The 134,157-nt window shown below is 43.2% G+C and overlaps 3 protein-coding genes and 2 long non-coding RNA genes across 13 annotated transcripts; 3 read left to right on the top strand and 2 right to left on the bottom strand.

Annotated features, from left to right (window-relative positions):
* The first annotated feature begins 13,492 nt into the window (after positions 1-13,492).
* Positions 13,493-30,995, top strand: LOC115207759 (ETS domain-containing protein Elk-4). Of its 4 annotated transcripts, XR_003881048.1 has the most exons (7): positions 16,433-18,105; positions 27,193-27,407; positions 28,482-29,216; positions 29,392-29,640; positions 29,978-30,086; positions 30,308-30,433; positions 30,653-30,995. XR_003881048.1 is itself a non-coding variant. In XM_029775219.1 (6 exons), the coding sequence occupies exons 2-6, from the start codon at positions 27,201-27,203 to the stop codon at positions 30,749-30,751; spliced, it is 1,416 nt and encodes a 471-aa protein (XP_029631079.1). In that variant the 5' UTR covers positions 13,493-13,622; positions 27,193-27,200; the 3' UTR covers positions 30,752-30,995. The 4 variants fall into 4 exon arrangements, 3 of the variants coding, with proteins under 3 accessions (XP_029631079.1, XP_029631080.1, XP_029631078.1); XM_029775219.1 differs by lacking the exons at positions 16,433-18,105; positions 29,978-30,086 and adding an exon at positions 13,493-13,622; XM_029775220.1 differs by lacking the exon at positions 29,978-30,086 and having other exon boundaries at positions 16,434-18,105; positions 29,398-29,640.
* A 5,170-nt stretch (positions 30,996-36,165) lies between these two features.
* Positions 36,166-44,988, bottom strand: LOC115207756 (major facilitator superfamily domain-containing protein 4A). The gene is made up of 10 exons (XM_029775217.1): positions 44,528-44,988; positions 40,110-40,308; positions 39,656-39,910; positions 38,850-38,979; positions 38,447-38,562; positions 38,167-38,340; positions 37,593-37,740; positions 37,448-37,518; positions 37,246-37,366; positions 36,166-37,160 (listed from the first exon to the last, which is right to left on the bottom strand). The coding sequence occupies exons 1-10, from the start codon at positions 44,758-44,760 to the stop codon at positions 37,114-37,116; spliced, it is 1,494 nt and encodes a 497-aa protein (XP_029631077.1). The 5' UTR covers positions 44,761-44,988; the 3' UTR covers positions 36,166-37,113.
* LOC115207758 (uncharacterized) lies at positions 40,470-46,133 on the top strand. The gene is made up of 3 exons (XR_003881047.1): positions 40,470-40,635; positions 44,540-44,694; positions 46,046-46,133. It is a non-coding gene; the product is annotated as an uncharacterized LOC115207758 (long non-coding RNA).
* Positions 45,406-111,222, bottom strand: LOC115207754 (cyclin-dependent kinase 18). Of its 6 annotated transcripts, XM_029775216.1 has the most exons (16): positions 76,395-76,439; positions 74,491-74,626; positions 64,382-64,530; positions 62,776-62,922; positions 60,912-60,968; positions 57,963-58,077; positions 57,182-57,276; positions 57,005-57,067; positions 56,791-56,914; positions 56,286-56,406; positions 49,250-49,347; positions 49,028-49,133; positions 48,898-48,940; positions 48,714-48,804; positions 48,457-48,574; positions 45,406-48,065 (listed from the first exon to the last, which is right to left on the bottom strand). In XM_029775216.1, the coding sequence occupies exons 2-16, from the start codon at positions 74,597-74,599 to the stop codon at positions 47,870-47,872; spliced, it is 1,632 nt and encodes a 543-aa protein (XP_029631076.1). In that variant the 5' UTR covers positions 74,600-74,626; positions 76,395-76,439; the 3' UTR covers positions 45,406-47,869. The 6 variants fall into 6 exon arrangements, 5 of the variants coding, with proteins under 5 accessions (XP_029631076.1, XP_029631075.1, XP_029631072.1 ...); XM_029775215.1 differs by lacking the exons at positions 74,491-74,626; positions 76,395-76,439 and adding an exon at positions 110,969-111,222; XM_029775212.1 differs by lacking the exon at positions 76,395-76,439 and having other exon boundaries at positions 74,491-74,672.
* On the top strand, positions 75,338-76,433 carry LOC115207757 (uncharacterized). The gene is made up of 2 exons (XR_003881046.1): positions 75,338-75,707; positions 76,152-76,433. It is a non-coding gene; the product is annotated as an uncharacterized LOC115207757 (long non-coding RNA).
* Positions 111,223-134,157: the final 22,935 nt, after the last annotated feature.

The following is a 134,157-nucleotide window of genomic DNA, read 5'->3' as shown; positions in this document are numbered from 1 at the left end:
TTTCTGCCTCGGAAGAGAATGCCATAGGCTTCAGTACTCTGAACCCTGGCATATTTCTAACATTGATTCTGCTGTTACAGAGTGAAGAAATGTGGGTTTACAATGCTGGAGAGAGAGAGAGAGAAATTCTCCCAGTGTGCTTCAGAAGCCAACCTGCCTGTAAGACTGGAATGTCTGGCACTGTGTGGAGCTGAGTCGCTCTGGGACTGAAGGTGTGTCTGGAAGAAGGTTGGGCTGCATTTCTTTAAAAAAAATAGCATCTCCTCCCCTCTGCCCTTGTTCACTTGACTCTCCCGTTCACAAACCTGAGACGACTGGGTAGGTGTAAGCCTCCATCACTCACCCTAGTTCCCGGTGTGTTGTTCTCACCTATCCAGATCTGTGAAAGGAAGTGAACGAGAGCAGAGGGAAGGAGAAATCTTTTTGGAATGAAGTGCAGTCTTGAGATCGCTAGAAGAACTGTGAGGCTGCAAATAAGCTCCATCCATACTGCCCAGGCCCAGGGGTTACTGTCGTTCTAGAATAAACATACATCATTCTTGGCCCTATAGCTGTGGATGCATTCCAATGAGAGCCACATGTGACCACGCTTCACAGGTTAGTGGTTGAGGTTTAGATTGGGGAGGGAGGGTATCCCAACTGATCCTAGATCTGTGCCGAGGGGCTACTTCTACTATGTGCAGGTACTAGGCCCATCTCAGTAAAAAATACATTACAGTCCATCTCCTTAAACCCTCACAGAATTTGAAAAGGTGAATAATTTGTCCACAATTTTTATATACTCCAACAGTGATTAAATGGTTTGACAAATCTTTAACATTAGTTTACTGTGTTTTCTGTCCAGCGCTTGAACCAGTGTGATGTTAGTAGCATACATTTTCTCTTTAATTGAAAACCTCAGTGTACTTTGCAGACCCACATTAAAACATACACTAGTCTACTATGGTATAAATACTGTAGTATTACTATATTTATACTGTATACTATAGTATTCACTGTAGTGTTTTTGCGGACATGACTGTAGATTACTATAGTGTTCATCAGGGGTTGTAATTATTTTCCTATCGTTTCATTATGAACAGAATATATATTTTTTTTGTTCCGTTCCATTGTTCCACCAGCAAAATAAAATTCTGAACTGGTGGAAACCAAAATAAACGACAGGTTTATATAGATTGTTTCTGTACCTATTTAAACCTCTGAAATAGATATATATATATTTTTTTACATTTAGCTCAACGTTAAATTACTTCACCAATCAGTGTGGATAGAGCAGCTTGCTATGCAGCGGGTAAGCGATATAATCTGTATAGTAAAGTCGTTAAGAGTAAATTGCATTTTGCGGTAACAGCATGGTTTAATCAAAATGAAAGACAAACACACACTGTGCTGCCAGTCACAGTGTAGGGTGTGCAATGTAACTGACATTTTGTGGGTGAGGAGAGAGCAAGAGTTGATGGAGGAAGCTTGCCTTGAAGCGCTGGGCATCTTGTCATGACATGAATTATCTGAATTAGGCTCACAGAATTATACCTACGGAGGAGTGGCTTCTATGGAGGAACTTTGAATATCTTTGAACATCCAAGTTGGTTTAACATTGGACCAGAGAAAACGTTAGTTAGTTAGCTGGCTAGCTAGCTAACAAGCTTGTGTGTGCAAAGCAGCAGTAGAATTAAAAACATGTCTTACCTTTTTGTAGTTAATAAATCCAATGTGAAACGTGATAACTATAGTATCTTTAACTAGCATTGAAAAAGTTAATCCATTATTTTAAACATTTATCCCTAATTTCTGAATCATGCTTGTAAAGTTGTCAGTAGAAAATAGTAACCTATGCTTCAGAGGAGTGGGGCAGGTAGCCTACACACAAGCACACCCACTGGCAAAGATTTCCAGCTAGCAGGCAGATGCTGGTTTCTGAGCGACAGAGTCAGGGCTTTGCATAGGAGCTTTGTTAGGATTTTTGTGGCAATGGAAAAAAATCCCCGGAAAGTAAAATAACGTTATTAACCGGTTCCCATGCTTTTAAAATAACGGTTCTGTTCCGGAACAGTATAGATAACTTTTGCTTTCGGTTCGGGTTCTATTCCTCAAATAATTGTGTTATTTTATGGTTTTAGGTTCTGTTCCCTGAACCGGTTCCAACCCTTGGTATTCACGGTAGTGTTTTTGTAGACATGACTATAGTATTCTGTAGTATTTACTGTTGAGTTTTTGCGAACATGACTAGTATACTAAAACATTAACAGTGTAGTCTGGTAGTAGGTCCATTTTAGCTAACCCTAGTTGGCAGGTGTTACTACAGTCATATCTGCAAAAACACTACAGTAAATACTACAGTCCTGTCTGCAAAAACACTACAGTGAATACTATACAATGAGTGTACAAAACATTAAAAACACCTCCTAATATTGCCCCAAGGACAGCCTCAATTCGTCAGGGCATGGACTCTAGAAGGTGTCAAGCGTTTCACAGGGATGTTTGCCCATGTTGACTCCAATGATTCCCATAGGGGACCAGTATGAACAAATATGAAAATGTATCGCTAATGTAAGATGCTCTGGATAAGAGCATCTGCAAAATAAAAGTGCAACCATTATGAACATGTGTCATTAGCCCCCTTGGGGCTAACTCCTCCTTGTAATTCATATTAAGACCACAAACTGTCACCAAATTATTTCCCTTGGCTGCTCTTGCTCAACAAAAAATGTCCTCTGTGTCATCACAACTTTTGGAGATATTTCAACCAAATGATTTTGTGGTAAGTTCATCTAATTTTTTGAAATGTTGAAAAAGTTGTAGATATATTCCAATTATTTATTTTTTACATACAAGAAGGAAAGCCTTAAGATAAATAATCCACCTGTTTAGCCATAAAAATGAAGATATTTTTTTTGTAAAGTAGTAATATGTTGGATGAGTGTGTTGGGGCAACTCACCCCCACCTTACTAGGGGGTAACTGGCCCCTGGGGGCTAATTACCCCTTTATGGTTATGAATGTGTTTCTACCAGTCATTTAGACAATGACTAGCCCAATTAGGGCTAGTTTATGCTAACTTGCTAGCTAACAACTTCACTAGCAGTAAATGCTAGCCAGCTGGACATGATTTAGAAAGGTCCTGTCTATATAAGGTCCCACAGTTGACAATGCATGTCAGAGCAAAAACCAAGCCATGAGGTTGAAGAAATTGTCTGTAGAGCTCCGAACACAGTGGCCTCCATCATTCTTAAATGGAAGAAGTTTGGGGGGGGGGGGGCTTTGGTCAGGGAGGTGACCAAGAACCCGATGGCCACTCTGACTGAGCTCCAGAGTTTCTCTGTGGAGATGGGAGAACATTCCAGAAGGAGAACCATCTCTGCAGCAATCAGGCCTTTATGGTAGAGTGGCCAGACGGAAGCCACATCTCAGTAAAAGGCACATGACAGTCCACTTGGAGTTTGCCAAAAGGCACCTAATGGACTCTCAGACCATGAGAAACAAGAGTCTCTTGTCTGATGAAACCAAGATTGAACTCTTTGGCTTGAATGCCAAGCATCACATCTGAAAGAAACCAGTCACTGCTCATCACCTGGCCAATACCATCCCTACGGTGAAGCATTGGGGTGGCAGCATCATGCTGTGGGGATGTTTTTCAGCAGCAGGGACTGGGAGACTAGTCAGGATCGAGAGAAAGATGAACGGACCAAAGTACAGAGAGATCCTTGATGAAAACCTGCAAGACAATGTAGCAGTGGTATAAAGTACTTGAGTAAAAATATTTGAAAGTACTACTGTCATTGGCGTCGTAAGGATTGGACCAAGGCGCAGCGGGTATAGTGCTCATCCTCTTAATTTATTTAAAGATAACACTTAAACAAAAATAAACTTTTACTTTTACTTCACTACATTCCTAAACAAAATTATGTACTTTTACTCCATACAGTATCAGGGAAAATTTACTCCATACATTTTCCCTGATACGCAAAAGTACTCTTTACATTTTGAATGCTTAGCAGGACAGGAAAATTGTCTAATTCACACACTTATCAAGAGAACATATGTTGCATGGACTCTGTGTGAAATAATAGGGGTTGACAGGATTTTTTTATGACTAACACTTCCTCTGTGTCAGGTCCCTCAGTTAAGTATTGAATTTCAAGCACATATTAAATTACAAAGACCAGGGAGCCTTTTGAAAGCTTCAAAAGAGGCCAGTGATTAGTAGATCTGTAACAATATTAAATCAGACATTGAAAATCTCTTTAAGCATGGTCAAGTTAATAATTATGCTGTGGGGCCTCCCGAGTGGCGCAGCCGTCTAATGCACTGCATCGCAGTGCTAGAGGCGTCAGTACAGACCTGGGTTTGATCCCAGACTGTATCACAACCATCCGTGATCGGGAGTCCCGTAGGGCAGTGCACAATTGGCCCAGCGTCGTCCGGGTTAGTGGAGGGTTTGGCCGGGGAGTCTTTACTTGGCTCATCGGGCTCTAGCGACTTCTTGTGATTAGCTTACAATTGGCTCTTTCATCCCCCCTCCTCTCCCCTGTAACTATTCCCCAGGTTGTTGCTGTAAATGAGAATGTGTTCTCAGTCAACTTACCTGGTAAAATAACGGTTAAATTAAAAAAGTAATTGTGGCAGGCCAAAGTCAGGCTGTGGTCAGTTGAATGGTGTTTCCTTTGACACATTGGTGCAGGCGGGTGTTAAGAAGTGCGGTTTGGCGGGTCATGTTTCGGTGAAGTGGAAACATCTAGGAGCAACAACAGCCCAGCCGCAAAGTGGTAGGCCACACAAGCTCACAGAAAGGGACCGCAGAGTGCAGAAGTGCGTAGCGTGTAAAAATTGTCTGTCCTTGGTTGCAACACTCACTACCGAGTTCCAAACTGTCTCTGGAAGCAATGTCAGCACAAGAACTGTTTGTTGGGAGCTTCTTGAAATGGGTTTCCATGACCTAGCAGCCGCACACAAGCCTAAGATCACCATGCGCAATGCCAAGCGTTTGGCTGGAGTGGTGTAAAGCTCGCTGCCATTGGACTCAGTGGAAACGAGTTCCCTGGAGTGATGAGTCACACTTTGCCATCTGGCAGTCCGACAAACGAATCTGGGTTTGGCGGATGCCAGGAGAACGCTACCTGTCCAAATGCATAGTGCCAACTGTAAAGTTTGGTGGAGGAGGAATAATGGTTTGGGGCTGTTTTTCATGATTCAGGCCCCTTCGTTCCAGTGAAGAGAAATCTTAACACTACAGCATAAAATTACATTCTAGACGATTCTGTCCTTCCAACTTTGTGGCAACAGTTTGGGGAAGGCCCTTTCCTGTTTCAGCATGACAATGACCCTGTGCACAAAGGGAGGTCCATACAGCGATGGTTTGTCGAGATCGGTGTGGAAGAACTTGACTGGAGGCAGTTATAGCAGCAATGGGCAGACCAACTCCAAATTTGTGTACATGATTTTTGAATGAGAAGCAGGTGTCCACATACACTACATAACCAAAAGTATGTTATTTTCAGAGGTAGACTGGCTCTGGCAGCAAAAACAGCCAAATTTTTTATTTTTTTATTTCACCTTTATTTAACCAGGTAGGCAAGTTGAGAACAAGTTCTCATTTACAATTGCGACCTGGCCAAGATAAAGCAAAGCAGTTCGACACATACAACAACACAGAGTTACACATGGAGTAAAACAAACATACAGTCAATAATACAGTAGAAAAATAAGTCTATATTGTTACGGCTTGGTAATCGTGGAGGAGGAATGAGGCGCAGGAAGCAGCGAACACAGGGTAGTGGTGTTTTTAATATACACTCACACAAAAAACAAATGTTCCCACACACAGGGGAGAAAATACATACGGCGTCAAACAACGTCGACACGAACATAAGCCGTCTGTCAAAGAAACAATCATTAATCCCGCACGAACAGGAGCGGGCCAGCTAAACTAAATAGCCCCTCTAATGGCTAATTGACCACAGGTGTCACAAAATAAAAAAAGGGAAAAGCAAAAGGGAATCGGTGGCAGCTAATAGGCCGGTGACGACGACCGCCGAGCGCCACCCGAGCAGGAGGGGGCGCCACTGTCGGTAGGAATCGTGACAGTACCCCCCTCCTGACGCGCGGCTCCCGCAGCGCGCCGACACCGGCCTCGAGGTCGACCCGGAGGGCGAGGCGCAGGGCGATCCGGACGGAGGTGGTGGAACTCCCTCAACATAGATGGGTCCAGGACGTCCGCCGCCGGCACCCAGCACCTCTCCTCCGGGCCGTACCCCTCCCAGTCAACGAGGCACTGTAGGCCCCTCGCCCGGCGTCTCGAGTCCAGTATGGCCCGTATGCTGTACGCCGGGGACCCCCCGATGTCCAGAGGGGGCGGAGGGACCTCCGGCACCTCATCTTCGTGAAGGGGACCAGCTACCACCGGCCTGAGGAGAGACACATGAAACGAGGGGTTAATACGGTAATAGGAAGGGAGTTGCAACCGATAACACACCTCGTTTATCCTCCTCAGGACTTTGAAGGGCCCCACACACTGCGGCCCCAGCTTCCGGCAGGGCACGCGGAGGGGCAGGTTCCGGGTCGAGAGCCAGACCCTGTCTCCCGGTGCGAACACGGGCGCCTCACTGCGGTGGCGGTCAGCACTCCTCTTCTGCTGCGCACTAGCCTCCTTTAGTGAGTCCTGGACGGCTCTCCAGGTCTCCTTGGAGTGCTGGACCCAGTCCTCCACCGCAGGAGCCTCGGTCTGACTCCGGTGCCATGGTGCCAGGACCGGCTGGTAACCTAACACACACTGAAAGGGTGATATGTTAGTAGAGGAGTGGCGAAGTGAGTTCTGGGCTAACTCAGCCCAGGGAATATACCTCGCCCACTCCCCTGGCCGGTCCTGGCAATACGACCTCAGGAACCTGCCCACCTCCTGGTTCACCCTCTCCGCCTGCCCATTGCTCTCGGGGTGATAACCGGAGGTCAAACTGACCGAGACCCCCAGCCGCTCCATAAACGCTTTCCAGACCCTGGATGTGAACTGGGAACCTCGATCAGAGACAATGTCCTCCGGCACCCCGTAGTGCCGGAAGACGTGGGTAAATAGGGCCTCCGCAGTCTGCAGGGCCGTAGGGAGACCGGGCAATGGGAGGAGACGGCAGGACTTAGAGAACCAATCCACAACCACCAGAATCGCCGTATTCCCCTGAGAGGGGGGAAGATCTGTCAGGAAGTCGATGGACAGGTGCGACCATGGTTGTTGTGGAACGGGGAGGGGCTGTAACTTCCCTCTTGGTAGATGCCTAGGAGCCTTACTCTGGGCACACACCGAACAGGAAGAGACATAGGACCTCACGTCCTTAGCTAAGGTGGGCCACCAGTACTTCCCCCTTAGACTCCGCACTGTCCTCGCCTCACCAGGATGACCCGCAGTGGGTAGCGTGTGCGCCCACCGAATCAAACGATCACGAACACCGAGCGGCACATACATGCGCCCCAAGGGCACCTGCACAGGCGCAGGTTCTAACACCAATGCCCGCTCGATGTCCGCGTCCACCTCCCATACCACAGGTGCCACCAGCCTAGACGCTGGAATGATGGGAGTTGGATCGATGGGCCGGTCCTCCGTGTCATAGAGACGGGACAGCGCGTCGGCCTTAGTATTCAGGGAACCCGGTCTATAGGAGATGGTAAACCTAAACCGGGCGAAGAACATGGCCCACCTCGCCTGACGTGGATTCAGTCTCCTCGCTGCCCGGATGTACTCCAGGTTTCGGTGGTCGGTCCAGATGAGAAAGGGGTGTTTAGCCCCCTCAAGCCAGTGCCGCCACACCCTCAGAGCTTTGACCACTGCTAGCAACTCCCTGTCCCCCACATCGTAGTTACGCTCCGCCGAACTGAGCTTCTTCGAAAAGAAAGCGCAGGGGCGGAGTTTCAATGGCACACCCGAGCGCTGTGATAGCACGGCACCCACCCCAGCCTCGGACGCGTCCACCTCCACTACGAACGCTAAAGACGGGTCCGGGTGCGCCAACACGGGTGCGTCGGTGAACAGCGTCTTCAACTTCTTGAAGGCTCCGTCCGCCTCCGTCGACCATCGCAAACGCACCGGCCCCCCCTTCAGCAGTGAGGTAATGGGAGCCGCTACCTGGCCAAAACCCCGGATAAACCTCCGGTAGTAATTGGCAAAGCCTAAAAACCGCTGCACCTCCTTCACCGTGGTTGGAGTCGGCCAATTACGCACGGCCTTAACGCGGTCACACTCCATCACCACCCCCGTGGTGGAAATGCGATAACCCAAAGGAGACGGCTCGTTTGGAAAACTCACACTTCTCAGCCTTAACGTATAGGTCATGCTCCAGTAGTCTACCAAGCACCTTGCGCACCAGGGACACATGCGCGGAGCGGGTGGCGGAATATATCAGAATGTCATCGATATAGACTATCACGCCCTGCCCGTGCAGGTCCCTGAGAATCTCGTCAACAAAGGATTGAAAGACGGCTGGAGCATTTTTCAACCCATACGGCATGACGAGGTACTCATAATGGCCTGATGTGGTACTAAAGGCGGTTTTCCACTCGTCTCCCTTCTTGATACGCACCAGATTATACGCGCTCCTGAGATCCAGTTTTGTGAAGAACTGTGCTCCGTGAAATGATTCCACCGCCGTAGCGATGAGAGGTAGTGGGTAACTAAACCCCACCGTAATAGCGTTTAGACCTCGGTAATCAATGCACGGACGCAGACCTCCCTCCTTTTTCTTCACAAAAAAGAAACTCGAGGAAGCGGGTGAGATGGAGGGCCGAATGTACCCCTGTCCCAGGGATTCCGTGACATATGTCTCCATAGCCGCAGTCTCCTCCTGTGACAAGGGGTACACGTGACTCCTGGGAAGAGCAGCGTCAACCTGGAGATCTATCGCACAATCCCCCTGTCGATGAGGTGGTAATTTAGTCGCCCTCTTTTTACAAAAAGCGATCGCCAAATCGGCGTATTCAGGGGGAATGCGCACGGTGGACACCTGGTCTGGACTCTCCACCGACGTGGCACCTATGGAAACTCCTAGACACCTACCTGAACACTCCTCTGACCACCCCTGGAGAACCCCCTGTTTCCACGAAATACGGGGATTGTGACCAGCCAGCCAGGGGACCCCCAGCACCACCGGAAACGCAGGCGAATCAATAAGGAAAAAACTAATGCGTTCCTTATGATTCCCCTGCGTTACCATGTCCAGTGGCACCGTAGACTCCCTGACTAACCCTGACCCTAATGGCCGGCTATCTAGGGAGTGCACAGGGAAAGGGGAATCTATCGGCACCCGCGGAATGCCCAGCTTAATGGCAAGTCCACGGTCCATAAAATTCCCAGCTGCGCCTGAATCGACTAGCGCCCTATGCTGGGAAGAGGGAAAAAATTTAGTAAACAAAACAGGTAAAAACACGTGACCAACAGGGGGTTCTGGGTGAATCTGGTGCTGACTCACCTGAGGTGACCGAGAAGTGTTCTGCCTGCCATCTCGACTCCCAGACTGGCTCCTCCAGCACCGGTCGGCCGTGTGTCCTCTCCGACCACAGCTGGTGCAGGAGGAGCCACCTCCTCCGGTGCCCCTTTGCACGGCCCCCCCTACCTCCATAGGGGTAGGGGCGGGGGTGCACGGGGGTGGAACAGGCAGGACCCTCTCCGAACGCCCGCGGGCAGCCAGCAAATTGTCCAGTCGTATGGACATATCTATGAGCTCGTCCAGGGACAGAGCTGTGTCCCGACAGGCCAGCTCCCTGCGGACGTCCGCCCGGAGACTGCAGCGGTAGTGGTCTATGAGGGCCCTGTCGTTCCACCCCTCCCCAGCAGCCAAGGTCCTGAACTCCAGCGCGAAGTCCTGGGCACTCCTCGTCTCCTGCCTGAGGTGGAACAGCCGTTCACCCGCCGCTCTTCCTTCCGGAGGGTGGTCGAACACGGCCCGAAAGCGGCGGTTGAACTCTGGGTAGTGGTCCCTCGCCGAGTCTGGACCGTTCCAGACCGCATTAGCCCACTTCAGAGCTCGGCCCGTCAGGCAGGAAACGAGGGCACTCACGCTCTCCTCCCCCGTCGGAGCAGGTCTGACGGTGGCCAGGTACAGCTCAAGCTGGAGCAAAAATCCCTGGCACCCAGCCGCCGCCCCATCGTACTCCCTCGGGAGCGCCAAACGAAGCGCGCCAGAGCCAGGCGTCATGGGGGGCGAAGATGGCTGTATCGGGGGAGGTGGAGGTGGAGAGATGATACCACTTCTCTCCCATCGGTCCATCCTCTCCATCATCTGGTCCATTGCCGATCCGATGCGATGGAGGACTGTCGTGTGGTGGAGTACGCGTTCCTCCATCGAGGGCAGAGGAGTTGCCGCTGCTCCCGCTGATTCCATGCCTTTTATCTTGGGTGCGGGATTCTGTTACGGCTTGGTAATCGTGGAGGAGGAATGAGGCGCAGGAAGCAGCGAACACAGGGTAGTGGTGTTTTTAATATACACTCACACAAAAAACAAATGTTCCCACACACAGGGGAGAAAATACATACGGCGTCAAACAACGTCGACACGAACATAAGCCATCTGTCAAAGAAACAATCATTAATCCCGCACGAACAGGAGCGGGCCAGCTAAACTAAATAGCCCCTCTAATGGCTAATTGACCACAGGTGTCACAAAATAAAAAAAGGGAAAAGCAAAAGGGAATCGGTGGCAGCTAATAGGCCGGTGACGACGACCGCCGAGCGCCACCCGAGCAGGAGGGGGCGCCACCGTCGGTGGGAATCGTGACATATATACAATGTGAGCAAATGAGGTGAGATAAGGGAGGTAAAGGCAAAAAAGGCCATGGTGGCAAAGTAAATACAATATAGCAAGTAAAACACTGGAATTGTAGATTTGTAGTGGAAGAAAGTGCAATGTAGAAATAGAAATAATGGGGTGCAAAGGAGCAAAATAAATAAATATATAAATACAGTAGGGGAAGAGGTAGTTGTATGGGCTAAATTATAGACGGGCTATGTACAGGTGCAGTGATCTGTGAGCTGCTCTGACAGCTGGTGCTTAAAGCTAGTGAGGGAGATAAATGTTTCCAGTTTCAGAGATTTTTGTAGTTCGTTCCAGTCATTGGCAGCAGAGAACTGGAAGGAGAGACGGCCAAAGGAGGAATTGGCTTTGGGGGTGACCAGAGAGATATACCTGCTGAAGCGTGTAATACAGGTCGGTGCTGCTATGGTGACCAGTGAGCTGAGATAAGGGGGGACTTTACCTAGCAGGGTCTTGTACATGACCTGGAGCCAGTGGGTTTGGCGATGAGTATGAAGCGAGGGCCAGCCAACGACAGCGTACAGGTCGCAGTGGTGGGTAGTATCAGGGGCGGAAATCCCGGGGGGGACGGGGGGGACACGACCCCCCCATCCTGGGAAAAATATGATTTGTCCCCCCCAATATATCACTGAAACATAACTATGTAATTTAAATAATATTAATAATACGCAATGAAAGCAATTGTGCTGATTATAGACACTTAATAGCGCGTTTTTAAGTTTCAAAAGATTGCGACCCCCCCGCCCTTTGCCTCACAATGGTTTGATCCACTGCCAGTTCCTTAGCTTGCTACGTAATTGCCGTGAGGTTCATCCAGTCAATCGCGCACACACACACTAGCTGAATATGCAGAGCTAGCGCGCAAATATTAACTATTAAGCTAGCTAGTACCTATTCCATTTATGTGGCGTCGTCAAAGATGGAATTAGCATGCAGATGATGTAAGTTAGTGCTTCAAAGTCCCTGTGATAAGGTTAGCGATAAACTGAAATCCAAACTGAACAGAACTACACTCTCTTCTACCATTGTCTTAAATATATTTAATGGTCTCGTTGCAAAAGCTAAATTGTCGCAAGTGAACTTTTATTTATTTATTTTATTTCACCTTTATTTAACCCGGGTAGCAAAGATTATAGCAAACACCATTGAAACTGAATTGGTGCTCACTAGCTTTGCAAATTCAGCTATTGTTTGAAGCCAGCCAATATGAAACAAACTATTAAAATTACAAAAGGTTGCAGCATATGTTGTGTAAATGGTGAACTCATACAGCTGTCAACTCTTGTCATTTTAATCCGTTTCACATTTGCTAGCTACCTTTTAGATCGAAGCCCAAATAGAATGATTGAAGATGATAGAAGCCCATCTCCTACTGTAAATAACCTACACACTGTGTGTGTAACCAGCCAGCCAGCCAGCCAGCCAGCCAGCCAGGTAGAAAAATGGCAGAAAAATAAAAGACGGACATCAGAGTAATTTTCAGTACACCAAAACACATAGTAAGAACCCTAGTAGCCTAATATCTCAAAGACTAGTTGATAAAATGTTCATAAGAAAGAAATTAAATTCTAATGTAAATGTTTCACAATGATGTCATTAGGCAGAGCAGGCAACAGATGGCACACAGACAGCAGAGTTGGGGACAGATATGCAGGGACAGACTGGCAGAGACAGGGAGTCTCAGGTAAGTTTGTTGAGTCTTTGTTTGGCAACATTATGAAAGGTTCTCAATTTTTTTTACTTGTAAAATAGGAACATAATTGGAAAATGCCATGGATACCCCCACTCTCAACTTAAACTGGTGACTGAACTAAGATTTGTTAAAGGCAATGGTATTGCTGTTGTGAGTAGTTGTGTAGGTACCCGGTAGTTAGGAGTACGGCAAACACCTTATTTCTTTGGTTCCTCAATATACATTTACCATATTACAATGTAGGCTATGTGTTACAGCACTACTTTTGGTGTCCCCTCAGGAATTGCTCTTGAGAAAATGTCATGTAATTGTCCCCTCCAAAGTTGATATCAGATTTTCGCCAATGGGTAGTATATGGGGCTTTGGTGACAAAACGGATGGCACTGTGATAGACTGCATCCAGTTTATTGAGTAGGGTATTTGAGGCTATTTTGTAAATGACATCGCCGAAGTCGAGGATCGGTAGGATGGTCATTTTTACGAGGGTATGATTGGCAGCATGAGTGAAGGATGCTTTGTTGCGAAATAGGAAGACGATTCTAGATTTAATTTTGGATTGGAGATGCTTAATGCGAGTCTGGAAGGAGAGCTTACAGTCTAACCAGACACCTAAATACTTCATCTAAATGTGAATTGATTCTCAATGGCGATATGGTTTAACAACACAAATAGCCCTTTACTTTCATATTACATCAAAAATAATTTCCAAAATGCAAACTTACTGTTTTAACAAGCTTTATCACAGTTGCAGCTGATAGTATTTTTCAGTGACAACGCGTTTCTGGTGGTCTTCTTCCGTTACACACAGGCGTTCAGAGTGTAACAGTGTTGCATACGTTCATCTCCTCGCCCCTACCTGGGCTCGAACCAGAGATCCTCCGCACACATCAACATCTGCCCCCCACGAAGCATCGCTACCTGTCGCTCCCCAAAAGCAACTACTTCAAGTCTCAGAGCGAGTGACGTCACCGTATGAAAACGCTATTAGCACGCACCCGGCTAACTAGCTAGCCATTTCACACCGGTTACAAGAGCACGCTAGATAACTAATTAGAACAGGGGGTCACTCTGCCTTCCCTAAACACCTTCTGTAACATGGAGAAATGGGTGTGTGGGAACACTAACACTAATCTTTTAAAGGTGAGTATCAATTGAAAGTGTATTTATTATTGTTTCTCACTGATATGAAAGATAAGGTGCTTCTGCTTCCAAACCGTGGCGGAAGCAATGCGTGTTAATGTTCAGACCGAGCTTCAGAGGGCTTAATAACATAATAAACTCCCCCATACAGAAGACTCCTTCGTCTAATGACTCTAATATGTAATAGAACTGAGAGATATGGTGTGTTTGTTAACATTTTAATTTATATTTACATCGAAGCAATTTGTATTTGCTATGGCGCCATTTTAGGCTATTTGATCGGAAACACACATGATGTAAAAATGTCTCATGACATAATAAAGCCACTATAGGTATATTCGTTCTACCATAGGCTATATCTGCTACATGTTTTATGTTAGATGACTTTGACGGAGCATTGCTGCAGCTCTGCGTCTCTCCAACAGCACCATGGAGAGGTGCAGTGCATGGACAAAATACATATTTTGCGCCCCTGCCTTTGGCAAAGTGGGCACTGCTTATCATGGGGCGGCATCAGCGCTCGCATTGATAGCCCATATTCCACTTTGTGAGAGACGTTTTCATTGTTTTGGGGCAGAATTATGTGCGGTGTTGTTGGTCAGTTTAGTTTGGAAAATGCCACCGTCGTCAACCTGCTGCTCTAGGAAGCAGCCTAATCCTGCGTAATGGGGGGGATGGCCCTGACTATAGTACATAAATATAGTAATACTACAGAATTTAGACCTTAGTATACTATAGTATTTTGTCGTGTGGGTTAGCAGTACATGTGTAACATGGTTGATGTTTGAACTAGGAACACAATGGAAATAAATTGACAAACATTCTCCATGAATGTCTTAATACATTGTATCCACATTTGTGGTTGTATTGTGTTTTTAAATAGTAAAATAAAATCAATCAATCAATCAATGGATAATACAGTGTGGAGTATAGTATTCTACAATATACTACAAAATTAAATAGTAAGCGCTACGCACTCGAGGGGGAACCTCAGAGGAAATCCCCGGCTGAGCTCCTCAAATCAAAACGGCATTGACAAAGCTAGCAGATAGCAGTAAAGCTAGCTAATAGTCCAATGATCTAAAAAGTTCTAAAGTAAGCACTACGTGATTGAGGGATACTCAAGTGTGCAGTATAGTGTTCTACACAGTATACTACAACATTCTAATGTAAGCACTACGTGATCAAGGGATACTACAGTGTGTAATATAGTATTCTACAGTATACTTCAAAACTCTATAGTAAGCACTACACGAACGATGGATACTATACTATAGAATTATCCAGTATACTACACAATTCTATAGTAGGCCTAAGCACTACACGATCTAGGGGGATACTACAGTGTATAGTATTCTCCAGTATATTAAAAAAAAGTATATACAGTAAGCACTACACAATTGAGGGATACTAAAGTGTGTAGTGTAGTTTTCTCCAGTGTAGTACAAAACTCTAAAATAAGCACTACATGATCGAGGGATAGTACAGTGTGTAGTATAGTATACTAGAAAATTCTCAAGTAAGTATTACACTTGATCAAGGGATAGTATAGTGTGTAGTAAAGTTTTCTACAGTATACTACAAAAGCCGACAGTAAGCACTACACGATCGAGGAATACTACAGTGTGAAGTACAGGATTCTACAGTATACTACAGTTTACTAAAGAATTCTACATTAAGTACTGTAGTATTCTATAGTAAACTGTAGTATTTTTTTTGTTGATCTGGTAAATATCTGTATGTACAGTCATGCAGCAATTCCAATCTGGCATGACTATTCTATTAATAATTATTCATCTAGTGCCCTCAATACTGTGAACAGGTAAAACACGCTTGCAGACTTAGCTAAACTAACATAACATTACTAAAGTATTACATTACTTACACAGGTTTGGTATAATATACCTACTAGCCTATATTACTGTGTCTCATACAAGTTCCCTTTACATACATTATGCTTGTTATGAGCTGACCATATACTTTGTTTGGGGCTAGTTCGTGATAATGAAACATATCCACGACATGGAAGTAGCTGATTTTAAGTTCACCACTGCCACTGAAGCATCTGATCAATAGAGGTATGAGTTAGACACTCCAATACCACACCCCAGATGCCTCCACGGTACAGAAAAAGCCTGTTCTTTTCCCGGGGCAGCATACAATCCATCTTTGGACAGTAACCACTGAGTACATTGGGTACATTCTTTCCCCATTTGAAAACATGATGATCAATAAAATCAATATTTGGTGCCAGGCTGCCACACTATGGTCAGATGGGGTATTTGTTGAGCAGGTTGTCCTGAGTTTATTTTGACATCTGACCTTTTAGTACTGCTCTGAACATTGCGCTGTCAAAAGCATAAATACATTTTACATGTCGGATTCACTTAAAATGCAGTGAAAGGAAGGATATCAAACAGAAAAGAGCCTATTATAACCTATTATTTTATAACAGAATATGTGGCGCCTACCTGGATTCGTGTTTCAGGATCATAACCAAGTGGGAAAGTGGTAATTACCAGTTGTTAAGTTGTTGGGTGCATTCATGTTTTGAACTGGGAAATACCATCAAACGGAGGTCACTGGAAGGCTTGTGATTGTTTTGCTCTTTTTTTGTCCATAAAAGAATAAAAGAATATCCAGAGCCGCTTTCACTTTTTAAATCAAAAGGAATATATTTTGTATCAACAATTTGTATTTTACCCAGTCGTATGCTGGTATTTACAAAATTACTAGATGTTGTGAACACAATTATTCAATAAATGACATAACACAAATTTACAACTAGAAAAAAAACATTCAAAACGAATAGCCTTCAGCGCTTATTTGTGCACATCCGGTTGCCGCAAGGGAAGTGAGTTTGGATCTGTAGTCTCGTTCGTAGCTTTCTCTGACGACAACCAGATAGTTAGCTAGATATGTAGAACATCTGAAGAAATCAAATGGATGGAACCATAACTAGCTAGTTAGAAAATGTAAAGGTTTTTATGGAAGAGGTGCGATGACACAAAAGCGTAAGAATGGCGCTAAGTTCAGACCTTGGTCTGCTGAGTACACACCTTCGACTCCTGTACTTTTGTCTCCTGAATACAAACCATGTAAACTTACCTTTAGTTCTTCATGCTCTCTTGAGGATCTCGAAATGGAGTCGGTCGGCAGTGGTGAGCGCTCTGAGGTTGAGCCAGACCAGGATGAAGTGGGCCTACTTGTGGCGACAGGTGTGGTAGAGACTTCCAATATTTGCCCTGTGAATCCTACCAGAGAAGATTTTGGACCAGTGGAAGTGAGATTTTTGGAAAGAGTGGATTCCTGCTTTTTGGCCAACCTGCATGTTGTGTCAAGCTGGGTAAAGGACAAACTGGGAATGGTTAAATCTGTGAGAGTTTTAAGAAGTGGAATTGTTTAGATTATTTTGTGCCCAGAGGAAGCGAGCGCTTCACGTCACTTGGCTCGGGGCTCAACTTGTGGCGTGCTTTGCTCACTGAAACATGGTGCCGTTCAACGGGGTGATCAGTAGTGTTGAGTGTAGAGGTAGATCAAATGAAGAAGACTATTTCTGGTGTTTGTGACAACTGCAGTTTGGTGAGACGTAGACCCAGTGGCAATTGCGAAACTGAGAATACCCTGTCTGTCTTGTTGAGCTCGGGGATCAAACTGTGGCGTGCTTGCTCACTGGAACAGGGCGCTGTTCAACAGGGTGATCACTGGGGTAGTGTAGAGGTAGATCAAATGAAAAATAATATTCCTGTTGTTTGTGACATCTGCAGTTTGGTGAGTACCTTGAGGATCTAGGAAATGCTTGTAGGGGTTAGATGGTGCAGGGTTAGATGGAGGTGCAATTTAAAGATTTTCCCATTCCCTTTTTGGGGGGGACCAAAACGTGCAATCGGCACTCCGACCTGCGAAGGCAACAATAAGCGACACAGCATCTAGTATGCCGGAAATTCACACAAAGAAGAAGAAGAAGCTGTTGCCGCAATATTTCTCACCACGCCTCCCACGCGCGAATGCTTCTCGCGACGAGCATAGCAGAGGCATGACAACAACAGTCAAGTCTTTGCAAACTTGCCTGTTACAATGTAACTTGTCAAATTAGATTATAATGTAACATGTAACGTGTTTTTCGGTCAACAGCGAAAGTGAAGCATCGTTGAAAACATTTTTGTCGAGACAAATGTAGCTGAAAGTAAAAGTGGTTGGCGCGACAACACTTCAAAACCACGGCGGGGACAGAAAACAACCCGCATATGGAACGCAAACAAGGGGAAGTGATCTCAGAATGCGTTTAATTTCCTGTTCTTAAAGATTAGCACACATTTTTTTTCCTTCCAAAAATGTATATGGCAATTTTATAGTTTTCACTTAAAGGGCGTAACTACATAGCCATTTGCTACTCAGCTAGCAAGCTCATTTTCTGTCATGTTTTGGGAGTTGTATCGACACTTCTGGGTGGCTCAAATTTTCAACGAGCTCGACTAGCAAGGTAAGCTACTGTAGTTAACCTAGATAGCTAGTTACTCTAAACTGTAAGATATGTGACAACGTAGAGAAATTAATTATATAAGTAATTGCACTAGCAGCAATCTAGGTAAATACATAGCTAGCCAAAATATCAGCATTTGGCAAGCTAACAAGTGGTTGATTTCGTGCAGCTAGCGTTAACTGTTAGCTACAACATGGTCATTTCACAGAGTCTGATTTCAAGCTAGCTAACTGTTAGTTGTTGACATTACTTTTTTATAACTGCTAACTATGCATCACATTTTTACACCATATCTTAGTGATTTTTGTTATATAATATTATGATATTGTTTGGGTGGCCAAACAACAACTTAACTGCAACATGTATTACAAGTGACATCACTGTATGTGCTCTTTGCTCTGTGGGTCCCTAGCTGAGTGCTGTTTCGTCCTCGTTACATAATCAGAAACGCTCTAATCATGTCTATAATCTTGTGTCCCTTGGTGGCCTCACTGTGAGCCAGTCTGTACCGTTTTACACCATGAGAATGAGACGGATTGTGAGTGGGGGTGTGTCAGGGATAGATGAGTCAGGGCAGATTTACTTTTCATCTAATCCTCTTACACACACACTGTATCTGACCTGATCTGGCCTGCTTGCTTGTATATAAAAAAAATATGCAGAGTGCAACAAATGTATACTCCTTTATCAGTTCAGTTCTGATGTAAGAGGCATTTTTGGTATTTATGACACTTACATTTTTAAATTTTTTATTTCACCTTTATTTAACCAGGTAGGTTAGTTGACAACAAGTTCTCATTTGCAACTGCGACCTGGCCAAGGTATAGCATAGCAATTCGACACATACAACACAGAGTTACACATGGAATAAACAAAACATACAGTAGAAAAAGAAAACCAAAAGTCTATATACAGTGAGTGCAAATGAGGTAAGATAAGGGAGTTAAGGCAATAAATAGGCCATGGTGGCGAAGTAATTACAATATAGCAATTAAACACTGGAATGGTAGATGTGCAGAAGATTAATGTGCAAGTAGAGATACTGGGGTGCAAAGGAGCAAAATGAATGAATAAATAAACCCAGTATGGGGATGAGGTAGATAGATGGGGTGTTTACAGATGGGTTATGTACAGGTGCAGGGATCTGTGAGCTGCTCTGACAGCTGGTGCTTATAGCTAGTGAGGGGGAGATGAGTCTCCAGCTTCAGTGATTTTTGCAGTTCGTTCCACATGCTGACCAAACTGGACGCACGTGAACGTTAATTTTGTTCACCCACACCAGAAGCAATCATGACACAGGTAGAAATATCAAAACAAACTCAGAACCAATTATATTAATTTGGGGACAGGTCAAAAAGCATTACACATGTGTGGCAATTTAGCTAGCTTGCTGTTGCTAGCTAATTTGTCCTGGTATATCTTTTTATTTTATTTAACTTTTATTTAACTAGCCAAGTCAGTTTAAGAACAAATTCTTATTTACAATGACGGCCAAACCCGGATGATGCTGGGCCAATTGTGTGCTGCCCAAGTAAACATTGTGTTGTTATTTTACCTGAAATGCACAAGGTCCCTAACTTCTCTAGGGGAGATGGACGACTATTCGACAGCCAGTGACAAATCAGAGCCCCAAATTTAAAACCACAAAATGTTATAATTCAAATTTCTCAAACATAGGACTATTTTACACCATATTATAGATAGACTTCTCCTGAATCGAACCACGTTGTCCGATTTCCAAAAGGCTTTACAGCGAAAGCAAAACATTAGATTATGTTAGGAGAGTACATAGACACAAATAATCACACAGCCATTTTCCAAGCAAGCATATATGTCACATAAACCCAAACCACAGCTAAATGCAGCACTAACCTTTGATCTTCATCAGATGACACTCCTAGGACATTATGTTATACAATACATGCATTTTTTTGTTCAATCAAGTTCATATTTATATCAAAAACCAGCTTTTTACATTAGCATGTGACGTTCAGAACTAGCATACCCACCGCAAACTTCCGGTGAATTTACTAAATTACTCACAATAAACGTTCACAAAAAACATAATTATTTTAAGAATTATAGATACAGAACTCCTTTATGCAATCGCGGTGTCCGATATTAAAATAGCTTTTCGGCAAAAGCACATTTTGCAATATTCTGAGTAGATAGCTCGCCATCACGGGCTAGCTATTTTGACACCCACCAAGTTTGGCACTCACCAAACTCAGATTTACTATAAGAAAAATTGGATTACCTTTGCTGTTCTTTGTCAGAATGCACTCCCAGGACTTCTACTTCATCCACAAATGTTGTTTTGGTTCAAAATAATCCATAGTTATGTTCAAATATCCTCTGTTTTGTTCTTCGTTCAAGACACTATCCGAAGGGTGACGCGTGGACGCGTATCGTGACAAAACATTTCTAAATATTCCATTACCGTACTTCGAAGCATGTCAAACGCTGTTTAAAATCAATTTTTATGCGATTTAAAAGCGATAATATTCCGTTTTCGTTCAAAGACTCAAAGTTGAAAATGGCCTCTTCACGTGCACGCGCGCACCCGTCTCATTGTTCTCAGATCAACCACTTACCAAATGCGCTACTGTTTTTCAACCATGGGCTGCAAAGTCATCATTCAACGTTCTGGCGCCCTCTGAGAGCCTATGGGAGCCGTAGGAAGTGTCACGTTACAGCAGAGTTCCTCAGTTTTCAATAAAGAGAGTGTAGAAGGCCAGAGAGGTCAGAGAGGGCACTTCCTGTATAGAATCTTCTAAGGTTTTTGCCTGCCGTATGAGTTGTTATACTCAGACACCATTCAAACAGTTTTAGAAACTTTAGGATGTTTTCTATCCAAATCAAACAATTATATGCATATTCTAGTTTCTGGGCAGTAGTGATAACCAGATTAAATCGGGTACGTTTTTTATCCGGATGTGAAAATACTGCCCCCTACCCTAGAGGTTAAAACTAATTTTTCAACCACTCCACAAATTTCTTCTTAACAAACTATATTTTTGGCAAGTCAGTTAGGACATCAACTTTGTGCATGACGCAAGTAATTTTTTCCAACAATTGTCAATTGGAGGTGTACCTGTGGATGTATTTCAAGGCCTACCTTCAAACTCAGTGCCTCTTTGCTTGACATCATGGGAAAATCAAAAGAAATCAGCCAAGACCTAAAAAAAAAAAACTGTAGACCTCCACAAGTCTAATTCATCCTTGGGAGCAATTTCCAAACGCCTAAAGGTACCACGTTCATCTGTACAAACAATGGTACTCAAGCATAAACACTATGGGACCATGCAGCCATCATACCGCTCAGGAAGGAGACGCGTTCTGTCTCCTTGAGATAAACATACTTTGGTGCGAAAACTGCAAATCAATCCCAGAATAACAGCAAAGGACCTTGTGAAGATGCTGGAGGAAACGGGTACAAAAGTATCTATATCCACAGTAAAACGAGTCCTATATCGACATAACCTAAAAGGCCGCTCAGCAAGGAAGCCACTGCTCCAAAACCGCCATAAAAAAGCCAGACTACGGTTTGCAACTGCACATGGAGACAAAGAACATACTTTTTGGAGAAATGTCCTCTGGTTTGATGACACAAATAGAATTGTTTGGCCATAATGACCATCATTATGTTTGGAGAAAAAAAGGGGAGGCTTGCAAGCCGAAGAGCACCATCCCAACTGTGAACCACGGGGGTGGCAGCATCATGATGTGGGGGTGCTTTGCTGCAGGAGGGACTGGTGTACTTCACAAAATAGATGGCATCATGAGGTAGGAAAATTATGTGGATATATTGAAGCAACATCTCAAGACATCAGTGAGGAAGTTAAAGCTTGGTCGCAAATTGGTCTTCCAAATGGTCGAAGTCCAAGCATACTTCCAAAGTTGTGGCAAAATGTCTTAAGAACAACGAAGTCAAGGTATTGGAGTGGCAATCACAAAGCCCTGACCTCAATCCTACAGAACATTTGTGGGTAGAACTGAAAAAGTGTGTGCGAAAAAGGAGGCGTACAAACCTGACTCAGTTACACCAGCTCTGTCAGGAGGAATGGGCCAAAATTCACCCAACTTATTGTTGGAAGCTTGTGGAAGGCTACCCGAAACGTTTGACCCAGGTTAAACAATTTAAAGGCAATGCTACAAAATAGTAATTGAGTGTATGTAAACTTCTGATCCACTGTGAATGTGAAATAAATCATTCTCTCTATTCTGACATTTCACATTCTTAAAATAAAGTGGTGATCCTAACTGACAGGGAATTTTTACTAGGATTAATCGGAATGGCCGATTTTTAATTATGGCCGATTTTCAAGTTTTCATAACATTCGGTAATCTGCATTTTTGGACACCGATCATGGCCGATTACATTGCATTCCACGAGGAGACTGTGTTGCAGGCTGACTACCTGTTATGTGAGTGCAGCAAGGAGCCAAGGTAAGGTGCTAGCTAGCATTAAGTGTTTCTTATAAAAAACAACCAATCTTAACATAATCACTAGTTATCTACACATGGTTGATGATATTACTTGTTTATCTAGCTTGTCCTGCATTGTAGTTATTATAGGACTATTTCTCTCTATACGATTTGTATTTCATATACCTTTGACTATTGGATGTTCTTATAGGTACTTTAGTATTGCCAGTGTAACAGTATAGCTTCCGTCCCTCTCCTCGCTCCTACCTGGGCTCGAACCAGGAACACATCGACAACAGCCACCCTCGAAGCAGCGTTACCCATGTACAGCAAGGGGAACAACCACTCCCAAGTCCCAGAGCGAGTGACGTTTGAAACGCTATTCGCGCGCACTCGCTAACTAGCTAGCCATTTCATATGGGTTACACCAGCCTAATCTCGGGGGTTGATAGGCTTGAAGTCATAAACAGCGCAATGCTTGAAGAATTGCGATGAGCTGCTGGCAAAACGCACAAAGGTGCTGTTTGAATGAATGCTTACGAGCATGCTGCTGCCTACCATCGCTCAGACTGCTCTATCAAATATCAAATCATAGACTTAATTATAACATAACACAGAAATACGAGCCTTTGGTCATTAATATGGTCGAACCCGGAAACTATCATTTCGAAAATGAAACGTTTATTATTTTAGTGAAATAAATATTCCTGTTACATTGCACAACCTTCAATGTTATGTCATTATGTACAATTCTGGCAAATTAATTACGGCCTTTGTTAGGAATAAATGGTCTTCACACAGTCCGCAATGAGCCAGGCAGCCCAAACTGCTGTATATACCCTGACTGCTTGCACGGAACACAAGAGAAGTGACACAAATTCATGTTAGCAGACAATATTATTGTCTGCTAACATGAAGACATATATATATATATATATATATTAGGTTTAAAAATATATACTTGTGTATTGATTATAAAGAAAGGCATTGATATTTATGGTTAGGTACATTGGTGCAACGACAGTGCTTTTTTCGCAAATGCGCTTGTTAAATCATCACCCGTTTGTCGAAGTAGGCTGTGATTCGATGAGAAACTAACAGGCACCGCATCGATTATATGAAACGCAGGACACGTTAGATGACTACACATGGTTGATGATATTACTAGTTTAACTAGTGATTATGTTAATAAGATTGATAGTTTTTTATAAGATAAGTTTAATGCTAGCTAGCAACTTACCTTGGCTTCTTGCTACCCTCGCGTAACAGGTAGTCAGCCTGCCATGCAGGCTCCTCGTGGAGTGCAATGTAAGGCAGGTGGTTCGAGTGTTGGACTAGTAACCGGAAGGTTGCAAAAACAAATCCCCGAATCCCCCCTGAACAAGGCAGTTAACCCCCGTTCCTAGGCCGTCATTGAAAATAAGAATGTGTTCTTAATCTGACTTGCCTAGTTAAATAAAGGTGTAAATGTTTTTTGTTTTTTTATCGACAAATCGGTGGCCAAAAATACCGATTGTTATGAAAACCTGAAATAGGCCCCGATTTAATCGGTTGACCTCTAGTACCTAACCATAAACATCAACGCCCTTCTTAAAATCAATACACAAGTGTATATTTTTAAACCTGCATATTTAGTTAATATTGCCTGCTAACATGAATTTCTTTTAAGTAGGGAAAATTGTCACTTCTCTTGCATTCATTGCACGCAGAGTCAGGGTATATGCAACAGTTTGGGCCACCTGGCTCGTTGCGAACTAATTTACCAGAATTGTATGTAATTATGACATAACATTGAAGGTTGTGCAATGTAACAGGAATATTTAGACTTATGGATGCCACCCGTTAGATAAAATACAGAACGGTTCTGTATTTCACTGAAAGAATAAATGTTTTGTTTTCTAAATGATCGTTTCCAGATTTGACCATATCATATTTGACCATATGATTTGACCTAAGGCTCGTATTTCTGTGTTATTATATTATAATTAAGTCTGATTTGATAGAGCAGTCTGACTGAGCGGTGGTAGGCAGCAGCAGGCTCGTAAGAATTCATTCAAACAGCACTTTACTGCATTTGCCAGCAGCTTGAAGCATTGCGCTGTTAGGCTTGAAGTCAATCAACTCCCGAGATTAGGCTGGCAATACTAAAGTACCTATTAGAACATCCAATAGTCAAAGGTATATGAATTACAAATGATATAGAGAGAAGTAGTCCTATAATAACTACAACCTAAAACTTCTTACCTGGGAATATTGAAGACTCATGTTAAAAGGAACCATGTTCTGAGCAAGGAACTTAAACGTTAGCTTTTTTACATGGTACATATTGCACTTTTACTTTATTCTCCAACACTTTGCTTTTGCATTATTTAAACCAAATTGAACATGTTTCATTATTTATTTGAGACTAAATGGATTTTATTGATGTATTATATTAAGTTAAAATAAGTGTTCATTGTTCATTCAGTATTGTTGTAAATGTCATTATTACAAATATATATAATAGACCGATTAATCGGTATCGGCTTTTTTGGGGGCCTCCAATAATCGGCGTTGAAAAAAAATCATAATCGGTCGACCTCTACTATCAACTGTGGGACCTTTATATAGACAGATGTGCCTTTCCAAATCATGTCCAATCAATTGGAGTCCACCTGTGTTAAATTCAATCAAGTTTTAGAAACATCAAGGGTGAACAATGGAGACGGGATGCACCTAAGTTCAATTTCGAGTCTCGTAGGGTCTGAATACTTATAAATAAGGTATAGGTTTTTTTATTTTATAAATTTGCAAAAATGTTAAAAAAAAACCTGTTCTCTTTCATTATTGTGTGTAGATTGAGTTAAAACAATTCTTTAATCAATTTTAGAATAAGGCTAACGTAACAAAATGTGGGAAAAGTTAAGGGGTCTGAATGCTTTCCGAATGCACTGAAGCTTACATTGATGTTAAAAAAACCAATCAACCCACTGATTGGCATGTTTTTTTTTTCTGTTGCTCATTAGAAAAACAAGATTTCAGTCTTGGAGGTGTGTTTCCTGACTGATTCTGCAGAAGCACATTTCCCTTCCTCAAAATTCCCAGAATGATAACTCAAGTCTGTCATTTTAACGTTTTTGCATGTTTTGGTTGCGCAATTTTACATCTAAGGTGTTTTGTGCAGTATTTCTGAAGTAAAACAATTTAATGTGTGTTGTCTTATGTAAACAAAGTCGTTCTGCTGGGTAGACCTGTCTGTCTATGCTATTAGATCGAGCACCATCACCACAACTGCTCACCCCATGTTAGTGAGCAAGTGTACATCCTCAAATCAAAACCCAACCTTCATTTACCCGTTGTGACGCACGGATGTTCCCAAGCTCTGTTTTAGGCAAGACTGACTTTTTGTAGTCAATTATGACAAGAATAACTGTTTCTGACTCATATTGATGCCACATAGGCCGGTTACAAATGGATTCGTTGTTTTTTAAATGCAGTCACTCTTTAAGGCTATTTATGATTAATGTAGTATAATTTTCTTGTTTAGCATTTATAGGCCCAATCAATCAATTGAAATCAGTTTTGAGCTTTCCTTGTCAATTACCTTTTCATTTGAAAAACTAATGCTGTTCCTGAGTTTGAAAACAACGCTAGTCCTGTCACTATCCCTGTGGTATCTTAAGGGACAGGATAGGTGTGGGCTCCACCTTGCCATTTAATGGGCCTGGACTGGAGTAGCATCCCCCTTACTTTCTATATGTGACATATTTATACAGCAGAGCTCTCCTCTCAAAGCCTGTGCTCTCTCACTGCCAAGTTCACAGCTGAGGACTACAGCACAAAGCTCCCTCCTCATTTGTTGTCCTCCAAGTGTCTTCTGCACCTCTACAAGTCAGAAATGTTTCGGGGAGGGGGGCGTCAAGTGTTCAAGGTCTTGTAGTGGATGCGAGCTTCGACTGGATGCCAGTGGAGGAGCTGGTTGACATGGGAGAACATGGCTGCAGTGTTCTGGATAAGTTGCAGGGATTTAATGGCACAAGCAGGGAGCCCAGCCAACAGCGAGTTGCAGGGAGATGAAAAGAGCCTGGAAATGGACCTGCTCTGCTCCTTGTATGAGGTAGGGTCTAACTCTATGTTGTAGAGCATGAACCTGCAGGAGTGAGTCACTGCATTGATGTTTGCAGAGAACGACAGGGTGTTGTCCAGGGTCACACCAAGGTTCTTTGCACTCTGGGAGGGGGACATCGTGGAGTTGTCAACCATGATGGTTGACAGCATTTCTCCAAACGTTTTTTAGAAAACAGCTTGTCGTCGTCACAACTGATTGAATTAAAAAACGCTGTTTTAAGAACGTTTGAGATGATAGGCCTGACCAAGGCACTAGTCTGTGCAGAATCACTGATCTTCAAATCACCTTGAATTCCAAACAGTAACTTATTATTAGGTGATTAGAAAATGCTGGAACTTATATTGATGTCTGATAGCATTGGTGCCAATTCAAATTTTTGCTTTCGCATTGTTGAGTGCAGAAAAAGGCTTAGGCTTGTTGACTGAGGCTGTAGATACTGAATGGGGGTCTCTATCAGGCTATGAGTAGTCGCAGTTCAACAGTTTGATAACTGTCTGTTGGTGACACTGCATGTCTGATCTGTCTTCTAAATCACCTCTCTTTCTCTGTAGCGGGGAGCATGGACAGCTCTGTGACCCTGTGGCAGTTCTTGCTCCAGCTCCTATTGGACCCCACCAATGATCAGCTGATCTGCTGGACCAATGAGGAGGGCGAGTTCAAGCTGCTGCAGGCGGAGGAGGTGGCCAAGCTGTGGGGCGCCAGGAAGAACAAACCCAACATGAACTACGACAAGCTTAGCAGAGCCCTGAGATACTACTATGACAAGGTACACACAAACACACACACCTCACATTAGCATAGACAAGGGGCCCATCGATGAGACAAGTTGAGAAAATGAGTCCAGGGATCATAGAGCCCTATAATATCTGTTTTATTTTTTAGCCTAGTTCCATTTAGTTTCAGATTTGTCCAGGTTTCTGACTTCTCAATCACACTTTTTAAATAGAAAAACAACAAAGTTGGGTGTTTTAAGTCTACAACAATGCTTAAACCTCATCAGGAGACCACTAAGACATTTTCATTTTTGGGCGTAGATACCCTTTAATTCAAGTACACACCAGTAAGAGACTTTTGGTTGGCAGTGTTTCTGTAGCGCATATGTGTTTGCTAAATAAATCGCAACTGGATTGATGCAAATAATAATTCTGCTATGTAGGCATAGGTTACTTTGTAGTTAACATTTAATAGAGAAGGTTTTTGGGAAAGCCTTTCCATCTACCAGAAGACTTATCATTAGCATCATTGCTAAGGGCTACACAGTGCTAGACAAACACGCACACAGACGGGCATTCCCGCATTGCCTCTTCAAGAAGTTACAAGTTCAATACATTTTAGTTGATTTCCTTGTAAGTTAATACATTTTTGAATATTGTTGAATTCTATTTTAGTGTCTGGATTCCGTGATTCCGTCCGCGTTTTCAGCATTGCAGATTTTATAGGGCCCCAGGTTTAGTTTAGTGCTAGGCTGGGTAGAGCTGTGGGCAAGGAATTCTCTGTGGTTAAGCACTCCTGTGACATGTCACCACCCAGTCCTTCAGAGTACTGCTCGGTTGCTGTGTATCTTGCTCACTCTCTCTGTGGTTTGGCCTAAAGACAGCCTGCATCTGTCAGTGGGTGGGGTGGTGAGTTGTGTTTAGCTGAAGACTGAGCACGACAGGCCTGATTGGCTGTTTGTTTGGCACAGACAGGAAGGATGGAACATTCCCACGCAGAAGTTACTCTGTGGGCTGTTTTTGTTAGAGAGGGAGAAAAGACAGGCAAAGGAGTAGAGTGTCTGTCTTTCGTACAGCTGTCTACTTTTTCTCCACAATGTAACATCCCTCCTTGTTTTCTCCTATAGAACATCATTAAGAAGGTGAACGGGCAGAAGTTTGTGTACCGCTTTGTCTCATACCCAGACATTCTGAAAGGGGATGCCTCTGTTCGGCCTGATGGGGAGGGGGGTGCAGGGGGTGGCCTGCCCCTCTCAGAGAGGGGGGACAACACATCCAGAGATGATGAGGGTGGGGACAGGAGTGAAGGTGTGACAGCGACACGGGGGTCCAGTACTAAGCCGTCCAACCGTAATGACTACATCCACTCTGGCCTGTACACCTCGTTCACCCTCACCTCGCTGCAAAATGGACGGCAGCTCTTCAAGTCCATCAAGATGGAGAACCCCGGAGACAAGATGGCCGACAGGAAGTCCAATACCCGGGCCCAAGACCCACCCTCTCAGCCAATGCCATCGCCGTCAGTCATTAAGTTTGGGACCACCCCTCCCAAGAGAAGCCCTCCACCACCTCAGGTTACTATAGAAACATCCAATCCGCCATTGTACCCTCTCCAAGTCCCGCCTCCCATAGATGATGTAGTGAGGACACACTCCACCCTCCAACCTCAGGCTGTGTACGCGTTTGAGCAAGCCAAGATCTTGGAATCCTCAAATCCTCGAATCCTGCATAGTTTCAGCTTATCAGAGTTGTCCTCTCGGAGTCCCTCCCCCAGCACGATGCCGGACTCCACCCAGGAGCTGGTGATTGACAGTGACATTGAGTCCATCTCCTCCCAACCGACAGAGACGCAGATACAGGTGGTAAGGATAATGTGCACACGCCCGCACACACACACCTGCGACATGGAGTCCATCTTCGTCCAATCCACTGAGATGCAGATTACTCAACACGAAGATGGATTTAGCATTCATGTTTTTTCTTTCTGTGATTCAACTGACTGTGTGCTTCCTCCTTCTCTCTCCCTTTCTTTGTCAGGTGCAGAGTTCTGGCCATGTGTCAAGTGGTGAGGTATGTGGAGGAAACGGGGACAAGGGAGTGAATAGGGAGATGAGTTTGTCTCCGGTGTGTGTGAGTGGCCATATCACAGGGGGCAAGGCCCGCAAGCCTCCTAAAGTCCTGGAGCTTTCCACTCCTACACTGGTGGTCACTGCCTCTGACCTCTCACCTATGAACCTCTACAGCCCCTCACTACCCACCGCCTCTCTCACACCAGCACTGCTACAGGTGAGAGACACACACACATTTTTACACAATCTTTACACTCCACACTCACAGTATTGTTTAAGATGTATTCTTGATTAGGAGAAGATACATTTACGATTAGGGATGAGGTGAAATGTAAACAAACTTCATTGATACTTTTTCCCCAGCAGATGGCAGCAGTGTTGTAGTTTTATTGAACACCCGTTCTCTCTGTCTAAACTGAGTTACCACGACAACGACTGTTGTCATTCCTTTGGCCTGTCAATGGGATGTTGACCGTTTGACCACATGTTCCTGTTGTGATCAGAATATTAGATTATATCAGCAGGACCTGACAATGGTCTCATTATTCTCTCAGATTTTCCCTCTGTGGGTTAACATCTATGCTACTGCGGTCATGAGACGGCTCCGTTGGAGCCAGCCCCTGGCCAGCTTCTCATCTGGGTTGGCTTTGCCTTGGGCTGCTGGTAAACAATCAAAACCTCCATTATGGATACAAAAGAGAATGTTGTTTTCAATTCAAATACTAGCACTTAGAGCTCTAATTCCAGCATTGAGAATATTTTTGTGCCAATTGGTGATAAATCTGAGATATTCCCAAATGGCAATTTGAGTATGTTTTAAGTCTTTTTTTCTTCCTTGACATGGTTTCTGTCTTTCTCCTAACTACTAGTGTGTGTGTTTACAGACGCCCACTCTGTTGCTGACCCCCAGTCCCCTGCTGTCTAACATCCACTTCTGGAGCACGCTCAGTCCGGTGGCTCCCCTCAGCCCTGCCACCCGCCGCCAGCAGGGAGCACACACCCTGTTCCAGGTCAGACCACATCCCCTCTCTCTCTCATCGCAATCCTCTCTCATCCCTCTCGACACTTCAGTGTCTTTCTCTCATCCCGCTTTCTATCCTCGTCGGTTCCTGCTCGAGCTTGTTCTGTCTCTGTGTGTCTGCTCTATACTGTATCTTCTGTTTTTGACCCAAATTCTGCTCTTTATGACCCATTGAAGTTGTTCTGTGTTCTCTTGTGTTCTCTTCCAGTTCCCCTCGGTGCTCACCCCTCATTTCCATATCCCCACACACAGCCTGGATGGGACCAACACCCCCGGTCCCCTCACTCCAGACTCCCATAAGACATAAGTGACCTTACCCTTGGAACCTGTGGAGCCCCCAGACGCTGAGGCCCTACTTCTGCTCTACCCACACACTCCAAACAGACACAGGAGACATGGGGGTTGATGATTTGGATAAATGAGGACCACCCACTGCCAGGAGGGGACTGAGGCGGTTAGAGGTTTCCAACACGCACACATCTTTGATTCCTTGAACACTTCCTGTTCTTTTAACTTGCCATCTTCAGGTCTCCATTGACACCTCTCCTAAAGAAAACGTTTTAGGAATTGCCATGGTAACGGGTGCTGCAAAGTGATTTGATGCTGACCAGTCAGAAGTGTGCATCACTTGACCTGAACAGCCAATTGTGTCTCCACTCTGAGACCAAAGGGATTACAGACCATTTTCTTTCTATCTGAACCTTCATAGAGTTTCCTTCTATTCTTTTTGTGGAACTTCACACTTTCACAACAAACTGTTTGATGGTGTGTTGTCAATTCCCAACTCAGTTTTTAGATGTTTTTTAATGGATCATTTTCCTGGTATTTTTAACGTGTTTTAACCAGCTAACCTTAGTGTTTCTCCTAACCGGCTCTCTTAGATGGAAAACGCTTGCCAACACCAACTTTTTTACCTTAACTGTCAATCCCCTCATCTACATGCCAGTATATACAGTTGAAGTCAGAAGTTTACATACACCTTAGCCAAATACATTTGAACTAAGTTTCACAATTTCTGACATTTAATCCTAGTAAAAATTCCCTGTCTTAGGTCTGTTAGGATCACCACTTTATTGTAAGAATGTGAAATGTCAGAATAATAGTAGAGGTTTATTTATTTCATCACATTCCCAGTGGGTCAAAAGTTTACATACACTCACTTAGTATTTGGTAGCATTGCCTTTAAATTGTTTAACTTGGGTCAAACGTTTCGGGTATCCTTCCACAAGCTTCCCACAATAAGTTGGGTGAATTTTGGCCCATTCCTCCTGACAGCTGGTGTAACTGAGTTAGGTTTGTAGGCCTCCTTGCTCGTACATGCTTTTTCAGTTCTACCCACAATCTTTCTATAGAATTGAGGTCAGGTCTTTGATGGCCACTCCAATATCTTGACTTTGTTGTCCTTAAGCCATTTTGCCACAACTTTGGAAGTATGCTTGGGGTCTTTGTCCATTTGGAAGACCCATTTGCAACCAAGCTTTAACTTCCTGACTGATGTCTTGAGATGTTGCTTCAATATATCCACATAATTTTCCTACCTCATGATGCCATCTATTTTGTGAAGTGCACCAGTCCCTCCTGCAGTAAAGCACCACCACAACATGAATTTGCCACCCCCGTGCATCACGGTGGGATGGTGTCCTTCGGCTTGCAAGCCTCCCTCTTTTTCCTCCAAACATAACGATGGTCATTATGGCCAACAGTTCTATTTTTGTTTCATCAGACCAGAGTACATTTCTCCAAAAAGTACGATCTTTGTCCCCATGTGCAGTTGCAAACCGTTGTCTGGCTTTTTTATGGTGGTTTTGGAGCAGTGGCTTTTTCCTTGCTGAGCGGCCTTTCAGGTTATGTCGATATAGGACTCGTTTTACTGTGGATATAGATACTTTATCCACAGTACCTGTTTCCTCCAGCATCTTCACAAGGTCCTTTGCTGCTGTTCTGGGATTGATTTGCACTTTTCGCACCAAAGTACGTTCATCTCTAGGAGACAGAACGCATCTCCTTCCTGAGCGGTATGACTGCTGTGTGGTCCCATGGTGTTTATATTTGCGTACTATTGTTTGTACAGATGAACGTAGTACCTTCAGGCGTTTGGAAATTGCTCCCAAGGATGAACCAGACTTGTGGAGGTCTACAATTCTTTTTTCTGAGGTCTAGGCTGATTTTCTTTTGATTTTCCCATGATGTCAAGTAAAGAGGCACTGAGTTTGACAGTAGGTCTGGAAATACATCCACAGGTACACCTAAAATTGACTCAAATTATGTCAATTAGCCTATCAGAAGCTTCTAAAGCCATGACATCATTTTCAGGAAATTTCAAAGCTGTTTAAAGGCACAGTCAACTTAGTGTATGTAAACTTCTGACCCACTGGAATTATAAGTGAAATAATCTGTCTGTAAACAATTGCTGGGAAAATTACTTGTGTCATGCACAAAGTAGATGTCCTAACCGACTTGCCAAATCTATAGTTTGTTAACAAGAAATTTGTGGAGTGGTTGAAAAATGAGTTTTAATGACTCCAACCTAAGTGTATGTAAACTTCTGACTTCAACTGTATGAAGCAGTGTGAGGTCTGCCAGTATAAGTGAAGCAGTGTGAGGTTGTGACTCTGCTCTCTGCGGTGTGCAATGGTCTTTTGCCATAACAAAATGTGTTATTTAATGAAGTCCTTACTGTAATTCTCTCAGACCAGTATACAGGCAGCCATATCAGAACAGAACCAAACCACCTCAGTCTCTACCAGAGAAAAACATGCATATTTATGGGACTTATGCATGTGTGATGCTTGGAAGATATTGAATTTATGTATGCAAAAAGGCCCTATGCCTGTAGGTCAATTTATGAGAAGCCATAACCCTTACTGTAACCCCAACCTAAAACCTAGCCTTAACCACATTCCTAACCTATAAACAACCCTGCCGCCTCAGATAGGACAGATTAATATCACCTCCTTTGCCAAATAACTACTAACCTTGTGGAGATTGAGCAAATAAGGATCCTCACTATAAACTAGCCCTAAGGCTGTGCTTTTCTGTTGTGAAGCTATAAGGAAAACATGAAATGCGTGAAGGGAAATCACATCTGGACTCTGATAGAATTGAATTGTTGGATGGCAGAGGAGTTTGTCAATAACCTGTAACGTTGCTCCATAAGAATCAGCCATGTTAACGTGGTGCCTTAAACCCCTAAACCCAAACCTGAGGAGTGTGGGAACAGCCATCCCCTCCCCTGTCCACTCTCTACCCTCCTCCCTACTGCCCTGGTCTCCCTGGGCACAAACCTCAACTTCAACAGAGCACTACAACAGTATTTGGTTTATAAAGTAATTTGATGAAGTACTAGAATACATAGTGTAAGTATTCTAGATTTCTACCAGTCCTTTACTTGTCTAATGTCTGCTGTCCTATGTACAGTATGTTTCCTCTCCCAGTGAACAGGTGGGGGTAAAACAGCCATTCCCATGACATGGCCAGTGAATAGCCTGGTTGGTGTCGGTCTGTTTCTGCTTTGCCAACATATCACCTTGCCAAGACTTTGGGAAGGGCAATGATGTGGCATGATTGAAGGCATAACCAGTCCGGTACCCAGGCTACTGTGTGAGAACCCACACAGGGCGTTCACAAAGATGACACAAAGCCTGTCACAATATGGTTTGTTACTTATTCTTATGATGTAATGTGACTTAACACATTTTCTTTGTATGATTCATGTTTTAGAACAGGTTTGTATAGTTATTTTGATTTTAATGACAGTTGCCTTAAAGATGGAATCCGCAGTTGGGGGAATCCGCGCTCCTGGCCACACCACCACTGTTGTTATTATTGTTCTGGCCGAGCTGAGAAAAAAATGCAGTACATAGTGGTCTTCTATCGTGCGTACAATGATGTCCGAGGGGGAAAAAACTGTTTGCATGAACTTCTTTGTTCTAATATTTGAAACAGACGTGGTTGTTTCACAATTAAGGATTCCAGCTTTAAGTATGGAATATCGTCTCCCACATTTGCAAGTCCTGTGAATCAGGAACATGAATGAGGTTTTAATGTACCAAGAATCCTGTTTAGAGTGATTCTGCTAAGCTCGATTTTTGCACAACTAAGACATTTTCAGTACACAATCAAAGCTCCCTTTCCCTCTTTGTATCTGACAAGTAAATAAGACAATCAAATAACAAAAGTGTGTATGTACTTAAGCTGAATTCCTCCACCCCCCCCCCCCCCCCCCCCCCACTGAATTGTAATGCGTTTTTGTAATATGGCCAGATGCTAGGCTCAATGCTGTTCTGTAGTCTGTTTAACGCTGATGTCTTGTTTGATTTCATTTTTTCCGTGGGTTTTCTTTACTCACTGTTGAAGTGGTGATGACATTGACTATTTGCAAATCAAAGCCTTACAGAGGGAAACTTAAACTTAAATCCGTCTTTGTTAAGTATTTTGATATTGTTAAAGGCCCAGTGCAGTCAGACTTGATTTTCATGTGTTTTTATTTATCCATCCATCCATCCACACAGAGGTTGGACTAATAATGAAATTGTGAAAATGATAATGCCCTTTTAGTTTAAGAGCTGTTTGAAAAGACTGCCTGAAATTTCAGCCTGTTTTGGTGGGATGGAGTTTTGGCCTTCTATGGTGACACCATGCAGTAAATTAGTTAATAGACCAATAAGAAACAATTCCAAACCTCTGCCAATAACTCCTTTTCAGTTTTCCCCTCCCCACTCAGACCACTCACTTACAGTCCTAGCGAAATTATTGCTTGAGATATTGCTCTTTGATAAGAAGCTATTTTTGTTGCTTTTTTATAAATTTTATTAAACAATCAGTAAGGTAATTGTTGCCCATAAAATATTTGATGTTGACAAACTGATGCATTGGACTTTAATATTTGTGTGTGTCAACATTGGCACTTAGAACAATAGATTACCTGTAGTATTGGATTTGTCCTTTGTTTTAAATGACTTTTTTCCCCGTGTTTGAAAAATCTATATTAACCCTAATTATAGCTGTAAATGAATTCTGTACATTTCTTTTCCCAAATCAACAGTAAAGCTATGCACAAAATACTTTAATATTGCAAATCTAAAGATTACATTTAAAATGTTTAATTCTAAGGAAGTGCGTCTTTAAAGGGGCAATCAGCAGTTGCTACATCCATTTGACTTATGAATATGTACCTATTGATTCTTGAAGAATATAACTTAATGGTTCATGAGCTTAGTTCAACTCTCCTGGCCAACAGAACCCAGAATAAGCTTGTTTTACTCGTGTTTGGAAACAAAGTAAATGTAAACAAACACTATATAGCCTCAAAACATGGTTAAAACTATAGTTTTGATATAGTTCTCGCATCCATCTGAATTTGAGTGCTTACATTTCTCCAGCCCCATCCTTCAGCTTTTTACCGAAACAAGGGCGAGTCACCGCTTTATCATTTCAACTGCTGATTGCTTCATTTAAAATCCTAATGCCTCTTAAAGTGGCAGTCCCTTTAGTTAAGCCCTATTACAAATGTGTATTTTCTAAAGAGTTAGATTTGTTAACTTGATACAGTAGTCGGAGTTCTATAATATGACCATAGTTGTGATAAAGACAACCTCTGAATAGGCAGCCATATTGTAGATGAAGGTAGGTGTGAACATTCTGATTCAGGTTTCATTCATTAGACCCTATTCAACCCAGCATTACACCTAGTGCATATTTCTGTAAAAAAAAAAAAAAAAAAACATTTTAAATTGTTTTTATTTGAATCACAATTCAATTATAAAACCAGTACTTTTGCAGTTGAAATGACAAACTTTGCTTCTACCGTTCTTTTCTTTTGTTCACTTCTGTAAATTTATTTGTTCAATGCTTTTCAAATGTTTACAAGCTACTTGTCTTGGAGTGGCATGTTTGAGGTGAAATAGGAAATGTTTAACAGAAGACTATTAAAAAAAACTTGCTCTCATCTCCGTTTGTCTGTTCCTTAGCCTCTGAAGACTAGATTTGGAAGTATGTCCCCACAAGACTTGTTTTCCTAATTCAGTGAGTTTTACAGGTAACCAACCACCACACCTTGCTCACATAGCAACACCATCTGTCCTCATGTGACCACTCCACCAGAGTCACATGGGTCACTGTCTACATGAAAGCTCTATAAAACATGGAGCAGTTAAGGATCCAGCAGGATACCAGCTGCTGTTGAGTTTAAATAAACAGCATGCCAATGGAGGAAGCTTTGGTCTCCACCTGTTCATGGCTTTACACTGTATCATGGGTCAGAGAGCATTTAAAAAGATACATGAACAAGCCAAGTTAACATCTACTCTTCGTACTCCTGGTTTATGAATGCTACAGTCATGGTCAGACAGGTAGTGCATAAAACATACAATACTGTCTCCACTCATACTGTTAAGAATGATAAAGTGGAAGATGTATATAAGGCCAGCTGAATCAATCAGTTTGTTTGATCTGGAGGGGTACTGGGTAGGATGGGATAGTCTTTGGGTTTAACTTGATTGTCTGGGTGTTGAGAGCGGGATGAAAGGAGCAGAGGGACTGATGTCTAACATTGGACTGTCTTTCCTCCAGCCATTTTAAACATTTGGGTCATTTCTGTTTTTCCTTCACTTTGTCATTTGTTTAAACAGTCCTCTCTTTCCATTGATTCATCCTCACGGCCTCTCTCCATTACTCACTTGAAGGCTTCTCTGTCATGGCGATTTCCTTACTAGTGGCTGTGGAGGGAAATAAATCCGATTTGAGATTTAGTTGACTAAAATAGTTTCATCACAACCTGTTGGTGTATGTGTGAGTGTGTACCTGCTAGGGAGCTCCTGTGTAGATGCTGGATATAGAGTAGGCCCAGGAATACTGTGAATCCGATGCAGGATGATATCATACCAACCAACATGAAACTATAACTGCCTTTACTGTGGATCAACTGAAGAGAGAAAGACACATTACACCTAGACAACACAGGCTAGCCTATTCACAGAGCAGTAACCCCCCCTGAGTTCCTTACCTGTCCCGTGAGAAGCTGCAGCACCATCTCTCCTGTACCAGCACTGGTCACCAGGACCGTAGTGGCACACCCTAAGATAGAGAGAGGACACTTTAACATTTAAAATACAAGCATTCTTACTGTGTGTGTGTGTGCGCGCACATACCTTTATAGTTGACCATGTCTTCTGTGAGGGCCACCATGCAGGGGAACACACTGCTGATGAAAAGGCCTAACACACATGTCCCCATGAAGAGGAACACAGGGCTGGAGTACAGGATCAACAGCAGACACTGCACCGCCATCATCCCCACCTGAAACACAGAGAGGGAGGGAGCGCAGGACAGTGGAAGTAAATGATTTATTTTCACATGGTCATATCATGTCCATGCCTTTTTCCCTAAATAATGTGAGGAGATCAATATATCTACCACCTGTAATCTATACACTTGTTAAGCATCTATATGCTTGTTATGCATTTCGCATGACACAAAATAACATTGATGCAGATATGTATGACTATTTGAATTCAAATTGCGTTTCGCGCTCTTCACATGTGCATGGATGCATTGTGTGTGTGTATACTGTGCGTGTGCAATAAAGCCATCCACCGGACTTTTAAAAACACCCATCAAATATTTCATCATCTCTCAAATAACATCTGTTTTAAAAGCAGTTTCACTTCAATACGCACACACTACTAATACAGTATGCAAAAACACAAGAGTGTGTGTCCGTACCAGGCTGACCGAGATTAGTCGTTGTTGTGTGTATCTGTATGACAGATATATAGACGCCAGTCTGCCCACGGTGACGGATGCCCAGAACACACTGGTCAGACAGCCTGCCGTCTTGTGAGGCAGAGAGAGGGGAGGAGACACTGCGTAGGTGTAAATGAATCCTGTGTAAGAACCCTGTGTAAGAGAACAAATCGATATGTTAGAAGGCTGATGGTGATAGTTAGCACTAACAGTCGTGTGTGTGTTGGGGGGGGGGGGGGGGGGCAAGGTTCAGTCTCACTATTATGCCGTCAGTGATGAAGAGCACGGCTCCGCCCAGAATGTAGAGGAGGAAATAGGAGGCAGGGCGATCCTTCACATCAGCATAGTTACAGCAGCCAAACAAACCCCCGTGACCTGGATGGACAACACAGGAAGGTTTAGTTTAGGGGTCTTCAACCCCAGGCCTGGAGAGCTGCAGGTTGTGCAGGCTTTTATTCCAGCCCAGCACTAGCCATGTTTTAGTTGGTGAGACATTTGGAGATGGGGCTGTATGGGATTCTACCCTGGCAGCCATTGTATATATTTGAGGGGGTCTTTCCTTGGGTTGCGTGAATGTGTTGGGGGGGCTTAACACTGGATTTGTGGAGGTGTGAGGGGAGCATTGTGAGACTTACCCTGAGTTGGGTAAGGGGTGGTCTTACCCTGGATATTGTGGTCCTGTTGGTTCTTCTGTGAGTTTTTCTCCTTGTCCAGTAGACGTGGGCTGTGGTTCGAGCAGGGAAACAGCCTCTCACGGTACATCAACACATACACTGCTACTGGTACAGGCAGCTAGAGAGAGAACACGCATTCAGTTGTAAAAAATAAAACGTCTCTCTCTGTGACTCCCTTGTTACGGTCTATGCAAAAGAGCCATCGCTCTCTGATCGAGGAAGCCTGTCCTGCAGAACAATCTCCCTTTTGTTTTGCTATTCAAATGTACCAGTCGCTACTGCTAATCTGCAGCTACAGTATCAACCTACAGCTACAGTATCAACCTACAGCTACAGTATCAACCTACAGCTACAACACCAACCTACAGCTACAGTATCAACCTACAGCTACAACACCAACCTACAGCTACAGTATCAACCTACAGCTACAGTATCAACCTACAGCTACAACACCAACCTACAGCTACAACACCAACCTACACCTACAACACCAACCTACAGCTACAACACCAACCTACACCTACAGTATCAACCTACAGCTACAACACCAACCTACAGCTACAGTATCAACCTACAGCTACAGTATCAACCTACAGCTACAGTATCAACCTACAGCTACAGTATCAACCTACAGCTACAACACCAACCTACAGCTACAACACCAACCTACAGCTACAGTATCAACCTACAGCTACAACACCAACCTACAGCTACAGTATCAACCTACAGCTACAGTATCAACCTACAGCTACAACACCACAATCCAACTGCTAACAAAGTGTTCATACACTTACATTGATAAGAGCCATGATCCAGAATGCGTAGGACACATTGGTGGTGATGATGCCCTCTGTGTGGAGGTGGTAGTGGTGGGATACGTTGTGCAGAGGGGTTGTCCCTTTACCTGCCAGGGAGCTGCGGAGGTGATGGAGGTCAGTGGAGGAGTTGGCTGTCATGTTCCCCCCCAGAACACAACTCCCCTCCGACAGGAATGGGTCTGCTACCAGGGGACTGACCAACGCTCCCAGCCCTATGAAGAAATGCAGGACCTGGGTAGAAGACAGGGAGGAATGGGAGAGAAAGAAAGGAAAATGGAGGGGGGTATGGTGGGAGATGGAGAAGGAGAGAAAATTACCGCCTGTTCTTTGAATCATCTTTGCATAATTTGTGATCAAAATACCCCTGACCCCCATTACTTTCTCCTCCCCTCCATCCCTTCCTCCTCCTTTACTCCTGCCTCTCCCTGACCTGTAGGAAAATGGCTGAGTCTTTCTGGTAGAGCTTCACCAGCTGCAGGTTGGCGATGGTGTCAATCACCCCCATTGCCGTGCCAGATATCGCCATGGCAACAGCCAGCATCAGCACATGGTGGCAAAGTGGGATGATGGCAAACACCACGGAGATGACAAGACTGGAGACGAAGAGAGCTGAGAGGGAGCAGCGGAGCCTGGAAAGGGGTGGGGGGAGAGAGGATATTAGAGCACTCTTGTGGGTAATAGTGGCTTTTGGGAAAGAACTGTTTTCATTTAACTACAATTTATAGCTCCCTCTGTTTGATTTAATTGAGCACCCTTACTGACCCTCTCTCTCCACTTCCAGTCTCATCTGGTCTGCCATCCAGGAAGCGACGGGACCCAGCCCTCTTTTGCTCCCTCTCTGGCCTTAGCCCGGTGCTAGAGGCAACTCCATGGAGGGGTAGATGAGGGGCTGTTTTTCCAGCTCTGCTAACGTGGGCCGTATTGTAGCTGGAATGTCACCTTGACCCAATACCTAGGTAAGAGCTATTTATTTACCTGGTTTATCACAGTTTATCAGACCCCCTGATGCACCTAGTGTACAGCGGAGACGCCTTATCTACACCGCCGCCTTGCCAACTTTCCACTAACTCTCTGTGTAGTGGCCTCAGTAGTAATGTTCTGTTCAACAAGCTGCAATTAAAAACAGAATGTAAATCTCTATTTTTTCTAGGTCTCTCCCTCCCCCACATCTCTCGCGCTTTTCTCACCATATCTCCCCCTCCCCTTCTCTTATCTCTTCAGCTCTGATAGAGGTGTATGTGTATTTAAACACCAGTCATGTGGCAGTAGCTCAGGAAACGTATCGGAGCAGAACTATTGGACTGGAGACCTGTGAAGATCACGAGGACAGACAGATACATTTGGTTCAAACAAACGTAATTAGTATAGGAACAATATTTCCAGTTGTCAGAGGGAAATCATTTGTTATATTCTGGGGTGGTGAGAGAGCAAAATACTCAACTTTCCAATTCATGAGCATCACTGAGATTCACACTCAGCCAGGCTCAAGGCCTTGTTGGCATTGACATGTATACCGAACAAAAGTCATTGCATGGGCATCTCAGCCCTCGCAGCTAACGTCCATTTGGAGAGCATAAACTGGGGAGTTTGAGTCGTTCAGTCAGAGTTTCCTCTTGATTGCTAGCAATAGCATAAATGCTTTGTTTAACAGTTATCTGACAAAGGTATTGATGTGAGTTTCTGTGCCTCCCCACACATTTTTTTCACCATATCAATTGTGGCCGCCGGCCGGTAAAATAAGTGTTCTGCAATAGTGTGTGGTTTCATAGCGTAGCGAGCCTAGCCATTCACTGTGGGAATGATTCAAGTGTAATGGTCAAGTGCGGCTTTTACCCATAATCTAAGGGTGCTCTCTGGTTGAATTTAACGTTAAGGTTAACCACAGTACAATGATTGAGATACAAAGACGATATTCTAATATATATTTTGTTGTATTTTTTTCTGGATTTATATCAGGCAACGCCACATGGGGTCGCGACCCCTAGTTTGGGAACCGCTGCCTTAACCTTTTTTTAAACGGACTATCATATTTGTGGATTAAATCAGACTATTAATACACTTAACAAAAATATAAAATGCAACATGAATCAATTTCAAAGATTTACTGAGTTACAGTTCATATAAGGAAATCACTCAATTGAAATAAATTAATTAGACCCTAATCTATGGATTTCACATGACTAGGGTAACATATGCATGTGTTGGTCACAGATACCTTAATAAAAGGAAGGGGGTGGATCAGAAAATCAGTCAAAATCTGGTGTGACCATCATTTGCCTCATGCAGCGTGACACATCCTCCTTCGCATAGAGTTGATCAGGCTGCTGATTGTGGCCTGTTGATTGTTGTCCAACTTCTCTTCAATGGCTGGGCGAAGTTGCAAGATATTGGCAGGAACTGGAACACGCTGTCGTACATGTCGATCCAGAGCATCCTAAACATGCTCAATGTCAGGTGAGTGACTTCCTGGCGGCAAGTAAGGACCCTATGGTAGTAGAGAAGATCATGAGTGATCTGGATGAAAACAAAGACGGCGAAGTGGACTTCCAGGAGTTTGTCATCTTGGTTGCTGCGCTGACCGTGGCCTGTAACAAGTTCTTTGTAGAGAGCCTGAATGAATGAGTTCGGAAACAGTCTGTGACCTCGGCTTTCTACTCATTATTCCTGGTTAAAAAAAATTAAAAAAACATGTATGCTTTCATTTGATTGAAATAACTATAACATCGAAAAACTGGGACATTTTCAGCTTCCAGGAATTGTGAACAGATCCTTTCGACATGGGGCAGTGCATTATCATGCTGAAACATGAGGTGATGGCGGATTAATGGAATGACAATGGGCCTCAGGATCTCATCACGGTATCTCTGTGCATTCAAATTGCCATCAGTAAAATGCTATTGTGTTCCTTGTCCATAGCTTATGCCTTCCTGCCCATACCATAACCCCACCACCATGGGGCACTCTGTTCACAAGGTTGACATCAGCAAACCACTCGTCCACACAATGCCATACCATTGCCATCTGGCCGGTACAGTTGAAACCGGGATTCATCCGTGAAGAGCACACTTCTCCAGCGAGCCAGTGGCCATCAAAAGTGAGCATTTGTCCACTGAAGTAGATTACGACGCCGAACTGCAATCAGGTTAAGACCCCGGTGAGGATGGCGAGCATGCAGATGAGCTTCCGAGACAGTTTCTGACTGTTTGTGCAGACATTCTTCAGTTGTGCAAAGCCACAGTTTCATCAGCTGTTTGGGTGGCTGGTATCAGACGATCTAGCAAGGTGCTCACTAACAAGGATGTAAACAAATCTGTCCACAAAATTTGAGAAATAAGCTTTTTGTGCGTATGGACATTTTTTGGGATCCTATTTCTGTTCATGAAAACAACACTTTACATGTTGTGTTTATATTTTTGATCATTATATAATGAGCATTCCAGTAATGTCACAAGTTAACTGACACGTGAAAACTCAAGAAAATAGCAACTCTACAGAGCGCAATGACTACAAAAAATGGCTACATTACTTCCAGACACAAAGGGTCTGTTATAGCGCTGCCCATGCTGTCACAGAAGCTATAATGGCACAGATACAAAGATCAGCCCTCTACCTATCTCTATGTCCTGTTACAAGCATATCTGCCCTCATTGGCTAGAATGATCCCACCTGATCTCGCCTCCTCCCATCTTTGTGGACTCATTTCCATTGTTAGAGTGGTCACTGTCTTATCAATATTATAGGACCAGGGGTATTCAACTCTTTCCGTACGAGGTCCAGGGCCTGCTGGTTTTCTGTACTACCTGATAATTAATTGCACCCACCTGGTGTCCCAGGTCTAAATCAGTTCATGATTAGAGAGGAACAATGAAAAACGACGTCCAGAGCTGAGTTTGAGGCTAGTAGACCATCTTTGTCATAGAGCAGTTCTGGCGGTAAATGTCAGATCCGCTGGGCCACCTTTAGCCTATTGGGCTTGCATAAATTATTATTTGGCTAATAATGGGGGCCTCAACATGAAAGGGCCGGTGTGTAATAGATGCTGGGCCATTTCTGGTCCCAGTCTGTACCTGCATAAATCTAGCTGACAACTCAACTCCATGGTGAACAAGGTTTCTGATAAAGTCCAACGGAGTTGAGCTGAGACCAGGCTTTGTGGAATTCAGCTCCGACTACATCGATTTGCCCAAGGTCAATACTTCCAAAAATGTAAATTATGAAACGCATACCTTGTACCTATGTTTGTCCTCTATAGTTGTGTGCGTGCCTTTGTTTGCTGAAATATATACTTTTAAAATAAACATTAATCAAATACAACCAATGACTGTTTGCTCATTGTTGTTGCTCTAAGATGGCAACAAGGATACAGTCTGGTTGGATTTGATTAACGTTTTATTAGAAAGTATGGATTTCGGTAAACTAATCATAACACTACAGAGGACAAACATGGGTACAAGGTAAGCGTTTCATAATACAATTATTGTAAGTATTGACTTGGGGCGAATGTAGTCCAAGCTGAATTCTACAAAGCCTGGTCTCTGCTCAACTCCATTGGTGGAGTTCATCAGAAACTGGGTACAATGTGTTTTTCCCCCTAGCACTACACAGCTGATTCAAATAAGCAAAGCTGGATGATGAGTTGGTTATTTGAATCAGTTGTGTCGTGTTAGGGCAACAATCCAAACGTGCACCCAGGGAGGAGGGGGGACCGAGTTTGGGAAACCCTGGGCTAGCCTAACCCTTTTCCTAACCTTAACCCAATTTTCCGAACCTATGTAAATTATCCTAACCTGCTACGAGAAGTGAATTAACTGTATACCATCTAGTCAAAACCAGACAGCTTTCACTCACGTCTTCTTGAAGAGTCCTCCCAGGGCGCTCCCCAGCATGAGGAATAACTGTTGGGCGAAGAAGACCCAGGTGATCTCCTGCAGAGTGGACTGAGTCTGACACCTCAGGTCCAGGATGGTCGGCCCCAGGAACGCGATACACAGCCCGAAACTGAAGAACACGCTCCAGTAAGTCAGTGTGTGCTCCCAGTGGCCCTTGAACAGAGCCCAGACACGATCATCTACTAACATCATCTCGTTGTTGCTAGTGGGTTGCGTGATGAACGCTGGAGCAGGTTATGGTTTCATTGGGAGGAAGGTTTTAAGATATCTTTACGCGCGCCGACAACACAACCCTTGACGTCTTTTGAAGTGGACTGGCAAAGTTGGGATGCCTGCATATGGCTAGCATATATGGTTAAGGAGAGTTGATAAACTTGTATTTGCCTTCCAGTCACGTCACGCTGATAGACTTCGAACTAGCAGTGCCCTCCCCTGGAAACTGGTGTCCATCAGTTAACTGTGCTGCTGTGTAGGAGACTAGGGCATCTTCCACGGCGGTGTGAAGTGTCATGATTACACGTTATTTTTCGTGTAATGCATTTGTATGGATGACTACATTTTCTGGATCTCTATTAAATATATCTATAGACCTGTCAATTTGGTCTCTGTTGTGGTGTAGCGCCACCTGTAGGTTCTCATGATATCATACAAAGGGTCATGAGTGACAAAATAAGGATGATTAGATAGTCAAAGTGGTATTAAAGACAGATTGGGAATTGTGGCAAGGCCTATTGAACACTTAAAATGTTCTCTTTCAGTTTCTTTTCAAGCATAATGGAAGACACTCAGACTGTATTGTATACTGTATTAGTACTGAATGAGAGCTAGTCAATGTACTACAGTGATAATGTATTCATTTATTTGTTATTTCTTATTTGATCACTTTTGGCTTCTTGGCGGTCACAATACATTCAGTTTCTGGTTTTAATGATAGCGCAGTAAACAAATCACATAAAATATTGAATATCACATTTCATACAAAATCTAAATATACGTGTGTCTTATAAAACATTTAGACATCATCTACAGTCATTTAATAGAGTCCTCTCTTGTTTCATCTGGCATAAAATTCACTGAGAAAGAACATGAAAACATCTGTTAAAATACATATTTCTTTTCATTACAGTACTTAAAATATCTTAATTTACCACAACAAAACACATACAATAATACTTCTGCCTCATGGGTTGCTAAAATAGAGAGGGGAAGTTTTAAAGTGTAACACACATATCGCCTTCTCTCCCAGTGGATCCCAACGATTTTACATGGCTTCACCTTCTTTCCTTCATGACCACTGACAGTGTCCACCATATAGCTTTCACCTCTTCAATTCTTTCAGTTTGGGGGTGAGAAAGCAAAGGACACATGGAAAGGTAGCTCTGTAAGAGTATTGGCTTCTTCTCCAGTGTGGGGTAAAGATAACTGCATCTCATTAGTCTAAAATGGCTTCTTTTCCTTGTCTCCTTTACTTCATCAGATGTGAAAGTGCTGGGCAGATCGCTTTTAGCAGATTCACGGTAGGCATGAACAGAAGGAAAGGAGGAATGGAAAAGGACAAGTGGAAATGGTGAGAAGAGAAGAGGTCAGTGAAACATGAAGAGTGATTGGTTGGCTTGGATGTCTGCATGGGGCTGAGGGGAGGGTACTGGGTAGGAGAATGGGAGAGAGTTCCTGGTCAGTCCCCAGAATCAGCAGTGGGAATCCAGTGTGTTACTAACATGACAGTAGAATGCTAATATTCATGTTGCACGTTTTGTCACTATTGTTTTGGACATTCATTTTATGGCTGATGCCCGACTGCGCATCAAAGAGATTGGACATTAACCTTCTTATGAAGGTATAAAAAGGTCAGCCATTTTGGCGAGGGAGTTGATAAGCCAGTGCTGTGATAGTGTGTAAAACAATGAATTTGAAGATTATCTGCACAGTATGTTTATCTAACTAGATAACCATTTTAAGTGGAATGATTCCAATATTTTGTCAAATTAACAGCCAATATGCCAACATTCCATACAAACAATGCAGTCAATCAACAGCCATACCCTGACAAGTTGCAAATGCAACAAGTACTGATTTTGTATCATATAATAACACTCATAGCTTTTGAAGGAATCAATAATTTAGACATTTATGGTCTGTTTATATAATATATTCATTCTATAGGCTATTTATAGAGAATTGGTAAAAAAAAAATCCCTATAAACGGTATAATTATATGACAATGTTTTACCAATTTCTGATATACCACGTCTTATTTTGTTGCATAAGTAAAATCAAGATTATGCCGCTACTGCCATTCATTCCAATTAGACTGTTTTGGATTTCTCCCTGACCAAAATAGCTGCCATTATCATCCCATTCTGCAACTTTGAGGGTTTATGACATAGTTCCTTTAGTAATTTAATAGGATCTGTATGGAGTGAGGGACCTAAGCTCCAAACCTTTTGAGGTGTAGTGCAAGTTCATTCTCAGAAACCCTGTCTGTGTCCATTCTCTGTTGTGGGGAGCGTGAGGGGATCAGATATGTGTTTGTTCATTTAACTTGAACCTTTATTTAACCAGGAAAGACCTTTGAGGTTGACCAGAGGGGTATACTACGAAGCAAGCTAGATCTATCTGCTCAGCTAGCCAGCTTCAGTTAGCTTCCCATTCCAGCTCGGGCTTCAACCGTACTACAGCGGTGGATATTGCTCGTCCGCCTGCCGCTAACCCTAGCAGGGTTGTAACTGTGCGTGGATGTGACTAGTCAAACCCCCAACTCGTCATTGAGACAATGCTGAAACATCAATTCATGGGCAAGTCAGTGCCACATTTTCATTTGTGCCAAAATCAAAATTCAGCGGGATATTATTTCAAATCGACTTTCAGAAGTGACATTTTGATTTATTTCTTTGGTGTGGTTATCAATGCATGAGCACATTTTCTCCCCACTCCATCAATAAAATACTTGTATAAAGTCATACAACATTTTTACTGTGTGTGATGTTTCAAATGCATATCTCATTAACAAAATGTGATAGGTATTTTAACATTAGGATTTTTTGCACACATTTTATTAATAAAATATTTAATCAGTTGTCTTCCTCAAATGAAGTGGATGATGCAATCATATGAGAGAGAGAGAGGGAATCTGATTTCATTGGTCCTTAACTCGTGGCTCAGACACTTAAATGTCTTTTAGTTAGACTGGCCCAGAGCAGGTTAGATCTGAAGGGTTAGTTGACATAGAAATGTACCTGGCTAAAAGGTGACCCACTTTAGTGGTACCAGTTATCCCAAGTTGAACTCAGAGGTGACATCGCTAACTCCTCAAACTACATTCATAGTATAGGGCTCTGGATATGACCTCGAAGTTTGTATTTGTATGGGGGATTGGGGTGTTTTTGTCTTCAAATCCGATTCCTCCTTGATGCTTTCTCAGAATAGACTCTCCCTGTCTGTACCCCTCTGGCTGGTCATCCTTTAGAATATGCTCTGTCTTCTGTTCTTTCCCCGACCTGGGGTTGGTAAAGAGAACACGGACATGACTGAACATGCTTTCATGGTTTATTTCCAGTAGTCATTTCATATTGTTGTGATGGTTTCTGGAAGTAATGTGTTGAGACTACCTGGAGGCTGGAACACTGAGCTGTAATGTGTTGAGACTACCTGGAGGCTGGAACACTGAGCTGTAATGTGTTGAGACTACCTGGAGGCTGGAACACTGAGCTGTAATGTGTTGAGACTACCTGGAGGCTGGAACACTGAGCTGTAATGTGTTGAGACTACCTGGAGGCTGGAACACTGAGCTGTAATGTGTTGAGACTACCTGGAGGCTGGAACACTGAGCTGTAATGTGTTGAGACTACCTGGAGGCTGGAACACTGAGCTGTAATGTGTTGAGACTACCTGGAGGCTGGAACACTGAGCTGTAATGTGTTGAGACTACCTGGAGGCTGGAACACTGAGCTCCGGTGGCCTGGGTCTTTCTGCAGTTGAATCTCTCTGAGGGAAAACACTGAGGAGGCTAAGGTGGGGGGTGAGAAATATTGGTCAATGGTGTTTTTTGCACATAATGCACAAAACAATTTGCCACTTAATACATCATCCTCAGCACATGACTGAAGTCAAATATATCTGTGTGTGTGTGTGTGTCTTAGTCTTACTGTCTGCGAGGCTGTGGATGTTCTCTCCCAGGCTGAGGAAGTAGGGGTGTCTTAGAGATGCTTCAGCTGAGACTCTGGTCCTAGTGTCATACTGAAATAACACAGAGATACACACTTAAAACCAGAATAGCGGTTTGGTATACAACACTAGTGGTTAGAGGTTGGTGTAGGGGTGGTTTCTTACCAGGAGTAGAGCAGTAAGCATGTCAATCCCTTCAGTATCCAGCCTGGAGAAGAAACACAGTACTTGTTTAGTTGTGATTTGTGTTACATGAGCAAGTGGTTGGTAAGTGCTCTTATTGTGGTTGTGTAACCTGGGCACGTGGTTGATGAGTGGTTGAGGTCTGTACTGGGAGAACATGTAGGATCTGAACTCATCGTTATTGGAGATACCTGGCCAGCTGTCCTCTGTTGGTGTACCTGAGAGAGACAGGAGAGGGTCATTCTTCATATTCTATGTCTGTATGTATTTGAATCCTCACGACTTACCCCAGCAAGATGGCTCCCTGTGGTGTAAATTAAAAAAATAGAATTACCAATGAGTCTGAAGACCAAGTGCAGCTCCTCCTTCACTGTGGAGCCGGGGAACATGGGACGACCCGTCGCCATCTCAAATAGAATACATCCCACGCCCCTTTAACACACAGAAAGCACAGGATTTAAATCGAAAGTGAAGGTGCACGTTCGACATTGCAGCCGACTTTAAAGTTGAGTCAAGACTGACTGATCTACAAATCACCTTGCGTCATAAATAAATACTCTGGATTATTTGTAGATCAGTCAATCAGTCACCATTTACCCACGATGCATCATGGATTTGCTGCTCTCGGACACAGCCAAATTGATCTTTGGAGACTAATGCCTGAAGGGAGGTGGTAAGGGTGGTACTGCCTTGAAAAATTAAAGGAGAGCCGCACACACTAGGAGCTCAGATGCAGTAATTGAATAACCAACGATTCGACAGACGAGCCATCAGGGTATAATGACAAACACTTCGGGTCACTAGTTTTACAAAAACATGAATGGATTGCATACGATCATAGATGCAATTCGGCCACATAGGACTACAAACATTTACAATAGCAAATCACAATCACAAGAATGTCTTCAGATCAATGTCTACATTGAGTCCGAAGGGAGCAAGGGTCTTTAAATTAAAGATCCAGGCAGCCTCTCGTTTTAACAAATTGTCGAGGTCACCCCCTCTCCTAGGGAGGGTGACATGTTCGATGCCGATATAACGTAGGGATGAAATCGAGTGGTTTTCTTCCAAAAAGTGGGCCGCAACTGGGTAAGACGAGTTTTTGCACCTAATGGTGCTACGATGCTCTGAGATTCATACTTTTAATTCGCCCTTTGTTTTACTGACATTTTTACCGCAAGGACAAGTTATAAGATAAATAACTGCCTTAGTGGAGCACATGACAACACCTTTGATTGGGATCTGTTTCCCTGTTTGGGTTGTTTTAAAGGATCTACATTTATAAGTGCCATTGCATTGAGCACAGCCATTAATTACACTTGTAGTTTCCATCCAGTAGGGGCGCAAATAAACATTGTGCAGGGATATCTTGGGGTGGTAAATCAGAGATTACCAGTTGATCTCTGAGGTTTCTGCCCCGCGAGAATACGATCAAGGGAGGGTCCGAAAACACATTACAGATACGGTCATCGGATCTTAGAATGTGCCAATATTTGAATTCCCTTAATTTGTTCAGAGCACTTTGAATAGCGGGTAGTTAGAACGCAAGAATGCTTCTTTTTGCGAGACTGTCCTTGAAAAAGATCATGTCTCGGTTTGTTTTGAATTCTCAATGGCAGTATTAATCTGACCATTTTTATACCCCCTCTCCTTGAATTTTCTTTGCGTCTCAGCCATATTTCTGTCAATCAAATTAGTTTTTTGCTAATTCTTTTGATTCGACAGAATTGGCTGTAGGACAAACTGTTTTTCAAGGGAAGCTGGTGACAACTATCAGCCCTCAACAAACTGTTACGATCAGTGGGTTTCCTGTAAAGATCAGTGTATAGAACATTATCCTCACACAAAATCAGAAGATCAAGGAAACTGATTTTGACGTGTGTCAGATTGCATAGTAAATCTCAGATGCTCAGAACAAGAGTTAAGAAAAGCATGGAATGCCTGGAGCTCTTTGGCATCACCCCTCCATAGAAGAAAAATATCATCAATATACAATTGCCAAATAATGATGTTAGGCAAGAAAATGTTTTTGAGAGGATTGAAAATGGATTGTTTCTCCATGTAACCCACATACAAATGAGCATAGTTAGGAGCCATGGGGGATCCCGTAGCAGTACCCTTCATCCGAATAAAGAAATCATTTAGAAACATGAAATAGTTGTGTGTGAGTACTATTTCAGCCAATGTTATAAAGCATGCACTGGAAGGTGTCACGTTGCAGAGGAAAATGTTCCATAGCTTCAATACCGCCCTCGTGTGGAATATTAATGTATAATGACTCAACATCAGAAGTAACTAACAAAGTATTCTCAGGAAGAGGATCAAGAGATTCAGTAATATAGATCATACTGCTGGTGTCCTTTACCAAGGAGGGGAGCTGTTCTGCAAGTGGTCTAATAAAAAAATGATAAAGGGTCCGTTTCTGCATCAATGCTCGCTACAACAGGGAGCCCTGGAGGTTTTGTAACATTCTTGTGTAATTTCGGCAAAGTATAAAAAGTAGCAATTTGAAGTGTTGAATAGCCAAAAAGTTGTTCTTTTTTTGTTATCTGACCAGAACTTAAATACCCATCTAGGACAGTAAAGATCGTGTTCTGAAATGGGGCAGTGGGGTCACTTCTGAGTTTCTTGTAAAAGGTGTTGTCAAGCAGTTGTCTATGACACTCATTTTATATAAACAGTCCTATCCATGAGTACAACCGACCCACCCTTATCAGCAGGGGGGTAAGGACTGACATATCGGATTGTACCACCGACCCACCCTTATCAGCAGGGAGGGTAAGGACTGACATATCGGATTGTACAACCGACCCACCCTTATCAGCAGGGAGGGTAAGGACTGACATATCGGATTGTACCACCGACCCACCCTTATCAGCAGGGAGGGTAAGGACTGACATATCGGATTGTACCACCGACCCACCCTTATCAGCAGGGAGGGTAAGGACTGACATATCGGATTGTACCACCGACCCACCCTTATCAGCAGGGAGGGTAAGGACTGACATATCGGATTGTACAACCGACCCACCCTTATCAGCAGGGAGGGTAAGGACTGACATATCGGATTGTACCACCGACCCACCCTTATCAGCAGGGAGGGTAAGGACTGACATATCGGATTGTACCACCGACCCACCCTTATCAGCAGGGAGGGTAAGGACTGACATATCGGATTGTACCACCGACCCACCGTTATCAGCAGGGAGGGTAAGGACTGACATATCGGATTGTACAACCGACCCACCTTATCAGCAGGGAGGGTAAGGACTGACATATCGGATTGTACCACCGACCCACCTTATCAGCAGGGAGGGTAAGGACTGACATATCGGATTGTACAACCGACCCACCCTTATCAGCAGGGAGGGTAAGGACTGACATATCGGATTGTACCACCGACCCACCCTTATCAGCAGGGAGGGTAAGGACTGACATATCGGATTGTACCACCGACCCACCCTTATCAGCAGGGAGGGTAAGGACTGACATATCGGATTGTACCACCGACCCACCCTTATCAGCAGGGAGGGTAAGGACTGACATATCGGATTGTACCACCGACCCACCCTTATCAGCAGGGAGGGTAAGGACTGACATATCGGATTGTACCACCGACCCACCCTTATCAGCAGGGAGGGTAAGGACTGACATATCGGATTGTACCACCGACCCACCCTTATCAGCAGGGAGGGTAAGGACTGACATATCGGATTGTACCACCGACCCACCTTATTAGCAGGGAGGGTAAGGACTGACATATCGGATTGTACCACCGACCCACCCTTATCAGCAGGGGGGTAAGGACTGACATATCGGATTGTACCACCGACCCACCTTATCAGCAGGGAGGGTAAGGACTGACATATCGGATTGTACAACCGACCCACCCTTATCAGCAGGGGGGTAAGGACTGACATATCGGATTGTACAACCGACCCACCCTTATCAGCAGGGGGGTAAGGACTGACATATCGGATTGTACAACCGACCCACCCTTATCAGCAGGGGGGTAAGGACTGACATATCGGATTGTACAACCGACCCACCCTTATCAGCAGGGAGGGTAAGGACTGACATATCGGATTGTACAACCGACCCACCCTTATCAGCAGGGAGGGTAAGGACTGACATATCGGATTGTACAACCGACCCACCCTTATCAGCAGGGAGGGTAAGGACTGACATATCGGATTGTACAACCGACCCACCCTTATCAGCAGGGAGGGTAAGGACTGACATATCGGATTGTACAACCGACCCACCCTTATCAGCAGGGAGGGTAAGGACTGACATATCGGATTGTACAACCGACCCACCCTTATCAGCAGGGAGGGTAAGGACTGACATATCGGATTGTACAACCGACCCACCCTTATCAGCAGGGAGGGTAAGGACTGACATATCGGATTGTACAACCGACCCACCCTTATCAGCAGGGAGGGTAAGGACTGACATATCGGATTGTACAACCGACCCACCCTTATCAGCAGGGAGGGTAAGGACTGACATATCGGATTGTACAACCGACCCACCCTTATCAGCAGGGAGGGTAAGGACTGACATATCGGATTGTACAACCGACCCACCCTTATCAGCAGGGAGGGTAAGGACTGACATATCGGATTGTACAACCGACCCACCCTTATCAGCAGGGAGGGTAAGGACTGACATATCGGATTGTACAACCGACCCACCCTTATCAGCAGGGAGGGTAAGGACTGACAAATCGGATTGTACAACCGACCCACCCTTATCAGCAGGGAGGGTAAGGACTGACATATCGGATTGTACAACCGACCCACCCTTATCAGCAGGGAGGGTAAGGACTGACATATCGGATTGTACAACCGACCCACCTTATCAGCAGGGAGGGTAAGGACTGACATATCGGATTGTACAACCGACCCACCCTTATGAGCAGGGAGGGTAAGGACTGACATATCGGATTGTACAACCGACCCACCCTTATCAGCAGGGGGTTAAGGACTGACGTATCGGATTGTACCACCGACCCACCCTTATCAGCAGGGAGGGTAAGGACTGACATATCGGATTGTACCACCGACCCACCCTTATCAGCAGGGAGGTAAGGACTGACATATCGGATTGTACAACCGACCCACCTTATCAGCAGGGGGTTAAGGACTGACGTATCGGATTGTACCACCGACCCACCCTTATCAGCAGGGAGGGTAAGGACTGACATATCGGATTGTACAACCGACCCACCCTTATCAGCAGGGGGTTAAGGACTGACATATCGGATTGTAAATCAAGCAAAGCTTGTTTTTCATCCTGAGGTAAATTTATGTGAAGATGTGGACTCCTGTTTGTTCTTAAGGAGATGAACAACATCCTTTTCAACAAGTCTGCAATATGTCTCAATAGAGTGACTGTGATTGGATGGAGGTACAAAATAACTCTTACTTCTAAAAGGAGTCGGAGTACGTGCAGGTGAGCAACCTACTTGTTCAGTAGAAACATCACGATTAGGGGAGCAAAAATGTTCCCTTAAACTGATGTTTCTTAAAAAAACTTGAACATGTACCTTAACATTGAAATCATTGCACTGAGTTGTAGGCACAAAGGATAACCCTTTATTAAGCAAGGAGACATGTGCAGGGCTCAATATCTTGCTTGATAAATAGAAGACACTCAGTCCCGTGGGTTCTGGGACCGTGTGAACAGTCCCCTCTGACTCTGGTTGTGTCTCCATGGAAATAACAAACCCCTGGAGACACACATATACACACACACACTGATGGAATCATAACATTACATCACATGGGGGCCAGCATGCACACACACAGTTTTGTTTTGCTAACCTTGTGGGGACACACAATTGACTCCTGTTCAAAATCCTATTTTCCTAACCTTAACCCTCAACCTAACTCAAATATAGCCTTTAACCCCTAACACATTCTAAACCTAAACCCCTTAGAAATAGCCTTTTTCCTTGTGGGGACTTGCAAAATGTCTCCAGTTGGTCTATTTTTTTTTGGTTTGTTTACTATTCTTGTGGGGACTTCTGGTCCCCATAAGTATATTTAAAAATGTCCACACACACTAATCTGCCCCACCCCTGCATGCACACACATATACACACACACAGACAGCAAGAGGTTTGTCGGTAGAACAGAGACACAGACACACACATCAAAGACTGTGTGTAGGGATCACAAGCAGGCCTATGTAAGAGGCAGGGTGTCATAGAGTACACTGCTTCCCTTTGTTTATCACTGAGGGTGTCGGCTCCGATGGAGACCCATCCACTGATGAAAGGAATGTTTTGCAAATGAGTTTATGAAAGGTTCTGTATTGATGTGTTGCTGGATAATAGCCTTTGGAGATTCAAGGTTAATGAATGTGATGCAGAAATTATCACCATGGTGATTGCTCACATCAGGAGTGGTGGCTTACATGCAAGTTAAGTGAAGGAACAGCTTAGCAATATTGCTGTGATGATTCATAGTGTGGTAAACATATCTAATCAAAACATGTTCTCCCTCATTTAGGTTTTCACTCTGGTAGTGTTGAAGGTTAAAACTTCTTCAGGATCAGTGGGTCCCCTGCTGGACGGTTGAGCTAACGTAGGCTAATGCAATTAGCATGAGGTTGTAAGTAACAACAACATTTCCCAGGACGTAGACATATCTGATATTGGCAGTAAACTTAGATTAACAAGAATTTAACTGCACTGTCCAATTTACAGTAGCTATTACAGTGAAAGAATACCATGCTATTGTTTGACGAGACTGCACAGTTTTGAACATTAATTTTTTAATAAACAAATTAGGCACATTTGGGCAGTCTTGATACAACATTTTGAACAGAAATGCAATGGTTCATTGGATCAGTCTAAAACTTTGCACATACACTGCTGCCATATAGTGGCCAAAATCTAAATTGCACCTGGGCTGGAATAATACATTATGGCGTTTCTCTTGCATTTCAAATATGATGGTAGAAAAAAGTTTTGTTTTTCTTTGTATTATCTTTTACCAGATCTAATGTGTTATATTCTCCTACATTCCTTTCACACTTCCACAAACTGCAAAGTGTTTCCTTTTTAAATGGTACCAAGAAAATGTATATCCTTGCTTCAGGGCCTGAGCTACAGGCAGTTAGATTTGGGTATGTCATTTTAGGCGAAAATTGAAAAAAGAGGCCGATCCTTAAGAGGTTTTAATCTATGTGACACTGAGTAGGTTTGTTGAAATGCCTCTGTCTCTGTGAGTCAGAATGGAGGTGTGTGTGTGTGTGTGTGTGTGTGTGTGTGTGTGTGTGTGTGTGTGTGTGTGTGTGTGTGTGTGTGTGTGTGTGTATGTGTGCTCGCATATGCGTGTGTATGTGTGGTATGTACTCACCACATGTCGATGGGTGTAGAGTACTCTGTGGTACCCAGCAGTACTTCAGGGGGGCGGTACCATAGAGTCACCACCTCGTTGGAGTAGGTCTTAGTTGGCACAGACTTGGCCCGGGCCAGACCTGACCAATCAAACAGTCATGAGCTGGATCTCAGAGAGGGAGCGTTTTATGTACTGATCTGGTCTTCTATTTTGTTTGTATGCCAAGAATGAAAACAGGAAGCAGACCAAACTCTTTGGTCCTTTTAAAAACCGTCTGTAGGTAAATTAATGTGTGCAGTAGCTTGGAAAATAAATAAATTACTCTGGATGACAACATACTGATGTTTGTTTCTAACATTAGGGCAATTTTTCTAAAGAAGTGAAATCGTGTTTTGTTTCCTTGACACGATACTAAAGAGTAACGCGATGGAATCGGCCCAGCCCTAGATAATATAGAGGGAGATCTGTTACTAGGTTGTCAGTGTGTCTGTATGGTGAGACTATCTCTGTGTGTGTGTCATACCGAAGTCTGCTAGTTTGAGCTCTCCCTTGTCATTGATGAGCAGGTTCTGAGGTTTGAGGTCTCTGTGAAGGATCTTCCTCTTATGGCAGTAGGACAGACCACGTAACAACTGGAACATAAAGATCTACAGAGAGAGAGGAGAGGGGGCAGAGAGAGAGAAGACATAACGTCTCTGTCTGATGATGATTAACAGTGTTCAGTAGGGTGGACTAACCTTGACATTGTTCATGCACATGAGGTTTCCACAGTTGTCCAGGTACTGTTTCAGATCACTGTCCTGAGACACACAGGCACACATTTTCAGAACTTTAACTTGTAAGTAAAACAAGCAGATATAACACTGGTTAATATACTGATCATGAAGTATTTGAAAGATGTGTGTACTACTCACCAGGTACTCAAAGACTAGAGTGAGGGAGCGTTCTGTGTGTATGATGTCATGCAGCGTGACAATGTTGGCATGTTTTAGGTTCTTCAGTAGAGACACTGCAGAGACGCACAGAGAAAATGGTTGGATGCTGCTCTGGCTGCATGGGGGCGTGAGGACATGCGAATGGTATTTTAGCGCCACTGGGTGGTAGTGTTCTACTCTTGAGTTCTGAAAAGCTACTGTAGTAAATCTGAGACAAAAACCCTGTTGGTACAGTATGTGTTTTGTGAGGAGGGGTCAGAGGTTAGGAGAGGTTTGATGGTTGTATTAGTCTCTCTAGACGGACGGGATGCCTCCCACAATTTACCAATGTTCCAGCATACACGTCTGTACTTTGTCCGCCATCAGATTGGAAGGGAGGAGTTGGATGCCAGAAAATCAGCCCAGAGCCCTGCCGTAAACATGTCCAGCAGCTAGCTAGATGGAGCTTGCCGAGGATATTTTCAATGCGTGCATTCTGCAAGCGAGTCGTTTGCATGCGCTATGATATTAGTGTTACAAGCTTACAACCACTGACTGTGGCTGTGGCTAAAACTAACCTAGCTATCTTCGCCCGTATTGTGTCCGCCTCTGTCATGTTTCCGAGGGGATTCTTTTTAAGTGCCGCATACCCACTCGTGATTTGTTGGGAGAGTTGTCTGTGTGAAGAGCGTCCTCCAAATCCAACATAATTCCCAGACCTAGCGCTGTAGCTCTAGGCCTGGCATTTCCGAGACAAGTATAGGGTGCTGTGTGTTTTTACCTTCCCTGATAGCTGTACAGGGCGCTCCTTCCTCGTGCTCTAACCTAATCTCTTTCAGCGCCACCAGGTTTTCCGTCAGTTTGCTCCGCCCCTTAAAAACCGTGGCGTATGTCCCCTACACAGGAACAGGAAGTAATTGAAACGGGAATAATTAGTTAATCACATCAGTACTTTTTTTGCATATATAATGGTCGTCACTTTATGGCCATTCCAAATATCTAACCCTGACTACTGAGCCTAACCCTTAACCCTAACCCATAACATTAACCCAACCCCATAACTTTATCCCTAACACTAACCTTAACCCTAACCCTACCCCATAACCTTATCCCTACCCCATAGCCTTATCCCTAACTCTAACCTTATCAAATCAAATTTTATTAGTCACATGCGCCGAATACAACAGGTGTAGACCTTACAGTGAAATGCTTACTTACGAACCCCTAACCGACAGTGCGGTTTAAAAAAATACGGATAAGAATAAGAGATGATAAAAGTAACAAGTGATTAAAGAGCAGCAGTTAAAATAATATATACAGGGGTATGTCAGTACAGAGTCTGTGCGGCAGCACAGGTTAGTTGAGGTAGTACGTACATGTAGGTAGAGTTAATTAAAAGTGACTATGCATAGATGACAACAGAGAATGGCAGTGGTGTGGAGAGGGGGGGGGGCAATGTGAATAGTCTGGGTAGCCATTTGACTAGATGTTCAGGAGTCTTATGGCTTGGGGGTAGAAGCTGTCCCTATCCCTAACACTAACCCTACCCCATAACCTTATCCCTAACCCTACCCCATAACCTTATCCCTAACCCTACCCCATAACCTTATCCCTAACCCTACCCCATAACCTTATCCCTAACCCTACCCCATAACCTTATCCCTAAACCTACCCCATTACCTTATCCCTAACCCTACCCTATAACCTTATCCCTAACCCTACCCCATAACCTACCCCATAACCTTATCCCTAAACCTACCCCATAACCTTATCCCTAACCCTACCCCATAACCTTATCCCTAACCCTACCCCATAACCTTATCCCTAACCCTACCCCATAACCTTATCCCTAACCCTACCCCATAACCTACCCCATAACCTTATCCCTAAACCTACCCCATAACCTTATCCCTAACCCTACCCCATAACCTTATCCCTAACCCTACCCCATAACCTTATCCCTACCCCATAACCTTATCCCTAACTTATAAAGGTTTGTTTGGCTACCAGGTAGCTTTGTCATTGCTGTCTCTTTTTTTGAAACACTGGCTTGTCTCATGGCAGGATGTAAGGTATTTTAAACATGACCACCTTGTTATGTAGATGAGCAGTCATGGTTGACCAACCAGACCCTAGTTCTGTTAGGACATGTCTTTACAGTAAACTAACCCCCCCCCCCTCTGATTTGAGGTGACCTAGACTGCATGCCATTCCAGAACACTGCTCCCACCCTGCGGTCTTCCATGTTCACCCCTTCACAGATCTGGCAGGACTGCATAGGTGTAAGCAATATGAAGGAAACTTAACACAGGGATTGCTTACACCTATCCAGCTATTGTGAAAGGGAGTGAATGAGGACAGATGGCAGGGGACAACTTTCTGTAATGAGATGCAGCCCAGTTGTTGACCCAAATGACTGAGCATGACTAGGACAGATGTAGCCTATTTAGTCTGACTGCTCCTCTGCACTAACAGTAACTCAGCATTCATGAGTACAGTCTGAGACAACAGATAAGTAGCCACTGTGTGTGAGAGTACATACACCAGTTCTATAAATCAATCTAATATTGCTATGTAGAACTAGGTTTGCAGTAGGGGAGACCGGGGTTGGTTGTCACACGTTTTACTCTCGTGTAGTTCTCAGCACCAGTATATCTTACAAGACTCTTCAACATTATAGAAAGGAAGGTCTTGGGTTGAAATGGGGACCGTTTTTATCCTCATCTTATTCCAACATGGAGTTATAAGCAATCAAACACACTCTGTCCACTTGTGACAACCAGTATGTAGTTGGTTGTCACAGTGTTTGCTAGTAGCTTATTCCTTTTGGAACAGGAAATGAAGCACTATAGCATACATTGGCTTGGCTATTTCTAAGACTTTCTTTGCTCAAACAATATTTCAAACAAAATTCTGCATTTTATGCCTTGAGAACAACATATGACATTTTGAGTAGGTTTGTGTGGGTGTGAGACAGAAGAAATGTGTGCGGCAACAAACCCAGATGGCCCAGATTCCTCTGCCCAACGGATGTATACGTGATGCATCGGGAAGATGCAGTTTAGATATCGTTTGCTAATTGGCAAGACGTCTCAGATGTATTTAGAATATCTACATTCTAAATTCTACGTTGTTTATACGTCCGCCAGGCATCAACATTCTTTTCTGATGTCTCGGCGACGTCTTTCCAATGTGTAAACGCTTTCCACACTACATATTCCCAAGACATTTTGATATGTCGGCCAAAGGTGTTTGTGTTTACTGGTAAGGGGGGTCTTTATAGCAACAGCACAAAAGAGCTTGGGATTTATTGTATACTGGCAGTGGCAATGTCCCCAATTAATATATGGTTATAATGGAGTTGATAGGGACAACCAACCCCACGTTCCATGTGACAATCCCACCCCAATGCTAATTACCACATGGCTTGACCTAGCAACTTAGAAATAGGTTTGGAATGTAGTCTTTCTGCTTTTCAGCAAACATAATTTCATAATTCTAACATTTATACAAAACTTTATTTTACTTTCACTTATGAAATACACAAATTCTCCTCATCTCAGGGGTTAAATAGAAGGTGAAAACCCACGCACTGAATAACCACACTGGGAATACCCACACACCTTTAGTTTCAATGATTCTAATTTCTCCGTATCCTGCACCTATTAAATCAGCTGGATGTGTGCCTTAAACTGCAGCTGAAAGCACGTAACCATAGCGACATTCTTACCTCTCCCAGTTTTCCCAGTTTCACGTATGTCTCCAGCTTTCCAAAGCCAATGTCAGACTGTATGGAAAAATACACAAGGTAGCCTAAAGTTAGCATAAAGTTATGCAACACCCAATTCCCCTTTTGTGAGAAAAGAATTGCCCCCTTACGCTCAATAGCTGTTTGTGCCACATTTGGCTGCAATGACTGCAACCAAATTCTTCATGTAGTTGTTGATCAGTTTCTCACATCACTGTGGAGAAATTTTTGCCCACTCTTGCATGCAGAACTGCTGTACATCAGCAACATTTGTAAGTTTTCAAGCATGAACTGCTCATTTCAAGTCCTGCCACAACATCTCCATTGGGATTAGGTCTGGGCTTTGACAGATGGCCTGACATTCTCCTGTAGAATTCTCTGATACAGAGCAGAATTCATGGTTCCTTCTATTAAGGAAAGTCGTCCAGGTCCTGAGGCAGCAAAGCATCCCCAAACTATCATACTACCACCACTACGCTTGAGTGTTGGTTAGTGTAGAATTCAGTGTTTGGTTTTCGCCAGGCATAATGGGACCCATGTAGTCCAAAAAGTTGACTCAAGTTTGCCAAAAAAGCACCTGGAAGCATCTGGATGATCATCAAGACTCTGACAATGTTTTCCAGACAATGTTTTATGGACAGGTGATTCAGAAGTCTAACTTTTTGGATGACATGGGTCCCATTATGCCTGGTGAAAACCAAACACTGCATTCCACAGTAGAAACCTCATACCAACAGTCAAGCATGGTGGTCGTATGATGGTTTGGGGATGCTTTGCTGCCTCAGGACTAAGACGATCCAAAAGACACAATCAAGTCTACATGAAAATGGCTAAAAAGCAACACATTTTAAGTTTTGGAATGGCCAAGTCAACGCCCAGACCTAATCCCAATTGAGATGTTGTGGGAGGACTTGAAATGAGCAGTTCATGATTAAAAACCCACAAATGTCACTAGTTAAAGCAGTTCTGCATGGAAGAGTGGGACAAAATCCCTCCACAGCGTCGTGAGAGACTGATCAACAACTACAGGAAGCGTCTGGTTGGAGCCATTGCAGCTAAATGTGGCACCACTAGTTATTGAGTGTAAGGGGACAATTACTTTTTCACACAGGGGCATTGGGTGTTGCATAACTTTGTTTATCAATTAAATGAAATAAGTATCATTGGTATTTGTTCACTCGGGTTCCTTTTATCTAATATTAGGTTTGGGTTGAAGATCTGATAACATTCAGTATAAAAAAAAAGAAAAAAAAAAAGGCAAAATCTGAGAAATTTAGAAAGGGGCAAATACTTTCTCATGGCTCTGCATGTAAGGTTATGACCATATGGTTTAGGCATCATGGTATTGGGTACAGGGGGGTAGTCTACTGACCAGTAAAGCCTGCAGGGACATGCGGCTGAGGGATTTGATTTAGGGTATTAGGGTATTAGGGTACTGCAGTATGGGTGTAAGGGGGTACAGGGTACTTAACAGTGACTGTCACGACATGTCTGAGTGGATTGATTTAGGGTATAGGGGTATGGGTGTATTAGGGTATTGCAGTATGGGTGCATATAGGGGTTTGAGGTATGTGATACTAACCAGTGAAGCCCGTAGTGACATGCAGCTGAGGGGTTAGGGTATTGGGGTATTAGAGCAGTTGTTCCCAACAAGGGGTACTAGGACCAGTTGGTGTACTTGGTCTATCCACAGGGGGTACTTGAAGACTCATGAGACCATAGGCCTACTGGTAAAATTCAAATGAGGGGGTTCTTCAGGGGTACTCCGGGCAGAGCAAAATTCACTTGGTGGTACAGTAACCGAAAAAGTTTGGGAACAACTGTATTTATGTATAGGGGTACTCACCAGTGAAGCCCGCCGGGACATGCGGCTGAGGGGTTTGCAGGGAGGAGAGTTGTTCTCATTCTCCATTTCTCTCTGCATCTGCAGCTTTTTGAGGATCTCTGGAGGCAGGCGGATGTCCATGGGCAGAGACATACGTTTACTCACATCCTGCAGAGAATCAATCAGTCATCGATATGCAACACTCACACAATCAATCATTATTTGTGCAAATACACACATCATAAATGGCCAATTTTCTCACATGATTCATGACACATTGCACCAGAACAGGTTTATTGTTGTTATTATTTATTGCGCCATCCACCACCCCACCCTCTTTGGAGGACTTTGTTTTACTAAAAAAACTGCCATTTTGTTACATACACATTATTCATAACTTTCACATACATGGTACTTCTATACACAGTATTACATGACACAAAATATAGTTTGATTTACACATGAAATGGTATTTTCGGTGCTAACTATTACAGATCATGAGCTGTTAATCCCACCCCGCTGCTACTCTCAGCCCACCCCGCCTATCTCCGTAGCCCACCCCGCCTATCTCCGTAGCCCACCCCGCCTATCTCCGTAGCCCACCCCGCCTATCTCCATAGCCCACCCTTTCTCAATTTCCATGTGCCATATATTTTTCAACTGTGCTTCTGAACTCTGAACCTTTCTAATCTCATAGTATCCAAAGAGTATTGCTAACAGTATTATTATGTAATGCTAATTGATTGACTGACTTTCCAAATGGCCAACAGTGCTATTTGTAGGGTTAGTTTTAGGTTAATGCTGTGATCTGTTTTTACAGTGTAGAGGTAAGGAGTGATTGTCTACTGAAAGCTAGGGATGATTAGACGATCATTAGTTTGAGAAAGTAATCTTCTGTTCTGTCTGTGGTTCTGAATGCAGACCTGTCTTAATGTAGGACAAGACGAATCAATCCTCTGTTCTGTTAATCTGTTCTTCCACCCTATGACACAGTTTCTCCTGTGAGTGACTATCTATCTCACACTTCCCCCCTGCACCACACTTCTGGAACTGTCTGAAATAAGGTGTTTGTGTGTTTGTGTGTATGTGAATTTCCCGTGTGTGTGTGTGTGTGTGTGTGTGTGCACAAACACGTGTTTGTGACTGTCGCTCTTTGCAGTTATTTTTGATGAAAAGTAAGATGGCTGAATTTTCTAGCTAAAGGTGTCTGGCATGGCGGGTTATGTGGAAAAGAAAGAGCATTCAGACGATGGCTTGTAATTCCCTGTGGGCTGTGTAGCAGCTGCTGCTGCTGCTCTGAGGCTGAGAGGAAGTTATGGCCACTCAGTTTTGAGAGGGAGGAGAGGAACCCAGTCAGTAGCTCTTATGATATCATAAAGGTGTAATAACAGGTTTTGTAAAGGTGTTATGAATGTCTTATGTATACCCCCTTCAAGTAAAGTTTTACCTACATTTGTACAGGAGGCTATATTTGCTTTAGTGTCCCTCTCAGTATAGCAGTTCCTCTCGGATTGAAACCACTTTGGTGTTGTGAGCTAGACTATACTAATTGGCATGTCAATGTGAACTTTATCATTTCTAAACTTTCCTATTTCTCCTTCTCCCTAACTCTCCCTCCCTGTCTCACCATCATAGAGAAGTGTCGGTGGGGTGCTTTGCTGCGGTACTGGTGATAGGAGGGGGACTGTGCTCCGGGTGCGGCTGGCTCAGGGCTCACTGGACTGGGACTGGCCTCAGGGTGCAGTGACGGCAGGGTCAGGCTGTCTGGAGTCAGTGCTGCAGGTCAGACAGAGAGGGAGAACACACACTTTAGAGTTATGGAAAACATTTACCACACAGATGCTGAGAAATAATCCATATTGTAGCCTTAAACACGCACGGACAGGCTTGCTTGAACAACCTCTCTTCAGTGTTGTACACAGCAGATTGAGTGGACAATTACACTTTACGAATAAAAGAAATACAGCACTCATTCAGACACTACACAAGGCTGCATCAGCTACAGTGTGGAAATATGTGCATGTGTTTACAGTCCTCTGAACAGCTTGTGTTTCAGCCTTGGTTTGATCCTGTGTGTGACTGGGTTGTTGGTCTAGCTGCTGTTGGATGTGTTTGGAGTGGATGTGTTTGGAGTGGATGTGTTTGGAGTGGATGTGTCTGTTCCATCGCATCGACTAACACCTCTGTGTATGTGGATACGTGTGTCTATGTGTGTATACTTATTGGATGTGTGTGCGTGTGTGCACATGCATTCAGCCCGCTGCCTCTCGGGGTGTTTGATGTAGACTGTGGTGAGCTCTTTAACTCTGTGTTTCCATGGGGACACTGATTGTTAACAAAAACGTGTGCGCATGTGGCTAAATGGAGGGAGATATCCTCTCTCTCTCTTCTGAGGCAAAGACGTCAACTCGATTATTCAATGTTGATTCAACGTAATTTCATTGAAATGACGTGATAACAGCAAATCAAGTCAATTTGTCACATGTGCCGAATACAACAGGTGTAGACCTTACAGTGAAATGCTTACTTACAAGCCCTTAACCAACAATGCAGTTAAGAAAGTGTTAAGTAAAAAAAGAAGTTAAATAGAACATAAAGCATCAGTAAAATAACAGTAGCCAGGCTATATACAGGGTGTACCAGTACAGAGTCGGTGTGCGGGGGCACAGGTTAGTCGAGGATTGTTTCAACCAGTGTGTGCCCAGCGAGCTCTCTGTCTGTATCCGTCTCTGTCTACGTATTCTCTCTGACCGATACAGTATCACAGCCTTTATTAGTGGAAATGAAAAAGCCCTGGCTACTTCTACATACACAGACTCACACAGAGACCATTTTTGGCTGTACATCCATGCAGGTGATGATGGAGATTTAGATGTTAGATTTGAGTTGAGCTAAAAGTTAGGAGGCAAGTAGCTCTCAGTATTTAGAAAAATAAGGTGACCAAAAACAGATGGGACAAAAGAGCGATAGAGAGATCAACGAAGGAGAGAAAGGGGGAATTGGATGGAATGAAGTGGCAATAGATGAATGGTTCTAAGTTTGATTAATATTCCTGCTGTGAGTGGGCACAGAGAGAGAAAGAAAGGGAGCCTGTTTGGCTCATTTAAATATCACAGTTACAGCAACCCTTTGATCTGTATGCTCTTAATTGGGGTCAGGTGAGACATGCGCGCACACAATGTTCTAGTCCTATCCTGTCTGAGATGGGAGATATCTGATGAAGTGAATTATGTAGTAAAGGGCAGACTGCAGGCTCTCACATGGCAAGTTAGGAAACACAATCATTGGAGAAGTGGACAAAGACACGAAGGGCTATTTCTTGCTGGCGTTAAGGCGGCTCTAGTGTCAAACGTATGTTAGTTTGCAATTTCGTCATGTAAAAACGGGTCCACTGGCATTTTCCAGCCATAATGCCATGTTCGGCAATTTACCTGTCTTATATCAGCTCACTTGCGCTCAGATGGGCGGAGTGGAAATATTTGAGATGTGTCCTGTAAAAACATGACCCAAAGTGCTACTTTCAGGGTGCGCTGATGGGGAAATTTAAGCCCAACCAAAAGCTGGTGTTAGTGGTAAAAGTTTGTTATTGCATGCATTTTGACTGGAAACGCAGCCTATCCGGCACACTGCCCATATGCACATGGAACAAGAGTAGCCGAATGTGCTTTTGATGCCTGTATATTTCGTATTTAGAAACATTCATCTAATGTTTTTCCCATTTTGTTTGATTAAAAACCAAGCATAACCTGCCCTCTCCATTAAAGCTTTTTTTGGCCTGCCCAATGCAATCGCGAAGTAGGCAAGACTGCCGATAAAGGGTTTGCCTCCTGAAACCTTTTTGAAAAAATGTTAATCATTCATTAAAATATTATTAAATTAAAATATCAAGTTTGAGAGGAGTAAAACTGTGAGCTGAAATTCCCTTTTTATCTATGCATTGTAGGGAGGCCCACATTATTTTAGCCATGTAGGTCCCATTTTGGACGGGATTAAAACCCCCTCCATGATGTAGGCTACGTGTCCATGCCCATCATGAAACGAGAGATGAGAACCTCTGAATACCGGTGAACCTCGTATTTAGAAGTTCTGTAACCTGTAAAACTGTAACCTGTAAAAATAGCTTGGTTTCCGTTTCAAACAGCAATGCGTGTCTTTTTCTCCTGTCGATTTGATGAAATCATTACATTTTACATTTATTTGCTTGTTTTTCAGTTTAATTTTATTACAACCAATCTTATTAATCTTATTGGGGCGGCAGGTAGCCTAGTGGTTAGAGCATTGGACTAGTAACTGAAAGGTTGCAAGATTGAATCCCTGAGCTGACAAGGTAATAATCTGTCATTCTGCCTCTGAACAAGACAGTTAACCCACTGTTCCTAGGCCGTCATTGTAAATAAGAATTTGTTCTTAACTGACTTGCCTAGTTAAAAAGGTTAAATATACACTGCTCAAAAAAATAAAGGGAACACTTAAACAACACAATGTAACTCCAAGTCAATCACACTTCTGTGAAATCAAACTGTCCACTTAGGAAGCAACACTGATTGACAATCAATTTCACATGCTGTTGTGCAAATGGAATAGACAACAGGTGGAAATTATAGGCAATTAGCAAGACACCCCCAATAAAGGAGTGGTTCTGCAGGTGGTGACCACAGACCACTTCTCAGTTCCTATGCTTCCTGGCTGATGTTTTGGTCACTTTTGAATGCTGGCGGTGCTTTCACTCTAGTGGTAGCATGAGACGGAGTCTACAACCCACACAAGTGGCTCAGGTAGTGCAGCTCATCCAGGATGGCACATCAATGCGGGCTGTGGCAAGAAGGTTTGCTGTGTCTGTCAGCTTAGTGTCCAGAGCATGGAGGCGCTACCAGGAGACAGGCCAGTACATCAGGAGACGTGGAGGAGGCCGTAGGAGGGCAACAATCCAGCAGCAGGACCGCTACCTCCGCCTTTGTGCAAGGAGGAGCAGGAGGAACACTGCCAGAGCCCTGCAAAATGACCTCCAGCAGGCCACAAATGTGCATGTGTCTGCTCAAACGGTCAGAAACAGACTCCATGAGGGTGGTATGAGGGCCCGACGTCCACAGGTGGGGGTTGTGCTTACAGCCCAACACCGTGCAGGACGTTTGGCATTTGCCAGAGAACACCAAGATTGGCAAATTCGCCACTGGAGCCCTGTGCTCTTCACAGATGAAAGCAGGTTCACACTGAGCACATGTGACAGTCTGGAGACGCCGTGGAGAACGTTCTGCTGTCTGCAACATCCTCCAGCATGATCGGTTTGGCGGTGGGTCAGTCATGGTGTGGGGTGGCATTTCTTTGGGGGGCCGCACAGCCCTCCATGTGCTCGCCAGAGGTAGCCTGACTGCCATTAGGTACTGAGATGAGATCCTCAGACCCCTTGTGAGACCATATGCTGGTGCGGTTGGCCCTGGGTTCCTCCTAATGCAAGACAATGCTAGACCTCATGTGGCTGGAGTGTGTCAGCAGTTCCTGCAAGAGGAAGGCATTGATGCTATGGACTGGCCCGCCCGTTCCCCAGACCTGAATCCAATTGAGCACATCTGGGACATCATGTCTCGCTCCATCCACCAACGCCACGTTGCACCACAGACTGTCCAGGAGTTGGCGGATGCTTTAGTCCAGGTCTGGGAGGAGATCCCTCAGGAGACCATCCGCCACCTCATCAGGAGCATGCCCAGGCGTTGTAGGGAGGTCATACAGGCACGTGGAGGCCACACACACTACTGAGCCTCATTTTGACTTGTTTTAAGGACATTACATCAAAGTTGGATCAGCCTGTAGTGTGGTTTTCCACTTTAATTTTGAGTGTGACTCAAAATCCACTGCATTAGGTTTGTTAAAATGGAGCCCTTAGGTTTACCACTGCATTAGGGTCAAATACTTATTTCCCTCATTAAAATGCAAATCATTTTATAACATTTTTTACATGTGTTTTTCTGGATATTTTTGTTGTTATTCTGTCTCTCACTGTTCAAATAAACCTACCATTAAAATTATAGACTGATCCTTTCTTTGTCAGTGGGCAAACGTACAAAATCAGCAGGGGATCAAATACTTTTTTCCCTCACTGTATTTAGCAAAGATATGTCTACATTTTGTTATTTAGTTTCTGTAAACCATTTGACAAACTATAACAGACTATAACAGGCATATTTCTGACAAACCCCTGGACCTATAGTGCCTGTGCTTAGATTTACCACTGCATTAGGTTTGTTAATATGGAGCCCTTAGGTTTACCACTGCATTAGGTTTGTTAATATGGAGCCCTTAGGTTTACCACTGCATTAGGTTTGTTAATATGGAGCCCTTAGATTTACCACTGCATTAGGTTTGTTCAAATGGAGCCCTTAGATTTACCACTGCATTAGGTTTGTTAATATGGAGCCCTTAGGTTTACCACTGCATTAGGTTTGTTAATATGGAGCCTGAACTGTCTGCTGACTTTAGGTTCCTCACTACATGTGATTTCTAATGAAACCTATGGTTGTAGGCTACTAATATGTTTCTACATCTATTCTTCTCTGGCTGGCTCTGTTACAAGTTGGTATGACAGTGATTGATGTAATGATCTGAACTGATTTGATTAGATTTATCTTTCCATCAGTACACTTGTTAGAATATAAAAAATAATGATCTAATTGAGAAGCTGCACTGGATATTAACTAGGTATTAGATTGACTTAAAGATTAGACTGGCAGTGGCAGGCGGGTGGCCTCCCTGGTACACACACACACACACACACACACAGCTAGGAGCTAGCCCTGCAGTAGTGGAGTAGTAATTGTGTTAGGCTTGTGTGTGAATCCAAACTGATTTGGGATGTCTCATTAGATTAGCTGTAACGCTGTAGATGTGTGTGCGTGTCTGAGTTTGTTAGCCTGTGGGATATGATACTGAATTAATCAGCCTAATTCAGGTGTGACTGACTTTTTTTCTTTGTCATTTTAAGTTTGATGTAGCTGCTTACCAGCTGAGATGGGCGACTGAAGGGGATATTATGTTGCTAAAACTTCCCTAACGAACCTAGATGGTAATTCTGATCTGCGAGCTGATTGTGTTATTCTCTTTTTTTGCAATAAATGTGACCGCTGTAAAGACGGCTCCTCTGATGTGACCGCTGTAAAGACGGCTCCTCTGATGTGACCGCTGTAAAGACGGCTCCTCTGATGTGACCGCTGTAAAGACGGCTCCTCTGATGTGACCGCTGTAAAGACGGCTCCTCTGATGTGACCGCTCTAAAGACGGCTCCTCTGATGTGACCGCTGTAAAGACGGCTCCTCTGATGTGACCGCTATAAAGACGGCTCCTCTGTGACCGCTGTAAAGACGGCTCCTCTGATGTGACCGCTGTAAAGACGGCTCCTCTGATGTGACCGCTGTAAAGACGGCTCCTCTGATGTGACCGCTGTAAAGACGGCTCCTCTGATGTGACCGCTGTAAAGACGGCTCCTCTGATGTGACCGCTGTAAAGACGGCTCCTCTGATGTGACCGCTGTAAAGACGGCTCCTCTGATGTGACCGCTGTAAAGACGGCTCCTCTGATGTGACCGCTGTAAAGACGGCTCCTCTGATGTGACCGCTGTAAAGACGGCTCCTCTGATGTGACCGCTGTAAAGACGGCTCCTCTGATGTGACCGCTGTAAAGACGGCTCCTCTGATGTGACCGCTGTAAAGACGGCTCCTCTGTGACCGCTGTAAAGACGGCTCCTCTGATGTGACCGCTGTAAAGACGGCTCCTCTGATGTGACCGCTGTAAAGACGGCTCCTCTGATGTGACCAACTGATTGTGTGTTATGGTATTTCAGTGTCAGGGAATTTAATTGAACTATATTTTAATGTGGGGGAAAAAAATATTTGAAGGTCTGTTGCTGATGTATCCCAACCTCATTAGGAGTTGAAAGGAATATCCAGGGAATGTGGTTAATCCTGGGAAAAATGTGAGCTAAGTCTGTCTCCAAACATGGACAGACAGTTGGACCGCATTGCCCTGATTCAAATCAAGGATTACTTTGACATTTTTGTTCAGTTATTGTCTGAAATAGGCTGTGATTGAAGAAGGGGTTGTGAAGGGCAGAATGTCTGGATTGACAGAGAGCCTATTAACTCACTCACTCACTCAGACCTGGAGTGCTCTCTGCATCAGGAGGTACAGGACTCTCTGGGGTTAGATCAGACACAGCTGCTTTCCCCAGACAGCTGACGACGGCTGGCATCACACAACGCTACATTCCCATCCATCCAGACCTCTATTCTGAATCCCAGTGTGCTCCATGTTCTTTTCTATAACTGCTCTGTAATCTTTCATTTACATGTATTTTATGTGGAACCCAGGAATAGTAGCTGCTGCATATGCACCAGCTAATGGGGATCCTAATAAACTAAACTTCTGTACAAGGTTAGCTGCCTCAATAGTGAGAGAAGTAACTATGAGGTCAAGAGAGCATGAGAAATGGTGAACACCAAGAACACAATGTTTAAAAGGTTTTGAATGTCTTCTCAATTTGCTTTATTGGCATGACGTAGAAATGTACATATTGCCAAAGCTCACTTTGGAGATTTACAAAATTGATATAATAATCAATATTGTCAACATTGTTTTCTATCACTGCTGTAGGGCAGACTGGTGCTAGATGAGAGGATGGGTGTTACTCTGACCCAGTAGACCACAGCGAGAGAGATTTGCTTGTATAAATGTGTCTTGAACCCTGCTTATCAGCCTCAGCTCCTGGCACCCCCTATTACTCTCTCACACCTCTCTTTCTCCTTCACTTCTCCTCCGTCTCTCCACTCAGAGCTTGTATAAATGTGTGTCTTAACCTCTTCTAACCCCCAGCCTTCCCTCAGCCCAGCCGGAAATCAGTGTGACTAATCAGGCTGTGGAGACTAAGTGGGGCTGGTACAGAGATGACTGGGCTGGTGGTTTGATTATGAATGCATCCAATAATGGCCTGATCCATGAATGAATGGAGGGAGTAATGCAAGATCTGGGATCAGGACTTTGAGCTTCCTGTGTCTAAATATAGTCCCAATACGCTGTGAAAGGGACTGGTCATTCCTTAGCAATGCTCATAACAGCAAGACCCACTGGAGACAAGGACAGAGGAGAGGATTGCTGTGTGTCATTGGGCATTGTCATCACTGTCAAACGCTCCCTGAAACACTTCAGCGAGCAGGCCTTTCTAATCGACCTGGCCCCGGTATCCTGGAAGGATATTGACCTCATCCCGTCAGTAGAGGATGCCTGGTTATTTAAAAAAATGCCTTCCTCACCATCTTAAATAAGCATGCCCCATTCAAGAAATTTAGAACCAGGAAAAGATATAGCCCTTGGTTCTCTCCAGACCTGACTGCCCTTAACCAACACAAAAACATCCTGTGGCATTCTGCATTAGCATCGAACAGCCCCCGTGATATGCAACTTTTCAGGGAAGTTAGAAACCAATATACACAGGCAGGTAGAAAAGCCAAGGCTAGCTTTTTCAAGCAGAAATATGCTTCCTGCAACACAAACTCAAAAAAGTTCTGGGACACTGTAAAGTCCATGGAGAATAAGAGCACCTCCTCCCAGCTGCCCACTGCACTGAGGATAGGAAACTCTGCCACCACCAATAAATCCACTATAATTGAGAATTTCAATAAACATTTTTCTACGGCGGGCCATGCTTTCCACCTGGCTACTCCTACCCCGGTCAACAGCACTGCACCCCCCCACAGCAACTCGCCCAAGCCTTCCCCATTTCTCCTTCTCCCAAATCCAGTCAGCTGATGTTCTGAAAGAGCTGCAAAATCTGGACCCCTACAAATCAGCCGGGCTAGACAATCTGGACCCTTTCTTTCTAAAATTATCTGCCGAAATTGTTGCAACCCTTATTACTAGCCTGTTCAACCTCTTTCGTGTCGTCTGAGATTCCCAAAGATTGGAAAGCAGCTGCGGTCACCCCCCTATTCAAAGGGGGGGACACTCTTGACCCAAACTGCTACAGACCTATATCTATCCTACCCTACCTTTCTAACGTCTTCGAAAGCCAAGACAGATTACAACAAACAGATTACCGACCATTTCGAATCCCACTGCACCTTCTCCGCTTTGCAATCTGGTTTCAGAGCTGGTCATGGGTGCACCTCAGCCACGCTCAAGGTCCTAAACGATATCTTAACCGCCATCGATAAACAATACTGTGCAGCCGTATTCATTGACCTGGCCAAGGCTTTCGACTCTGTCAATCACCACATCCTCATCGACAGACTCGATAGTCTTGGTTTCTCAAATGATTGCCTTACCTGGTTCACCAACTACTTCTCTGATAGAGTTCAGTGTGTCAAATCGGAGGGCCTGTTGTCCGGACCTCTGGCAGTCTCTATGGGGGTGCCACAGCGTTCAATTCTTGGGCCGACTCTCTTCTCTGTATACATCAATGATGTCGCTCTTGCTGCTGGTGAGTCTCTGATCCACTTCTACACAGATGACACCATTCTGTATACTTCTGGCCCTTCTTTGGGCACTGTGTTAACCCTCCAGACGAGCTTCAATGCCATTCAACTCTCCATCCGTGGCCTCCAACTACTCTTAAATACAAGTAAAACTAAATGTATGCTCTTCAACCGATCGCTGCCTGCACCTGCCCGCCCGTCCAGCATCACTTCTCTGGACGGTTCTGACTGTTCTGACAACTACAAATACCTAGGTGTCTGGTTAGACTGTAAACTCTCCTTCCAGACTCACATCAAACGTCTCCAATCCAAAGTTAAATCTAGATTGGCTTCCTATTTTGCAACAAAGCATCCTTCACTCATGCTGCCAAACATACCCTCGTAAAACTGACCATCCTACCGATCCTCGACTTCGGCGATGTCATTTACAAAATAGCCTCAAATACTCTACTCGATAGACTACATCCAGTTTATCCAGTTTATCACAGTGCCATCCGTTTTGTCACCAAAGCCCCATATACTACCCACCACTGCGACCTGTACACTCGTTGGCTGGCCCTCGCTTCATACTCATCGCCAAACCCACTGGCTCCAGGTCATCTACAAGATCCTGTTAGGTAAAGTCCCCCGTTATCTCAGCTCGCTGGTCACCATAGCAGCACCCACCTGTAGCACGCGCTCCAGCAGGTATATCTCACTTGTCACCCCCAAAGCGAATTCCTCCTTCGGCCGCCTCTCCTCCCAGTTCTCGGCTGCCAATGACTGGAACGAACTACAAAAATCTCTGAAACTGGAAACACTTATCTCCCTCACTAGCTTTAAGCACCAGCTGTCAGAGCAGCTCACAGATCACTGCACCTGTACATAGCCCATCTATAATTTAGCCCATACAACTACCTCTTCCCCTACTATATTTATTTATTCTGCTCCTTTGCATCCCATTATTTCTACTTTGCACTTTCTTCCACTGCAAATCTACCATTCCAGTGTTTTACTTGCTATTTTGTATGTACTTCGCCACTATGGCCTTTTTTGCTTTTACCTCCCTTATCTCACCTCATTTGCTCACTTTGTATATAGACTTATTTTTCTACTGTATTACTGACTGTATGTTTGTTTTACTCCATGTGTTACTCTGTTGTATGTGTCAAACTGCTTTGCTTTATCTTGGCCAGGTCGCAATTGTAAATGAGAACTTGTTCTCAACTTGCCTACCTGGTTAAATAAAGGTGAAATAAAAATAAATAAATAAATTGTTGGGTAGAGTTAAAGGTCTTACCCTGAGTGTGTTGGATGTTGAGCTGGTTGATTTGCTCGGTGAACTCGTTCTCCTCTATGGTTTCGGTGCGAGGGACCGACAGAGAGAAACGTCGCTTAAAGTTCTTCATCTTGTTAATGTCACAGAGGAGCAGTACCTGATGAAGAGAGCGCGAGACAGTCAGACAAGGCATACGTGTATGTGAATGACTGGGTATTGAACACTGTTTTTCTGTATTACTCCAAGCCATGTTAGCCCACTGAGGTAAAGCCAAAGCATTAGCCCAGGGAGCTACCACAAGTTTTCAGATCCAAAGCAAAGTTACTCAAACAACACCATGTCCTTTACTCTTACAGTAGAAGCGTCCAACTCTACAGGCTACAACCACATTTATAGAATTTCAACCACCACTAACCATCACCCCTTGGGTGAAAGAGAATAACGATTAGACCGTCTGAACAGATGAAAGTGAATATGTAACTTCTTTGTTGATATTACTCCTGATATCTCCAGGAGTGGTAAGAATAATTTTTGTCTTCATCTGTTGTCTTGTACTGTCTTTTTGCTAGCTAGGGCCATCTACTTTAAAGGGCAACTTCACCACTAGACAGTATTTGGGCTGTTTTTTTCAGTCTACTTACATGAGGCTGTTTGACATAATTATGTACTATAGCTGTATTTTTGTCCCGAGAGAGTTCAACCAATGATGTCATTGGTTGAGGGAGCCTACTGTCTTATCTTATGAATGGCGTCATGTTTTGTAGCAATTATTGTGGCCTTTGTGTTTCAACAATTGCACGATCACACTAGCAGCGAGTAGGTAAGGTTGTCCTTGTTCAATAGAGCCATTGGTTCCTATCTGCCAGGACATTGCAGGATGTCTAGGTTGACTCATTTCCCCTCGCTTTGTAAAGACTAAAGCCTGACGGGAGCCATATTTTCTTGTTCCCACTCTCGAAGGCAGGCTTTTCAAAACGTGAGCAGTACTAGTTTACAGTTTCACCGGAGCTATGTTACCGTGCACTGTCTATCCAAGATTGCTAAATAATTACCTACAATGGCTGCTTCTGATGATTCCTTTTTCCAAGAAGAGCTGGACGGCCAAACATTTATGTTCTTTTACATAGGAACATACAGCCTTATTTAGTTGAGCCAGAATACACTGAAGAGGAGTTGAGACAGTGAGAATAATTGCGAGACCAGCTGGACCAGGCCTCAGAATGGTAAATGACAAACGAGTAAGTTGTTTTGCTGTCGGTAGCTAGCTAGCAATATAAGCTTTTTTTTTTGCACAAGGCGGTGTTGTTCAATACAATTTGGTGATCAATTCAGGCATAACAGGGCTTGCTAGTACCACAACTGGCCAAATGTAGCTAGCTAGCTGTGTTTACTATACCTAAAATGTACTGTAGTCGCTAGCTAACTAGCCTAGCTAGCTTCAGTGCCTCTCATTAGGAGCAATACTGTAGAAATGTTTTGTTGATGGCAGAGGGTAAAATAATGACTTTGGCTTGAGGACTCATATTATTCTTGGAGTAACTACACCTGTGTGTAGTAGCTAGCTAGCTAGCTAGCTAACGTGTCTGTGAGATGTCTCATGCTACACCATGTTGCTACAGTAGGAATTAGACAGTACACAACGATTGCTCATGAATGTGTAATAGCGTTTGTCTTTCTCACAGACAATACCGCTTGCATACAAAGAGGTTGATGACTCGAGGAGATGTGAAAGGTCCCATAACAACGATCTCCCCTTGTATCAAAATGACTCAGAACACCTCACTGCACCACCCAAATACACCATTTGCAAGTGTTCCCTTTATAGAACTCTAGTATTTATTAAAAGCGTTAGTAGTATATTTTTCTTCTTTTGTATATGTCATACATTGCCATAACTGTTCCTGCATACTGCTGTGTAAACTCACCTTGGTCTCCAGAGCTAATAAATGCTTTCTTGAATACAAGCCATGTCTACGTATTTGCTATAGTAACTAGGTTTCCATCTAATTTGCAACAGACTTTCATGCGATTTATCTAAAATCTGCATAAATAAAATATGCACATTTTCCCAGCAGAGATGTTTCCATCAAATTGACTTGTTGAAGATAAGTCTGTGCGTGATGATGTAGTGCACATAAAAAAGTTTGCGATTTAAATTCCCACTAAGTTAAGTGCGTTTCCATCGCATTTTCAACCCTACTGATGGTTTTGTATAGTGAATGTGCACAATCTGGTATTGGCACGTGCGCTCTAAAAAAAACAGCTTGCGGATACAGTGCAGGTATAGCCTACATGATGAGATTATTATTATTATTATTATTATTGACAAAAGAGCGATATTTAAATTTTTCGAATGCAAGCATCAATCATCATGTCACCAGAATAGGACCCTCAATATTTATTGGAAAGGAGCATCAAGCTAATCACCAGCACTTTCACCATCCTGTGAAGTTCATCATAACTTATTTCATATGGAAAGTCCAATAAATTGCATGCTTTCCCGAGTCGTAGTGGGAGGACCACACCGTGTCTTCACGGGATTAAGTTCGATATGATGGTTATTACGCTGATCAAAAATATAAACGCAACATGCAACAATTTCAGTTATTTTAGTTATAGTTCATATAATGAAATCAGTCACTTGAAATAAAGTCATTAGGCACTAATCTATGGCTTTCACATGATTGAGAATACAGATATGCATCTGTTAGTCACAGATACCTTTAAAAAAAAAAGTAGGTGTGGATCAGAAACCAGTCGGTATCGGGTGTGACCACCATTTACCTCATGCAGTGACATCTCCTTCGCATAGTTTGATCAGGCTGTTGATTGTGGCCTGTGAAATGTTGTCCCACTCCTCTTCAATGGCTGTGTGAAGTTGCTGGATATTGGGGGATACTGGCTGTCGTACACGTCGATCCAGAGCATCCCAAACATACTCTAAGGGTGACATGTCTGGTGAGTATGCAGGCCATTGCAGAACTGGGACATTATCAGATTCCAGGAATTGTGTACAGATCCTTGCGACATGGGGCCGTGCTGAAACATGAGGTGATGGTGGCGGATGAATGGCACGACAATGGGCCTCAGGATCTCATCACGATATCTCTGTGCATTTTAAATTGGCATCGATAAAATGCAATTGTGTTCATTGTCCTAGCTTATGCCTGCCCATACCATAACCCCACCGCCATCATGGGGCACTCTGTACACAACGTTGACCTCAGCAAACCGCTCACACATGTGACAGCATACACACTGTATGCCAGCTTCCCGGTATAGTTGAAACCGGGATTTGTCTGTGAAGAGCACACTTCTGCAGCATGCCAGTGGCCATGGAAGGTGAGCATCTGCCCACTGAAGTTGATTCCAACGCCAAACTGTAGTCGGGTCAAGATCCCGGTGAGGACGATGAGCACGCAGATGAGCTTCCCTTAGCCTGTTGGGGCTAGGGGGCAGTATTTGCACGGCCGGATAAAAAAAACGTACCCGATTTTAAATCTGGTTACTACTCCTGCCCAGTAACTAGAATATGCATATAATTAGTAGATTTGGATAGAAAACTCTAAAGTTTCTAAAAATGTTTGAATGGTGTCTGTGAGTATAACAGAACTCATATGGCAGGCCAAAACCTGAAGATTCCATGCAGGAAGTGGAAATCTGATTTGTGGAATCACCTTCAACACTTTGCCTATGAAACACACCGTGAGTTAGGATTCATTTAGCACTTCCTAAGGCTTCCACTAGATGTCAAGTCTTTACAAAGTGGTTTGAGTCTTCTCCGGTAAAAACTGACCGAACGAGAGGCCTGGAAAGTTGGTCATAGGGGGAGGGCCATTACTACTATGACGCGGGCGCCCGTGGGTACCATTTCGTTCCGAAACATTTAGTAAGACAATGCAATCATCCGCCTTGAATATTATTGAAGCTCTGATTGAAAAAGGCCCTAAAGATGTATGTTATACAACGTTTGACATGTTTGAACGAACGTAAATATATATTATTTGCACATTCGTGATGACAAGTCCCGCGTGCCTCGTACATTATGAGTAGCCTTCGGAACGCACTAACAAGAAGGAGCTATTGGGACATAAATTATAAACTTTTTCGAACAAAACTACATTTGTTGTGGACCTGGGATTCCTGGAAGTGCCTTCTGATGAAGATAATCAAAGGTAAGGGAATATGTACAATAGTATATTTGATTTTAGATGGTTCCAAGATGGCGCTAACCTGTATCGCCTAGCCTATTTTTCTGAGCATAGCACCTCGTTTATTGCAAAGTGTGATTTCCCAGTAAAGTTATTTTAAAATCTGGCAAGGTGGTTGCATTCACGAGATGTTCATCTATAATTCTTTGAATGACAATATTACATTTTAACAATGTTTTCGAATAGTAATTTTGTAAATTGTAGCGCTGATTCACCGGAAGCATTTGAGGGAAAATATTTTCTTAACGTCACGCGCCGATGTAAAATGCTGTTTTTATATATAATATGAACTTTATCGAACAAAAAATGCATGTATTGTGTAACATGATGTCCTAGGAGTGTCATCTGATGAAGATTGTCAAAGGTTAGTGCTGCATTTAGCTGTGTTTTGGGTATTTGTGATGCATGCTAGTTGCTTTGAAAATGGCTGTGTGATTATTTCTGGCTGGGTACTCTCCTAACATAATCTAATGTTTTGCTTTTGCTGTAAAGCCTTTTTGAAATCGGACAACGTGGTTCGATTCAGGAGAGGTGTATCTCTAAAAGGGTGTAAAATAGTCATATGTTTGAGAAATTGAAGTTATAGCATTTATGAGGTATTTGTATTTCGCGCGATGCGATTCCACTGGCTGTTGACTAGGGTGGGACGCAAACGTCCCAGGTTCCCAGACAGGTTAGACAGTTTCTAACAGTCTTAGACGATCTAGCAGGTGAAGATGGGCTGGTGTGGTTACATGTGGTCTGCGGTTGTGAGGCCTGTTGGGCATACTGCCAAATTTGATAAAGCAGAGGCGGCTTTTGATAGAGAAATTAACATTAAATCCTCTGGCAACAGCTCTGGTGGACATTCCTGCAGTCAGCATGCCAATTGCACACTCCATCAAAACTTGAGACGTGGCATTGTTGTGTGACAAAACTGCACATTTTAGAGTGGCCTTTTATCACCAGCACAAGGTGCATCTGTGCAATGATCATGCAGTTTAATCAGCTTCTTGATAGGCCACACCTGTCAGGTGGATGGATTATCTTGGCAAAGGAGAAATGCTCACTAACAGGGATGTAAACAAATTTGTGCACAAACTTTGAGAGAAGCTTTATATGGAACATTTCTGGGATCTTTTATTTCAGCTCATGAAATATGGGACCAACACTTGACATGTGTTTTATATACTGAAAAAAACTATAAATGTAACATGTAAAAGTATTTTTCATGTCAATAAATCATGCATACTAACCTTCACACACAATACCCACCCCCAACAGACATCAGTCAGTCAGTCACCCACCCACCCTCCTTACTAATACCTCCCTTTCTCCAATTTAGACTTCAAGCCTTGCATGAACAAGCAACTAAGCCTCCATAATACAGAAAACTACTGTAGAAGTTGTAGCCTACTTGTAAACACACGAACTACGACAACACACGGACCATGTTTATGCCTAGCTCCAGCAGATTTATTTGCTCATCATGGAGTAGTCAGGGAAAGATTTAGTCGATTTTAGAATGTGGCTTACACTAGTTCCTGGTGCTGAGCTTGATGTTGATGCAGATGGGATCGGACTCTAAATAGAAAACAGTTGCGTTAACCTCTGTGGTCGTTGGTTAGCTAGCTAGCTAAAGGTTAGCTAACGTAACCTAATGAAGCTAATGTCAGCCTGCAAAGTTACAAATCACATTGCCAGATATAAGCTGGCTCATTACATTGATATGCTTTGGAATGTCTTGCCAGTATATTCTGAAAGCTAGCTAGCTCTTTTCTGCTGTGTTGATGTTGGCTGATCAGATGCCTTCCTCTTTGAACCTCCACGGGGCAGTCCTCCACATCTTGAAATCACTGAATTGTGGGTATTGTGATTTGCTTACAACAAGGAAATGTAGCTGGCCCGTTTCTTCCGGTGAGATGCAGAAATGCTCATGTTTGCATGTAGTGTCGAAATTCCAAATGTTTATAACACATATGTTAACATTAAATTAGGGCTAGGGTCCTTTTTTCAGAATTTTCGCCTGACTGATGTGCCCAAAGTAAACTGCCTTACTCAGGCCCAGAAGCCAGAATATGCATAAAATTGGTACCATTGGAGAGAAAACATGTTGAAGTTTGTAGAAATGTTAAAATAATGTATGAGCCTATAACACAATTGAGATGGTAGGAGAAAATCCAAAGAAAGACCAACCCAATTTTTTTCTTTTTGAGATCCCATGCTCTCACAATGGAAAGCTATGGGTCCTATGCAATTCTAGCTCCAAGATTACAATTCGTATGGCTTCCACTAGATGTCAACAGTATTTGTTCAAGGTTTCAGGCTTGTTTCTTACCAAACGAGGAAGAATTTTGAGTTTTGGTACTGGGAGTCACAGTTGGAAATCAGTCTTTGTGACGTATTTTAACAAAGTTTAGCGGTAGCTTTTTGGATTCCTTTGTCTGCATGTTGAAAGAGTGGATTACTCAAATCGATGGCGCCAACTAAATAGACTTTTTGGGATATTAAGAAGGATTTTATCTAACAAAATGACCATGCATGTTGTAGCTGGTAACCTTTGGATTGCAAATAAGAGGAAGTTTTTCAAAAAGTAAGTGATTTATTTAATCGCTATTTGTGATTTTTATGAAGCCTGTGCAGGTAGAAAAATATGTTGTGGGGCGCCGTCCTCAAACAATCGAATGGTATGGTTTCGCTGTAAAGCCTATTGTAAATTGGACAATGCAGTTAGATTAACAAGAATTTAAGCTTTTAACCGATATAAGATACTTGCATGTTCATAAATGTTTAATATCCATAACTTTTATGATTATTTATTTGAATTACGCGCCCTCCAATTTCACCGGATGTCGACAGGTGTCCCGCTAGCGGGACGCCTAGCCTTGAGTGGACATACAGCTGAAGTCGGAAGTTTACATACACCTTAGCCAAATATATTTAAACTCAGTTTGTCACAATTCCTGATATTTAATCCTAGTAAAAATTCCCAGTCTTCCCAGTTAGGATCACCACTTTATTTTAAGAATCTGAAATGTCAGAATAATACTGTTGAGTGCTTTTATTTCTATCATCACATTCCCAGTGGGTCAGAAGTTTACATACACTCAATTAGTATTTGGTAGCATTACCTTTAAATTGTTTAATTTGGGTCAAACGATTCGGGTAGTCTTCCACAAGCTTCCCATACTAAGTTGGGCGAACATTTTTTCCCATTCCTCCTGACAGAGCTGGTGTTACTAAGACAGGTTTGTAGGCCTCCTTGCTCGCACACGCTTTCTCAGTTCTGCCCACAACTTTTCTATAGGATTGAGGTCAGGGCTTTGTGATGGCCATTCCAATACCTTGACTTTGTTGTCCTTTAGCCATTTTGCCACAACTTTGGAAGTATGCTTGGGGTCATTGTCCATTTGGAAGACCCATTTGCAACCAAGTTTTAACTTCCTGACTCATGTCTTGAGATGTTTCTTCAATATATCCACATAATTTTCCTAACTCATGATGCCATCTATTTTGTGAAGTGCACCAGTCCCTCCTGCAGCAAAGCACCCCCACAACATGATGCTGCCACCCCTGTGCTTCACGGTTGGGATGGTGTTCTTCGGCTTGCAAGCCTCCCCCCTTTCCTCCAAACATAACGATGGTCATTATGGCGAAACAGTTCTATTTTTGTTTCATCAGGCCAGAGGACATTTCTTCAAAAAGTACGATCTTTGTCCCTATGTGCAGTTGCAAACCGTAGTCTGGTTTTTTTATGGTGGTTTTGGAGCAGTGGCTTCTTCCTTGCTGAGCGGCCTTTCAAGGTATGTCGATATAGGACTCGCTTTACTGTGGATATAGATAATTTTTGTACCTGTTTCCTCCAGCATCTTCACAAGGTCCTTTGCTGTTGTTCTGGGATTGATTTGCACTTTTCGCACCAAAGTACGTTCATCTCTAGGAGACAGAACGCGTCTGATTCCTGAGCGGTATGACAGCTGCGCGGTCCCATGGTGTTTATACTTGCGTACTATTGTTTGTACAGATGAACGTGGTACCTTCAGGCGTTTGGAAATTGCTCCCAAGGATGAACCAGACTTGTGGATGTCTAAAAAATAATTCTGAGGTCTTGGCTGATTGCTTTTAATTTTCCCATGATGTCAAGCAAAGATGCATTGAGTTTGACAGTAGGCCTTGAAATACATCCATAGGTACACCTCCAATTGACTCAAATGATGTCAATTAACCTATCAGAAGATTCTAAAGCCATGACACCATTTTCTGGAATTTTCGAACTTGTTTAAAGGCACAGTCAACTTAGTGTATATAAATTTCTGACCCACTGGAATTGTGATAAGGTGAAATAATCTGTCTGTAAACAATTGTTGGAAAAATTACTTGTCATTAGTACTGGGAGTTGTGCTCTTCACCTCTGCAAGGCAATTTGTATGAGTACTTCAGTCTTCCTTGTTTTCTCAGCAGGAGCTGTGTACCGGTGGTCGTGGCAGTGGCGGTCTCGTTGTTTTGCGGAGTTATTCGTGGAAGGAAAATTGAGGAAGGCTCCATACCACTCTCTCACTTGACTAGCTTTCCTTGTTATTTGCTCCACACCCCTTGGCTGCAACCCTTCTAATTTAGGTTGTGCGCGCAGGGTACAGTATGTGGAATTCCTGGTCTCTGTCAGTGTTTTGGAACTGACAATCTCAGGTCAAGAAGGCAGAGTTCATCTCAGTCTATGCTGCCCTTCAGTCCGTTGACTATTTGGCCCTGACGGAGACATGGATCACCCCAGATGACACTGCTACTCCAGCTGCTCTCTCTTCATCTCACTACGTTTTCTCTCATATTTTCTTTGTTACTCGCCTGTCCATCTCCTCATTTGAATTCCGTGATGTCACTGTCACTTGTCCCCTCAAGCTTGACATTGTTGTCATCTATCGCCCACCAGGTGCCCTTAGATTTCCTCAATGAGCTTGACACCTTGATAAGCTAATTTCCTGGCAATGGCTTACCACTCATCGTACTTGGCTACTTCACCCTCCTGACATCTGCTTTTGATTAATTTATTTCTAACTACCTTTCCCTTCCTTGCCTCTTTTGCTCTCTCCCTTTCACAGTCCCCTCCCACTCACAAGGCAGGCAATACGCTTGACCTCATCTTTACCAGAGGCTGTTCGCCTACTAATATTAGGGGTGGTAGGCAGCCTAGTGGTTAGAGCGTTGGGCCTGTAACCGAAAGGTTGCTAGTTCGAATCCCGAGCTGACAAGGTAAAAATCTGTTGTTCTTCCCCTGTTCCTAGGCCGTCATTGTAAATAAGAATTTGTTCTTAACTGACTTGCCCTCCAGGTCTTTGATCACTACTTTGTTTCTTTTTGTCTCCCTATCCACTCAGCTCCTACCCAGATGTTAATGCGCTGTCTCAATCTTCGCTCTCTCTCCCCCTCTACTCTTACCTCTTCTATCCTATCATCTCTCCCTTCTGTTAAATGCTTCTGTCTCCTGATTCTGCCTCTTCGACCCTACTCTTCTCCCTTTCCACATCCTATGACTCAAGCTCAACCTCAACAAGACAGAGCTGCTCTTCTTTCCAGGGATGGCCTGCCCGCTCCAAGACATCTATATCACCGCTGACAACTCTGCGGTGTCCCCCACCCAGAGTGCAAAGAAACTTAGCGTGACCCTGGACAACACCCTGTTGTTCTCTGCAAACATCAAAGTTGTCACTCACTCCTGCAGGTTAATGCTCTACAATATCCATGGAGTACTACCCTACCTCACACAGGAAGTGGCACAGGTCCTAATCCAGGCTCTTGTCAACTCCCGTCTAGACTACTGAAACTCGCTGATGGCTGGGCTCCCTGCTTGTGCCATCAAACCCCTGCAACTTATCCAGAAGGCTGCAGCCCGCCTGGTGTTCAACCTTCCCAAGTTCTCCCATATCACCCCTCCTCTCCGCACACTCCACTGGTTTCCAGTTGAAGCTCACATCCACTACAAGACTATGGTACTTGCCTACGGAGCAGCAAGGGGACCTGCCCCTCCCTACCTTCAGGCTATGCTCAAAAACCCTACACCCCAACCCGAGCACTCAGTTCTGCCACCTCTGGTCTCTTGGCCCTCCCACCCCCCCAAAATGCCTTTTGTGAACTAACACTTGCACTTGACTTTTTTCCCCATACTAGCTCTGACTTTGCTGAAAACTACTTTATTAAGGAAAAATGTGGTTGGCCCACCTAGCTATCTTAAGATGAATGCGCTAACAGTAAATCTCTCTGGATAAGAGCATCTGCTAAATGACTAAATTGTATAACTGAGGGATGGTATCATCCTGCCAGCCCATTGCACAGGCGGACCTCTGCTGAGCCAACGTTCCCTTACCTAATGTGCACTGGATGCCCTTACACACCAAACAGAACAGCCAGTGATTGGGTTGTGGTCTTTGGTTGAGGTCAGGAACAGGGAGACAAAGAGGCAGTCTCTGTGTGTGGTGTTCCTTGGCTGTTGTTGATGCTAATCTCAGATCACTGATGGATTGAATAATGAGGCAGAAAAACAGCAGGATAGCATTTAATCAATACAGTCACCTCTTGTTCACAACCCAGACACTGCTGTGTCAATACCTTATATAACCATACCCCCCCTCACACTCATTACATCTCTCTCTCTAGCCATCTCTCTAATCGTTCTCTCTCTCTCATCATTCTCTCATCTTTCTCTGTGCAGCAGTGAAGGCTGGTTTCTATGGTCTCCTACTCTCTATTAGTCTCCTGTGTGTGTGTGTGTGTGTGTGTGTGTGTGTCACACTATCAAAGAGCATCTGGTCGTATTGGGGTGCTCAGTCCAGCCGTTCATTCCCTCTGATCATTCCTGGACACAGACGGCCTTAATGGTGCTACCCTGATCTCTGACTCATCTCTCTGTCCCTTTCTCTGTCTTTCCTTCTCTGGCTCATCCACACCTGAACCAGCCTGCAATAGGCTGAAATGTGTTTCTGGGCTGAGTAGTAGGAAAAGCCATTACCACCCAGTGTGTCAGCAGTCTAATCTGATGTGTGATTTTACAATGACTTCCTATGAACCTGGCAGACCTTCTGTCCACTCCAACATAATAACATTAGCTGTGGTCACCAGAGAGGAGACAACAGTCACACACAGACAGATATTTCCTTGGAAAAAGAGAGGATGAGAAAATTGAAATAGATGTTCAATGTCCCATGGCAAGTGTGCATCACAATCCTGAATACCACTTCAGCCATATTGGGTTTCCATTGACGTGGTTTGATGGACTTTGTCCATTCTAGGAATTCTGCAACGTGAGAGGAGTTTAGAAAGAGATGGAAAGCACATGCAGCAGGAATGGCATGTGATGAGAGTGGGGTGTGAGAAGAGAAAAGATGGAGCGCTGGTGTTTATTTTTACAAATGAAATTCAGGAAGAATAATGAGTGTGTGTCTTTGTACTGTACTACGAACATACTGCTCTTCTGCAGTGTGTGTTTGCCTAGCTGCGCAGTAGTGAGGATCACGCTGGGCCTTTGGTCATATTACCTCTCGCCCCAACAGTTCACACGCGCTGAAAGACTGGTCATTCAAGTGCTATCTGTGTAACCGCCGAAAGCCACATACACACCCACACACACAGAGCCTAGTGGTTAGAGCGTTGTGCCAGTAACCGAAAGGTTGCTGGATCGAATCCCCGAGCTGACAAGTTAAAAATCTGTCGTTCAATGCCTGAGCAAGGCAGTTAACCCACTGTTCCCCGGGCGACGAAGACGTGGTTGCCGATTTAAGGCAGCCCCCTGCACCTCTCTGATTCAGAGGGGTTGGGTTAAATGCGGAAGACACATTTCCCTTTATTTTCATGAAATCTCAGGACTTTTTGGAGAGTGAAAATGTTTGACCATTAAAAATCATATTTTCCCTAATCCTTAACCTAACTCTAACCTTAACCCCCTAAAAAACTGAACTTAACCTTAACGTTAAGCTTAACATAGCATTTGAACAAATTCAGGACATGAAAAAGTTGACTTTTCAAAAATGTTCTTGTTTTACTACCTTGTCAGGACATTCGGGTGAATTGTTAGGACACTGGGGTCCTGATAAGGTAGGAAAACAAGTGTACACACTCTCACACACACACTCTGTCTCTACACACATGTGCAACATGCACCACTCACTCCTACAGAGAATGTCCCCAGAGGACGGCAGATGGACGGCAGACAGAAGGCACACACAGGAACATTGAACATCTGTCCCCCATGTACCAGATTACAGATCACATACGCACCAATGTACACGCGCAAGCTCACACAGACACATGCCGCCTCTGAGCAGTCCTGTGCAAAGTTGGTTATTTCCAGGTGCAAGAGAAAAAAGACAGGCTACTCAGAACGATTATGCACAAAGAAAACAGAGAGAATTGGAAGCACTGATTTGCTTTAAAGAAATGTTCTAATTCTAAAGGGCTGTTGTGGTAATTGTGTGTGACTGTAGATAATAAGTACAATGGTGAAGAGCTGTGTTGTTTCTCCTCTGGTCATGTTCCATGGGGACTGTTGTCATGTGTCCAACATCAGTCTTGCGTGTCTCATGCACTCTAGAGACGCACCATGCATTGTGGGAGTTTTCCCCAGCTCTCTCCCTCCTCCCCATCCATCCCTCTCTCTAAACTGTGGTGAGACAATAATAAAGATGACCTTTTGTATTTTTCTCACCAGCGGCAGAGATGCTTCGTAATAAAACAAATGCTCCTTTCTTTGGTCTCTCTCTTGTCCTCCCTCGCTGTCTCTCCCCCTCTGGTCTGTTGTGTGCGTCTAGTGTGTGTGCGTCTAGTGTATGTGCATCTGTCTCTCTTTCTGAATAGAAGGCCTACTGTAAACCATGTGCCTGAGTGAAAAACAAATATCTCACTCTGCTGGGCCAACATCAGAGTGCAACATTGTGTTCCAGGCCTGGACATACAGCTTTATGTAATAGGTCATTTATGTTACATTTCTTATCATGTTTGGTCAATTGCCTTTTGGTTATAGTCATATTGTGCTTGTAATTACAAGGGCTTTGTGTGCACTCAGTGTTTGCAAGTATAAATATTGTAAGTGTATATTGTAAATGTGTGTGAGCATGTCTGTTTGTGAGCCTGCAAAAAAATGTGTGTATGTGTATGTGTGTGTGTGTGTGTTCATGTACTTATGCAGGTGCATGTGATGTGATTGCATCTGGCACATGCGATGTCGACCTTGGCTGTGTTGACCACAGTGTGCTGCACAGTGTCATTCACTATACTCAGGAGGCTGGAAAAACTCCTGCTCCGAGGGAAGACGAAAACAAACCCTTTACATGGACAAAGAGACAACCACTGCGATTGGACAATAAAACTAACAGGGCTGAGCTCGCTGTATGCAGGGTTTCATCGTGTAGGCCTATGCATCTGTAATTAAAAATATACTCATACAGTCAATCATTTTGGATTTAAAAGGCTCATGTAACCTAGCCAGACGAAGTTTGAATATAAACCAAATTTGATCACATTCACATTTTCCAGAACACAAATAAATGGGCCTATTTTAAGCTATAAATACATAGCTTAGGCTATACAAATATGTTACATTTCCCCCTGGCCAGGTCCAGATGGTTTCTCTAGCCTACCTGCAGCTGTGGTTAACAGTAGGCTACAGGTGATCAGACTAATTGTGCACGTTGACATATCATGAGTCATTTTATTTAAAAGAAATTGTGTGGCAGGTATGAGCTTCCATATAAAACAGCTTGTGGCAGTGAATTCACTTATACTCACAATTTGCTTTCACCACGTAATGAATTGCATGATGTTGATAAAAATGAAGCTTGGTTTGTTGTGATGTTGTATGGTAGGCTTACTGTACTTTTATATTCGTATGAGAGGGTTAATAGTTTAGTCTATTGTTACTTGATGAAGACTGCTGTTAGCAACTCTGTAATTTTGCCTTGAAGCTGAAAGGCAATGAGTGTAACCTACAGACGAGAAAATAAACCCTTTAATTGTCTGCACATGCTTGTGGATTCTTGCATTATTCAAGAGTGTAGTATGGTTTGGTTGCATTATTCAATAGTGGAAATAGGGCTTTAGATTCAACATCTGTCAATCAGTCTGTCCCACCATCAGATTCCAAACTCTCCACCATGGCCAAGACCAAAGAGCTCTCCAAGGATGTCAGGGACAAGATTGTAGACCTACACAAGGCTGGAATGGGCTACAAGACCATCGCCAAGCAGCTTGGTGAGAAGGTGACAACATTTGGTGCGATTATTCGCAAATGGAAGAAACACAAAAGATCTGTCAATATCCCTCGGCCTGGGGCTCCATGCAAGATCTCACCTCGTGGAGTTGCAATGACCATGAGAACGGTGAGGAATCAGCCCAGAACTACACGGAAGGATCTTGTCAATGATCTCAAGGCAGCTGGGACCATAGTCACCAAGAAAACAATTGGTAACACACTACGCCGTGAAGGACTGAAATCCTGCAGCGCCCGCAAGGTCCACCTGCTCAAGAATACATATACATGCCCGTCTGAAGTTTGCCAATGAACATCTGAATGACTCAGAGGACAACTGGGTGAAAGTGTTGTGGTCAGATGAGACAAATGGAGCTCTTTGACATCAACTCAACTCGCCGTGTTTGGAGGAGGAACGCTGCCTATGACCCCAAGAACACCATCTCCACCGTCAGACATGGAGGTGGAAACATTATGCTTTGGGGGTGTTTTTCTGCTAAGGGGACAGGACAACTTCACCGCATCAAAGGGGTGATGGACAGGGCCATGTACCGTCAAATCTTGGGTGAGAACCTCCTTCCCTCAGCCAGGGCATTGAAAATGGGTCGTGGATGGGTATTCCAGCATGACAATGACCCAAAACACATGGCCAAGGCAACAAAGGAGTGGCTCAAGAAGAAGCACATTAAGGTCCTGGAGTGGCCTAGCCAGTCTCCAGACCTTAATCCCATAGAAAATCTGTGGAGGGAGCTGAAGGTTCGAGTTGCCAAACGTCAGCCTCGAAACCTTAATGACTTGGAGAAGATCTGCAAAGAGGAGTGGGACAAAATCCCTCCTGAGATGTGTGCGAACCTGGCGGCCAACTACAAGAAACGTCTGACCTCAGTACTTGGTGGCAAAACCCTTGTTGGCAATCACAAAGTCATGTTTTGCAAAGTGGTCAAATACTTATTTCCCTCATTAAAATGCAAATCATTTTATAACATTTTTGACATGTGTTTTTCTGGATTTTTTTGTTTTTATTCTGTCTCACTGTTCAAATAAACCTACTATTAAAATTATAGACTGATCATTTCTTTGTAAGTGGGCAAACATACAAAATCAGCAGGGGATCAAATACTTTTTCCCCCCACTGTACGTGTGTCTGTGTTATGTTCAGCAGTGTGCTTGAATTCCAAGTAGGGGAGAGTGGGATAAGTTGAGCCCAAGGGTTATTTGAGCCACCCTTTGTTTCTAGGAAATCATATACACAATTATTGATGTGACCAACGATTTAGGAACAGGTCATCATTTCATGGAGTCTGAAAGAAGAAACCACATAGAAAAAGTGGTAATCAAAAATTATTTTCACAAAGTCAAAGGAATTTATTGCATTATAGGTTTCATGATGCTTGTATCTCAATCAAAGTAGATCAGTTGGTCTCTATAAGCTGCAATATGAGGTCCTAAACCTAGCATGAAAGTGCATCATTGAAGCTTTGTTGGCTAATATAGTCAATGTTTGCCTTGGGGTAAGTTGAGTCATGAACTCAAGTTAGACTTTGTAAAGTGCATTTGTATTGTTACAGAGCAGCCATCATCATGCCCCGTGTTACAAACTGTACATTTAATGTAAAACAAGCAAAGGTCTAGCCCCCCGTGAGGTTCTTGGGAGAGCAGCCAAGGAAGTGAGAGAAGGGAAGAAGTCCATTCGAGCAGCAGCAAAGGATGAAAAAATTGACTGAATGACACTGAAGAGTTACATTGACAAGAAAGAAAATATCTGAACGTAGACATACATTTAAGATATACCACACCCCCATTCCATGAATTAAACTTTGACCTACCAGCATCATCACCCACTTACCCCAAGGTGGCTCAACTTGTCCTGTCCCTATGCTCAACTTACCCCATATCCGGCATATGTTGTGCCAAGAGGACAATTTTTTGGACAACATGAATTCTGATTACTTACAGGGATAGACAACATTTTGAAATATATGTAGAAATCTTTGTTTGAAATAATACTACATTTCCCTTGATGTAGTGATGCTGAATGTATAAAATGGATCAACATTCCCCACTCTCCCCTACAGCAATCACTGTTATTACTGTAAGTTAGTTTCGTCCGAGGTCTGATTCCGTATCCATCATGTACAGCATAATATCAGTTTTCTTAGTTTTCCTAAACAGCACACAACTGGGTACTACACATCAGCAAGTCCCCCCTTACAATACAAATCACTATTACACTGAACAAAAATACAATCGCAACATGTAAAGTGTTGGTCACATGTTTCATGAGCTGAAATAAAAGATCCCCAGAAATGTTCCATACTCACCAAAAGCTTATTTCTCTAAAGTGCACAAATTTGTTCACATCCCTATTAGTGAGCATTTCTTCTTTGCCAAGTTAATCCATCCACCTCCGGTGTGGCATATCAAGAAGCTGATTAAACAGCAGGATCATTATACAGGTGCAGCTAGTGCTGGGGACAATAAAAGGCCACTAAAATGGGCAGTTTTGTCACACATAACAAGTAACATAACATATTGTGTCCCAAAGTCTTATACACTTTAGCATGTCATACATTTTAGGATTCCAATGATAATTTGGTGTCTCTAAATAAAGTGTCATTGGTGTTACTCAATTTAAATTATATTACGAGCAAAAGGATTAATCATATCACTTTAGTAAATGGTTTTGAAAGGGTAAATGGCCTTAGATTTGAGAATACTGAATGTGGCATAAATTTTTGAAAATCCTCAATTATCTAAAATGTGTTATTAGTGTTATCATCATTGGTGTTATTACTCCTACTGGTGGCATAATGTTATCATAATGGTAAAAAAAATCAAGAATGACACAAATATAACAATGGCTGGCAGTGGGAATGCCTTAAGTGAGCTGAACAATTCTCTTTCATAAAGTATTCATGATGTCACAGCCTGGCCATCTAAACACTACTGATTGTCATTGATGATGTCACTGGCCTGACCATTTGAATGTGATCAGTTGCAGTGAAGTAATCATGTCCTGGACAGCTGAGTGGTGACATATTGGCTCTGTTGATGGTTTTATCTGGCCCTTATGTCAGAGTACTCTCAAATTGCCTATTACGATCTGTCCCCCAGCTCTCTCACAATCAATAACCTAACACTGTGTGTGTGTGTGTGCAATAAAGGCCAGAGAAGGTTAGCGCTGACTGCTGGCCTTTCGCCCATACGTCTGTGCCTCAGACCAGAAAATCAACATTATTCATATCATGGTTGAGGAGTGACCGCCACTACAGGTTTCAGCGCTAAGGCTAAAAGACAGTTTATGCTTGATTAGAAAATGTGGTCGGAGGCTCCGTATGGAGGGTGTGATGCAATTGCAGAGCCTCCAGAGGCATGCATAGGCCAAATTGTCAAAGAAATTAACTTTAGTCCTGAATACAAAAGTGTTATGTTTGAGGCATGTTTAGGGGCAAACACAACACATGACTGTGTACCACCTCGTATTTTTAAGCATGGTGGTGGCTGCATCATGTTATGGGTAAACTTGTCATTGGCAAGTACTAGGGAGTTTTATAGGATAAAAATAAATGGAATAGAGCTAAGCACAGGCAAAATCCAAGAGGAAAACCTGGTTCAATCTGCTTTCCAACCGACATTAGGAGACAATTTCACCTTTCAGGACATTAACGCAAAACACAAGGCCAAATATACACTGAAATTGCTTACCAAGACAACATTGAATGTTCCTGAGGGGCCTAGTTACAGTTTTGACTTAAATCAGCTGGAAAATCTATAGGAAGACTTGAAAATGGCTATCTAGCAATGATCAACAACTACCTTGACAGAGCTTGAAGCATTTTTTAAATAATAATGTGCAAATGTAGTACAATCCAGGTGTGTAAAGCTCTTAGAGACTTACCCAGAAAGACTAAACAGCTGTAATCGCTGCCAAAGGTGATTCTAACATGTATTGACTCAGGGGTGTAAATACTCATATTCGACAGCATGTTCAAGTTCCAGCCAATACCCAGCAACTTCGCACAGCCATTGAAGAGGAGTGACAACATTCCACAGGCTACAATCAACAGCCTGATCAACTCTATGCGAAGGAGTGTCATGCTGCATGAGGCAAATGGCAGTCAAACCAAATACTGACTGGTTTTCTGATCCACACCCCTACCTTTTGTTTTTAAAGGTATCTGTGACCAACACGTGCAATCCATAGATTAGGGCCTAATGAATTTATTTACTGATTTCCATATATGAACTGTAATTCAGTAAAATCTTTGAAATTGTTGCATATTGCATTTATATGTTTGTTCAGTATATATTAGATATTTCTGTATTTCATTTTCAATAAATATGCAAACATTTCTAAAAACATGTTTTCACTTTGTCATTATGGGGTACTGTTTATAGATGGGTGAAAAAACAACAATTGAATCAATTTTGAATTCAGGCAGTAACACAACAGAATGTGGCATAAGTCAAGGGGTATGAATACCTTCTGAAGGCACTGTATGTCGAATGTGTCTGCCTTTAACCAACCTGAGTAGGCCTATAGATCCATTCCTATTCAGACTTTATTATTTGGCTGGCTCAACAACTAAATGTTTGTTGAATTTGGACAAATCAACCCGCACTCAGCCAATCAGGAGCCCATACTTCGTTAGCGCCATGGCATACTGCATATACTTTTGACTAAACAGTACGTGATAAATAGTGTGCGACGATGAGTAAATGGTATGCAGTTTAAGTATGTAGAATGGGTATTCGGACACAACCAGTGTCTTTAATGAGCTCTTACCCAGCTAGAGTTAGCTTCTGGAGAACCAAGCTGGCAATTATCTAAAATCTCCTCACCAGACTGCCTCAGAACAGCCAGCCAGATTAGAATACAGTCTACCAGACCAGCAGGCAGAGGTCTCAACAGTTCACTTCACCACTCAGAGGAGAAAAAAACACAAAGAGACAATTAGCAGAAAGATCCTTATTTTCAAAAAGTGTGATTGTGCCAGAGATGAAGAAGCCACTGCAATGATCATTGTGGAGAATTTGTTGCCTCAGATAAGTTTCTGTATGCATCTCGTTAGAAGTCACTGAACATGACTTTAAAGATGGAAGACTAGAAGCTCTTACTATAAACAACTATGTGTCTGGATGTGAAAACACCTCGTCAGATTAAAACATATTTTTCTCAAGGCAGAACATCAGGCGGATGGTTTCTGTGAAAACACTGTAGCTTTCAGGAATAAATGAATGATTGTTCTGGAATAAAGTTGACCCAATGTCTGCAGACTGCAAGGGTTGTGTGAATTTCATGGCTGCTGTTATGAGCAGCACACCTGATCTGCTCTCTCTGCCGGGGCCTCTGAGGAGCACATGATGTGCTACAGCTGGGGAGGGGGGGGATGTAAGGGGTAAGGACCTAGAGGTTAGTGGCTACTGTGTGTCTTTCATGAAAGCTCATATGTGCTGACTGTTCCTGTTGAGCTGCATTAGTGTCTCTGTTGTATCTAAACAGTGTGCAGGTATTCCCCTTCCTCCTCTAAGCTCAATCACACCCCCAGGAGAGTGAGGGAGAAATCACTGGATTTCGCATGGTGTCTGATCAGAGTTCCACTGAGTTGGTTGATAATGTTAGACTGACCTTGGCTTAGACACCTGGGCCCGGTTTCCCGATAGCGATGGAACTTAGGCTTACGAGTGTTTTAACACTGCATCTTTCCTACAACAGGCAAAAATGTAACATTAGTTTCCCAAAACACCACCCAGAGAGAACGTTGGCTAAGTGTGTCTTTGAGGCATGTGTCGATACTGATAGGATCAAAAGAAAGGCAAGCTGCGCTCGGATCAGCTTTCTCCATTGAAAGCTTACCTTAACTTTAGAATCATTCCACAATACTGATGACGGATCATCTCCTGGAAAGATATCTATGGCTGCAAATATTGAGGCTGGTTATTCTAATGCTTACCCTATAATGATGCACTAAATCAAGATTTGGCACATCATTATGCACATGTTGTTACACATCATTAAATATATTGAGACAAATTACAGACAGTAGCCTACAAGTAGCAAAATAGAACTCAACTGATTGAACATTAAATGTATTTAAAACAGCGTCAGCCCACCAATTAGGGTGTTAAGGGCGGCGCCCCACCATTATGTTTTAAATGCTCATAAAAGTGTGGTAAATGTGTACATTTTCCCGTTGAAAAAAGATATAGTTCAAAACAAGCTGTTCAGTTACTTACTACTCTGCCCCTTAGTGTCTGCTAGCAGCAGCAGCTCTGCCTCCATGGGGGCATAGGCCGTGTGATCATTGCTTGGATTGTTTTTCCAGCTATTTGATATGAGGGGGAATTGCCCTAATAAAATCTCAGGATTTCATAGCATAAATTATAAGAGCACAAAGTAAATGGACTGACCAGGGGCTCTCAAATGTGCATCTGTTGAGTCAGAACTTCTAGGTCTGCTCTAGTTTCCCTCCCAATGAGTCGCTCATACCAGACGGCTTACTTCTGCATATGCGAGATCTGCTCTATCAGGTACAGATGGCGCTAAAGCAAAAAGCAAATTGTAATTAACTTGTAAATAAATAATCATAACAGTCATGCGAGCCTGAGACCTGATAAACTGGACTACTACATCCAACAAGAGTCGAAGAACAGAGGGATGCACTAGCTAAAACCTTTTCATCGTGGAACTGGTAGGACAAAAAAGCTTGGCCAATTGTATTGTTTCTCCTCATGTTGTTCATCGGGTTGTACTGTAGGTGACAGGGCGACATGTTGTGTGGACTAAAACAACATAAAACCGGGTGTATCACAAAGCATGATCAAATGATTTAGCCAGCTACAGTCATTGTTTTAAGCATTTCGAAATAGTTTGGTCGTTCTTTGGTCAAATTAACCAGTTATCTACCTTTGGTACAGTGAGGGAAAAAAGTATTTGATCCCCTGCTGATTTTGTACGTTTGCCCACTGACAAAGAAATTATCAGTCTATAATTTTAATGGTAGGTTTATTTGAACAGTGAGAGACAGAATAACAACAAAAAAATCCAGAACAAAAATGTTATAAATTGATTAGCATTTTAATGAGGGAAATAAGTATTTGACCCCTCTGCAAAACATGACTTAGTACTTCGTGGCAAAACCCTTGTTGGCAATCACAGAGGTCAGACATTTCTTGTAGTTGGCCACCAGGATTGCACACATCTCAGGAGGGATTTTGTCCCACTCCTCTTTGCAGATCTTCTCCAAGTCATTAAGGTTTTGAGGCTGACGTTTGGCAACTCGAACCTTCAGCTCCCTCCACAGATTTTCTATGGGATTAAGGTCTGGAGACTGGCTAGGCCACCAGGACCTTAATGTGCTTCTTCTTGATCCACTCATTTGTTGCCTTGGCCGTGTGTTTGGGTCATTGTCATGCTGGAATACCCATCCACGACCCATTTTCAATGCCCTGGCTGAGGGAAGGAGCTTCTCACCCAAGATTTGACAGTACATGGCCCCGTCCATCATCCCTTTGATGCGGTGAAGTTGTCCTGTCCCCTTAGCAGAAAAACACCCCCAAAGCATAATGTTTCCACCTCCATGTTTGACGGTGGGGATGGTGTTTTTGGGGTCATAAGCAGCATTCCTCTTCCTCCAAACACGGCGAGTTGAGTTGATGCCAAAGAGCTCCATTTTGGTCTCATCTGACTACAACACTTTCACACAGTTGTCATCTGAATCATTCAGATGTTCATTGGCAAACTTCAGACGGGCATGTATATGTGCTTTCTTGAGCAGGGGGACCTTGCGGGCGCTGCAGGATTTCAGTCCTTCACGGCGTAGTGTGTTACCAATTGATTTCTTGGTGACTATGGTCCCAGCTGCCTTGAGATCATTGACAAGATCCTCCCGTGTAGTTCTGGGCTGATTCCTCACCGTTCTCATGATCATTGCAACTCAACGAGGTGAGACCTAACATGGAGCCCCAGGCCGAGGGAGATTGACAGTTCTTTTGTGTTTCTTCCATTTGCGAATAATTTCACCAATTGTTGTCATCTTCTCAACAAGCTGCTTGGCGATGGTCTTGTAGCCCATTCCAGCCTTGTGTAGGTATACAATCTTGTCCATGACATCCTTTGAGAGCTCTTTGGTCTTGGCCACGGTGGAGAGTTTGGAATCTGATTGATTGATTGCTTCTGTGGACAGGTGTCTTTTATACAGGTAACAAACTGAGATTAGGAGCACTCCCTTTAAGAGTGTGCTCCTAATCTCAGCTCGTTACCTGTATAAAAGACACCTGGGAGCCAGAAATCTTTCTAATTGAGAGGGGGTCAAATACTTATTTCCCTCATTAAAATGCAAATCAATTTATAACATTTTTGACATGCGTTTTTCTGGATATTTTTGTTGTTATTCTGTCTCTCACTGTTCAAATAAACATACCATTAAAATTATAGGCTGATAATTTCTTTGTCAGTGGGCAAACGTACAAAATCAGCAGGGGATCAAATACTTTTTCCCTCACTGTAGCTTACCAGCTAGTTAGCTCCCATGCCAATTTCAAGTCTTTCTAAACTAATATATGACTAACTTGGAAGTATAAAGTTATTTCAGAATTAAAGTGAACTGGCTAACGCATCATGCTTTGTGATATTATGTTAGCTAGCTATCCCCAGGTACGTAATGTGTTTTCACTTATTGCATCTGCGTGCTTGTTGCATTCTCCCTGGTTCACCCGTTCTTTCATGACGTGAGTTGGCTGCTCGTTATCAATAGTATAATGAAATCTGTTCAAAACAGTGGCAGCATGTGTAGCAGTGGTCATTCGGTTTTTTACATACAAAAGTGAAATAGGTGTATTTATGCTGTTGTTCAAATGCACAGATCACTTTATATACATCTTTTCAAAGAAACTACCATTAGTTCAAAAACTTCATATTTCTGTCATGCTGCAACCACTCACGTCCCGGGTATTCAGCCAATCAGTGGCCGCCGCTGATTTCAATATGATTGAAATAGGCCTAGCCTATAGCACACTGTATTTATATTATAATGCAATCATCTCCATTTTAATCTCCATATTTTTATACGTTGCAGTTATTTTTTTAAATCAATTTCAAAGACATTTGCAACTTGTATTTGTAGTCAACTTTGTTCTGAATTTATCGGTGGTTACAGGGAGGCGGATAAACGATGTTCAGCAGAGATCTTCAGTGTATAAAGGGACGCAGGAGGGCAGAAAAACATCTAATGATGCACTTAGCTGTTCTACGAATGGCCTGAGGCAGGCGTTAGATTCAGAGTGTTAATAACGATGGTTTTGGGAAACAGATCAGAGTTTCTCTCTCTCTCTCTCTCGCCCTCTCTCCCTCCCTCTCCTCACACCAAGGGAATCACTTTCCAGCCTGGACATCTTGTAGTGGGAGAGGTGAGAAGTTTGACTGAAACACACACGCTTTTCCGCGTTCACAATGATACCAGCTTGGTGTGTGGCTTAGCATGTGTGTATAAATCTGGGCTTGATTGTATTCCCAATGAGTGTATTTATATCCGTGGTATTTTTTTTTTATGAATCCAGGCCCATTGTTTCTCTATGCCGTGGCTCTTGCTTCATATTAACATGATTAAAAACGGTTTGGGGTGTTAGATGAGTCAGAGCCAACAATAAGACGTGAGTTATATAAATAGTGTAATGTGCCCCATACAACCCAACATGACACAAATCAACTGCCTGCTTGTAATTGGGGTCAGTGCAGGTGAGACACACACACACACACAGCCAATGAACATTGGGCAATCTCCATTCCTGGCACAGAGCAGCCAATCATGGCAGCATGCACACGTCACACACACTCTACAGCAGGGGTGTCAAACATACGGCCAGCAGGCCCATTCAATCCGGCCAGCGAGGTGGTTTGAGTGGCGTATCATGCACATGCCACTGAACACCCATAGCCTCCACGAGTTAGTATGTACTGTATGTATTTATACTGAACAAAAATATAAACGCAACATGTAATGCGTTGGTCCCATGTTTCATGAGATGAAGTAAAAGATTCCAGAACGTTTTCAAACAAACAAAAAGTTAATTTCTCTGAAATGTTATGCACAAATGTGACTCATTTCAGCAAACTAGGAATATGTCGCAAGTCACGACCTTCACAGGAGAAGCGTTTGAACATTTCTTTTTTATCAAAATGCGTTTTTTGGCAGAAATGCCTTCAACATTTGAACTTTCATGTGCCTTAATAACAAACCTGTATGTGATCTGTAAATACGAATGAAGTTGTTAAATTACAAGCCTAGTTGGTTTAGCCACAGAAAAAGGCAAGAACCTTTCCGCTAGCCATGACTGGCTGAGATAATGAATGGGCTGGATCCGGCGAGAGATGAGTTTCGGATTGGTCTGCCGTATAGCATCTTCTATATAATGAGATGCTTGTTATGAGTAGATAATCCTTTCAACTGCAGTTTTTTCTAAAGATATAACGTTAGCCGTGGAGAAGTGCAAATGTGTTGCTACTGCTCTAAATAACATTGCTGCCCTGAATTTATCAGGCGCTATCGACTATCAGTCAGTTCAATGGCAGCTAGTTAGCTAGCTAACATTAGGCTATAACTAGCAAATGCCATTGAACTGCCATTTGAATTGCTAGTTATAGCCTAATGTTAGCTAGCTAACTAGCTGCCATTGAACTTATTTTGTTAACTTTAGCTAGCTATGACAATCGGTTTGTATTGCTAGTACTCTATGGATTGGGATTTGGTTAATTGTTTAGCTAGCTAGCTAGCTACATGTCTAAAACAAAAGACTTCACTTCGCCAGATGATCCCATGGCCCATCAAGTTAGCCAGGTGTGTCTGATGGTGATTACGGCTATCGTATAATAATGCATCTGGAATTTGTCTTTCAGCATCAGTAGAACACGCCTGACTCTCCTCCACCAGTCATACAAGGATAATGGTCTAATGCCTCCAATCAAAAAGAGAGCTGGTCCAAGCAAGCACTTGTTCAGAGTGAGCGGTCTGTCTACCAGAAGATGGTTGCTGACTGCAAGACCACCTGTCAAGACCTACAGTTGTCTCTGGGGGACTCTACTGAGCCAGCAAGCAAAGACATCAGGATGCATTACAGCTATGATTTTGCTCAACAAGTAAGCAATATGTCCTCCTATATACTGATTAAGGACATAGATGGATAGATGCACACACAATATATACTGCTCAAAAAAATAAAGGGAACACTTAAACAACACAATGTAACTCCAAGTCAATCACACTTCTGTGAAATCAAACTGTCCACTTAGGAAGCAACACTGATTGACAATACATTTCACATGCTGTTGTGCAAATGGAATAGACAACAGGTGGAAATTATAGGCAATTAGCAAGACACCCCCAATAAAGGAGTGGTTCTGCAGGTGGGGACCACAGACCACTTCTCAGTTCCTATGCTTCCTGGCTGATGTTTTGGACACTTTTGAATGCTGGCGGTGCTTTCACTCTAGTGGTAGCATGAGACGGAGTCTACAACCCACACAAGTGGCTCAGGTAGTGCAGCTCATCCAGGATGGCACATCAATGCGAGCTGTGGCAAGAAGGTTTGCTGTGTCTGTCAGCGTAGTGTCCAGAGCATGGAGGCACTACCAGGAGACAGGCCAGTACATCAGGAGACGTGGAGGAGGCCGTAGGAGGGCAACAACCCAGCAGCAGGACCGCTACCTCCTGCCTTTGTGCAAGGAGGAGCACTGCCAGAGCCCTGCAAAATGAACTCCAGCAGGCCACAAATGTGCATGTGTCTGCTCAAACGGTCAGAAACGGACTCCATGAGGGTAGTATGAGGGCCCGACGTCCACAGGTGGGGGTTGTGCTTACAGCCCAACACCGTGCAGGACGTTTGGCATTTGCCAGAGAACACCAAGATTGGCAAATTCGCCACTGGCGCCCTGTGCTCTTCACAGATGAAAGCAGTGAAGAGCACACTGAGCACATGTGACAGACGTGACAGAGTCTGGAGACGCCGTGGAGAACGTTCTGCTGCCTGCAACATCCTCCAGCATGACCGGTTTGGCGGTGGGGCAGTCATGGTGTGGGGGGGGCATTTCTTTGGGGGGCCGCACAGCCCTCCATGTGCTCACCAGAGGTAGCCTGACTGCCATTAGGTACCGAGATGAGATCCTCAGACCCCTTGTGAGACCATATGCTGGTGCGGTTGGCCCTGGTTTTCTCCTAATGCAAGACAATGCTAGACCTCATGTGGCTGGAGTGTGTCAGCAGTTCCTGCAAGAGGAAGGCATTGATGCTATGGACTGGCCCGCCCGTTCTCCAGACCTGAATCCAATTGAGCACATCTGGGATATCATGTCTCGCTCCATCCACCAACACCACGTTGCACCACAGACTGTCCAGGAGTTGGCGGATGCTTTAGTCCAGGTCTGGGAGGAGATCCCTCAGGAGACCATCCGCCACCTCATCAGGAGCATGCCCAGGCGTTGTAGGGAGGTCATACAGGCACGTGGAGGCCACACACACTACTGAGCCTCATTAGTGTTATTACTCATTACTTGTTTTAAGGACATTACATCAAAGTTGGATCAGCCTGTAGTGTGGTTTTCCACTTTAATTTTGAGTGTGACTCCAAATCCAGACCCAATGGGTTGATAAATTGGATTTCCATTGATTATTTGTGTGTGATTGTGTTGTCAGCACATTCAACTATGTAAAGAAAAAAGTATTTAATAAGATTATTTCATTCATTCAGATCTAGGATGTGTTATTTTAGTGTTCCCTTTATTTTTTTGAGCAGTGTATATATCACTGAGCTGTGTAAAGACAGACTGACAGGGGTGAGCCAATTCATTTGAATTTATCTTAATGTTCTTTTGTTGTTTGCAGGTGCACTATCCTTCTGACCCTATGCAGCCAGGTCCCATCTACTTTTTAACTCCTCGCAAGTTTGGTGACTGCTGTGAAGAAATACCACAACAAGTCAACTACTTGATTGATGAAGGCATGTCATCCAGCAAAGGCAGCAGGGCAGTCATTATTAACTACATGCATTTCTTCACCAACTACTGAGTTGAGGAAATATGTGTGGACCTGAATTATCATAACTGCAGTGGCCAAAACAAGAACAAGTTTGTGCTCTGGTATTGTGCCTGGAGGACCATGCACAAGCTCCACCACAGTCTGGACCTTCACTCCCTGATCACAGGCCATACCAAGTTTGCCCCCGACTGGTGCTTCGACCTCATCAAGCAGTGCTTCAGAAAGACCAGAGTAAACAGTTGTCTGAGATTGCTGGTGTTGTGAAGGACAGCACTGTGACAGGGGTCAACATCCCAACAGCTGGTTGGACTGGAGGATGGTACGGTGCTGGTGGAAAGCTATGGCTGGCAACAACACCTGACTCCGTACTTCAGGCTGCTGCCACAGATCAAGCAGTACCAGGACTTCAGGTGAATATCATTTCCATTGCATTGTATGAGGTTATTATTCTTATCTAAACCTTGGGGGTGAATTGATGTTATGCAAGGTTGTAATGTCTTAAATTTTCTTTGTTATTTCCTGTTTTACAGCTTTGATGCTCTGGAGCCTGGTGTTATTGTTTTCAAGGAGTGTTCGGACTTAGAAGGGACCAGGTTTCAGCTGCTGCGCAACGCTGACATCCTTCCTCCCATAGATGGTCTGCCTGTACAAGCAGCACCTGGACAGGACAAAGCTAGACAAACTTATATTTTTGAGAAGATCAGGGAATTTTGTGATGAAGATGCTATGGACATCACATGCCCTGCACCAAAGTCAAGGGCAGGACAGAAACAGGCTCTCCAAATATAGATTCCCTTGTTCATTTGTGGTTCGGAAGGACCAGTTCACTGGGGGCGAGTTCCCAGTCAGCTGCACTATCTGCAGTGCCTCTATTCACATGACTCTCTCCTAACACACAAACGCCATACGTTGCTGCTACTGTTTATTTTTTTATCCTGCTGCTCAGCCACTTTACCAAGGTTTGTATGCATATAACTACCTCATCTATCACTGATATCGTTATTGATATTGTTCTTGTACATACTGTACAATTTTCTCAAAAGTGGGGTTACAAGTTTATCAACTTTCAAAGCAGAATTACTTTTTTTGGGGCAGAAATGGCTTTTGGAACATGTGATCTTTCATGTGCCTTAATAACACACTTGTATTCCATCCATAAATACAAATAAATTGTTAAAATATGATTTGGTTTAGCCGCAGAAAAAGTCAGGAACCTTCCTGCTAGCCATTATTGGCTGAGATAATGGATGTGCTGGACATGACGGGAGATGAGTTTGGATTCAAATCAAATCAAATGTATTTATAAAGCCCTTCTTACATCAGCTGATATCTCAAAGTGCTGTACAGAAACCCAGCCTAAAACCCCAAACAGCAAGCAATGCAGGTGTAGAAGCACGGTGGCTAGGAAAAACTCCATAGAAAGGCCAGAACCTAGGAAGAAACCTCGAGAGTTGGTCTGCCTTGGTCTGCCGCTTCTGTCTGTAACATGAGCTGTTCAGTATGTGTTGATAGTACTTTCTACTGCGGCGTTTTTGAAAGATATAACGTTAGCCATCGAGAACTACACAAGTTTTGCTACTTTTCTCAACAACGTTGATGCCCTGAATTTAACAGGAGCTTTAGCTACCTGCAGATACATACTACAGCTATGACAATGTTTGTATTGGTAGTAGTATGAGTTGGGATTATGCCGGTTCATTGATCTAAACAAAAGACTCCACTTTGGCCATATTATTACATGACCCATCACATTAGCTTGGTGTGTCTGGGGGTGTTTATGGCCATCTATTGTATTTCATGAACATGTCTAGACTATAGTGACCCATCCACTTAGCTAGATGAACATGTCTAGACTATAGTGACCCATCCACTTAGCTAGATGAACATGTCTAGACTATAGTGACCCATCCACTTAGCTAGATGTGGCTGGGGGTGTTTATGGCCATCTATTGTATTTCATGAACATGTCTAGACTATAGTGACCCATCCACTTAGCTAGATGTGGCTGGGGGTGTTTATGGCCATCTGTTGTATTTCATGAACATGTCTAGACTATAGTGACCCATCCACTTAGCTAGATGAACATGTCTAGACTATAGTGACCCATCCACTTAGCTAGATGTGGCTGGGGGTGTTTATGGCCATCTATTGTATTTCATGAACATGTCTAGACTATAGTGACCCATCCACTTAGCTAGATGTGGCTGGGGGTGTTTATGGCCATCTGTTGTATTTCATGAACATGTCTAGACTATAGTGACCCATTCACTTAGCTAGATGAACATGTCTAGACTATAGTGACCCATCCACTTAGCTAGATGTGATTGAGGGGTGGTTAGCGCATTTCCTTCACATGACCCATCAATTTAGAAAAGAGTGTCGGGTAACCGTCATCTAATCATTATAAAATATTTTTATCTGGACACTTTCTGTTTTGATAATGCTACTATGCAAGTAACCATTTCAGTGCACCATTTACACCTTCTGTATCCTGTGCATGTAACAAATAAACATAGATTTTGTTTGATATAGTGTGTGTTTACCACGTCAAATAAAAGTGTATTAGTCACGTGCCGAATACAATTACAGTGAAATGCTTACTTACAAATCACTATCCGACAGTGCAGTTTAAAAAAATATGGATAAGAATAAGAGATAAAAGTAACAAGTAATTAAAGAGGAGCAGTAAAAAATAACAATATATACAGGGGGGTGCCATTACAGAGTCTATGTGCGGGGGCACTGGTTAGTTGAGGTAGTACGTACATGTAGGTAAAGTTAATTAAAGTGACTATGTATAGATGACAACAGAGAGTGGTAGTGGTGTGGAGAGGGGAGGGGGGGCAATGTGAATAGTCTGGGTAGCCATTTGACAAGATGTTCAGGAGTCTTATGGCTTGGGGGTAGAAGCTGTTTAGAAGCCTCTTGGAGCTAGACTTGGCGCTCCAGTACTGCTTGCCGTGTGGTAGCAGAGAGAACAGTCTATGACTAAGGTGGCTGGAGTCTTTGACAATTTTCAGAGCCTTCCTCTGACACCGCCTGGTATAGAGGTCCTGGATGGCAGGAATCCTGGCCCCAGTGATGTACTGGGCTGTTCGCACTACCCTCTGTAGTGCCTTGTTGTCGGAGGCCGAGCAGTTGCCATACCAGACAGTGATTCAACTAGTCAGGATGCTCTCGATGGTGCAGCTGTAGAACCTTTTGAGGATCTGAGGACCCATGCCAAATATTTTTGGTCTCCTGAAGGGGAATAGGTTTTGTTGTGCCCACTTCACGACTGTCATGGTGTGCTTGAACCATGTTAGTTTCTTGGCGATGTGGACACCAAGAAATTTGAAGCTCTCAACCTGCTCCACTGCAGCCCCGTCGATGAGAATTGGGGCGTGCTCTGTTCTCTTTTTCCTGTAGTCCACAATCATCTCCTTTGTCTTGATCACGCTGAGGGAGAGGTTATTGTCCTGGCACCACACGGCCAGGTCTCTGAGCTCCTCCCTATAGGCTGTCTTGTTGTTGTCGGGGATCAGGCCTACCACTGTTGTCATCGGCAAATTTAATGATGGTGTTGGAGTCGTACCTAGTCGTGCAGTCATGAGTAAACAGGGAGTACAGGAGGGGGCTGAACACGCACCCCTGAGGGGCCCCTGTGTTGAGGATCAGCGTGGCGGATGTGTTGTTACCTACCCTTACCACCTGGAGGCGGCCCGTCAGGAAGTCCAGGATCCAGTTGCACTGGGAGGTGTATAGTCCCAGGGTCCTTAGCTTATCGATGAGCTTTGAGGACACTATGATGTTGAACGCTGAGCTGTAGTCAATGAATAGCATTCTCACATAGGTGTTCCTTCTGTCCAGGTGGGCAATAGTGTGAAGTGCAGTGTGGAGGGCAATAGAGACTGCATCATCTGTGGATCTGTTGGGGCGGTATGCAAATTGCAGTGGGTCTAGGGTTTCTGGGATGATGGTGTTGATGTGAGTCATGACCAGCCTTTCAAAACACTTCATGGCTACAGATGTGAGTGCTTTTAAGCAGGTTACTGGGCAGGTTACCTGGCGGGTTACCTCATTTAGGCAGGGTACCTTAGTGTTCTTGGGCACAGGCACTATGGTGGTCTGCTTAAAACATGTTGGTATTACAGACTTGGACAGGGAGAGGTTGAAAATGTCAGTGAAGACACTTGCTAGTTGGTCAGCGCATGCTCGCAGTACCTGTCCAGGTAATCCGTCTGGCCCTGCGGCCTTGGGAATGTTGACCTGTCTGAAGGTCTTACTCACATCGGCTGCGGAGAGCGTGAGCACACAGTCTTCCGGTACAGCTGGTGCTCTCATGCATGTTTCAGTGTTATTTGCCTCGAAGCGAGCATAGAAGTAGTTTAGCTCGTCTAGTAGGCTCGTGTCGCTGGGCAGCTCTCAGCTGTGCATCCCTTTGTAGTCTGTAATGGTTTGCAGGCCCTACCACATCCAACGAGCATCAGAGCCGGTGTAGTAAGACTTGATCTTAGTCCTGTATTGACACTTTGCCTGTCGGAGGGCATAGCGGGATTTCTTATAAGCTTCCTCGTTAGAGTCCCGCTCCTTGAAAGCAGCAGCTCTAGCCTGTAGCTCAGTGCGGATGCTGCCTGTATCCATGGTTTCTGGTTGGGGTATGCACGTAGGGTCACTGTGGGGATGACGTCATCAATGCACTTATTGATGAAGCCAGTGACAGATGTGGTGTACTCCTCAATGTCATTGGAGGAATCCCGGAACATATTCCAGTCTGTGCTAGCAAAACAGTCCTGTAGCTTAGCATCTGCTTCATATGACCACTTTTTTATTGCTCTAGTCACTGGTGCTTCCTGCCATTCACATGGCCTCGCATGTGAATCCTTAAAGAGATGGGTGGGGCTCAGGCTTAAGCAGGTGTGAACTTTCAAAGCAGAATTACTTTCCCATTGTTCCTCAACTGCAGTGTATGATATACCATTTTCTAGCGTTTAGTCTCTACTTTTATCCAATGTAAAAAACACCATTTCAAATTTTGCTACAAAAGACCGAATCGAGGCGGTCCGTCACAAATGTGTTTACATCCCTGTTAGTGAACATTTCTCCATTGCCAAGATAATCCATCCACCTGACAGGTGTGGCATATCAAGAAGCTGATTAAACAGCATGATCATTACACAGGTGCACCGTGTGCTGGGGACCTCCATATCCGGCCTCTTCACCTGTGGGATTGTCTGAAACCAGCCACTCGGACAGCTGATGAAACTGAGGAGTATTTCTGTCTGTAATAAAGCCCTTTTGTGGGGCCCACCCAGTGGGTAGGCCTATGTCCTCCCAGGCCCACCCATGGCTGTGTCTCTGCTCAGTCATGTGAAATTCATAGATTAGGGCCTACTGAATTTATTTCAATTGACTGATTTCCTTATATGAACTGTAACTCAGTAAAATCGTTGAAATTGTCGCATTGATATTTTTTCAGTGTGTATATATATATATATATATATATATATATATATATATATATATATATTTATTTATTTATTTATTTATTAGTACAAGTCAGAAGTTTGGACACACCTACTCATTCCAGGGTTTTTCTGTATTTTTACTATTTCCTACAATGTAGAATAATAGTGAAGACATCAAAACTATGAAATAACACATATGGAATCATGTAGTAACAAAAAAGTTAAACAAATCAAAATATATTTTATATTTGAGATTCTTCAAAGTAGCCACCCTTTGCCTTGATGACAGCTTTGCTCACTCTTGGCATTCTCTCAACCAGCTTCATGAGGAATGCTTTTCCAACAGTCTTGAAGGAGTTCCCACATATGCTGAGCACTTGTTGGTTGCTTTGCCTTCACTCTGCAGTCCAACTCATCCCAAACCATCTCAATTGGGTTGAGGTCAGTTATTTGTGGTGGCCAGGTCATCTGTTGCAGCACTCCATCACTCTCCTTCTTGGTCAAATAGCCCTTACACAGCCTGGAGGAGTGTTTTGGGTCATTGTCCTGTTGAAAAACAAATGATAGTCCCACTAAGCGCAAACCAGATGGGATGGCGTATCTCTGCAGAGTGTTGTGGTAGCCATGCTGGTTAAGTGTGTCTTAAATTCTAAATAAATCACAGACAGTGTAACCAGCAAAGCACCCCACACCATCACACCTCCTCCTCCATGCTTCACATTAGGAACTACATATGCAGAGATCATCCGTGCACCTACTCTGCGTCTAACAAAGACACGGCAGTTGGAACCAAAAATCTCAAATTTGGACTCATCAGACCAAAGGACAGATTTCCACCGGTCTAATGTCCATTGCTCGTTTTTCTTGGCCGAAGCAAGTCTCTTCTTATTATTGGTGTCCTTTAGTAGTGGTTTCATCAGAAATTTCTTCAGCAGTCTCCTCTGAACAGTCAATGTTGAGATGTGTCTGTTACTTGAACTCCGTGAAGCATTTATCTGGGCTGCAATCTGAGGTGCAGTTAACTCTAATGAACTTATCCTCTGCAGCAGAGGTAACTCTGAGTCTTCCTTTCCTGTGGTGGTCCTCATGAGAGCCAGTTTCATCATAGCGCTTGATGGTTTTTGCGACTGCAATGAAGAAACTTTCAAAGTTCTTCAAATTGTATATCACCCCTACCTTGTCACAACACAACTGATTGGCAAAAACACAGTAAGAAGGAAAGAAAATCCACAAATTAACTTTTAACAAGGCACACCTGTTGAAATGCATTCCAGGTGACTACCTCATGAAGCTGGTTGAGAGAATGGCAAAAGTGTGCAAAGCTGTCATTAAGGCTAATGGTGGCTACCTTGAAGAATCTAAAATCTAAAATATATTTAGATTTGTTTAAACCTCTTACATCTAGACGTTCCGCTAGCGGAACACCTGCTCCAATATCCAATGATAGGCGTGGCGCGAATTACAAATTCCTCAAAAATACAAAAACTTCAATTTTTCAAACATATGACTATTTTACAGCATTTTAAAGACAAGACTCCTTTATCTAACCACACTGTCCGATTTCAAAAAGGCTTTACAGCGAAAGCAAAACATTAGATTATGTCAGCAGAGTACCCAGCCAGAAATAATCAGGCACCCATTTTTCAAGCTAGCATATAATGTCACAAAAAACAAAACCACAGCTAAATGCAGCACTAACCTTTGATGATCTTCATCAGATGACACGCCTAGGACATTATGTTATACAATACATGCATGTTTTGTTCAATCAAGTTCATATTTATATCAAAAAACAGCTTTTTACATTAGCATGTGACGTTCAGAACTAGCATTCCCACCGAACACTTCCGGTGAATTTACTAAATTACTCACGATAAACGTTTTAAAATAGCTTTTCGGTGAAAGCACATTTTGCAATATTCTAAGTAGATAGCCCGGCATCACAGGGCTAGCCATTTAGACACCCACCATGTTTAGCCCTCACCAAAGTCAGATTTACTATAAGAAAAATGTTATTACCTTTGCTGTTCTTCGTCAGATTGCACTCCCAGGACTTCTACTTCAATAACAAATGTTGGTTTGGTTCAAAATAATCCATAGTTATATCCAAATAGCGGTGTTTTGTTCGTGCGTTCAAGACACTATCCAAGGGTGACGAAGGGTTACGCGCCCGACGCGTTTCGTGACAAAAAAAATTCTAAATATTCCATTACCGTACTTCGAAGCATGTCAACCGCTGTTTAAAAATCAATTTTTATGCAATTTTTCTCGTAAAAAAGCGATAATATTCCGACCGGGAAACCGTGTTTTAGTACAAAGAGAGAGAAAGTAAACATGGAGTCGACTCGTGCACGCGCCTCAGTCTCATAGTACTGTGACCGACCACTATCCAAACACGCTAATGTTTTTCAGCCAGGGCCTGCAAAGCAACCATTCAGCTTTTTGCCGCCTTCTGAGAGCCCATGGGAGCCGTAGGAAGTGTCACGTAACAGCAGAGATCCCCTGTTTTGGATAGAGATGATCAAGGCGGCCAAGAAATGGTCAGACAGGGTACTTCCTGTACAGAATCTTCTCAGGTTTTGGCCTGCCAAATGAGTTCTGTTATACTCACAGACACCATTCAAACAGTTTTAGAAACTTTGGAGTGTTTTCTATCCAAAGCTAATAATTATATGCATATATGCAGTTTCTGGGCAGGAGTAATAATCAGATTAAATCGGGTACGTTTTTTATCCGGCCGTGAAAATACTGCCCCCTATCCATAACAGGTTAACACTTGGTTACTACAGGATTCCATGTGTTATTTCATAGTTTTGATGTCTTCACTATTATTCTACAATGTAGAAAATAGTAAAAATAAAGAAAAACCCTTCAGTAGGTGTGTCCAAACTTCTGACTGGTACTTTACTGTGTAAGTGAACACAATACTTTTGGTCCCCTAAAATGAAGGGACTATGTACAAAAAGTGCTATAATTTCTAAACAGTTCTCCCGATATTGCTGAAAATACCCTCAAATTAAAACTGACAGTCTGCACTTTAACTTCATAGTCATTGTATCGTTCCAAAGTGCTCAAGTACAGAGCCAATAAGAAAATGTGTCACTGTCCCAATACTTTTTGAACTCACTGTATACACACACACACACACGCACACACACACACACACACACACACACACACACACACACACACACACACACACACACACACACACACACACACAAACACAGTTAGTCATTTCTCACAATAACATTTGACAATAAAATACTGCGGGAGTCAAACACAGAGTGACTAGGATTAACTGAAACACACAAAGTTCCAGATATGTAAAACAGAGCATGATCCATAGCACAGTAGATTAGATGCCCTTAGAACTGTCCCAGGGTCAGTCGAAACCTGATGTCACCTTTTTAGTTCTGATCAATCATAGTCAGGATGATTGTGATTGTGCTGATCCCAGAGGAGGAGGGAAGGGGTGAGAGAGGGGGTATAAATAGAAAGACAAAGTAAGGAGACAGAAGTAGATACAAAGAGAGCGAGAGAGAGATGTACAGAGAAAGATATTGAGTGATAAAGACAGAAAGCAGCAACAGTTGTACTTACAGGAGTGAAGAGGTTGTCCGCGAAAGGAAACAGAAGCCTCTCTCCTTCTGTTCACGGTGTCCAAAGACTTCCCAGGTGTGTCTGTGTGTCTTAATGTTATTCTGACGGAGCAGGCAGAAGACGCAGACCAGAGGGAGAAACAGAGAGAGAATGGTAGAGAGACAACAACTCCAGTCTTCCCCTCTGACAGCGCACGACTCAACCCCTCTGTCCTCCTGCATGCAATCACTCCGCTGCCTGAAAAAAGAAAAAAGAAAAAGAAAAACTGAAGAGAAAATCCCCAGAGGAAAAGAGAGAGCTATATGGAGGGTTTTATAATCAGCCTCTCTCTCCGCCCCCCTACCTCTTTCTCCCCCTCCCTCATTGTTATAGCAACAGCCAATCACAGCTCAGCATAGCACAAGCCTTCCTCAGCCAGCCCTGCAGTGTTGACATGAATCTCACTTTAATCAGCTAATGCAATATGCCTCCTAGTGTGTATGTGTGTGCGTGCGTGCGTGCGTGTGTACGTGCACGTGCGTGTGACAGGAGAGAGAACTATTTGAACATGGTGACAGTTGACTGGTGATGTTTGAACTGGGGATAGTTGTAATGACATAGCATCTAGAAGAGCCATTTCGAATCAAACTTTATTTATCACATGCGCCGAATACAAGAAGTGTAGACCTTACCATGAAATGCTTACTTACAATCCCTTAACCAACAGTGCAGTTCAAGAAGAGTAAAGAAAATATTTACCAAATAAACTAAAGTAAAAAATGTAATAAAAAAATTATAAAAAGTAACACAATAAGAATAACAATAACGAGGTTATATACAGGGGGCACCGCTACCAAGTCAGTGTGCAGGGGTACAGGTTAGTTGAGGTAATTTGTACATGTAGGTAAGGGTGAAGTGACTATGCATATATAATAAACAGCAAGTAGCACCAGTGTACAGGACAAATGGGGGGGGGGGGGGGGGGGTCAATGTAATAGTCCGGTGGCCATTTTATGAATTGTTCAGCAGTCTTATGGCTTGGGCGTAGAAGCTGATAAGGAGCCTTTTGGTCCTGGACTTGGTGCTCCGGTACCGCTTGCCGTGCAGTAGCAGAGAAAACAGTCTATGACTTGGGTGACTGGAGTGGCTTTCCTCTGACAACGCCTATTATATAGGTCCTGGATGGCAGGAAGCTTGGCCCCAGTGACGTACTGGGCCGTTCGCACTACCCTCTGTAGCGCCTTACGGTCAGATGCCGAGCAGTTGCCATACCAGGAAGTGATGCAACTGGTAAGAATGCTCTCAATGGTGCAGCCGTAGAACTTTTTGAGGATCTGGGGACCCATACTAAATCCTTTCAGTCTCCTGAGGGGGAAAAGGTTTTGTCTTGCCTTCTTCACAACTGTCTTGGTGTGTTTGGACCATGATAGTTCACTGGTGATGTGGACACCAAGGAACTTGAAACTCTCGACCTGCTCCACTACAGCCCATTTCAGCAGTGTGTGTGTGACTGTGTGTGAGTCAGCATCTATGAGTGTTGAGTGGTGAACTCAGTGACATGTGAATGTAGCAGGGGTAGTTCCCTGAGCAATCCTCACCTTATGAGTAACCTTCCCCGACACCTGAATACCCAGGTTAACCCTTAAAACCTTAACATCTAGGCTTCAGCTTAGCTGGCTAATGTGAATGGTCATACATGACCGTTAGGACAGTAAGGCTGTATTGTGATCATGACTTACAAGGCCACTGAAAGGAGACATACAATCATTCACTATGTCTGTAGAACCGTGAGTGGTCACCAAACCTGACCTTGAACGGAGAGCAAGGAAAAATACAATTCTAAATGTTATCTGTAGAGCTCATATTGCTTTAACGTAGAAGTGAACATTCCTCAGACAGACATGAACTACTCTCCCAGCATCTGATTCAGGCTTGTCTGCATTCCATTGGCATGGTGATGCCCACATGGCCACAGATGTTGGATGCCAACACAGGACTACTCTTCTGTGCCTGCCTCTGTCTATATTTGCCTGGTGCTGTCTATTGGACAACCAACCAACAACATTTAAAAGACATTCAGACATGAAAGTATTGAATAACTCGGGGACGTGTTGAACCTCTCAATGGAGGTGTACCGGTGTGAACAGTGGTCTTTGCAGTGCATAAGCTTGTTTTGTAACTGATGGCAATGGTGCTGAGGGTTCAGATGTCAGGATCAGAGTGCCGGGCCGGAATGAGGCCGGGAAACAGGAAGTAGGGTAACAAAGGCCCGCTGATGATTGGATGCTTATAGGATTAATTGTATTATTGGCTTGCAGTGGAATTAACACAAATCCCTCCAAATGTAACTAGCAACAGTCCCCATAGGCAAGACTGTCTGGAAGGAAGGGAGAGAGAGAGGGGGAAAGAAGGACAGAAGTCCTGTTTTCTTCCTCTCCTCTCCTGTCTACCTACAGTAAGTAAGAATGTCAGTGGCTATTTTCGTTATGTTTTCATGTTCTACATAACTGATCTGCATCGGTGCGTTGTTATGTCGCCTCTGCTGGTGAATTATCAACACAACCATCTCTCAACTATCCCACCTTCAAATCAAATGTATTTATATAGCCCTTCTTACATCAGCTGATATCTCAAAGTGCTGTACAGAAACCCAGCCTAAAACCCCAAACAGCAAGCAATGCAGGTGTAGAAGCACGGTGGCTAGGAAAAACTCCCTAGAAAGGCCAAAACCTAGGAAGAAACCTAGAGAGGAACCAGGCTATGAGGGGTGGCCAGTACTCTTCTGGCTGTGCCGGGTGGAGATTATAACAGCTCATGGCCAAGATGTTCAAATGTTCATAAATTACCAGCATGGTCAAATAATAATAATCATAGTAGTTGTCGAGGGTGCAACAAGTCAGTAACACAAGAGTAAGTGTCAGTTGGCTTTTTCATAGCCGATCTTTGAGAGTATCTCTACCGCTCCTGCTGTCTCTAGAGAGTTGAAAACAGCAGGTCTGGGACAGGTAGCACGTCCGGTGAACAGGTCAGGGTTCCAGCAGGTCTGGGACAGCAGGTCTGGGACAGGTAGCACGTCCGGTGAACAGGTCAGGGTTCCATAGCTGCAGGCAGAACAGTTGGAACTGGAGCAGCAGCACGGCCAGGTGAACTGGGGACAGCAAGGAGTCATCAAGCCAGGTAGTCCTGAGGCATGGTCCTAGGGCTCAGGTCCTCCGAGAGAGAGAAAGAGAGAAAGAGAGAATTAGAGAGAGCATATTTAAATTCACACAGGACACCGGAAAAGACAAGAGAAATACTCCAGATGTGACAGACTGACCCTAGCCCCACGACACATAAACTACTGCAGCATAAATACTGGAGGCTGAGACAGGAGGGGTCAGGAGACACTGTGGCCCCATCCAATGAAACCCCAAGACAGGGCCAAACAGGTAGGATATAACCCCACCCACTTTGCCAAAGCACAGCCCCCACACCACTAGAGGGATATCTCCAACCACCAACATACCATCCCGGGACAAGGCCGAGTATAGCCCACAAAGATCTCTGCCACGGCACAACCCAAGGGGGGGCGCCAACCCAGACAGGAAGACCACGTCAGTGACTCAACCCACTCAAGTGACGCACCCCTCCCAGGGACGGCATGGAAGAACACCAGTAAGCCAGTGACTCAGCCCCTGTAATGGGGTAGAGGCAGAGAATCCCAGTGGAAAGAGGGGAAACCGGCCAGGCAGAGACAGCAAGGGCGGTTCGTTGCTCCAGCCTTTCCGTTCACCTTCACACCGCTGGGCCAGACTACACTTAATCATAGGACCTACTGAAGAGATGTGTCTTCAGTAAAGACTTAAAGGTTGAGACTGAGTCTGCGTCTCTCACATGGGTAGGCGTGTGGCTCAGTTGATAGAGCATGGTGTTTGCAACGCCAGGGTTGTGGGTTCGATTCCCACAGGGGACCAGTACGGAGAAAAAATGTATGAAATGTATGAATTCACTATTGTAAGTCGCTCTGGATAAGAGCGTCTGCTAACTGACTAAAATGTAAATGTAGGCAGACTATTCCATAAAAATGGAGCTCTATAGGAGAAAGCCCTGCCTCCAGCTGTTTGCTTAGAAATTCTAGGAACAATTAGGAGGCCTGCGTCTTGTGACCGTAGCGTATGTGTAGGTATGTACGGCAGGACCAAATCGGAAAGATAGGTAGGAGCAAGCCCATGTAATGCTTTGTAGGTTAGCAGTGAAACCTTCCACCTTAACGACCTAATCTCATTTTATCCTCCACAGCCACCTTAGCTCCCAACACCTTCTCTGATCACTCAGGGCCTATCTGACCCTCTCTGGGGGAGGTGTCTTTTTCAACACCTTTCCACCACAGGTAGTGGGTCACAAAGGGAAAATCTGCCATGACAACCTATACCTCATATAGTGCATTACTTCCCCCGGGGAATAAGGTGTCATTTGACTTGAGACACAGCCAAATTAAATGCACAGGTATGATCTTGCATTAAATATGATGTGTGCACAGCCTAGGAAACCCAAGTCATCTCAGGGTCTCAGTTTCCTGATATTGATGGATCTGATGCGAATAATAATGTACCTTACAGAAAATCGCAGCAATCCATCTCCATCTTGTTTGCTAAGGTTGTCGTTAGAGCAGTAAGAAGGTTATGCTCATTATATAATTATTAGGGCCGGAAGGGCGGCTCTTAAAGCAGCTCTCTATCCCAGAATAGTCCATTATATTCTCTATTTAGAATCACCATTGTTAGTTCATATAAATAACATAATAGAATTAGGATCGATAATGTGGTCTTATACTGTATTTACAACAGCAAAATCCATTGAAACACAAATGAACACATGGCTGAAATGTAGTCTCTCTCACGGACACACACACGCACGCACGCACACACACACACAGTGCTGGATGAGGAGATGAACATAACAGAAAATGTAAATCTATTCCAGCATGGAACAACTGCCAGAAGCTCAGCCTGGAACATTCTTCAGACTGATTAGATTGGCCGTGTCCTTCATTACAGAGTGTACACACACACAGAAACATACACAAACACACAGAGTGCTGGGTTAGGAGAAGAACATAACAGTAAATGTAAATCTATTCCAGGGAGATGCTGGCACCAAAGTGGTGTTTTACTATTTAATAAACAAACAGAGAGCAGGACATGGAGCTGAGTCTCTCTCTCTCTCTCTCTCTCTCTCTCTCTCTCTCTCTCTCTCTGCTCAGGTATTTTAATGGTCCAATGTATGCAGAGGAGAGGGGACAATCTGTGTGTGTTTGTGTCGTCATATTTTGGCGACAGAAATCAGTATAATCAATATACTGTGTGTGCCCAATGCAGGAGCTGAATCCAACACTTTGAACCAACCAAGTCAACTGGACCAGTTGGATAGCCTGTAAAGAGCTCATGTCCAGTAGGATTTCTGATGGATACAGTTTCAAGACCAGAATGGGTTGTTGCACACACGTTCCTTTGGAGATCACACTCACACGTTCTCACACACATCCATGCACAAACATGCACAAACATGCACACATGAATGCAAACTAACCTGCAATATTGTGGTTTGCACATGGGTTACTCAGAGGACTTTGAGTTCTGAGTGTGGGAGGAGAGTCTCACCATCAACTGACTATATTTCAACATATACAGTAGAGTTAACTGTCTCCTGCTTCACACACACACACACACACACACACACACACACACACACACACTTTTGGTAAGCAGGGGCAGATGACTAGCATCACATGAATCTCAGAGGAAGGAACCCTCCAGCCTAGACCAATTACAGATGTAGGATCTTAATTTGAGCCAGTTTGCTACAGCAGGAAAATAATCCTGCACCAAAAGGAATTGTGGATTATAATTAATGTACATTTTTGTAGGGGTTTCTCAATATGATTATACAGTATTGACAGGTAATAATGTATTCACTGTCTGTTTAAAATATTGTCTATTTACACAATAGTGTAACTCTCTGTCAGCCACATACTAGAGAACCACACTGTAGACTATTATTTTATTGTCCATTTGGTGATGGTGACACCAAAGACTAGAGGGAAGATCGCAGAGGCAATTATTCCTGTGTGTGTGTGTGTGCGTGCATGCGTGCGTGCGTACGTGTGCGTGTGTGTGTGTGTGGATGCATTTAACTATATTTGTTGGGACCAGAAGTTCTCACAAGAATAGTAAACAAACTTAAACTGGGGACATTTTGTTAGTCCCCACAAGGTCAAATGCTATTTCTAGGGGTTTAGGGTTAAGTTTAGAATTAGGTTAATGGTTATGGAAGGGTTAGGAGCTAGGAGCTAGGGTTAGGTTTAGGGTCAGGGTTAAGTTTTGGGGTTAGGGTTAAGGTTTGGGTTAGGTTTAGGGGTTAGGGAAAATAGGATTTTGAATGGGACTGAATTGTGTTAGTTATACAAGACTGTTAGTAATACAAGACAAGTGTGTGTGTGTGTGTGTGTGTGTGTGTGTGTGTGTGTGTGTGTGTGTGTGTGTGTCATTCAGTCTGCCCCATTCATACAAATTCAATTCTCAGTGATAAAATGGCTCTTTTAATTATGCTATCCAGAGAGAGAGGCTTTAGAAGACAGAGATGAAAGGGGGGAAATGTGAGAGAATGGACCCATCCTCAGACGGAGAGCAACAAGCTCTCACAGTCTCACTGCAAAATCTGACGTTTGTCCATAATGTCAGATTTCAAAGGTTAAGTTCAAGCATTCATTCAGAATGGTTATGTTAAAGGTTAAGGTTTGGGATAGGATAAAAACAAAAATAACTCCACCGTTAAGTTTAGGCATTAATCCAGAATGGTTTGTAATAGCGTTAGCCACCTAGCCACCTAGCTAACATTAGCCACAACAAATTGGAATTCGTTAACATATCATAGACATTTTTATTTGGAACATAGCATACTAAATGGATGATGGACATCCACAAATTAATACATACCATACGAAACGTAACATATCATACCAACTGGAGTGTCTCGGATTTACGTTTACTCTGTTACGTCTACCCCTGAGTCCAGTTTGGTTGAGTTGTGTAACTGAGTGGAGGCATGGAGGTATTTGGACATGTGGCCAGTAAAGATCTGATCTATAGATTCCCCTCAAACTCTGCAACTCTTTTCAACTCCCTCACTTTAACATGGCTTCAGTGTGTACCTACAAGAGCCTCAACAATGGATTAAATCTTAACCTGTTCTATGGTTCCTTACTGACAAGCTCTATTGCATAACGTATCATCATACACAAATATTATATAATGCATAGGATAGGTTTAAGTTAAAGTCATGTAAATCATTGTTTGGTAGGTTTTCAGGTGTAGGTAAACATCTCTCTCTCTGTCTGCTGTGGTGAGGCTCAGGTTGCCAAAACAGGTGACTGTTCTTTCCTCTGCCTGCTAAATGTACTCCCAGAGAGGTGACATTAATTGGGAGAACTGACAATTTGATATGCTGGAGACTCGGGTTATTACCATTAATTATCATAACTGACTGTATAAGACGTGTTCTCTCTGGGTTTCTGGTTATGTTTGGACCGGGGCTGTCCCTGCCAGCTGCGACAGAGAGGTAGAGAGCTGGGAGGGGGGGGGGGGAATAATCCGTTGATCAGTATTGCAATAAATGAAGTAATCTTCTTACCACATTCCACAATAATTGTTTGCCAAATTAGCCAAATAGAATTACAAAGGGGGGACTTAGAAGGGGGACCTCATACTGTGTACTTCCCCAACACACCAGAAGGTAGCAATGTTTACCCATTTAACCTTCTTACAGCCTGAGAAAAGTCTATTTCAGTTTGGAGCTCTGCTCAAGAATCTACTTTACATAGCACTACTGACCAGTTAAGGTTAATCTCCTAAAATTCAGATACATTCTAAAAAGGTCAATCTGGTAATTTTATCTTTGTGTTTAGCTATAGAAAAAGAGTGCAGAAGACATAATAAATAAAACAATTCTCCAGTTAATAGTTTTGCTGTGTCTGTGCCACTAGATGTCAGACCAGAGGCATGTCTCTCTCGGACCAGTACAGAAGAGACCACTCAGGATAGGAACTGTTTTGCCTATTCCTTCCTTCCTAAATAAATGGGATTTTAGCAAAGTCATTGTTGTTAAAAAATAATCTAGACATTACCAAAATACATTTGTTCCACAGTTTTGTGCATTGACTAGTCTATATTTAATATTATGGTGATATAATACCATTCCCTTTCAGATATCTCAGGGTCTTCAAACACTTTATTGATGTGTGTGTGCGTGTGTGTGTGTGTGTGTGTGTGTGTGTGTGTGTGTGTGTGTGTGTGTGTGTGTGTGTGTGTGTGTGTGTGTGTGTGTGTGTGTGTGTGTGTGTGTGTGTCATTCAGTCTGCCCCATTCAAACAAATTCAATTCTCAGTGATAAAATAGCTTTTTGAATTATGCAATCCAGATGCGCTATAGAAGACAGAGAGGAAGAGGAGAGAGAATGGACCTTTCCTCAACCAGAGAGATGTGGGTTTAAAGAGCAATGTAGAGAGAGAGAGGGAGAGGCAGAGAGGGAGAGGCAGAGAGGGAGAGGCAGAGAGGGAGAGGCAGAGAGATTTTGAAGGTTAAGTTTAAGTATTCATTCCGAATGTTAAAGGTAAGGGTCAAGGAGCTCGTGGAGCTTGCTGCTTACTCTCATCCATCATCCGCCCATCCACAATATTCAGAGAGGAGCAGGTAGATACATGACCCATTCTAGCACAAAATGGCTGCCGTGCATCACTCAGGTTAGGTACTTGGAAAACCATGTGAAAAGCACTATTTAAATGTTATGTAATCCATCCTTATTATATGGAGAAAGGTACATGAATACCCCAAAAGATGTAAGGAAATACTTTGATTAAAATTATTACCTTTTGTGCTTGTTCTTTCCCCTCCTTTCTGGCTTAAAGCTGAAAGCCTAACATCTCCCAGTCATACACGTTATTTCACACCTCTGAGGGCTAACAGTCTTAGCCCTAACAAGCGTGTAATTTATGCGTGTTATAGCGTGTTCTGTTCAGCATGGCTGTATAGAACATAGGCCTACACCCTGTAACCCTGTTGTTTTAAACAACTCATGAGCGTGGCGTGTTGCATATGTAAGTGACACATTGTCTTTTATCAAGACAGCTCTCTCCTTCTAGCCTCAATGGTCTTAGGCCTCCCTCATCTCCGCATTCCACCTCCTTCCCCTTCCTCCCCCTCTCCGCTCTGCCTCTCCCTTCCTCCCCCTCTCCGCTCTGCCTCTTCCTTCCTCCCACCTCTCTTCTTCTCTTTTTTCTGCTCTACCAACAAGTCCGCTTGCCACAAGCCCAGCAGGTAAGACTGACTTTACAGAGATGGAAGGAGGGAGGGAGGGAGGGAAGGAAGGAAGGAATAGAACACACATGAAGCCTCAAATGTTCAGTTGACATACTAACAAGAATATAGCTCAAAAGTGTGAAAAAGACTCAAATTCACAAAATAATCAGTAGATCAGCATTGCAATAATGTATGTGGCCTTCTAACCGCAGCTCACAATTAGTTTTTGCCAAATGAGCCAAATGTAATTACAGAAGGGGGACTTAGAAGAGGGACTTCATACTGTGTACTTCCCCAACACACCAGAAGGTGACAATGTTTACCCATTTAACCTTCTCACAGCCCGAGGAAAGTCTATTTCAGTTTGGAGCTCAAGTTTTGAACTCAAGAATCTTATTTACCAAGCGCAAGCTTTTACTGACCAGTGAAGAGTTTTTTCTTAAGATTTCAGAGACATCCTAAAATTGTCAACCTGGTCATTTTATCTTTGTGTTTAGCTATAGATAAAAAGAGAGGGAGACAGAATAACACTTTTTTCCCCAGTTAGTGGTTTTGCCGTGTTTGTATCACTAGATGTCAGATTAAAGGCATGTCTCTCTCAGAGTAGTACAGAAGAGACCACTCAGGATAGGAACTCCAGCAAAGTCATTGTGATAAAAAAAGAATACATTTCTTTCACAGTTTTTTCTATTGACTAGTCTATGTCTATCAGGTGTGCGTTCGTATTTCTAGTTATATGTCACAGGCATAGGTACAGTATCTTTTCATGAGAGACTCCTCTCATTTGACTGGTTAAACCTGTATCTTGTGGCTATGAAGGAGAAATGAACTTGGCGCTGTATCTTTCATACCTTCCTTCACTTGAAGCAACACAAAGGAAGATCATTTTTGCAAACCTGTCAAATGAATATTAACCTGTGCTTTACTTATTTTCTTATAATGCAGAGCTATCATCTTTTAAAGTTTTTAATCAATTAGCTCCTCATACAGATTGTATTATGAACATCAGTGGTTTAGTGCAGTTTCGCAAGGTTCGAGCAAGCCCCCCCAACACAAAAAAAGAACAATTATTATTTGTGTTTATTTTTGTATATATATTTTCTGCTGCCATGGGGCAAAGGGGAAAATGTGCAGTTTTATAGCCAATCTCATGCTATTTTGCAATGAGACAGAGAGAAAATATTGCTGTTTTAGAGCTCAGGGATTCTTGAAAGAAGGTACAATCGCAAATATTTGTCTTAACAAAATTAGAAATATATATTTTGATAGACCGAAGTATCCGCTATCACACCATGTAAAGGAACAACCATTAAAATAAAATTGGGGCTATTTATGTCAACTCTGTCAGGCACCAGAAAGGGTATTTCATTTTTACAATTATTTTCCAAAGTGTTTAAAGGCATTGATTGTTTAATTATAACATTAGATTATTGAAATATGTAATAAAAATCTCCAAACGTATTTTTATTTTATTTTAGCACTATTAAAGGCTCCAGGGCCAAATGTGTTAGCATTTTGTCATGTTTTTTTAGATTTAGACCATAAAAAAACATTTATAAAGCGAACATTGTCCCTTAGGTCTAGCACAGCAAATAGTTCCATTGTTTAAGCACATGTTGCTGAATGGTGATTACCATTCTATGGAGGTTAGCCATCAGTGATGGAGTTGACAACACATACTCAAAACAGACTTGTTTTTGCCTCTAAAAACAAAAGTTCAATACAAACATAATTAAAATATGGAACATTATTAATAAAAACATAACATAAAACATAACATAAAACATAACATAAAACACAACATAAAACATAACATAAAAACATTCTATCAGATCTTTCAGCACTCTGACAGAGTTGATGTTTAACAGAGTTGGCAAAAACTTTAACGCTTCTTAGTCGTAGTCTATGACCTACACTCCAAGTTAGCTCTAGTTATCCTGAGGTCACCCTCACCAATTCTGTCACTCTCCTTATCTCCTTCTAGGCTTGCCCTAGACCGTAATCACAGCCAACCACCCACAGTTATTATCGGCCACGTTATCATCCTACCCGACTTCTAAAGGAATATGAAGGAATAATAACCTGCAAGATTTTTGCCACATTCAACATAAAAACTCCACCCACAGGTCAATTAGGCATTGGAAAGATCTAAGGGCAGGTCTGTTTGTGACAGCCCATTCACAGACTCTCCTTCACAACCAGACAACTAACCATTCCACTACTGAAGTATCTCCAGTATCATTCAGCCTGAGATAACGTTCCAATTAGTCAATGGGCACACATGTCCTGTCACCTCAATAAACAAGGGTAACTTATATGCAGGCGATTTTATTGAAAATGGATTGAAAATGAAATACAGAAATATCTAATTTACATATGTTCACACCCCTGAGTCAAGACTTTGTAGAAGCACCTTAGGCAGCAGTTATAGCTGTGAGTCTTTCTTGGTAAGTCTCTAAGAGCTTTTCACAAATGGACTGTGCAACATTTGCCCATTTATTCATTTCTAAATTCTTCAAGCTCTGTCAAATCGGTTGTTGATTATATAGACAACCATTTTCAAGTCTTGTCATAGATTTTCAAGTCAAAACTGTAACCAGGCCACTCAGGAACACTCAATGTTGTCTTGGTAAGCAACTCCAGTGTTGATTTGGCATTGTGTTTTTGGTTATTGTCCTGCTGAAAGGTGAATTAATCTTCCAGTGTCTGGTGTAAACTGAACCAGGTTTTCCTATAGGATTTTCTCCGGTGCTTAGTTCCATTCTGTTTCGTTTTTATCCTGAACAAATCCTCAGTCCTTAACGATTACAAGCATACCCATAACATGATGCAGCCACCACTATGCTTGAAAATATGGAGACTGGTACTCAGTAATATATTGTATTGGATTTGCCCCAAACATAACATTTTGTATTCATGACAAAAAGTTAATTGCTTTGCCACATTTTTTGCAATATTACTTTAGTGCCTGGTTGCAAACATAATATTTTTATTCTCTACAGGCTTTCTTCTTTTCACTCTGTCAATTAGGTTAGTATTGTGGAATAACTACAATGTTATTGATCCATCTTCAGTTTTTTCCTATCACAGCCATTAAACTATGTAACTGTTTTAAAGTCACCATTGGCCTCATGGTGAAATCCCTGAGCCTGTGTCTTTGTAGTGACTGGGTGTATTGATACACCGTCCAAAGTGTAATTAATAACTTCACCGCTCAAAGGGGTATTCAATGTCTGCTTTTTATTTTATTTTTACCCATCTACAAATATGTAGCCTTTGGGAAACATTGGAAAACCTCCCTGGTCTTTGTGGTTGAATCTGTGTTTGAAATTAACTTATTGACTGAGGGACCTTACAGATAATTGTATGTGTGGGGTACAGAGATGAAGTAGTCATTCAAAAATCATGTTAAACACTATTATTGCACACAGAGTGAGTCCATGCAACTTAATATGTGACTTGTTAAGCAACGTTTTACTCCTGAACTTATTTAGGCTTGCCGTAACAAAGTCCTTGAATACTTATTGACTCAAGACATTTCAGCTTTTCCTTTTAAATGAATTTGTAAACATTTCGCTATTTTTTAAAATCATTTATTTGACATTATGTGGTATTGTGTGTAGAACAGTGACAAAAAATCTAAATTTAATCCGGTTTAAATTCAGATTGTAACATAACAAAATGTGGAAATGGTCAAGAGGTGTGAATACTTTCTGAAGTCACTGTAGATAGATCATTGGCTGACAGAGGATGGAATTCCCCCAATCTCAGTAATGATCAAGACAAAGACTGTTTTTTGTAGAACAGTGAAAGAGTATGGAGTTGCTTAAACATCAGACTGTTACCATGGTTACTACATGAATATCAGTCTTAAAGAAGTCGCTGTAAAAAAGATGAAATAGTCTCTTCAAGGCAGAATGTTGAATAAAAGTATATTTATACTTACTTTGCCAGTTGAACATGCTGTTGGTCCTTTTGACGGTAGGAGGTGGAGAGCGTTGTTAACCCGACTGTTTGTGGCGCAGGAAAGTTCTGTCACTTGCATTTTCAATCTGTTGACACAATGTGTAAACAATAATCAAATGTAACTGAATGTAGTCGACTGAAGCACATTTCCTTGCAATCAGCTGGAAGTGTTTGCCGTTCAGTTAGGCTCAGCCATATTATTCAAGTGTTTGTCACGTTTGATTTGCAACAGTATTGAAAATAAAAACTGGAAATACAAATGCTATACAGACCAGCATACTTAAGGTCGAGTTGATTACACTAATCTGTGGATATTTTGTCTCACATTTCTACCTGCAAAAGGACCAACCAAACAGACAACTGGTCAAGTATAATTTTATTCAGCATTCTGGCCTGTAGAGGTCGTGAGAAAATGTGTCCTAAAGTATCTTAACATTTGTAAATGAGATTACTTGATTTATGAAACTATTCTTATAGTTTATTTTGTGAGATTTATGTAAATCATTTCCGTCTCTCCTTTTGTCATCAGAACTGAAGATTGTGCTGCTGGGGACAAGACAAGTTGGGAAGAGTTAGTCAGGAAACACCATCCTCGGCAGAGAGGCTTTTAACACAGGCTCAACCTTTAACTCAGGGGCAACACTTATGTGTGTGAGAGAAAGGGAAGAGTAGCAGGGAGGCAGGTCACTGTGAAAATAGACATTGTGTGCAGTGTGTCTCGGGGTACTCTAGGACTCCATACTTTCCTTCTATTCATTGATGAGAAATTCTGAAGAGTAGCAGAGGAGCACTTGGAGCTTTTCAGTGAGAGAGTCTGGAGTCACACAATAGTGCTGTTCACTAAAGGAGACGAGCTGACATCCATTGAGCAGTATGTTGACAGTAAAGGGGAGGCACTTCCGTGGCTCTAAAAGAAAAGTGGGAAAAGGTGTCAGGTCTTCAACAATCAGAAAAGCGGTAATGGCACTCAAGTCACAAAGCTGCTCAAGAAGATAAAAAAGATGGTGGAAAGAAACAGAGGCCAACATTATGAAATCGACAGAACGATTTCACAGGAAGTTGAAGAGAAAAAGGAAGAAGAAAACAAAAGATCAAATGAGTGGTGGAAGAGGATGCAAACCAGATCAGGCGGTGAGACATTTATGTCAACAAAAAATGTTTATTTTATTGAATCAGATATTTATCTGACTGATACTGATTTGCAAGTTATATACTGTTTTCTCTGCTACCGCACGGCAAGCAGTAGCGGAGCGCCAAGTCTAGGACCAAAAGGCTCCAGAAGGCTCAACAGCTTCTACCCCCAAGCCATAAGACTGCTGAACAATTAATAAAATCGCCACCGGACAATTTGACTCGGTACCGGTGCCCCCTGTATATAGCCTCGTTATTGTTATTCTTATTGTCTTACTTTTTATTATTACTTTTAATTTTAGTCTACTTGGTAAATATTTTGGTAAGCATTTTACGGTAAAGTCTACACTTGTTGTATTCGGCGCATGTGACAAATAAAGTTTGATTTGATTTGAAGTTCAACGATCTAAAACGAATGTTCTTTTTGGTCTACTCCCTCCCTTGTTCAGGTGATATTGCTCATCTCTCAGAGCTGAGTATTGTGGTTCTAGGCTCCAGGTATGGTAGGAAGAGTGCTGTAGGAAACAGCATCCTGTGAAGCATTCAATTTCACTACGCAATACTGTAGAGAACTGCCCAGTTTGTTAAGGGACAAGGGAATGTGTTAGGGGGCAGGTCACTGTGGTCGATACACCAGGCTTGTGGCGATACAGCCCTATAGAAAACACCGTCGAGCTGGTTCAAAAGGAGATTGTGCGCAGTGTGTCACTGTGTCCTCTGGGACCCTGTACACTCCTCTTTGTCATAGATACAGATTCTTCATTTAAAGAGGTAAGTAGAAGACCAGTAGAGGAGCACCTAGTGCCTTACGGTCAGATGCTGAGCAGTTGCCATACCAGGTGGTGATGCAACCAGTTAGGATGCTCTCGATGGTGTAGCTATAGAAATTTTGGAGAATCTGGGCACCCATGCAAAATCTTTTCAGTCTCCTGAAGGGGAAAAGGTTTTGTCGTGCCCTCTTCACGACTGTCTTTGTGTGTTTGGACCATGATAGTTTGTCGATGATGTGGACACCAAGGAACTTGAAACTCTCAACCCGCTCCACTACAGCCCCGTCGATCTTAATGGGGGCCTGTTCGGCCCGCCTTTTCCTGTAGCCCACGATCCGCTCTTTTGTCTTGCTCACATTGAGGGAGAGGTTGTTGTCCTGGCATGGCACTGACAGTTCTCTGACCTCCTCCCTATAGGCTGTCTCATTGTTGTCGGTGATCAACCCTACCACTGTTGTGTCGTCAGCAAACTTAATGATGGTGTTGGAGTCGTGTTTGGCAACGCAGTCGTGGGTGAACAGGGAGTACAGGAGGGGACTAAGCACACACCTCTGAGGGGCCCCAGTGTTGAGGATTCAAATGACAGACGTGTTGTTGCCTACCCTTACCACCTGGGGTGGCCCGTCAGGAAGTCCAGGACCCAGTTGCAGAGGGAGGTGTTTAGTCCCAGGGTCCTTAGCTTAGTGATGAGCTTCATAGGCACTATGGTGTTGAACGCTGACCTGTAGTCAATGAACAGCATTCTCACATAGGTGTTCCTTTTGCCCAGGTGGGAAAGGGCAGTGTGGAGTGCGATTGAGATTGCATCATCTGTGGATCTGTTGGGGCGGTATGCGAATTGGAGTGAGTCTAGCTCTTGTGTAGTCTTAACATTCTGTATACTCCCCTTGTCCTAAGGTTAAAAATAACCCGCCTTCACTAAAACCCTAAAATAAAGCAGCTTAATTGGATTTTATACCCCAAATCTATGTTGCATGAAGAAACAACCTGTGATTCATCACAAACTTTGTAAATATTTGGGTTTTCCCTCTTCACAATGCAGAAAGACTGCATTTAATCAGTTGACACCACTCTTTTTATTACAATACACCTGTCATAATTGTTTGCTTTACTAAAGTAGAGGTTTATTATTATTATTATTATTATTACTAAAGGTACTGCATAGGTGTAAACACATTTTTTTAGTAAGAGATATCACTTGTATAGCCTAAGAAAGTAGCAGAAATGTGCAGAAAGTAGTTTTGAATGTATTTTATTGAAGGGAAACAGTAACAGTCTTTTTTTGGGAACATAGTGATATATTCTTAAATACTGTACAATGAGGAATTCAACTACAAAATACTAGTCTTCTCCCATTTTTAAACCATTGCCCCCACCCACAAGGTGTATAAACAACAACAATAAATAAGAATGAAATAAGATAATAGATACACAACAAAAACATGAAGAACATAAATCAATCAACTCTAATTAGCACATGTAGGACAGTATGGAAGTGTGTGTGCATGAACTTTGCAGATGTATTTCTCACATGTGCAGCACATTGCATTTGTTTTACAGTCCTTCTTTGGGGGGCAGAATTGGCATCTCCTCCTCTTGCCTGCCCCAGCTGCAGCCTCTGGTGAATCAGGACAAGATTCAGCCCCCTGAACAGCTTTCACAAGTGCTGCAGAGGCTGATGTGCAGGGGAGGCGCTCCCTTCTTTGAATGTGTGGGATTACAAGTGCCTTTCCCAGCTGCTCCAGGAACACCCTCCTCTTGTTCTGCTTATCAGGCATCCAGGTAGGGTTGATCTTGTTCCATATCACGAAGGCATTGTATGAGGACACATCAATGATGTTATGGAAGATGACCAGGGGCCAGCGGGCAGTCATCCTCCTGCAGCTGTAAGTTCCAATCACCTTGTACAGGTTGTCCATGCCTCGTTTGTTGTGGTTGTAGTCCAGGATGATGGCTGGCTTCCTGCCCTCACGATCACTGATCTCAGCCATTTTGTGCAGTGCTCAGGAGGACCACATTCTTGTTTCTCTTTGAGAGGTAAGAAACTAGAGTGGTGGTGGGGGTGAAGGCAAACTTTGATGAGAAGGCCTCTCTCCCCCTTGTTGCGAGGCTAGCAGGAGGGAGTTCAGGCTTGTTCTTTCTAACTGTGCCAACTATGGTAATCTTCCTCTTCAGGAACTGCTGGCTGAGTTCAATCAGTAGCACACATAATCTCAATTTTTCATTCTGTGTGTCTGTGTGTCTTTGTGGTTTTTGTGGTGTGTAAATTATTTTATAACTGCCAGGTCAAAAATGACCCTAAGACAATCTTTGTACCCTGGTGGTGTACAGCTTTCATGGAAATATGAACAAAGGCGATGTTTCACTTTTTATAATGTTGGGGTCACTCTAGGAAAAGTCAACAAATTTCAAGTTGAATTAATATCATATAGGGGGTTTTCTCTCCTGTTTAACATAGTGGCGGGTCATTTTTGACCCTTAACCTCTATGGGCTAGGTGGGACGTTAGCGTCCCACTCTATTCAACAGCCAGTGGAATCGCGTGGCGCGAAATACAAATACCTCAAAAATGCAATAATTTCAATAATTCAAACATACGACTATTTTACACCATTTGATAGATAAGACTCTCGTTAATCTAACCACATTGTCTGATTTCAAAAAGGCTTTACAGCGAAAGCAAAATATTAGATTATGTTAGGAGAGTACATCGACACAAATAACCACACAGCCATTTTTCAAGCAAGCATATATGTCACAAAAACCCAAACCACAGCTAAATGCAGCACTCTTGGTAGGTAGTGTGGTCTACAGCTTATCATATGGTAGTCTACCTCAGGCGAGCAATACCTTGAGACTTCTTTAATATTAGACATTGCGCACCAGCTGTTATTGACAAAAAGACAAACACCCCCACCCCTCGTCTTACCAGACGTAGCTTCTTCTCTGTTCTGCCGGTGCATGGAAAATCCCGTCAGCCCTATATTATCCGTGTCGTCGTTCAGCCACGACTCGGTGGAACATAAGATATTACAGTTTTTAATGTCCTGTTGGTAGGATAATCGTAATCGTAGGTCATCAATTTTATTTTTATTTTCCAATGACTGTGTGCTAGCCAGTTGAACGGATGGCAGTGGGAGTTTACTCGCTCACCTACGGATTCTCAGAAGGCAGCCCGACCTGCACCCCTTTTTGCTTCGTCTTTTCTTCACGCAAATGACGGGGATTTGGGCCTGTTCCCGGGAAAGCAATATATCCTTCTCGTCAGACTCCTTAAAAAAAGCTTCTTCCAGTTCCTGGTGAGTAATCGCTGTTCTGATGTCCAGAAGTTATTTTTGGTCATAAGAGACGGTAGCAGGAACATTATGTACAAAATAAGTAAAAAAATAAGTTACAAACAACACAAAAAAATAACAAAATAGCACAATTGGTTAGGAGCATGTAAACCGTCAGCCATCCTCTTCGGCGCCATCTTACTGTGAGTCACACCATAGTGCTGTTCACTTTTTCTAAGTGGCTGGGAGACAAAACTACAGTACATTGAGAGTGAAGGGGAGGCCCTCTAGGGGCTTGTTGAGAAATGTGGGTGCAGGTATCTTGCCTTATATATGTATTAATGGTGTAGTCAGGTCTGGTTTGTATGGAACAACGATAGAGACAAATCCATGCAGGTGTAGGAAAAACAAACGGGAGGAGATCTGTTGTGCACTTATCAGGAGTCGCCTGCATATCTTACTTTATGAACATAGAGATATTAGGTAAATGTAGCCAGATAAAGAAGAAGGTATGAGACGTGTTTAGAAAACTAGAAGAGAAGATATAAAAAGAAAGGGGGAACAGAGTGAGAGTGGAAGGAGAAACAGAGCAGGAACATGGAGTGATACATTCCTCTATGCCCACATTGTGTGTGTGTGTACTGTATGTGCTGGTGTTTGCAATGGGCTCGCCCACCCAAGCCCCTCACCCAGGCTATGACATGGAGAAACTGGGAAGAAAGGGATGATATTTAGTGAGGAGGAGCAAATGAACTTGTTGATGCACTGTGTTTGTGTTTACTGTGTCTTCGTAAAGTATTCAGACCCCTTGACTTTTTCCACATTTTGTTACATTACAGCCTTGTTCTAAAATGGATTGAAAAATAAATTATCCTCAGCAATCTACACACAATACCCCATAATGACAAAGCAAAAACAGTTTTATTTTATTTTAGCAAATGTATAAAAATGTTTAAACAGAAATAACTTATTTACATAAGTATTCAGACCCTTTGCTATTAGACTCAAAATTGAGCTCAGGTGCATTCTGTTTCCATTGATCATCCTTGAGGTGTTTCTACAACTTGATTGGAGTCCACCTGTTGTAAATTCAATTGATTGGACATGACTTGGAAAGGCACACACCTGTATATATAATGTCCCACAGTTGACAGTGCATGTCAGAGCAAAAACCAAGCCATGAGGTCAAAGGAATTGTCCGTAGAGCTCCGAGACACGATTGTATCGAGGCACAGATCTGGGGAAGGTTACAAAAAATGTCTGCAGCATTGAAGGTCCCCAAGAACACAGTGGCCTTCATCATTCTTAAATGGAAGATGATTGGAAGCACCAAGGCTCTTCCTAGAGCTGACTGTCCGGCCAAACTGAGCAATCGGGGGAGAAAGGCCTTGGTCGGGGAGATGACCAAGAACCCGATGGTCACTCTGACAGAGCTCAAGAGTTCCTCTGTAGAGATGGGAGAAACTTCCAGAATGATATCCATCTCTACAGCACTCCACCAATCAGGCCTTTATGGTAGAGTGGCCAGACGGAAGCCACTCCTCAGTAAAAGGAACATGACAGCCTGCTTGGAGTTTGCCAAACGGCACCTAATGACTCAGACCATGAGAAACAAGATTCTCTGGTCTGATGAAACCAAGATTGAACTCTTTGGCCTGAATGCCAAGTGTCAGGTCTGGAGGAAACCTGGCACCATCCCTACGATGAAGCATGGTGGTGGCAGCATCATGGTGGTGGCAGCATCATGCTGTGTGGATGTTTTTCAGCTGCCGGGACTGGGAGACTAGTCAGGATTGAGGCAAAGATGAACGGAGCAAAGTACAGAGAGATCCTTGATGAAAACCTGGTGAACAACACCGCTGGCTACAAGCCCAGCAGATAAGACTGACTTTACAGAGAGAGAGGGACGGAGATTAAGGGAGGGAAGGAGTGAGAGGCGAGCACAAATAGAACACACAATATGCCTAAAAACAAGTAAATATACTAATAAGAATATAGCTCAAAAGTGTAAAAAATACTCAAATTCAGAAAATAATAAGCTTATCAGCATTGCAATAAATGATGGGGTTTGCTTACTGTACCACATAATTATTTAGGAAATTAGCCAAATGTACTAACACAGAGTCTCAGTGTAGAGCCTATTTCAGTTTGGAGCTAAATAATCTTGTTTTACAAAGGAAAAGCTCAATTGACCAGTTAAGATTTCAGAGACATCCTTTTTTCTTTGTATTTAGCTATAGACAAAGAGAGAGGTAGATAGAGTAACACTTTCTTTTTTTTCCAGTTAGTGGTTTTGCTGTGTTTGTAACCCTAGATGTCAGATCAAAGGCATCTTCTCTGTCAGAGAAGTACAGAAGAGACAACTCAGGATAGGAACTCCTTTGCCACACGACATCATTCCTATTCTGAAACTCCAAAAGATAGGGCATTTCAGCAAAGTCAAAAGAGATCTAAACAGTACCAAAACCCATGTTGTTGATGCATTTGTTTAAATTGATTATAGAAGTCAATGGACAGTATAATTAATATATATACACTGAACAAAAATATAAAATGCAACATGTAACAATTTCAAAGATTTTACTGTGCTACAGTTCATATAAGGGAATCAGTCAATTGAAATAAATTGAAATAAATTAATTAGGCCCTAATCTATGGATTTCACAGATATGCATCTGTTGGTCACAGATACTTTTAAAAAAAAGGTAGGGGCATGGATCCGAAAACGAGTCAGTACCAGTCACCATTTGCCTCATGCGGTGCGACACATCTCCTTCGCATAGAGTTGATCAGGTTGTTTTCAATGGCTTTGAAAAGTTTCTGGATATTGGTGAGAACTGGAACACACTGTCGTACACATCGAACCAGAGCATCCCAAACACGCTCAATGGGTGACATGTCTGGAGAGTATGCGGGCCATGGAAAAACTGGAACATTTTCCGCTTCCAGGAATTGTGTACAGATCCTTGCGACATGGGGCCGTGCATTATCATGCTGAAACATGAGGTGATGGAGGCGGATGAATGGCACAACAAGATCTCGTCACAGTATCTCTGTGCATTCAAATTGCCATCGATAAAATGCAATTGTGTTCATTGTCTGTAGCTTATGCCTGGCCATACCATGACCCCACCACCACCATGGGGCACTCTGTTCACAACATTGACATCAGCGAACCGCTCGCCCCCCCACAACGCCATACACGTGCTCTACGGTTTTCAGGCCGGTTGGACGTACTGCAAAATTATCTAAAACAACGTTGGAGGCGGCTTATGGTAGAGAAATTAACATTACATCCTCTGGCAACAGCTCTGGTGGACATTCCTGCAGTCAGCATGCAATTGCTCACCCCATCAAAACTTGAGACATCTATGACAAAATTGCACATTTTAGAGTGGCCTTTCATTGTCTCCAGCACGAGGTGCACCTCTGTAATGATCATGCTGTTTAATCAGCTTCTTGATATGCCACACCTGTCAGGTGGATGGATTATCTTAGCAAAGGAGAAATGCTCACTAACAGGGATGTAAACAAATGTTTGCACAACATTTGAGAGAAATAAGCTTTTTGTGCATATGTGTATTTCAATTGACTGATTTCCTTATATGAACTGCAACTCAGTACAATCGTTGAAATTGTTGTCCTGTGTTTTAATTATCTCTGAAGATGTTACTCTAAGGTGCACACCAGAGAGCAATTTCAACGTAATTCGACGTAATTCCTGTCCTACAGTGGAAATAAGGCTATGGCTGGTTCTGGATTTGTCACAGCTTACCATTTAGGGAAAACTTCACCATTTATTGTTATCTCCAAAGTATTGGCATTTTCTATAAATTGCAGCCAGTTAAAGAACTGATTCTATCTCTGAAAGATTCCAAAAAGCTATCAATTATTTCAGGTCCGGTACCATCATTGTGCCGCAGGTGTGAAAGATTGGCATTACACACCTGGCTAAAAGATGCTACTGGCAGAAGCTAAATGCTACTGGCATTACACACCTGGGAAAGGATTACTGTAGCTCTGTTGGAATACCTTTTATAGATAACTTTGACACGTTCTGGAAATGACAGAGTCCATCCAAATCATCTTGGCTCCTGGACTCTGTCCACGCATTTCAAGGCTGCTTTGAGACAATTACTTATCAATGACCCAAGCCCTGCTCAGATAATCCCTACCATTGTGTCGCTGAGTTGTCGTAATGCTGCAACAAATGTACATTATCCCAGGGGCATTGACAGTCACAATGTAAGTAACCTCATTAATGCCCCTTAACTTCTATGGGCTAGCGTCCCACCCTAGTCAACAGCCAGTGGAATCGCGTGGCGCGAAATACAAATACCTCAAAAATGCTATAACTTCAATTTCTCAAACATATGACTATTTTACACCATTTTAAAGACAAGACTCTCGTTAATCTAACCACATTGTCCGATTTCAAAAAGGCTTTACAGCGAAAGCAAAACATTAGATTATGTCAGGAGAGTACCCTGCCAAAAATAATCACACAGCCATTTTCAAAGCAAGCATATATGTCACAAAAACCAAAACCACAGCTAAATGCAGCACTAACCTTTGATGATCTTCATCAGATGACACTCCTAGGACATTATGTTATACAATACATGCATGTTTTGTTCAATCAAGTTCATATTTATATCAAAAAACAGCTTTTTACATTAGCATGTGATGTTCAGAACTAGCATACCCACCGAAAACTTCCGGTGAATTTACTAAATT

Source organism: Salmo trutta, chromosome 14 (assembly GCF_901001165.1).
Source record: "Salmo trutta chromosome 14, fSalTru1.1, whole genome shotgun sequence".
Lineage (NCBI taxonomy): Eukaryota > Metazoa > Chordata > Actinopteri > Salmoniformes > Salmonidae > Salmo > Salmo trutta.
This window is presented reverse-complemented; position numbering and strand designations above follow the sequence as displayed.

Excerpts from the sequence above, each read along its gene's own strand:
- LOC115207754 (XM_029775212.1), bottom strand. The coding sequence starts at position 74,662 with ATGCCTTGTCTGACTGTCTCGCGCTCTCTTCATCAGGTACTGCTCCTC. Across the intron at positions 62,923-64,381 it reads ACCGACACTTCTCTATGATG|GATGTGAGTAAACGTATGTC; the intron begins GTGAGACAGGGA and ends GATTCTCTGCAG. Across the intron at positions 48,805-48,897 it reads TGCTTACTGCTCTACTCCTG|TATGACACTAGGACCAGAGT; the intron begins GTAAGAAACCAC and ends GTGTTATTTCAG.
- LOC115207759 (XM_029775219.1), top strand. The coding sequence starts at position 27,201 with ATGGACAGCTCTGTGACCCTGTGGCAGTTCTTGCTCCAGCTCCTATTG. Across the intron at positions 29,641-30,307 it reads TCACACCAGCACTGCTACAG|ACGCCCACTCTGTTGCTGAC; the intron begins GTGAGAGACACA and ends GTGTGTTTACAG. Across the intron at positions 30,434-30,652 it reads GAGCACACACCCTGTTCCAG|TTCCCCTCGGTGCTCACCCC; the intron begins GTCAGACCACAT and ends GTTCTCTTCCAG.
- LOC115207756 (XM_029775217.1), bottom strand. The coding sequence starts at position 44,760 with ATGATGTTAGTAGATGATCGTGTCTGGGCTCTGTTCAAGGGCCACTGG. Across the intron at positions 38,341-38,446 it reads TCATCACTGACGGCATAATA|GGTTCTTACACAGGATTCAT; the intron begins GTGAGACTGAAC and ends TCTCTTACACAG. Across the intron at positions 37,519-37,592 it reads AGACATGGTCAACTATAAAG|GGTGTGCCACTACGGTCCTG; the intron begins GTATGTGCGCGC and ends TCTCTATCTTAG.